General features: G+C 42.8%; 1 protein-coding gene and 3 pseudogenes across 1 annotated transcript; 1 reads left to right on the top strand and 3 right to left on the bottom strand.

The window, feature by feature from the left end:
* The first annotated feature begins 13392 nt into the window (after positions 1 to 13392).
* Positions 13393 to 109368, top strand: Chsy1 (chondroitin sulfate synthase 1). Its single transcript, XM_004658070.2, has 3 exons — positions 13393 to 13718; positions 32877 to 33372; positions 106469 to 109368. Exons 1-3 carry the CDS (start codon positions 13393 to 13395, stop codon positions 108059 to 108061), a joined length of 2415 nt encoding a protein of 804 aa, XP_004658127.2. The 3' UTR covers positions 108062 to 109368.
* LOC105943987 lies at positions 71482 to 72545 on the bottom strand (annotated as a pseudogene).
* Positions 75515 to 81431, bottom strand: LOC105943988 (annotated as a pseudogene).
* Positions 99743 to 100903, bottom strand: LOC101612361 (annotated as a pseudogene).
* Positions 109369 to 144179: the final 34811 nt, after the last annotated feature.

Below are 144179 nucleotides of genomic sequence, written 5' to 3' on the forward strand. Positions count from 1 at the left end.
TCATGCTTGCACAGTAATAGTTTTATCCATGCAGTCATCTCCTCAGCCCCTGAGATAATCAACTTTTAAAGAGGAAAGGTTTATTTTGGCTCCGTTCTGGAGGTTTTAGTCCACAGTCACTTGGCCCCCTTGCCTTGGGAAGCATAGTACCTCATGTCCAGAGCACATGATAGAGGAAACTGCTTACCTTGTGGAAGTCAGGACACAAAGCAGCAGAGACATAAAAAGCCAGGTCCCAATTTCTTTTCCAAGGGAATATACCCCCAAACTGGACTTCCTCCCACCTCCTAAGGGTTCCATCACCTTCCATTAGCACTACAGGAGCCTTGAACACATAGACTTTGGCGCAGTCAGCTTCACATTGCTGACAGAAGGCCCCTGACCAAGCAGCTTGTGGGAGGAAAGGGTTTAGTTTGGCTTACAGGCTTGAGGGGAAGCTGCTTGATGGCAGGGGAAAACGATGGCATGAGCAGAGGGTGGACATCACCTCCTGGCCAACATCAGGTGGACAATAGCAGGAGAGTGTGCCAAACACTGGCATGGGGAAGCTGGCTATAACACCAATAAACTCGCCTCCAACGCTATACTGACTGCCTCTAGGAGACTCCAATTCCCAAATTACCACCAACGTGGGACCTAGCATTCAGAAACATAAGTTTATGGGGTCACCTGAATCAATTCACCACATTCCACCCAATCCTTGTAAACTGATAACCATACTGGATGTAAAGTGCAACGTCAAAGTCCCCATAGTTTTTATTAATCCCAATGCTGTTCATACATCCCCATAGTCTTAACTGAGCCATAAAAAAAATACAACAACAAAAATCATGACACAGAATAAACATTCATGCTGCCAAAGATGGCATTGGGCATAGAAAAGAAATACTCAACCAAGACAAAATTTAAAACAAATGAGGCAAATATCCAACAACACCAACCAGTGACAAGTGTCTAAGTCTGATAAATGTAACCAATGACGAGTCTCTGGATTCCATTCGTCCAGTTATGCTAGGACCAGTCTCAGCAGACGTCATTCAGAGCCAGCAGCTCTCTTTGGCAGCTATCCCATAGTTCTGGTCTCTCCACTGAAACCCACGTTCATCCTTATGGCTCCAGTGGGCCTCCATGCAGGTATCCAGCAAGACTGCTTCCCACTGCCCATGACCATTTCCAAAACACAAGACTGTGTTGCAAAGTCAATGACCCTCTCTTTTCTGCATTTGTTATGCTCCATATTACCAGGTGGGCTACCAACTAGATCCAGGGGGAAATAAATCTAACTTTGAAGAGCAGGGCACTCCTTTAGCATTCAGGCCCCTTACTTAAAAAAGAGCCTGCATACTTCCTGTTGTCCCAGTGCAGATCAGCTGGCCCAATCTCAATGGTTTTAATCTCTCGAACAATTGCAGCTGAATGGGGAGTGGTTTTGGTCCAAAGATATCTTTTTTTTTTTCTTTTCTTTTCTTTTCTTTTGGTTTTTCAAGGTAGGGGTCTCACTCTTGTGCAGGCTGTCCTGGAATTCACTATGTAATCTCAGGGTGGCCTCAAACTCATGGTCATCCCCCTACTTATGCCTTCCAAGTGCTGGGATTAAAGGCATGAGCCATCACTCCTGGCTAGATTTAATTTCTTTCTATGCCATATCTCTCTACTCACACCAGTCCATTTTTATACAATGCAACTCAGTACAAGTTCTCAGGACATAGGCAAGCAGAATACAGCAAGCCTCTCATGCAATCTGTTTCTAGCCCAGTCCCTACAAAGCTCTTTCTCACCCTCATAAGCCAAACCTCACAGTCCATAGTTCTTACTGCATTCAGGTCTTTCAACTCTGACCTAACATCAAGCTGTACTTACAGCATTGCAAGGTGTCCCTTAAGCCAAGGTTTCAAATACTTCCATATGCTTCCCTCAAATCAGTCCCAAAAGGCCAAAGGCCACACAGTCAGGTTTCTAGTGGCAGTGACCCCACTCTTGGTACCAATTTACTATTGTAGTCAGTTTCAAGTTGTTGGCAGAATGCAGTCTACCAAAAGCAGTTTATGGGAAGAAAGGGTTAATTTTGGCTTACAGATTCAAGAAGAAGCTCCTTATGGCAGAGGAAAATGTGCCTTGAGCTGAGGGTGGACATCACCCCCTGGTCAACATCAAGTGATTAACAGCAGCAGGAGAGTGTGTCAAACACTGGTGAGGAGAAGGTGCTTATAACACCCATAAGCCTGCCCCAACACTACTTACCACCCCCATGAGGCTCCAATTCCAAAATTGCCACCAACTGGGGATCAAGTTATTCAGAAAACATAAATTTATGGGGGACACCTGAATCAAACTGCCACAGGACTTTACAGGATACTCCAGACCCAACCTATGGCATCCTTATAGGAAACAAAGATGGATTACTGCCTTTACAGTGGCACAGGGGAGGCTGATGAAAGGTGATGTGAGCAACCTCTCTGACCTCTAACTTCATCCCCTCCTCTTGCTGCACACTGACTCCATGCCCACCCAACCTTCTTCAGTCATCAGAATTTTCTAGGTTTGGGGCAGACACTCACATGAGCTTTTGAATCAATGATGCTGGTGGAGACTGGGCACCATATAGTATACAAAAAAAAAAAAACCTCTTAATTTTCTGTAGCCATGTAATGCTTATTAGGAGCCTTTAAATTCCTTTTAGACTATTTCCCATGTGTACCCTGTATTCTGTGCTTGTGGTGGTTTGATTCAGGTGTCGCCTATAAACTTAAGGTGTTCTGAATGCTAGGTTCCCAGCTGATGGAGATTTGGGAATTAACACCTCCAGGAGAGAGTGTATTGTTGGGGGTAGGCTTATGGGTATTATAGCCAGTTCCCCCATGCCAGTGTTTGGCACACTTTCCTATTGCTATTGTCTACCTTATGTTGGACAGAGAGTGATATCCACTCTCTGTTCATGCCATCATTTTCCCCTGCCATCATGGAGCTTCCCCTTGAGTCTATAAGCCAAAATAAATCCTTTTGTTCCAAAAGCTGCTCTTAGTTGGGTGATTTCTGCTAGCAATGCAAACCTGACTGCGACAGTGCTCCTAGTGAGACAAGGATTTCTCAACTAGCTCTATAGTCATATACTATTAACTTACACTGGCTGATGCACCCATTAGGGAGATGATAGGAACGTACATTCTATTAAAGAGGATAGCAGTGACTCTCATCATCTGGGGTTCAAAATTAGTTAGGGTGCTTTTTAAACCTGCAGAGGCCAACAACACTTCCCCAATATTCTCAATTTCACAATGCAAGGGGGAGATTTCAACTGACAGATTGTTTTAACTTCCTCATTTTCTTTTCTTTCTTTCTTTTTTTTCTTTTTTTTTTTTTTTTGAGATAGGGTCTGACTGTAGCCCAGGCTGACCTGGAATTCACTGTGTAGTCTCAGGGTAGCCTTGAACTCATGGTGATCCTCCTACCTCTACTGGGATTAAAGGCATACATAGACATATTTTGTATGTAAAAATCACATGTTGGTACCATCCTTTCCTTCCTTCCTGCCCCTTTTCTGAAGAGACCTTCCTAACTGGGGATGCAGGTCAACCCCAGGAGGATTGTGGGTCATGCATTATGGGGCAGCAGTCAGTTATGGGGAAGAGGCGATGTCTTTGCAAAACGTCCCAACTTGTGGCCCTAACAATCTTTCAGCCCCTTCCACAAAATTCCCTGAGCCATGCTGGGAGCATTTTAAGTATACTTCAGTGATGGGCATGTAGGAGCCTCTGGCTGTCTTGTTTGGTAGGTATTGAGTGTCCTCATTATCTTTCTCCATCACCCTTGTGCTGATATCAGTTTAACTAAGAGAGCAGTACTCTTGCTCATTTCCCCAATTCATCTGTGGTTTCAGGTTGGGCTGGGGTATTTATCTCCTCAAGTCCAGTTCCCACCTGAAAAAGAGAAGCAGATTCTCAGATGGAGAGTAAAGCCAGAGCCAGTTACATTATCAATTTAGAGAGAATTAATAGGGTTTAGACACTTTTATAGTCTAAAGTTAGTGGGAGCTTGACAATAGAAAGCAGAATCATTATCTGGATATGATTCTGATTTGTTTTCCAGTTCCAGATATGGTTTCCTTTCCACCTAGCAGATTTGTTAGCCAATCCAAGAGCAGCTGGTTACCCACCATGGCTGTGTGCCACTATTGCGCTTGTGTGAGCATCACGTCAGGTTATTTGCTTCTGAGTTGCCTAGACTTTGAGTTGCTTGGACAGATGTTGGCCAACTTCACCTCATAGTTCATGTAGCGCCTTCCAGCACTAGATGGCTAATTGTCTGGGGACTGGCTCTCCTCCGGATTCCAACCAGGTTTCTCCATGGTCCTTGCCGACAGCATTTGGTGTCTTCAGCTGTAGCGTTTTACCATTAACCTCTGGTGGGTAATCAAGTGCTCTGACAGAAGTCTGACTTGTTTGTTTTGGGAGATCTAGTAGGTCTCTCTGATCAACAGCTCATTGTGGATGTAGACCACATCCTGGTACAGGGAATTATAGGCCAGTGCCAAGTGAAAAGAAAGATCCAGAGAAGAAAGAGAAAGAGCAGAAGTTTGAGGTTAGATTTAGAGTGCGACCACAAATCTTGAACCAGAACGTAACTCTGGAAAATTTTGGATTGCGCAATAATTAGAAATAGGCTGATATGACCCATAAAGTGATTGACCATTGTTCTGAGTCCAAGATTAAAGAAATCCATAGGACTAAGTGTATAACACAAGAGGGCGCTATTGCCACAGAGTTCTAGTACTGTCCTCCCCAAACCCTCTGTCCCAATATACTACTAAATATCTAATATCTAAGAATTTTTGAAAGACTCATATATTTAAGGGTAAAAGAAAGATGATATAAATCCATAATATTGTGAAATTTTGACAAGTATAAAACAAAACAAATGGACATACTGATTCTAAATACAGATTGAGTATCCCTTATCCAAAATACTTGAAGGAGAGGAGGTGGGAAAAATGTTTCTGATTAAATTATTTTGATGTAGAGGGAAACAGAGAAAAATAAAGAGAGTGAGCGAGTGAGAGGGAGAGAATGAATGGGCACACCAGGGCCTCTAGCCACTGCAAACGAACTCCAGACACATGCACCACCTTGTGCATCTGGCTTTACATGAATACTGGGGAACCAAACTTGGGTCATTTGGCCTTACAGGCAAGCACCTTAACCCCTAAGCCATCTCTCCAGCCCTGATTGTAGAATTTAACATATTTGTGATGAAATATATTTGACATGGGACTAAAATCATTTATATACATGTATACTTATCCTGAAAGCAATCCTACACAGTGTTTTAATTAATTTTGCATGTAAGGTTGAGCCTGTCCATACTTTACTATTGATGAGTGAAGGGTACATGAGACCTCACAGACTTCCTGGAATAGCTGATGACAGCTAATGGTTGCTGTGAGAGGGGGAGGCAGGTTCATCAGTGAGTGGTGTAGCGATTGCTAAGTTTCCCATTCCACATGATAATGCAAGCAACCCTCATTTAACTCAGTGGGTACAAAAAAGGCATGCCATCTGGGCATGGAGCACAAGCCTTTAATCCCAGAACTCGGGAAGCAGAAGTAGGAGATCCACTATGAGTTCAAGGCCAGCCTGCGCTAAATGAGACCTTATCTCAAAACCACCCTCACCCCCAAAAAGGCATAAAAGTAAGATGGTGAAGAAGGGAGTTAGTGGGAGGGGGAGGAAATAAGGGTAATTTGAGGGAATAGGATCAAACATGTTCATGCATGAAAATGTCAAAATTGAAAGAGTTTAAGAGAAATAATAATCTTGTTTATGAAATAAGACTCCACGCCATGGAACGTTGCACTTGTCGTGTCATGTTAGTACTCAGAATGTTCCAGATTTTGGAACATTGGAAGTTTTCTGTCAGGGATACTAAACCTGGGTAGGTAAGTACTTTAATGATCTAAGAAGACTGGTAATATTTCCATTTGGGAGGACTATTCACAGTGGCATATTAGGGAAAATGTGAAACAAAACTTCAGTTCATTTCCTGAAATTTTTATTTTCATCCATTGTTGAGAGATGAGAGACAAAACTGGAAAGTTAACATCTTGGCAATTCCCACTTACAATCTGTGGCGCTGTAGGCTTGGGTTCTGCCTCTGTGGGTTGTGGCTAGTGAAAGCACTTATTAGCTTCATCTTTCTGGGTTTTGGTTTCCATGTAAGTAAGACAAAAACAGTTGGACTAATAAACTGTGATGTATTCATTATTTTAATGAGCTGCTCTAGATTTCTTAAAAATATTTTTATTTATTTGTTTGCTTGATTATTTATTTAAGGGCTGGAAAGATGGGTTAGCAATTAAAGTGCTTGCCTTTGAAGCCTGAAGACACAAGTTTGATTCCCCAGTACCCACATAGCCAGATACACATGGTGGCACATGTGTCTGGAGTTCATTTGCAGTGGTTGGAGGCCCTGATGTGACCATTTTCTCACTCTCATCTCAAATAAATAAATGAAAAACTCATTTATTTGTGAGAAAGAGAGGGAGGAAGGGAGAAAAAGAGAGAATAGGCATGCTAAGACCTCTGCAAATGAACTCCAGATGCATGTGCCACCTTGTGCATCTGGCTTTACAAAGGTACTGGGGAATCAAACCTGGGTCCTTTGGCTTTGCAGGCAGGTGCCTTAGCCACTAAGCAATCTCTCCAGCCCTGCTCTGAAGTTTCTGAGATGGTCTCTTATAGCTCAAGCTGACCTCAAATTCAGTAGCTGAGGATGACCTTGAACTTCTGATCCTCCTGCCTCTACCTCCTGAGTGCTGGAATTACAAGCCAGTGCCACCATGCCTAGTTTATGTGGTGCTGGAGATCAAACTCAGACACTGTACCCACTGGGCCCATCACCAGCCCTGCTCTGGATATTTTAGAGCATTCAGTTTGTGGGAATAGGTACCATTTTGCTGTAATATCATCACATAATAGAAAACTAGACCAACAGTTACAAGTACCCATGGGAAATCTCACTCATACCCTCTTTCCAACCCCCTCATTTTCTCTGCACACACCCCAGGCTGTCACTTTCATTTGTTGTGTTTGGTAATAAAATCACTAAGAAAATGCTTATTGTTTCTGTTTTATGTTTTTTACCATGTGGAAGTCTTTTTTTATCTCATTGTAGAGAGAGCCCCTTGCTGTCTTACAGCTGCAGACTACAGCTGGTCCCAACTTAAGAAGGTCTTGACTTTACCATGGGCAGAAGTGAATGCATTCAGAAAAATGTCTACTTTGAATTTAGTTCTTTTCCTTGGCAATGTGTGGTCCCATCCTCTCCCGCTGCCAGGAAATCCCTCGTGGAACAACCAACTCTAAAGTGGGGGCATTTGCTGAGCTGGGATGTTTAATAAATTCGATGCATTTCACGCCTTTCACACTTACAACTGTTTCCATTTATTTTGAGCTATCAGAACCTAACTAACCCTGTCATAAATAGGGGAATGGCTGTATTTCATTCTCTGATGGCTGCACTAGCATTTCTTCATTCCTTCCTCTATAAACAGACACATGGCTCTCCCAGGTCACTGTCACACACAATGGAACAGGGAATAATCTGTGTAAGTGTCATAGATTATGGTATGATGGAGGATAATTTTCAGAAGTAGGATTTTTGGGACACAAAAGTAGCTATTGAATACAATAGCTACTTGTGATGTTGACCAAATTGCCCTTCAGATGAGGTATATAGCTTTTCTGTCCCTCAGCAGAACATGTCATCATGCCCTCATTAGTCTGAGTTCCCAGAAAGACCTTCAGTGCTGAGCTTGGATAGTAGCCCCATCACCTATCAGAGTGATAAGAATATTATGACCCTGTCCATAGCTAATAAAAATAAATTTAAAAATGCATCTTAAAAAATATTATATTAGGCTGGAGAGATGGCTTAGTGGTTAAGCACTTGCCTGTGAAGCCTAAGGACCCCGGTTTGAGGCTCGATTCCCCAGGACCCACGTTAGCCAGATGCACAAGGGGGTGCATGCATCTGGAGTTCGTTTGCAGATGCTGGACCGTGCCCATTCTCTCTCCCTCTCTCTCTCTGACTCTTTGTCTGTCACCCTCAAATAAATAAATTAAAAAAAAATATAACCCTAGCAATGTTGTGAAAGCAGATTAATAGGATGTCTGACAGATGGGGAAGCGGGTCATAAAGCAGTAAGGTTTATGGCAGGTTTTGAAAAATATTTTTATTTATTTATTTGAGAGAAAGAGGGAGAGAGGGAGTGAGAGAATGGGCCTGCCAGGGCCTCCAGCCACTGCAAATGAACTCCAGATGTGTGTGCTCCCTTGTGCATCTGGCTAACATGGATCCTGGAGAATCGAACCTGGGTCCTTTGGCTTTGTAGGCAAACAATGCCTTAACTGCTAAGTCATCCCTCTAGCCCAGGTTTTCTTAACCTTGCATTGTACTTCAGGTGTTTGTAGATCCAAATGACTTTTTTTTTTTTTTTTTTTAATTTTTATTAACATTTTCCATGATTATAAAATATATCCCATGGTAATTCCCTCCCTCCCCACCCCCCCAAATGACTTTTGCTTCAATTACTTGTTTACAACTTCTTCTGAAGCAATTAAGAAATATTTTAGTTATTTGAGAGAGAGAGAGAGAGAGAGAGGGAGAGAGAATGGGTTCTCAAGGGCCTCTAGCTACTGCAAACAAACTCCAGACCCATGCACCACCTTATGCATCTGGCTTTACAGGGGTACTGGGGAATCACACCTAGGTCCTTTGGCTTTGCCTGCAAGTGCTTTAACTGCTAAGCCATCTCTCTAGCCTTTCTGTAGCAATTTTATATTAGGGACTATGAGCTACACATCTGTAGTGTCTAAGCAGGCAAGCTGTCCAGACCTGGCCTCAATTGTGGTTACCCCTCAGGTGGTCATGCTGTGGACCAGTTCTCTAGCTGACCAGCACAGGGGTTCTGATGCAGCCAGCAAGCATATCCTCCCATGGTGGGAGGTCTGTCTTTGTGAAAACTGTCCAGCTGTAGAAACTCTGACCCTGCTTTAAAGATTAATGGCATTTCGTGACAATGGGTGGGAGAGGCAAAATCTTTGCTATACAAGGATTAGGCCTCATGCTAGATGCAGAATGCCCTTAGCTCCTGCAGTGAAGTTATCCTGTGGGGAACATTTAGGCTCTTTCCCAAGAGGGCCTGTGCTGTTAGCAACTGTTCTCTAGGTCCTTTCATCTGGGCAGCACACAGAGCTGTGCTGCTATTTTCTGTTTCTTGCTATCTCTGAGGTACATCTGTGTACATGCACGCAGGCTTGTGGGAGAAACACAGTGACTTTATACAAAAAGTCATGTGTACAGCTGATAAGCAGATCAAGAACACATGTGGCACTGAAGAACATTCTCGTCAACCATTGTTTGTTTTGTTAGCGTCTGGAGACAGAAGTCCTAATCACTTGCCATTTCCTACCTCAAACTGGAAATGCTCCAAATAGAAGGAAATATTGAGAAAAAAGGTACTGGGGAGTGAAACCAGAGCCTTGCATATTATAATCAACTACTCTACCACTGAGCTACAGTCATCTTTTACTTTTTAGTTTTGAGACAGGGTTTCACTAAGTTTCCAGGCTGATCTTTCATTTGATAGGTACCTCAGGTTGGCCTTGAACTTATGATCCTCCTGCTTCAGCCTCTCAAGTGCTGGGATTCTAGGTGTATGCTATCATGCCTAGATAGGAAAAAAAAAAAAATCAACAGGCTAACGAGAGCTTTGCTTGTCAATTTGATAGTAATATTAAGAGTGAGGCAAAATTGTATTGGGTTAATTGAGGTTAAGTGGTAATATTCGTAAAGTTGTCATTACATATATTCTTTTGCAGCAGTGAACAGACCCTTCTGAAAGGATGGATTTTATAACTTCTAAGCATTCAGTTTCTTAAAAGAGGCATTTCTAAACTTTTTTTAAAAATATGATTACCACTTTTCCCAGGGATCCCTGTTTGGGGCTTGAGGACAGACACTGTGTCTTTAAAGAAGTCTTACGGGGAACTGTGGGTTGTTCAAGGCTTACTGCCAACAAACAATTGAGGTATTTACCAGAGGTTTCCAAGAAATTGCAGCAAATTATGCAAAATGTTATACCTGTAACAGACACTCAATGTATTACCATCAGAAAGAAATGTAACATGTATGAGAACAAAGTTGCAATTGGTGAGAAAATGCACTGTAAGTAGAAATGAATTTTAATTATGTGTCTTAAAAAATTACACTCAGGCAAACAAAAAGTAAGTAGATGATCAGCATTTTCTGGACAAATTTCTAAATACCAGGCTAGAACCACTCTTGAGGAGGAGCCAGTTCAGAGATTCATATAGAGACAAGGAGAGTTGTCAAACTCTTGAGACTCTGGTGCTTGTCCAAGTGGGGCTCTATAGAGCTCAGAGACACCAGCCCAGGCTTCTGACCACAGATCTAGAATGGACCACCTCTCAGGTGGGCTGTGAGCTATCAGATGTCTTCAAGGAACAAGGCAGATGAGGTTATTGACTTAGGTACTTCTAGGAAGCAGGGAATTGGGAACAAAATGTTCACCCTCAAAATATTTCTGTCACATATTTCTGTACTTTTTTTTTCTTTTGGTCTCACTCTCACTCTAGTCCAGGCTGACCTGGAACTCACTATGTAGTCAGGGTGGCCTCCAACTCACAGCGATCCTCCTACCTCTGCCTCCTGATTGCTGGGATTAAAGGCGTGCACCACCATGCCCAGTTGAATTTTACTTTAGAAAATACAGACATGTCTAAAGCAGTTTAGAAGACACTGAAATCATTGACTGCCACAAAATCAAACGTCTGTATTTTGCCAGATTTGTGCTTTATGTAAATCACTGTGATTATGGGATTCTTGCTGAATCTGGGGGCTTTGGGGGCTCCTCAGCCTTGTGACTTACAGTTTTACTGGAACTTTTCTAGATGGTTTCCAGCCTGTAATTCATGATTGTATGTTCTGTATTTTCCCCAAGACCACTGCTGAAATCACTATATAATGTGTATTTTATTTTTAGATGTGGATCATCTCTTAGGGACAAAGTCTACAGGGAGGTGGATAATGAACTATTTGAACTAAATCACAAATGTCAAAGTGGTGCTATCCACAGAATGAACAAGAGCAACCACCATTCAGCATCAGAGAAGCCTCTGCAGCTCCCACAGTTTGGTATTATTGTAAACCGTGTAAAAATCCAGCAGTGTGATCCTCAATAATGAAGAAAGATCAAGGATTGCCTCCAAGCATGCTTGTTTTCTTTTTCCAATCCCCTGGGTTCATTTGCTCAAATAAGAAATTCAGGCTCAGGGCACTATTTCGCTTCTCGAGAGGTTCAATTAGAACCCCTAATACATTGGTGACTAAATAAGATTGGTATTTACAAACATTTTACCTTTTGTTGCTTTGATTGTGTTTTTTAAAAAATATTTATATATTTATGAGAGAGGGAGGGGGGATAGTGGGCGCACCAGGGCCTCTAACCACCGCCAAGGAATTCCATACGCATGCACCACCTTGTGCTTCTGTTTTTTTTAACCTTTTATTAGCATTTTCCATGATTATAAAAAAAATATCCCATGGTAATTCCCCCCCCCCACTTCCCCTTTGTGCTTCTGGTTTTAATTGAACTTGGGTCCCTAGGCTTTGCAGGCAAGCCTCTTAACTGCTAAGCCATTGCTCCAGTCCGGTTTGTGTTTTTTAAAATTACTTATTTATGAAAGAGGCAGATAGATATGGGGTGGGGGGAGAGGGAGAGACACAGAGAGAATGGGCACGTCCGGTCATCAGCCGCTGCAAACAAACTCGATGCTTGTACTGACTTGCGTATGTAGCTTACGTGGGTCCTGGGGAATCAAACCTGAGTCCTTCAGTTTTTCAGGCAAGCGCCTTAACCACTAAGTCATCTCTCCAGCCCCTTTTTGGGTAAAGGAAATGTGTAACATTTCTTAAAACCGAGCACAGAGGAGCTGGTACCCAAAAACTGCCTTAAAAATCCCAAGCCCCCCCCTTTTTAGAACACCTCTATTAAAAATACTGACACTCAGGTGAGAGGTGCTAACCAGCTGTCTACCCACAGAGACTAAATACAAGCCTTCATCATCTACCATTCCTTCACTACCCATTAAATGCCAGTATTGTGTGAGGAGCTTTGAGCGTTAAGTATTAAGCTTAGCAGCTAGCGACAGAGAACAAGCTAACTGAATTCACGGTTCCCTCTCCACATCTGCACGTCCCAAACCAACTGTTGATCCTATACGTGCGGGCTCCTGCCCACAGGCGGGAACAAAGATACAGTGTGGACCGGGCCGCTGGGGAGGGAGCCCGAGGTCGGCCTCGGGAGGGAAGGGCGTGGCGGTGGGGTTTATCCCAGGACAGTCTGGGCGCGAGGAACGTGCGGCTCGTGGGGTGTCTGGGGACCCAGGAGCCCCTTCAGCAAAACTAGCTCTCGAGCTGCGCGTGGGCGACGTCCGGGTGCGAGCGGGGTCGCCCGCAGGCCAAGGCGCCCCGGGGAGCCGAGCGCCGCAGCGGGGCTCAGCGCGCCGGCGACGGGGGCGTGGCCGCGGATAACGGGCTGCCCGGGCGGGCGTGCACCTCCGCACAGCCCGCGGCGGCCCTCTAAGCCCTCTCCATCCCGCAGCCCGCACGAACCCGCCGGATACACGCCCCCTTAGTCCCACCGCCCACCGAGCGGGCCAGAGCTTTTTTTTTTTTTTCCCCCGATTAAACTTCATCCACGTGAACCACCCCCCATTCACTTTTGCGCCAATCACATTGCGCGGACGGATCCCGAGAGGGGCCACGACTCGCCGCCGCCCGGGCCGCTTCTTAACGCGCTGTGCGTGACGTGAGGGGCTCCTGTTGCAATGGCGAGCTAAGCCGGAGGATGTGCAGCTGCAGTGGCGGCGCCGGTCACGAAGAGGACGGGGGAGGGCGCAGCGTGAGGCGAGACGACCCAGCGGGGGGACGCGAGCAGGGCGGGACGGGGGCCCGAGCTGGGCTGCCACTGCAGCAGTCACCGTCGCGCTGGCCTCACGCCCCTGCGCGCGAGCGGGAGGAGCCGCTGCCGCCTCGCGCCCGAGCCGCTACCGGCGCGCGCCGGGCATGGTCCCTTCTTAAAGGCGCAGGCCGCGGCGGCGAGGGCGGGCGTGTGGAACAAAGCGCCGGCGCGGGGCCTGCGGGCGGCTCGGGGCCCGCGATGGGCGCGATGGGCCCGCGGCGGCCGTGGCGCTGCCCGGGCCGGGCCTCGCGGCGTTAGCGCGGGCTGGCCTCCGCTGGCGGGGGCGGCGGCGGGCTGAGGGCACGCGGAGCCTGCGGCGGCTACAGCGGCCCGGCGGGCGGAGTGGCGCGGGCATGGCCGCGCGCGGCCGGCGCTCCTGGCTCAGCGTGTTGCTCGGGCTCGTGCTGGGCTTCGTGCTGGCCTCACGGCTCGTCCTGCCCCGCGCCTCCGAGCTGAAGCGAGTGGGCCCGCGTCGCCGCCACAGCCTCGAGGGCTGCCGGCCCGGACAAGAGGCGGCGGCGGCGTCCCAGGCTGGCGGGGCGCGGGGCGATGCGCGCGGGGCGCAGCTCTGGCCGCCGGGCTTGGCCACCGAGGACAGTCCGCGTGACAGGAACTTTCTCTTCGTGGGAGTCATGACCGCTCAGAAATACCTGCAGACCCGCGCGGTGGCCGCTTACAGGTGAGTCCTTCTTCCCGAGGCACCACCTCCCGCAGCCAGCATCCAGGCGGGCTGCCGGGCCCCTTGGGCTTCTTCTTGGGGTCTGGATCCCCGCCGGCAATGCCTGGCACTGGCAGGTGTGCTCAGAGGAAGGATGGTGGTCACAATGCACAAGGGCAAGGGATTGGGGTCAGATGCCCTAGGTTGGCCTCTCTGGGTATGCCTCTCACCCTGACCTCCTGCAAGGCACGGTCAGCTTTCCATAACCCAAGCCTCCTCCTCTGTTAAAAGGGCCTGACTGATAACGTGGTAGGAAAACTCATAGCAGAGTACCAACCATAGTAGTAGCGTGGAGGTTATCATTCCAGTCTCCAAAATGGGCATCTTGCCCGTGTGAAGCCCATGTAAATTAATCTGGCCAGAGCCAGCCCTCCCGTAACATACCGTAGACTTCAGTTGGAGATAGTCCTTTAAGTTAAAGGGGGTGCCCACTCTGGATTTAACCACACTGGTTAATCAGAAGGAACACACCTTGAGCAAAAGCAGTTTGTGTGGTAGATTCAGTGCAAGAATGTATTCAGGTGTTCCTTAGCTCACTTAGAGTGGTACATGCATGCTGTCCAGTAACTGGGCCCCAGTTGGCTAAATGAGTCATAAAAGTGGCAGCGTTCATGTTCAGGATTAAAAGGAGATTAGCCAAAGTAGTGTTTAGAAGAGAGATGATTTTTGGAATGGAGGCCATGGTTAGAATGGTATTTGCATTGGAGAAATTTGAGGTGGAAGAGGCCAACGGTTTTGGTGGAAACTATGAAGTCCAGAAGCATCGACTGTATGGATAAAGTTTGGAATTCATCCAGCCACACAGTCAGTGTCAGAAATGGTCTTCAGAGCACGAATATTCTGGGAATGAACTTTTAGAGCAGTTGGTGTTGAGTAAGGCTGTGCTAGTGCTTGCTTGTTTTTAATGTATAGCCAAGCACTTTTATGGCTTCAGCATTTAAGTTCAGTTCTGGACTGTTTTCAGGCACTAGATGCTGTATTATAAGGGAATAAGCGCATACCAGTCTCCTTTTAAGGGAAGAAGTAAAGGATTGAGAAAGAAGGTGAAAGAGCAGTGGAGAATGGTTGCCCACACAGTGGCCTGATCCACATTCTTACTGCTTGTCAAGAGCCTGCATTCTCCCAAGAATGATCTTGAGTGGCCATAAAGCTTAGAATGCGGGTGGTTCTGCAGATAGCTAATGCAGTGATTGGGGATCTGCAGATGAAGGTTCTCTTGGAGACTGTTCTGTGATTTGTCTGGGATTTTATGCTACTACATCAAAAATTGAGGAAGACTTGGGTGTGGTGGTGCATGTCTTCAATCCCAGAGGCTGAGGTAGGAAGGTTGCTTTGAGTTCAAGATCAGCCTAGGCTAGAGTGAGATCCTGTTTCAAAAAAAAAAAAAAAAAAGTAGTTGAGTAAGTACCTGCTAACTTGTTTGCTTTATGTTTGTGAAAGTAAATTCACATGACTGCATTTTGGTGACAGGCCCTGTGAAATCATAACTGAGGTAATTACCAAGTAATTTGTTCAACTAGATTATATGACTCCTTATTCCCTACCCCCCGACATACATATTTCATGCTTACAAGATCAATATATACAAATGAGTAGGGATGCTATTACACTAGCAATATCCAGAAATTGTAGTGCACACTAGTATTGTTTTGTAATTGGCAGTGGTTTCCCAAAGCCCATCCATTGGTTCTCTGTGTGTGGTTCTTTTGGCCTCTTTCCCACACTTCCTGCCTTTTTCCTTTTCTTTCCCCTTTCCCCCTTCTCTCCTCATTTTCTTATTGTTTATTTTCTTTTAGGCAACTGGTGAAAGTAGAAACACTTTCTACTTGAGTTCTCCCTTTGTGACAGGAAGGAAACCACCTTCTGGAAGTGCTGCATCCTTCAGTCACCTCTTTAGTGTTTTAACTTACTTTTCTTTATCTCTGATCTGAAGAGCTTGGAGGGGGGGTGGGCCTACCTCCCATTGCTGGTTAGGTTCCTGCCTCTCAACCTGTCAACCTTGTATTTAGATTGGCTGAAGGAGGTGGTACAAGACAATTTGAGCCTTAGGGAACTTTTGGGGAAGGCATGAATTGGATGAAGGTTACAGGGTTGCAACTTATGATTATGGTTTTGCTGTTCTTTGCAGCCTGGGCCAGAAGTCCACACTAAGCTCTTAAATTGGAAAGTGCATGTACAGTTCTGTATGAAAATGGGCATAATTTAAGGTGGAATGGAGAGTGCTGTTTTACATTTAGCCTACAAAGCAATTTTTTTCCTTCTCTCCTTTTTCTTTTTCTTTCTCCTTTTTCTGACTAGCCTGAACTCACAATCTTCCAGCCTCAGCTCCTACCTCTCAGTGCTGGGAATTACAGGCATGAGCTGTCACATCTGGCTCATTTTTCATCATAGGGAGAAAAGAAAAAAAAAAACAAAACACCTCTAAAAGCTGAGCATGGTGGTGCTGTATATTCCTGGCATTCAGGAGGCAGAGGCAGGAGGATCAGCAATACAAGGCCACCCTCACTCAAACATCCTAATAGGCCTACTGATGAGTAATTGACAATCTTCTCTTTCCAAAGACTGTGAGGTTGGGCTGGGGAGATGGCTCATTGGTTATGGTGCTTGCCTGCAAAGCTTAAGGATCCAGGTTTGATTCTCCAGTACCCACATGAAGCTGGATACACAAAGTGACACATGGCATATGCATCTGGAGTTTGTTTGCAGTGGCTAGAGACCCTGGCACACCCATTTTCTCTCTCTCTGCTTGTGTGTGTGTATGTATGCATATATATATTTTGATTCAGAAAAAACCCTTGAAAACCCTAGGAAGATATGCCTTTCTGTACTAAAGTTACTGTACTTTAATAATAGAACAGTCCTATCTTTATGGCTTTTAGTTTCTAGATCTCCCATACCCTTGAAGTGGGATTAGGAGCCACCAAGAGATAGCAGAGAGGAGATAGCAGAAATAGTTGACAGAAGATAAACAACATTTTTTAAAGCAGACAAAATGAAACTGAAAGAGTAGCAGATTAGAGATCAGCTGGAGATAACTTCTGTAGACCCTGAGTAGGTGCATAGCTGTTAGGTTGACAGGAATAATCCTGATTTATTAAAATATTTGACGCACTTAGGATCCGACCTTTAATAAAGGAAATACCCCATGAATCCAGACCCTGAGTGTTGGGAGCACAGCAGTACAGAGGTTTGTTCTGTTGGAAGAGACAGACACTAAAAATAGGGTTTTGCCTAGTTATGGGTACATGAGGGAAATAGAACAGGGAAAGGACAGAATAGGGTCATGACCTGTCTGAATTAGGTAGTTCTAAAAGCTTTAGAGAAAGTGGCAATTGTTTTACTTGGATGGAACAGTGGTTGTGTGAATGTCATCGATAAACATGTAAGGCAAAGGGGAAAGCCAAAGCCCTGTGCCCCAAGACAGGAACAAGCTTGAAAGGAACCCAGAGAAGGGCAGTGAAAGAAAGGAGACTGGGGGGGCTGGAGAGATGGCTTAGCGGTTAAGTGCTTGCCTGTGAAGCCTAAGGACCCCAGTTCAAGGCTCAGTTCCCCAGGACCCACGTAAGCCAGATGCATAAGGGGTTGTATGCGTCTGGAATTCATTTGCAGTGGCTGGAACCCTGTCGTGCCCATCCTCTCTCTCTCTCTATCTGCCCCTCTCTCCCCCTCCCCCCCCCGTCACTCTTAAATAAATAATAAAATAAAAATGTTTAAAAAAAAAAAGAAAGGAGACTGGTCTTGATAGTGTCCAGACATAGGGATTTTTTTTTTTTTTTAAGGTCTCACTCTAGCCCAAGTTGGCCTGGAATTCACTATGTAGTTTCAGGGGCTTTGAACTCACAGTGATCCTCCTACCTCAGCCAACTGAGTACTGGGATTGAAGGCATGTACGACCAAACCTGGCAGGAATAGTATTTTAGTATTTTAAGTGAATGGAAAAACCACTAGAGGCTTTTGGCAGGAAAGAGAGGTTGGTAGCTGGGATTCTACAAATAAATATGGAAAATAATTTGTTTTAATTAATTTTCAAAGTTATTTGTATATTAGGTAATTTCACTTTAAAAATACTATGGTTTGGGCCTGGAAAGAAGGCTCAGTAGTTACAGCCACTTGCTTGTATAGCCTGTCATCCTGGGTTTAATTCCTAAGCCATCCATGTAAAGCAGAGACAAAAAATGGCACAAGCATTTGGTGTTCATTTACAAAGCAGCAGGATGCCCTTGCATGCCCCCCCCACACTAACAAATTTAAAAATAATTAATAGAAGGCTGGGTGTGGTGGCCCATATCTTTAATCCCAGCACTTGGGAGGCAGAGGTAGGAGATCATTGTGAGTTTGAGGTCACCCTGAGACTACATAGGTCAGCCTGGCCTTAGAGCAAGACCCTACCTCAAAAAAACAAAACAAAATTAAATAAATAGGGGCTGGAGAGATGGCTCAGCAGTTAATGTGCTTGCCTATAAAACCTAACAACCTTGGTTTGATTTCCCCAGTACTCACGTAAAACCAGATACACAAAGTGGCACATATACCTGGAGTTCATTTGAGGCAGCTAGAGACCCTGGTGTTCCCATTCTCTCCCTCTCTCTCTTTCCTTGCAAATAAGTAGAAAATGCTAAAAAATAATATAGTACTATGACTCCTCTGAAGTAACTTACTAATTATCAACGGGTTATCAGTTTGTGGTAACCACTGAATTCCTTTTGTGCCTTGACTAATATTTTCTTCACATTTTTGTATTTTTTCTTATGTTCTTTTGATATACAGAGACTACATGTTCACATAATTTAGTGTCTTTACAGTTTTAATTTAAATTTGCTTTTAGTTTTTGTTGTTGTTTTGAGGTAAGGTCTCACTCTAGCCCAGGCTGACCTGGAATTCACTGTGTCGTCTCAGGGTGTCCTCAAACTCACCAAGATCCTCCTACCTCTGGATTAAAGGCGTGTGCCACCACACTGGGCTTTGTTTAGTTTTTTGAGACAGTATCTCGTTTTGTAGCCCAGACTGTCTTTGAGTTCTTGGCATTCTTACTGCCTCAGCCATCTGAGTGCTAGGATCATAGACTTCACAATCCAGCCAGCCCCTGGGGAAATTTTTAAATGTAGCTTCCCCCTTCTCCTGATTCTAATAAGGGGGAAAGTTATTTTTTCCTCCAAATGGTACATTATCTCAGCACTGTGTGTTGACTGAGCACTCACCTCCCTACCAATCTGAAATGCCATTTTTATCAATGAATACTCAAAATTCTTGAGTGTTTTTGGATTTTAACTTTTGTTCTATTGAGCTTTCTTTTTGTTCTTTTGCCAGTACCACCCATAAGATTATTGGAGGTTGAATAATATTTTAATATCCGGCAGACAAGGTTCTCTTTGTCATCTGTTTCAAACATTTCTTGGCTACATTTACCTATTCTTGCTAGAAAAGTTTTGATGTGATTAATAGTTTTGTTACTAAGTCAAAGTTTTGATTTGAAGAAGAATACACATTTGGCTTTTTGTTCTTTTTATTTATTTATTTTTTTGTTTGTTTGTTTTTTGAGATAGGGTCTCATTCTAGCCCAGGCTGACCTGGAATTCACTGTGCAGTCTCAGGGTGGCCTTGAACTCAATCCCCCTACCTCTGCCTCCCGAATGCTGGGATTAAAGGCGTGCGTCACCACGCCCGGCTCTTTTTAGTCCTTTTTAAAATGAATGAACGAATGAAGGACAGGGTCTTGCTATATAGTCCAGGCTGATTTTGAACTTGAGATCTTCCTGCCTCAGCCTGGGATCATAAGCATGTGTGCCTATAAGCCCAGCTCTATTTCAGTGCTCAGGACAGTGAACTAATCCTAATTGTTTGGATGTGGCTGCTCTGGCCTAAAGATGGGGACTGGTGGCATTCTTTACTTCTTTACTTTCTCAGAAGACAGGATTGGTTTCCCCTTTCTGCCCAGAAGTGATTAACATCAGCATGGGAAGAAAGGTTGAGAAGCACCAGTTTTAGTTATAGGAATCTCATCCCAGATACTGTTTTATCAGTTAGTGACCTGTTCTAATGGTTTGCTTGCAGGCAGACTGTTCTCTTCCTAGCCTTAACAAGCTCCTTCTTCCTAATATATCTCAGTCATTTCCTTGTTTTTCTTCTCTCCTCCTCCTCTTCCTCTTCTTCTACTTCTTCTTCTTTTTTTTTTTTTTGCTGTTACTATTTTTTCATTTTATTTTTTATTTTTTTATTGACAACTTCCATAATTGTAAACAATATCCCATGTCATACCTTCCCTCCCCCCACTTTCCCCTTTGAAACTCTACTCTCCATCATATCACCTGCCCCTCTCAATCAGTCTCTCTTTTATTTTGATGTCATGATCGTTTCCTCCTATTATGATGGTCTTGTGTAGGTAGTGTCAGGCACTGTGAGGTCATGGATATCCAGGCCATTTTGTGTCTGGAGGAGTATGTTATAAGGGGTCCTACCCTTCCTTTGGCTCTTACATTCTTTCCACCACTTCTTCCAAAATGGACCCTGAGCCATGGAAGGTGTGATTGAGATTATTTCAGTGCTGAGCACTCCTCTGTCATGTCTTCTCAGCACCATGGTGCTTTCTGAATCGTCTCAAGGTCACTGCCATCTGAAAAGAGAAGCTTCTCTAACCAAAAGTTAAGAATAGCATTAATTTATGGGTATGAACATTAAGAGAATTGCTTACTGGGCAGTTTGGTGAGCATAATATATACATTCAGCCAGACACCAGCAGACATTACACCTCTAGGGCCCACTACTACCCCTGTTGTAGGTTTTCAGTATCAGGGATGTATTCCCTCCAATGGAGTGGGCCTCCAGTCCAATTAGAGAGTGTTGGTTTTCCCCATAACAGATATGCCACTATTTCACCTGGTGGTTCATTTGGCCCGGCTGGCCAAATGTAAGGCTTGCAGTGTCCACTGTTGAGTATCTTCACTGGTGATTTCCCTGTCTCCCATTTTCTCTTCTCTCTTTTTTTTTTTTTTTTTTTTTTTTTTTGAGGCAAGGGCTCACTCTAACCCAGGCTAACAGGCTGCCCTGGAACTCCCTATGTAGCCCAGGCTAGCTTTGAACTCATGAAGATCCTCCTACCTCAGACTCTCAGGTGCTAGGATTATAGGTATGAGCCAACATGTTCAGCTATTTTCTTCTTTCTGTTAAAAAATATTTTAAAATTTATAGTTATAAAATATTTTTAAATTTGTAATTATTTATTTTATTTATTTGAGAGTGAGAAAGAGGTAGAGAAAGAGAATGGGTACACCAGGGTCTTCAGCTGCTGTAAATGAACTCCAGACACATGCGTCACCAGCTTATGTGGATATTGGGGAATTGAAACTGGGTCCTTTGGCTTCACAGACAAACACCTTAACCACTAAGCCATCTCTCCAGCCCTGTTTTCTTATTTCTTGAGCTAAGTAAATTGATTTTCTTGAAAAAGCTCAGTTGCTTTCTTAGATACAGTTCATTTTGATATTTGGAAGACTTTTACATAAAAAATCCAAATAACCTTTATGTGTACTTGGAGCACAATCTGTTTCAGGTTATGGATTGCTTGTAGAAAAAGGCTGATAAGAAATGTGCTTCTGAAAATGAGTGTAGTTGTATTATCATGGTTTAAGGGCTTCATGCCCTCAGAGCAATACTCCCAAGGATAGACTTGGTGTCAGTGGAAGATTATACATGTGTTATCACACTGGCAGTTTGACTCTTTTGTTCACTAACTAATCTGCTCATTTTTGAAAGGTTACTAATCCTGGGCCTCTCATTCCTATTGAGTTTTGTCTAGGCAAGCAAGTGAAGATGGTATTTGGTAAGGAAGGGCTTACAGGTGTCTGAAGGAAGGAATACAGATGAAAGGGGCTCAGACTTTGCAAGACTGGAAAGGGGGTTGTTGTAGTAGCTTCATGTTGTTGGGATGAACATCCAGACCATACACAATTTTTAGGAGGGAGGGTTTATTTCAGCTTATAGATCCAAGGGCAAGTTCTACCAATGACAGAAGCTAGCTCCCATTCATAAATCCAAGCAGAGGGAGATACCACTAGCAGCCAGCACCACAAACAAGTACAAAAGTGGCAACAAAACAGCAGGGGACCAGGCCAAACTCTTACATCTTTGTCCTGGAAATCAATCTGTGCCCCAGTGACACCTCCTCCAGCCAGGCAGCTGGACACAAGCTTTAATAAAACATGCTAGTCTAATGGGAAACATACATTCAAACTGCCACAGGGGTCAAAGGATCTTACATTCCTATCTGAGTCATGAAAGATGAGTAGGAGATTTTTGTTTTTTTCTCAATTTTTATTAACATTTTCCATGATTATAAAAAATATCCCATGTTAGATTTTTGTGTTTTTTTGAGGTAGGGTCTCACTCTAGCCCAGGCTGACCAGAAATTCCCTATTTAGTCTCAGGGTGGTCTTGAACTCATATAGCAATCCTCCTACCTCTCCCTCCCAAGTGCTGGGTTTAAAGTTGTATGCAACCACACCTGTCTTTTTTTTCTTTTTTTTGAGTCAGGGTCCTGCTCTAGCCCAGGCTGACCTGGAATTCATTTTTTTTTTTTTTTTAAATTTATTTGAGAGCGACCGACACAGAGAGATAAACAGATAGAGGGAGAGAGAGAGAGAATGGGCGCACCAGGGCTTCCAGCCACTGCAAACGAACTCCAGATGCGTGCACCCCCTTGTGCATCTGGCTAACGTGGGACCTGGGGAACCGAGCCTTGAACCAGGGTCCATAGGCTTCACAGGCAAGTGCTTAACTGCTAAGCCATCTCTCCAGCCCTTGAATTCATTTTGGAGTCTCAGACTGGCCTCAAACTCACAGTGATCCTCCTCCTTCTGCCCAGCTCAGTAGGAGTTTATTTATTTGACAGAGCAAGAGGGGGAGAGAGAGAGAATGGGCACACCAGAGCCTCCATCCACTGCAAAGGAACTCCAGATGCGTGCGCCTCCTTGTGCATCTCGCTCACATGGTTTCTGGGGAATCAAACCTGGGTCCTTTGGCTTTGCAGGCAAATGCCTTAACTGCTAAGCCATCCCTCCAGCCTTCAGTAGGAGTTTTTGAACAGGGACAAAAGCAGGTTTCCTCAAATGTGGAAGCAGGAAGTGGTAACAAAGCAGGTGATGGGAAAGAACAGTTCCCTGGGGCTGGGAACTGCAGTGACAGAAAGATGCCGAGAGTCAAGCTGAGGGAAGGCACCTGTGTGCCAGGCTCAGGAATTTGGGCTTATGAGCATAGAGCAGCAGGTGGTACTGAGTTAGCTTGACGTGATTGGTGTTTGAGAAGATCAGCTGTGACAGCCTTGCTGTTCAGAGGCTTGTTGTGTTAAACTTTTGATGGGTTTGTTTTTCTGATGGTAGAGTTCACAAATGTGTAGGATTTGGGGTTCTAAACAGATTCACACAAAAGGTGGGCTTGAATCAAATTAGAATCAACCAGTTCAGTGCTGAAGGAGAAGGTGGTTTTGTCACATTTTCTTTGTTGCCTAGCCAGGTAGACAAAGTACGGGTAGAAGTGGTTCAAGTATGTGTAAGGCTGCTCTCCTTATCTGTGAGGACTGTGTTTTCAGCCTTATCAACCCCCTAGCCCCCATTGGAAAAGAAATGTAGGTGATAACCAGAGATAAGTGTGTGTTATATAAAGACAGGCTGGCCAGTGTAGGCATGGAATCATAGTGTTTGCATTCTGAGTTCCTTATTCATTAGCTTTATGAACTTAGGCAAGTTCCTTAGCTGGCTCAGAGCCTCATTTGCCTGTGGATAGTGATGCCTTATACACCTCAGCCCTCCAGAGTCAGATTGAGTGTCTGTAATGCAGTGTATGACAGTTCAGTAAAGGGTGGCTGGTGACAGGAGGGTTGATTACAAGGTAATAGTGCCTCAGTACTTCAAAACACTGATGTGAAAACTTATATATATCCTTCTTCTCCTAAGAAATAAATAAAATGACATTTATTTGAGGTTAACTAGGGTTGCAAAGGAAACAGATTCATGCTGATTTGAAAATGTGCCTGCTATTCAGTATATCCCATTAAGTCAGTGCATGTATATTTTTTGAAACAAGTGCCTTTAACAACTGAGCCAGCTCCCAGCCCCATGCAAACTTACATACACATAGAGTAGTTTTGCAGTACTCCATTTTGGAAACACATCAGATCAGATTTTGTTCTGTATCATTTACTCTATGAATTTTGAGTCTTAGGTTTCAAAAAGGGTGTATTTGTGTTCATTATTGACAAGTCTGTATTCATTGTTTGTTGTGAAGCTGGGCTCAGAGCAGGTCTTCTTAGCTCTTAATACCTTGTAAATGCCTTCTGGCCTCATGTCCAGGCCATTGTTGAGGTGGGAGTTATAATCCACCCTGCCAGTAGCCTAATTGGTTGCTCTTTTTCTCTGTTTAGAAGAGCTTCTTGCTATATAATAACCAAGGCTGACTCACCTGCCTCAGCCTCTTGAGAGATAGAGTTGTAGGCATGAGCCACTATACCTAGCAAAAAATAATTTTTATACTTGCTTTCCCTGTAAGTTTTTTAGGATCAACAGTTAAGAGTGTAATTTAATCTTTTAAAATTATTCTGCCATTCATGGTCTATATTATATTTTCTCACTTATTCTGGAACAGTTTGAGATTACTCATGTCTTAAGGACAGTGAGTCAGTTGAAGACTTGAAAAGAGGAAACCACATACCCGGAAACCATATACTCAAAATGGTGAAACTGTACCTAAGAACATTTGCTGCTGAGCTCCTGGTACTGAGGCAGAGACCATTCCTCTTCCTGTTCCCTAGGAAAGGCCCTGTCAGCCACTGGAAGAAACGCCTCTTGAGTTTTTACCAGGCCCAGCACTGGACTGACTGGCAGTGGAGAACAGCATCTTCCATAGACTTTGGGGAAGATGAATGAAGACTGCTCCCCCACCAGATAGTGCTTCCTATGAATGACCATTCTTTGCCCTGTTTTTTCTCACTACACCTTAGTGTGTTTTCACACTTAACCTTGAGCAATAGGACATAGCCTTGTGACCTCTGCTTGCTTACTAGAACACTTTGAGCTGAAGTTGGGGCTCCATTAGCACACATGGGTTACATGATGACACCCAGGTCTCAGCACGTGAGCTCATTCTAGTTTGAGGGGTAACTCCTGAGTATGCCCTGATTGATTCAGTCTTGCCCTGGCATAGAGCTGGAAGGAGCAACCCTCACCAAGATTTTGCCCTTCAAGCCTTGCTTGGGGTTGCTTACTCTTCTTTTTCTTTGGTTTTGTTTTCTTGCTCATTTTTCTCATCTTATATATGTTTATCTTCAATCCTTTTTGTAACTGGAAAAATACATACATTTAATTCCTAATATTCATCAGTTCTACAAAGAGAAGCCTGTGTTCTCCCTGCCTCCTTTGACTTTATCTTTTTTTTTTTTAATGAAATTACAAAGATTTTGTAAGGCGAAGGACACTGAATAAAACAAAGAGGCAACCTACACAATGGGAAAAATCTTTGCCAGCTATACATCTGATAGAGGATTAATATCTAGGATATACAAAGAGCTCAAAAAGTTAAGTAATAAGAAATCAAACAAGCCAATTAAAAAATGGGTTATGGAACTAAATCGAGAGTTCGCAAAAGAAGAAATATGGATGGCATATAAGCATCTAAAAAAATGTTCTCTAGTTATCATCCCTAGTTATCAGGGAAATGCAGGTTAAAACTACATTGAGATTCCATCTCACTCCTGTCAGATTGGCTACCATCATGAAAACAAATGACCATAAATGCTGGCAAGGATGTAGAAAAAGAGGAACCCTTCTACACTGTTGGTGGGAATGCAATCTGGCCCAGCCATTGTGGAAATTTTAATTACTTATTTGAGAGAGAGAGAAGCAGAGATAGAGAGAATGGGCATGCCATGGCCTCCAGCCACTGGAAACTCCATACACATGTTCCACTTTGTGCATCTGGCTTTATGTGGGTACTGGGAAATCCAACCCGAGGCATTATACTTCGTGACCAAATGCCTTAAACCTTTGAGCCATCTCTCTAGCTCCTGAAGTGTTTTTTTTTTTTTTTAATACACATATCTGTTGCAGAAAATGTAGAAAACAAAGAAGATTAAACATTTTCGAATTCTCCACCCAGAAACAACCTCTGCAAATACTTTGGGGTGGAGTTGTTTGTACATTAGTTTTTGGAGCTGGCAATGGAACCCAGGGCCTACAACTGGACTACATCTTTAGCCCTTCTTGTCTGCTTTTAAAAGTTACCCGTGTATGATTGAGAATGGAGTTTCAAAGGGGAAAGTGGGGTAACGGAGGGCATTACAATGGGATATTGTTTACAACTATGGAAGTTGTTAATAAAAAATAATAATAAATAAATTTTAAAAATTACCCATGTAAAACCGGGTGTGGTGGTGCATGCCTTTAATCCCAGCACTCAGGAGGCAGAGGTAGGAGGATCCCTGTGAGTTTGAGGCTGTGAGTTTGAGACTACATAGTTAATTCCAGGTCAGCCTGAGCCAGAGTGAGACCCTACCTCAAAAAAAAAAAAAAAATTACCCATGTATTATGGTTGTTTACCTAGGATAATCGTTATGCTACAGATACAGTTTTGTACAGAAATGAATTTTAGGTAGTTTTTCTTAACATGATACCAAATAGAAATAGGAACTGATATCATGTCCTAACCAAACACAGGATTCCTTGGCTAAGCTGCATTACTTACAACTGTGATTTACCTTGATAGAGGGATAGCATTTAGGGAAATGGAATATATACTTGGCACTCTCATATGAAGCTGTCTTATCTGGGCTTCAGAAAGAGTTGGGTATCAGTCCATTGAAAATTGAGCTTTCTGTCAAGGGTTTTTGCAAATGTTCTGTCATTTCCCTTAAGAGCTCCAGGTAGCCAATGTAGACATTTGGTATGAAAATTATGGAACTTGACCTGTTTCTATTGCAGAATGAGGAACAGCCTGCTTGCTCAGCAATATTTCCAACAATTTTGAAATTATGAATACACTCCTTTCCTCCTTCTCCCACAGGATGTTGAATGAGTTATGTTGCAGAGTCCATTGACTATGGAGCTATTTAAGCTAATGTTACCCTAATTGAAAATATTAAAATTTTTAAGATTGGAGGGTTTGCAAGGACCTCATATTGAGATTTCCCACAAACCACCCATCTTTTAGACTGGAAAGGAAAACATGAGGTTTCTCCTGGGTTGCCTACAAAAGAATAGATAATAGTTGGGTGGAGTTACTGTGAAGCTGCACAGAGGTTTTTAAGAATGGTTTGAGGTTAGATTGTCTGATTTAAATTAATTGCTTTCTCTTCTTGGACAAGTTATGCCATTTCAAGCCACAGTTGAAGCATTAATTGCATCTGTGATGGTTCTTTTGGCTAGTACTTTATGCATGTGCCCTGTCCTGGACAGTGAGAAAAAGTCAGACAAAAATGAATTTGGATCCCAAGTCTAATATGAAAGCCTAGTGTTTAAGCAAAATCACTTTTAAACTCTTGTTAAACTTATACCCTGAAACTGAGAATAAAACAGAATTCTAATGCAGTATATGTAGATCTAGATTGAGGGTTAGGTTTTTAGCTAGTTTTTAGTTTTTTAGTGGGGTGAGGATACTGATCCCAGTGGCTCACTTCCAGAGCCCATGTACTACAGATTGCCTCTCTTTAATAGGTTATTCATTTGAAGACCGGACCTGCCTTGGTTGATTCAACTCCCAAATACTCCCTTGTTCTTTTGTATTTCATGGCTTTGGGGTTGGCTACATCAGTACTACTTTGAATTTGGTCTATTTAATTACATTTTAGTTCAGAAGCCCAATAGCTTACTAGTATTAGTAAGCCAAGTTAGGTTGTTTCTATTCATCCTCATCATAAGATGATGCAGACTGTTTAGTTTTGTATTACATTTTAGAAGTACTGTGAATGGTAGTGTATTTTCAACATCAATGAGTTTGTGAATTTTTCCTCTGAATAATTGTTTTCCTCTTGTGCTTTGTGTAAGTCAGTTTCCGTCATGTAGGAATTGTAGGTGGGTGTGTCAGGGCTGATGGACAGTTATGTGAAGTTCATCTGGAAGTGATTTTGGCCTTTTGCAAACAACACATGGCATCTATAACTCAATGGTATAGGAGTGGGCAGTATTCATTCCACATGTTCCTTGACCTCTATTATGTGCCAAACATTGGGATTTTTACATTTTCAAGGAATTATTGTGACTGAAAAAAACTCTACTTAAGGAGAGCAGAATCAGCGACTCTTTGACTTAAATAGGAGTCAGTTTAATTTCATCATCACTGACTTCCTGTGGTTGAGTTCTGGGAAGTGATCTCCCCTGCAGATGTGACCACATCAGAACAGCGCCTATGGATTGTCATAACATGTTGTGTATGCTGCAACTTAGTCCCATTTGCTAAAGGATCTGTCATCTGTAGGAAAGGGTATTTTTGCTTCATATGTATTGCTCTCTGTCTTTAAGATATATGCCTAGGAGTGCTATAGCTGGATCATATGGTAAATCTATTTTTAGCTGTCTCAAGAGCCTCCACATTGATTTCCACATGGTTATACCAGCTTACATTCCCACCAGTAGTGTAGAAGGGTTTCCCTTTTACTGCATCCTGGCCAAAATTTATTGTCATTTCTTTTCTTAATGGTAGCCATTTTGACAGTAGTGAGATGGAATCTCAAAGTAGTTTTAATTTGCATTTTCCTGATGGCAAAGGATGTAGAAAATTTTTTTTAGATGTTTGTGTGCCGTCTGTATTTCGTCTTTTGAGAACTGTCTAGTTCCATAGCCCGTTTTTTTAATTGGGTTGATTTCTTATTTTTCTGATTTTTGAGTTCTTTGTATATTCTGGATATAAATCCTCTGTCAGATGTGTAGCTGGCAACAATTTTCTCCCATTCTGTAGGTTGTCTCTTTGCTCTCTTCACAGTGTCCTTTGCTGTACAAAAGCCTTGTAATTTCATGAGATCCCAGTGGTTGATTATTGGTTTTGTTTCCTGAGCAATTGGAGTTATATTCAGAATGTTATTACCTATGCCAATATGTTGAAGGGTTTTCCCCTACTGTTTCCTCTAACAATTTCAGAGTTTCAGGTCTGGTATTAAGTTCCCTGATCCACTTGGATTTGATTCTTGTGAATGGAGAAAGACAATAATCTATTTTTATCCTTCTATTTATAGATGTCCAGTTTTCCTAACACCACTTGTTGAAGAGGCTATCTTTTCTCCAGTGAATAATTTTGGCATTTTTTGTCAAAAATCAGATGGTTGTACCTGCCTGGATTAACATTTGGGTCCTTTAGTCTGTTCCATTGATCTACATGTCTGTCTTTGTGCCAATATGTGCTGTTTTTGTTACCATGGCTTTGTGATATAGCTTAAAATCAGATACTACCAGCCTCATTTTTGTTGTTCAAAATAGTTTTGGCTATTTGAGGGTTTTTTTGTGCTTCCAAATGAATTTTAGGATTTTTTTTTTCTATTTCTGTGAAGAATGCCATTGGAATTTTGATGGGGATTGCATTAAATGTGTAAATTACTTTTCATACCAAACTTTTTATTTTGAGGGGGTTGGATCTTGCTGTAGCCCAGGCTGACCTGAATTTCACTGTGTAGTCTCAGGTTGGCCTGGCCTCAAACTCACAGCAATCCTCCTACCTCTGCCTCCCGAGTGCTGGGATTAAAGACATGTGCCATCACGCCTGGCCATACCCCGCTTTTTATGTGGGTGCTAGGGATCAAACTCAGACCCTCATGATTGTGTTGCAAGTGCTTTTATCTACTGAGCCATCTTATCATGTCCCTGATTTTCTCAAGATTAATTTTACTACATATTTTAAAGCATTTGGATTTTTGGATTGGGGCTGCCTGATTGGTAAATCTATGCATATACTCCAAAATCTGGAGTGGGGGGGAACCTTGACATCTAAAACACTTTGGATTCCACATAGTTTGGATAAGGGATAATCAACTTTTATTCTCTATCATGTGTTTTTCCTGGAAGTAGTCTGTGTAAAGAAATTATTATAGCTAAATTACTTTAGTTCATGATGGTAACATGAAGTATGAAAGAAAAGGCATGCCAGGTGTGGTGGTGCCTGCCTTTAAACCTAGCACTTTGAAGGCAGAGGTAGGAGGACTGTGGTGAGTTCAAGGCCAGCCTCTGTTAGAGTGAGACCCTCCCTTGAACAAAGAAAAAATTTAAAGACAGAGCAACAGGATAGTCTTAGATTAGTTGTTCATAGGAGAATACTTTGTAGACTCTTAATTTGGTCACTGATTTTTCCTCTGTCCAGGGATGAACTAATTCCCTTTTGAACTTGGCCCTGCATTTCTGGCTTCCTTCAACTGTGCATGCTGATTTCAGTATACACCTCATCTTGCTCACCTGCTGCTGCTTTCTCTTCTGAGGTTTCCCAGGGCCACATCTTGTATACCCTTGGTTCTAGAGGGCTTTCTTCTCTCTCTTCCTGTCTGCCATGTTCTGCATTCGAGTCTGACTTGGCAGCTTTTACGTTCACCCTCTCAGGGACGCATTCTCTTTTCTGAGATCTCTCTTTGCCTACTGTGTTCCTTTTTTTCAGAGCATATGTAGTTCGTGGTGATAATGTATACAAGTGTGATCATCCTGACAGTACCTGTCTTGATGTCAGTTCCATGACTGGACAATGTTTTAGTTCACCATTGCATCTGCCTTGCTTAGCACTTGATGAGCTTTCAAAGATAATATGTTGAATGGGCAGTTTGATTTTTTTTTTTTGTTATTTTATAGAGTTGAGGAGTTTATTAGTAATATAAGTTGATAATATCCAAAAATTGATCTGTCTACCTAGATCTTGATACCGTGGCAATTTTAAATCTTAATGCTCCTGGATCTATTTTAATAGTTTCTTCTTTTTTAAAATTAAGAACTTTAGTAAATGAACATACTGCAAATATATCTTGTTCCCATATGTTCCCATTTTCTTTTCCTCATTCTATTGAGGACCATCTTCAGTGGGGTTATCAGTAATCACTGTGGGGTCATGAATGTACCCAGTCTCTGGGGAAGGGGTGGGCAATGCCTCAGAGTATACCTTCCTGTTCTGTGGCTCTTAGGGTGGCAGTGTTAAAGGTCTCATTTAGTGTTGTGCTGTCAGCAGTTTTGAGCCTACTCAGTGTCTACTGCCATTTCCCTGGAGGTGGTTAACAGACTAGCAGTAAGAACAGCACAAATATTTAGTCTGCCACTTCCTCTGTAATGTTTCCTGGGCCCTGGCGGATGTGATGGAGATGACTCATCTTGTGTTAGTCAGTTTTATTTTCTTTTCATACTGATGGAACTTGGGTCTTCCCACTGTTCACTGCCATCTGTAGTCAAGAGTGAGAGCAGCATGGATCAAAGGTGCTAAGCAGACATTTAGATGACTTTTGATGAGCATAACCTCCTTTTAGCCAAAGAACAGTGGGGGGCTTCCTATAGGGTCTATGCTCTTCCAAGCCATAAGCCTCTGACTTGGTTCCCAGTACTAGTTACAAATATACTCACTGAGATGGCCTCAGTTTCCAGTAAGAGCAGTTGGTTACCCCCTAAAGCTGTGTGCCAGCATTGCATTGGTGTGTATATGTTTCTTGGCAGGTTGATTTTGTTGCTTGCAAGATCTACTGCTTGTTCTATTGGTGACCTTCATTCCCCCAGAAGCTTACCTAACACTTTCTAGCACTATGAAGGCTAGTCAGCAGTGAGCTGGCTTCTATCTCAGTTCCGGTGTGACCTCTTAATGTTCTGTGACTGCAGCCTGTGGTGTCTTCAGCAATAGGGTCTTAACATTTTGCTCTGATGGCTAACCAAATACTTTGGCAATAGCTTGCATTGTTTTGGGGGCCTTATGAGCCTCCTGATCAACAGCTCGCTGTGAAAGATAACAGCTTGTGATTTTAACATAAAGCTTTCTTCACCCCTGCAGGGTGCTTATGCCCAAACTATTCCCCCCCTTTTAAGAGAGTTATTTCTTTTTTAAAAAAATCTTTTATTATTTATTTGCAAGCAGAGAGAGATAGAAATAGAGAGAAATGGGTAGAGAAAGAAAATGGGTGTTCCAGGACCTCCAGCTCATGCAAATATATGTGCTGCTTTGTGCATCTGGCTTTATGTGGTACTGAAAAATCGAACTTGAATCATTAACCTTTGTAGGCAAGTGCCTTAACCACTGAGCCATTTCTCTAGCCCAGGAGCTATATCTTTTTGTTTGTTTGTTTGTTTATTTGAGAGCAAGAGGCAGAGAGAGAGAGAATGTGTGCACCAGGGCTTCCAGCCACCACAAACGAACTCCAGATGCGTGTGCCCCCTTGTGCATCTGGCTAATGTGGGTCCTAGGGAATTGAGCCTCAAACTGGGGTCCTTAGGCTTTACAGGCAAACGCTTAACCGCTAAGCCATCTCTCTAGCCCAAGAGCTATATCTTTTAATTTAACCAAATGTTGTGTATATCTTATCCCTCCTTACCCTAGTTCTCCTAGACCCCTCCACCCTCTCCACACCCTCCCCTTGCCTGTCTAGTTTCCCTATGATCCCTTCCTGCTTCTCTCCAAGCTTCATTCTAGCTTCTTTACCAGCACTACTGATGTTTCCTACAACTTATAAACAAACCAAATCATTCCATGTTAGAATCTGCATATGAGAAAGAACGTGCAGAGTTTGTTTTTCTGAGTCTGTAACCTACTTAGTATGATTCTTTTCTAGGTCCATCTATTTTCCTGCAAACTTCATAATTTCACTTTTTTTCTTATCACTGTGTATAGGTACCACATGTTTGCTATCCATTCATCAGTTGATGGTCATCTGGGCTGATTCCAGGTCCTAGCTATTGTAAATTGAGCAGCAACAAACATGACTGAGCAAATCTCTATAGTAAAGAGTAGAGTCTTTAGGGTGGAGGTCCTTATGAAAGAGAATCTGAGGTTTGCAAGTAGAGGGCTTCCATCAAGAAGAAGGAAGCAGACCAAATAGATAAAGCATTCACACACAGTGATTCAAAATAAGCAGATAAATGTTATTTCTGAAAATAAGAGTGGGAGAAACTATTTTCTAATTGGCATTTATTTTAATTCCAGAACGTGGTCCAAGACAATTCCTGGGAAAGTTGAATTCTTCTCAAGTGAGGGTTCAGACACATCTATACCAATTCCAATAGTGCCACTCCGGGGTGTGGATGATTCCTACCCACCCCAGAAGAAGTCTTTTATGATGCTCAAGTACATGTATGACCACTACTTGGACAAGTATGAATGGTTTATGAGAGCAGATGATGATGTTTACATCAAAGGAGATCGTCTGGAGAGTTTCCTGAGGAGTTTGAATAGCAGCGAGCCCCTCTTTCTTGGGCAGACAGGACTGGGCACCACAGAAGAAATGGGGAAACTGGCGCTTGAGCCTGGTGAGAACTTCTGCATGGGGGGACCTGGTGTGATCATGAGCAGGGAGGTACTTCGAAGAATGGTTCCACACATTGGCAAGTGTCTCCGGGAAATGTACACCACTCATGAAGACGTGGAGGTGGGAAGATGTGTGCGGAGGTTTGCAGGTGTTCAGTGTGTCTGGTCTTATGAGGTAAGAGCCAAATTCTTTACTATGGGAGAAACTTCATTTTATCATTTGTTTTTAGCCAGTCATAGGAATAGTAAGGTTAAAGGAATAGTAAGGTTAAAGTTGATATAAATTCTTATATATCTTTAGCCTTAGTTTTTCTTATTTGAAGTCTCCTTATTCCCTTTTCTCTGGCTTTTAGAGCATGCTTTCCATATTTTTGTTATAATACCTTGTTAATAAATAATGATACTTAGGGCTTGGGGAGAGCATGGTCTGCTGATGGTCATGGTGATGTTTTTGTGATGATCCAGAAAATCCTCGGATTTCTGCTGATGCCACAACTAATTGCAGGAGTGTAGGACATTCCCTCTCTCTGGTCTCTCAAAGGCCTGAGCACTCTCATCTGGTCAAGATGACCCACAAAATTTTACATATTTTAAACTTATAAAATCATTGCTGATGAGAAAAATCTACTAGCATTTGGCTTCACATTTGTTTTGGACCTTGGGCGCTGGAGTTACAGGTCAGTGGTACAGTGTGTGCTTAACATCCATGAGGCCTGAGGTTCCATACCCATCACCAAAAAGGATGATCATTTTGAACTTTGACCTTTTGTCTATACATTCAGATTAGGTGATAGGCATTTTGTGGGTTATCTTAACATATACATGAAGCCTTTGAAAAGATAGTCTATAGACACTGTCTGTGCTAAAAGCATTTAAGTTAGCTTTGGGTTTTCTGTTTTATTGCTGCATGTGCCTCTTGCTTGTAGTTACAAGGTCCATAATAGTAGTATGAAATAGATTGTTTAGTTTGTTTTATTTATAAATTTTTGTTTTTGGTTTATTTTTATTTATTTGAGAGTGACAGAGAGAGAAAGAGGCAGAGAGAGAGAGAGAGAGAGAGAATGGGTGCAGCAGGGCCTCCAGCCACTACAAATGAACTCCAGACGCTTGCGCCCCCTTGTACCTTGTACTTGGTTCCTGGGGAATCAAGCCTCGAACGGGTGTCCTTAGGCTTCACAGGCAAGTGCTTAACCACTAAGCCATCTCTCCAGCCCTAGTTTGTGTTATTTAGATATATAAATTGCCTGTAGTTATGAGGAACAGCAAGAATTGGTAGACCTTTTACTACACCCTCTAAAAAGAATTTACTTTTTGATGTGAACTCGGCTCTTTTTCTGAAACACTTGAGTGAAGAAACAGTATTCTTGCCCATGCTTGCCTTCCCCCAAAGACTTGCTTTTAATCACACTGTTTTGTTTGTTTGAACTTTTAGGGGACTGGACATTTTCAAGTATACAGAGAATAGTCTTCATAAAACTTCTAATTATAAATTCACAAGGATGCATTTAAAATCCTAAGTATGAATTGAAGGAATCCCTTAATCTTCATGTGCCTTACAGTCCTCTGCCTTCCTCCAGGGTCTGGGCAGTTGTTCACTGGGCTGGGAAACCTTTGTTAAAATGGCCTTTTTTTTTTTTTGGAGAGATAGAAACAGAGAGAGAGAATGAATGCGTACTCCAGGCCCTTCAGCCCCTGTAAACGAGCCCCAACTCCAGATGTATGCACCACCTTGTGTATCTGGTTTACTTGGTTCCTGGGGAATTGAACCTGGGTCCTTTGGCTTCACAGGCAAATGCCTCAACCGCTAAGCCATCTCTACAGCCCTGTCATGGACTTTTACAGTAAGGAAAGTTATTTGAGGATTTCATGCCTTGTTAAGTACAACTGGCAGTATTTCTGCATAGTCCCTATCCTTTAAGTAGTTATAACCCTAACATACTATATTATACTATATACTATACTATAGAATATGTTTTTCTTAAATTTTTATTAGCATTTTCCATGATTATAAAAAAATATCCCATGGTAATTCCCTCCCTCTCCCCCCACACTTTCCCCTTTGAAATTCCATTCTCCATCATATTACCTCCCCATGAATACGCTTTTTTTTTTAATATATATTTTGGAACACATTCTCCTAACTCTGATCTGAGAAGCAAGCCTTCTTGCTGAAATGGTAGAGCATATACCTGGTGTTTGTCTTTTTTTTTTTTTTTTTTTAATATTTGTTTCGGGGGGGGGGGAGGTAGAGGGAATAGGCATGGCAAGACCTCCAGCCACTGTAAATGAACTCCAGACACATGTGCCACCTTGTGCATTTGGCTTATGTGGGTACTGGGGAATTAAACTTTGGTTCTTAGGCATTGCAGGCAAGTGCCTTAACTGCTAAGCCATCTTTCCAGCCCTGTCTTTTCATGTTGAGACAGTCTCATGTAGCCAAGACTGGCCTTGAAGTCCTGATCATCATGAATCCACACTGCTGGGATTATAAGCAGGAGCTACAGTCAACCTTTTTGTTTTGTTTTGAGTCAGAGTCTGTGGTGGTTTGAATGTGGAATATCCTTTTTAGCCTCATGTGTTTGTGATTAAGCCTCATATTCAGTTTCTAGTTTGTGGAACCTGAGGGAGGTAGAGCCTTGTTGGAGGATATGTCTCACTGGGTGTAGACCTTGAAGCCTAGTGGTCCAGCCCTACCTAGTGTTCTCTAGCTAGCTTACTCTTGCTGTTACTCTTCCCCCTCCCCTGCTGCTAATATACGAAGATGTGAGCTGTTTGCCTGTTCTAGCCTGTTCTACCATGCTTTCTCCATCGTGATGAAACTTATCCTCAAAACCATAAGCTTGAAATAAACCCTTTGCTCCCAGAAGCTGCTTCTGGTTGGATGTTTTATTCCAGCAACAAGAAAGTAACTGCTATAAGGGCTCACTCCATAGCACAGGCTGGCCGGGAACAAATTTATTTAATGTAGCAGGTTTCAAACTTGTGACAACTCTCCTGCCTCTGTCTCCAGAGTGCTAGAATTATAAGCATGTGCTACTACTGTCATTCCAGGCTTACTTTTGAAAGATTATTTTATTTATTTAGTTTTTTTAAAAAAACTTATTGTTGACAAATTTCATACATATAGACAATATACCATGATCATAATCTCCCAGCACCTTCCTTTTCTCCCCTCCCAAATCCCCCTCTACTGAATTCCTTTTTCCCAACTTAGTCTTGAGAGAGAATTTTTATTTATTTATTTATGAGAGAAAGAGAGAGAGGGTGGGAGAGAATGGACACGCCAGGGCCTCTAGCCACTGTAAACAAACTCCAAATGTATACGCCACCTTGTGCATATGGCTATGTGGGTCCTGGGGAATTGATCCTGGTTCCTTAGGATTCACAGGCAAGCACCTTAACCACTAAGCTATCTCTCTAGCCCAAGAGAGAATTTTTAAAAATATGTCTCAGTATAGTCATGTTATATCTAAGATACTGCTGGACAGTCACCAGTGGAATCGCTGTCTTGAGTTATATAAAAATCTTATCCAGAATCAGTGCCAAGATATAGTTGGGAAGTGGTGTCCAGGGCTCTAGGGTTTGGAAGACTATTTGGAGTAGTTTTCCTACTATGATGTAATCTGCCCTAATGGTGGCAAACATCATAGGCAGAATGCCTAGAATCACCCTGTGTGTATGCTGTTAAATCTTGTCTTGGCCCAGAGGACCTTGTTGGTGAGGAGGGTTCCCTCCCTTGTGTTTCCTATCTCTGTTTTGGAAGCTGTGTCAGGACAGGAGCAGCATGGCTCTCCCTATGAATGTGGTGGCTAGTCAGTTATTCAGGGGTGTCCCTGCTGCTTTGCAGTTTTTTACAAAGCTGTTTTCATTCATTTATTTTTGTATACACCAGCCCTTTTTGTATACTCCCAGCACTTGGGAGGCAGAGGCAGGAGGATTGCTGAGAATTCAAGGCCATGTTGAAACTACATAGTGAATTTCAGATCAGCCTGGGCTAGAGTGAGACCCTACCTCGAAAAAACAAAAACAAACAAACAAAAGAAAAAAAGAGAGAGAGAGAGAAAAAATGGCACACCAGGACCTCTAGCCACTGCAAACGAACTACAGATGCATGTATCTTGCGCATCTGGCTCAAGTACTGGGGAATTGAACAATCTGTTAAGAGTTTACAGGCAAGCACCTTAACCACCGAGTCATCTCTCCAGCCCTACAGTTCTTTAAATGTCTTATGATGACACAGCTTTTCCTAGATTCCACTGGCTTGCTGTCCCATGGGCTTATGCCAAGAGCCCCTCCCACCAGCTGTACTTAGAGCTCTCTTTTTCTGTGAGTTTCCTGTTCACAGTCTTGGCCCATGTTTCTGATGCAGTGCTTGCTTTGTTTTGTTCAAGTGCTTTGTTTTTGACAAAGTATCTTCTCATAGACTGTGGTTTCTTTTTGTCTTCATTACATTGTTTCAAAGTTTGAGTTTGTTTGTGTGTATGTATGTGTGCACATTCATGTGTGTAAGTGTGGGCATGCATATGGAGGTCAGAGAACAACTTTTGGGTTGGCTTTCATCTTCCACCTCTTTTGGAGCAAAGTCTTTTGCTTACCACTCCATTCATGAGCTTCTGAGAAATTTTCTTGTCTCTGTCTCTTCTCTTCTCTGGAGGTGCTTTGGGCTTATAGAAACTTGCCACAGCTTCCAGCTTTTCAGGTACTCAAAGTTGCCCAGCAAGCATTTTGTCCACTGAGCTGTTTCTACCCAGCCAGTATTGTGGAATTTTTATTATAGACAAACTGTGAGTCCATGTCTAGTTTAACATATTTCCTGATGATTTGTGTTTTTGAAGAAATTCTTTCCTTCCTTGAGTCACAGATTTTCTTCTGTATTTTTCTATATCTTTACAAAGTAGCCTTTTTTTTTTTTTTTTTTCCCAAGGTAGAATCTCACTTTAGCCCAGGCTGACCTGGAATTCATTATGTAGTTTCAGGGTAGCCTTGAACTCATGGCAATCCTCCTACCTCTCTGTGTCTGGAGTGCTGGAATTAAAGGTGTGCGCTACCACACCCAGTTCCACGTTTGCCTTTTAATCAAAATAGAAGAGAGACTAGTTGGAAAGAAAGGATTTAGTTGAAGGGAGAATTTGGGAGGGGGAAAAGGGAAGGTAGTGGGAGGAAATTATGATCATGTTACATTGTTTATATTTATGGAAGTTGTCAGTAAAAAGGTTTAAGACAAAGGAAGAAAAAGAACTTTTAGGGGCTAGAGAGATGTTTCAATAGTTAAGGCATTTGTCTGCAAAGCCTAACTATCTGCGTTTGATGCCCCAGTACCCATGTAAAGCCAGCTGCACAAGGTGGCACATACATCTGAAGTTCGTTTGTAGTGACTAGAGGTACTAATGTGCCCATTTCTCTTCCTATCTGTCAGGCATGGTGACACACTCCTTTAGTACAAGTACTTGGGAAACAGAGGAAAGAAGATTGCTGTGAGTTTGAGGCCAGCCTAAGACTACATAATGAATTCCAGGTCAGCCTGGGCTAAAACGAGACTCTTATCATGAAAAACCAAAAATCTTGTATTAGGATGGCTTTGAACTCCTTCTTCTCCCAGAACGCTGGTATTACAAACATGCACTACTGTACCTGTTCTTTTTTTTTTCTTTTTGAGGCAAGCCCAACAGACTGGCCTTTCTTTTATGTGTGCATGTGCATGCCAAAGAGAAAGAGAGAAAAAGAGAGAGAGAGAGAGAGTGTGTTGGCACCCCAAGGCCTCCAACCCCTATAATTGAGCTGCAGATGTGTGTACTGCTTTGTGCGCATGCACAACCTTTTGTGCTTGCATCACCTTGCGTGTCTGGGTTACGTGGGATCTGAAGAGTGGAACATGGATCCTTAGGCTTTGCAGACAAGCGCCTTAACTGCTAAGCCATCTCCTTAGCCCTTGTTTTTGATTTTTAAAATATTTTTTCTGTCATCTTACACTGTTCCTTCAGGAACTCTCATAATGTCCATACTGAGGCTTTGTATTTTTGTTCATTTTGTTTTCTTTCTTCTTCTTCAGACTGGATAATCTTAATTTTTTTAAAGCTTAATCCTGTATACTTATTCCTCTCTCTTTCTGTACTCTTCTAAGCCATGCTAATAGTGATGAGTTGTATAGTCACGTAACGATGAGGATGAGGATGGAAAGAAGCTAAATCAGGTGAGATGGTGTAAACAAAAACTGCTTAGATGATATATATATATTTTTTGTTGATACTTGGTCTCACGATCCTCTTTGCCTCCACCTTTTTGAGTGCTGGCATTACAGGTATGTTTCACTACACTGGACTTGTGGCAAGATATTAATTAGTCTGACACTTCAAAGCCAAAACTAAATGCATTTCAAAATATTTTTGCCAGAGTTGGACAGGTACTTCAGCGGATAAGAGCACTGCTGTAAAAGTATGAGAACCTGACTTCAGTCCTAGCACTCATGTAAAAAGCTAGGCACAGTTGTACATGCCTGTAACCCCAGTGCTGAAGAGCCAGAGCTAAGGGGGTCACTGGGGCTCACTGGCCAGCCAGTCTAGCCGACAGAAGCGAGTTGCAGGTTCAGTGAGAAACTTAAAGAAATAATGCAGAAGAATAATACAGGACAACCCAATGCCCTCTGGCCTCTACAGGTATGCACATGGGCACATACATCCTCACACACAGGCACACATACAAAATCATTGTTGTCTCTGCAATTAATGATTTTGAAAATATATGTTTATGTGGTCTGATTCTAAAGCCTTCTGAAGACTTGGCTTTTTAGACTTGCTGTTAATGATAACTTGAGGTTTATTTGTTTGCTGAACTAATTACATTTTTCTAGGGTAGTTACAAAGTATACTTATGTTGGGAGTTTGTAACCAGAGCAAATGTTTTGATTTTCTTCCCTTCTAGAGGTGTAGCTTTAATTGCCTGTTCTTGTCCATGAACTGAACTTAGTGGCTTAGTTCTGACAAATGGGCAGAGTGGGAACATAGCATTTGCCAGTGTGATTTCACAGTGAGAATCCTATCTAAGTGCAGCTACCCAGTATGGAGTGAGGACAGCTCATCTCTTTAGTCTTCTCCAAATCCGTAACCCCAGACTAACCAAACAAACTTAAGAGAGGGGAGTTTCTACAAGCTAGGTGACCACTCTGTCTTCCAGAGTGTTGGGCTCATGAACATCAAGGCAAGGTGGAAAAGGCAGGCACTGAGAGACTTGAGGACTTGGTGCAGGGTGGGGATCTGGATTAGAAGAAAAAGGGCATGGGTGGGAAAGCCGGTGAATTAGGAATAAAGTCTATAGCTCAGTGACTAGTGTTGTAGAGATGTTATTGTCTACATTTGGATGTGTGTGTGCCATAGTCAAGTAATAGTAGAGAAAAGCTGGGTAGGGCAGGACATCTTTGTTGTGTTTGTAACTCTTTTATAAATTTAAAACCATTTCAGAATAAAAAGCAGTCAGAGTCAAGAGTGGTAGAACTCTCCTGTAATCTTAGCACTAGGGAGGCTGAGGCAGGAAGATTGCATGAGTCTAAACAACAACAACAACAACAACAACAATAACAACAACAAAAAAGCTGGGTGTTTAGTCTGCCCTGTAATCCCAGCACTAGAGAGGGGGAGGCAGGAAGACCGCAAATTCAAGGTCAGTTTTAGCTATATAGTAAGTTTGAGGTCAGCTTGGGCTACATGAGACCCTGTCTCAAAAAAATAAATTAAAAGTTAAAAGACATGTAGAAACCAGATTCTATCTAATTGCACACAAAGGAATGCTGCTGTGTCTGCCTGTGTCCCAGAACTGCTCTGTACCCTGGGAAACTGGGCAAAGCAGTAGAAGACTGTATCCTCTGTGACTCTAAGTAGATATTGTACAGGATGTGATTTGTAGCTTATTGACTTCTAGGAACTCTGAGACAGAAAGGTCTTTGTTTGAGAGTGCTGCAGGCTTCTAACCCTCATAAAGAGCTTATCATTAGAGCAAGCTTATAATGTGCCGTGTTATAACTGTAAAAAATTTGTAATGGAACCATTACAGCACAGCCTTTCCCTGGCTAGCAAGATTCTCAGTATTCACATAGCAGTTTAATGCTAATCCTTGTGCTGACATCATCAAGGTTAACCCTATAGAGTTTGACTTCTATATTTTCTCAGTAAACCATTGTGGATATAAAGAGATGAGCACAGAGTTATTTCTTGGATGTCTGGCGTTCATTTCCAAAGCTTTGTAGTTTTTTAAACTTATTACAGAAAATGATTGGAAATATTATTTTTCCTTTCATGTTTGTGGGTCTGTATTTTCCTGTAACAGGGAATGTATATTTTAAAGAGGTAAGATTTTGTCTTGGGTTTGGATATTTAAATGAGTGGTAGAGCACTTACTTAGCAAGTATAAGGTCCTGTCCCTAGTACTTTTCCCTAAAAAATGATGAAGGCTGTTGCAGTCAGGTTCACATTGCAGGTAGAAATCACCCAACCAAGAGCAGCTTGTGGGGAAAACAAAGAGGTTTATTTTGGCTTACAGGCTCCACAATGGCAGGGAAAACAACGACATGAGCCATGGTTGGATATAATCCCCTCGCCAACATCAGGTGGACAACAGCAATAGGAGTGTGCCAAACACTGCCAAGGGGAAACTGGCTATAACATCCATAAGCCCATCTCCAACAATACTGTCTCCAGGAGGCATTAATTCCCAAATCTCCATCAGCTGGGAACCTAGAATTCAGAACACCTAAGTTTATGGGCAACACCTGACTCAAACCACCACATTCTGTACCTGGCCCCCATAAACTGTTAACCATCATGTTGTAAAATGCATTGCATTCAGCACCACTTTCAAAGTCCCCATTTTTTTTCATCAATCCCAATGAAGTTCATACATCCCCACAATCCAAGGTCTTTTATCTGAGCCATAATATCAAAAAATGACCTCAAAAAAAAAAAAATCCCCAAAATGGCACAGAATAAACATTCACACTGCAAGAGATGCATTGGGCACAGCAAAGAAATTTGTTTCACCAATACAAGATTTAAAAAAATTATTTATTTATTTGCACACAGAGAGAGAGAGACAGAGAGAGATTGGGCATGCCAGAGCCTGTAGCCACTGCATACAAACTCCAGATGCATGTTCCCCTTGTGCATCTGGCTTATGTGGGTCCTGGGGAATTGAACCTGGGCCCTTTTGCTTCATAGGCAAACATTTTAACCACTAAGCCATTTATCCAGCCTCAACCAATACAAGATTTAAAACAACCAGGGTCAACATCAAACTCTGTAGCTTCAAGTTCAACAACTCTAGCCAGTGACAAATCTCCAAGTCCAATAATTCTAACCAGCAATGAGTCTCTGGCATTCAATTCCACCCTTCTAGCTAGGCTATTTACAGTCCTGGAACACTTCAGGGGCCGGCATCTCCACTGGGTCTTCACTGCAATCCAGGGTTCATCCTCATGGTCCCATGGGGTCTCTATACAGGCATACAGCAAACCTGCTTCACACTGCCCATGGCCATTTCCAAAAACCAAGACCATGTTGCAAACTCAGTGCCCCTCTCTTTCTTGTATTTTTTTTTTTTTTTTGGTTTTTCGAGGTAGGGTCTTACTAGTCCTGGCTGACCTGGAATTCACTATGTAGTCCCAGGGTGGCCTTGAACTCCTACGTCTGCCTCCCAAGTGCTGGTATTAAAGGTGTGCACCACCATACCTGGCTATTTCTTGTATTTCTTATACTACACAATACTAGGTAGGGTGCCAATTTGCTAATGGGTTGGGAATAAAGCAGACTTTGGAGAACAGGACACTCCTTGATCATTCAGGCCTCTTCAAAAGAGTCTACATTCTGGCCCAATCTCAAAGGTTGTAATCTCTCAAACAATTTGCAGATGAATGGGCAGCCATTTAGACCCAAAGATTTCATTTTTTCTGTGCCATATCCCTCTGCTCACACCAGTCCGTGAAACCTTGCACAACTTCTCAGGAAACAGACATAACAGCAAACCTCTCAAACTGCTTCTAGCCCAGTCCAAGCAAAGCTCTTTCTCACCCTTATAAGCCACAGTCCATAGTTCTTACTGCATTCAGATCTTTCAACTCTGGCCAGAATAGTCAAGCTGTATTTACAGCACTGCAAGGTGTCTTTTAGGCCACGGTTTCAAATCCTTCCACATTCCTCTTGAAAATCAACTCCAAAAGGACAAAGCTACACAGTCAGGTGTCTTAGCAGCAACCTCACTCTCAGTACCACATTACTGTGGCAGTCAGGTTCGCTTTGCTGGTAGAATTCATCCAACCAAGAGCAGCTTGGAGGAAAAAGAGGTTTATTTTGGCTTACAGGCTCTAGGGGGAAGCTCCACGATGGCAGGGAAAATGATGACATGAGCAGAGGGTGGTCATCACCCCCTTGCCAACATCAGGTGGACAACAGCAGTAGGAGAGTGTGCCAAATACTGGCATGGGGAAACTGGCTATAACACCCATAAGCCCGCCCCCAACAATACACTTCCTCCAGGAGGTATTGTTAATTCCCAAATCTCTATCAGCTGAGAACCTAGCATTCAGAACACCTAAAATTATGGGGGACATCTGAGTCACACCACCACAAAGGCTTAATTTTATTTAATAACAATGTAATTTCTTAAAGGCAGTAAGAGGAGTATCTTTCTCTTTTTTATCCTACAAACTAGTTTTTTTTTTTCTTAATGACTGTTAAAAACAGTGTGCCTGCTATGTACATGGCCTGTTCTAGCCATTATGACTGCAGCAGTGAGCACATCAAAGCCCTATGGGTCGCCATATGTTTACTTTTCTGGAAGTGCTATAATCAAGACATAAATATATAACGTCAGGTGACATTGGGTCTTCTTCACACACACACACACACACACACACACACACACACACACACACGAGGGAGTAGAGTGATGGCAGAGTGGGGCTGCTAGTGGAGCTGAAAGAGTGAGAAGTAAACTTTTTTAAAAAAATAATATCTGGAGAGAACCATTTTGGGCAGTGGGAATGGGGTATGCAAAGGCCCAGGGGCAAGGAAATGTATGCATGAACAGGAGCAGGAATTTGAGTGGCTGTAGCACATGAGCTGGTGGAGCTGAATCCTGTGAGGCTTGTCTGTGATGAGAGCATTGAGTGTGAGGCTGAGTGAGGCCTGCAGGCCCAGGGACAGAGGAGTGCAGGAACCTAACATTGGCAAGCAACCACCTTGCACCTCTGCTGGGGTGTGTGTGTGGAGGGGTGGACTTACAGGGTCCTAGATGGGAGTAAGAAGTCTTTAACAGAGAGGGTAAGTGGTGAGAGGCTGTCATACTGTGGATGGCTTTTTCAGATAGAGGTGGATAGGATGTGGGGAGAGAGAAAAACTGCTCTGTGGGCAGTTAGAAGGATGGTGGCTTACAAAGCAGAAGACTGGGGAAGCTCAGGCCACAGTTACGTATGAGTCATTGCCATCGAGATGGTTTTTAAGGCCAGACACAGATGGCATTACCTAGGGGACAATAGAAAGAAGGTCCTAGGACTCATCTGTGGATTTCAGGGTCTAGAGGTCAAAGAAGGCTGGGCAGGGGCCAGTGAGATAGGAAACCTGGATATTGGTTTCTGTTTGGACTTAGCAATGTTGAAACACTCACTGATTGGGTGCTTGTTATGGTTGGCTAGGACAGGCCATGCACACAGCAAGCACACTGTTTTTAATATATTAGTCATTAAAAAAAACAAACAAACTAGTTTGTAGGGTAAAAAAGAGAACAATACTCCTCTTACTGCCTTTAACAAGTTCCAAGTGGGAGGCGTATTTCTCCCATTATCTTCTTTAAAAAGGGACTCTGGGTATGGGTGGATAGTATGCTGGCACAATGCTAAGCACTCGTGTGGGAGAGAGTGCCCGAGAATAAAAACCAGTGGGGCATAGCTGGTGAGGATCAGCAGTCAAAGCCAAGACTAGTTGTTGGACTAGTCATAAAGCTGTGCACCTGTGTTGTACAGGTTTTATTTATTATGACTTTATTTTATTTGAGGCAGGGTACTTTTGTTGTTGTTGTTTTGTATTTTGGTTTTTTTGAGGTAGGGTTTCACTCTGGCCCAGGCTGACCTGGAACTCACTATGCAGTCTCAGGGTGGCCTTGAACTCAAGGTGATCTTCCACCTCTGCCTCCCGAGTGCTGGGATTAAAGGTGTGTGCCATGATGCCTGCCTGAGGCAGGGTGTTAATATGTTGCCTAGGCCAGTCTCAAATTTGTGAGCTCAAGTGAGTCTCTTGTTTTAGCCTACTTAGTAGCTAGCACCACAGGTAAATGGCACTATGCCTAGCTATTTATCATGAAATTTGAGGTTTTCTAATACTGATTTTGAACTGCATGTTTTTTTTTTTTTGTTTATTTTGAAATAAGCCTTTTGCCCTGTGGGACTGCAGACATCCTCAAGAAGCTTCTTTATGCTTTCTCTTAACTGCTGAAGGAATGTACCAGAGGCTTAGCCTTTGTTGTGAAGTTTTTGGTCCATTAAACTCTCCAGTAGAATGAAGTCATTGTGTAACAGTCATAGTAGATCAATAGCATTTCTAAATGGCCCTTAACCAGCAAGGCAGAAATGATGATTACATTCAGGAGATAATTATAATTGAACATTGATTTAGTTAAGTATTAGTAGTAAAGCATTTTTTTTTTCCATAGTAGTTGTTGTTCACAGGATATCTAATGGTTTTGTTGATTAGAGAAAACACATTTTTTGTGTTCTAGTCCTGTTTCCTCTCCTTTTAAACCAGGGCTGCTAGACTTAGATTTTGTTGCTTATGAAGAGAGATATTCAATATTGGAATGCAGGCAGTACCACAGGGCTGAGTTTTAACTTTAACAATCGTATTTTCTTTCTCTGTATAATGTACTGTTCTCTAAATATTGCAAAACTTATTTATTGTAAATCTTACCAGTATTCATTTGAAAATAACCAATAAAGTTTATTTGTCAAGAATTTTGGGCTGGGGGAGAAATCTTGAAGGTTCTTCCATTTCTTTTTGTTTCTATTTCATTAATTTCTGCCCTAATCTTTATTATTTCTTCCCATCTACTGATTTTTGGTTTCCCTTGTTCTTCTTTTTCCAAGGCTTTAAGGTGAAGCATTAGGTTGTTTACTTGCAACCTTTCTAATTTCTTAATATAGGCACTTAAGGCTATAAATTTATCTCTTAGAACTGCCTTCAATGTGATCCAGAGATTTTGGTATGTTGTGTTCTCATTGTCATTTGACTCTATAAATTTTGTGATTTCCTTTTTGATTTCTTCATTGACCCATTCATCATTTACTAATGTATTGTTTAGTTTCCATGATTTTGTGTATGCTCTATAGCCTTTCTTGCTACTTATTTGTAGTTTAATTCCATTGTGGTCAGATAGAATGCAAGGAATTATTTCAATTTTCCTGAATTTGTTAAGATTTGCTTTATGTCCTAATATATGGTATATCTTAGAGAATGTTCCATGTGCTGCTGAAAAGAATGTATATTCTGCAGCCTTTGGATGAAATGTCCTGTATATATCGGTTAGGTCCATTCCTTCTATGACCTCACTTAGTCCAGATGCCTCTCTGTTTATTTTTTCCCAGGATGACCTGTCAATTGATGAGAGTGGGGTGTTAAAGTCACTCACCACCACTGTGTTTGGTGTTATCTGTGACCTTAGTTCTAATAGTGTTTGTTTGACGAATTTGGGAGCCCCCATGTTAGGTGCATATATGTTTAGGATTGTAATGTCCTCCTGTTGGATTGTGCCCTTAATAAATATAAAGTGACCTTCCTTATCTTTCTTGACTAACGTTAGACTGAAGTCTACCTTGTCAGATATTAGGATAGCAATCCCTGCTTGTTTTCTAGGCCCATTTGCTTGAACACCATTTTTCAACCTTTCACCCTAAGATAATGTCCATACTTTGTAGAAAGGTGAGTTTCTTGGAGACAACAAATTGTAGGATCCTGCTTTTTAACCCAGTCTGCAAACCTGTGTTTTTTGGTTGGGGCATTGAGGCCGGTGATATTAAGAGATATTATTGAAAGGTGTGTATTTATGTTTGCCATTTTTGTGTGTGTGTGTGTGTGTGTGTGTGTGTGTGTGTGTGTGTGTTTCCGATTCTACCTGTGCTCTCTTGGGTTAACTAGTATTTGAGTATTGCTTGTTTTTTTCTAGGTTCCTTATATGTGTGCTTTTCCTTTTCTTCAGCATGGAGGATTCTATCAAGTATTTTCTGTAGAGCTGGTTTTGTCTTCAAATACTCCTTTAACCTGCTTTTGTCATGGGATGTCCTTATTTCTCCGTCTATTTGAATGGATAGCTTTGCAGGATAAAGTAACCTTGGTTGACAGTTGTTATCTTTCAGAACTTGGAATATATCACTCCAAGCCCTTCTGGCTTTAAAAGTTTGTGTTGAATAATCTGCTGTAATCCTGATGGGCTTGCTTTTGTAGGTAACTTGATTTTTCTCTCTAACTGCTTTCAATATTTTTTCTTTGGTTTGTGTGTTTGGAAGTTTGATTATAATATGGCTAGGAGAGTTTCTTTCCAGGTTTTGTCTGGCTGGGGTTCTAAAGGCTTCCTGTATCTGCATTTGCACCTCTTTCCCAATTTGGTGGAAATTTTCTTCTATGATTTTGTTGAAGACGCCTACTATGCCTTTGGAGTGGATTTCTTCTCCTTCTACTATGCCCTGAATTCTTTCTCCATCATATTACCTCCTATGATTACAAAATATATCCCATGGTAATTCTCTCCCTCCCCACCCCCACACTTTCCCATTTGAAATTCCATTCTCCATCATTGAATTCTTATATTGGATCTTTTCATAGTGTCCCGAATATCTTGAAATTCCCACTCATACTTTTCTGTAAGTTTGTTTTTCTCTTTGTTGGACTGTATTAGATCTGCCACCTGGTCTTCTAGCTTAGATATTCTGTCCTCTCCTTCATCCATTCTACTGGTGAGATTTTCTACAGAGTTTTTTATTTCATTAACTGTGTTCCTCATTGCTAGTAATTCTGACTGGTTTTTTTTTTATTATTTCTATTTCCTTATTTATGTCTTGTATTGCCTTCTTTATTTCATGAAATTGGTGTCCTGCGTCTTCTTTGATTCCTTTGATTTCCTCTTTGACTCCTTTGATTTGTTCTCTGACTTCTTTGAACATATTTACATTCTTTTGAAATCTTTCTCAGGCATTTCCTCTAACTCGTTCTCACTGGAGGTCATTTCTGATGCATTAATACTTTTAGGTGGATTTATATCGTCTTGCTTTTTAGTGTTTTTTGTGTTATAATGTATATACTTTTGCATCTTGGGTTAAGTTAATGCTTGGATTTTCTAGCTAGCTGGCTTGGTATTCTTAGCTGTATCAATTGATTTGATGTTATATATTTTCAGAGTAGGAGCTTAAGGTGTTAGGTGTGGCTCTTAAGACTCAGAGTATCTAACTGGAAGTCTCTGGTTCTTCCATTTCTTTAAATTTTTTTATAATCTTTGATAAAATATATATGCAATGTATTTTGATGATATTTACTCCTCAATACACTCTTATCCTCTTCCCACTAACCTCCTTCTAAATCCTACTTTCATGTCTTTTTTTTTTTTGTTCTGTTTTGTTTTGGTGACTCACTTAGGGTTGCTTGCATGACCACTGGTACAGGGTTATATACTGGAGTATGAGGAACTTACCTACCAGTGGCTATACCACTGAAGAGCATGACCCCCCTGCCCCAGCCAATAGCAGTTGGGAGAAATGGGGTCTCATGAGCCCCTTCCCCAATCCATAATGGAGTGTTGATAGGCTCAGTCTTCTGCAGGAAAACTCGGCTGCTTTGAATTTGTGATAACTGACCTCCAAAAGTTATCTTCTGAACTCCATTTGCACACTGTTCTACCGCCGCCCCCCCCCCCATAAGTCATATACACTCTGTATCCCAGACTGGCCTAGAACTCATGGGTGATCCTTTTGCTTCATCTCCTGAGTGCTGGGATCACAGGTGTGAGCCACCCTGTCAGGTTAGAATTCTTTGCAAGAGATTCTGTTCTGTTCTCCCAACAATTGTTTAGTTATTCATGGATATTTATATTATGGCTTACATACTATTTTGTTAAAATTGTTCTACTTTTGGCCTATGGAAGCTTTCAGTCAAGCCTGCCTACCTTGCTTTGCTCTTCCTTTCTGACACTAGAAGATTCTCTAGGCTCATCTTGTATGCTTCCTGTCTCAGCTCTAGAATCATCACTTGCTTAAAGGAACCTGGCTTTCTAGTGTTAGAGTCCAAGATCTTGGAGGTTAGTGTGTTTGTGGTGTTAGAGAATAACTTCCTTCTAGGCCCTCTTAGATGATAGAGCAAAGGAATTTGTATGTATGCTAACTCATGTATATATACACAACTAAATATTTACTCTATGGTCATCTGTATCTATAACAAGGTAAACATGAATCAATGCTGTTGTCTCCAATTCTAATATTTACCATGTGGATTATTTTAATTTATTTCCTTTTCTTAATGGCCAGTTGCCCACTTCAGCTGTAAGAAGCCTGGCTTTTATCATCTGACACCCATTTACTTAACCCTCCACTTCGAGTATCTGTGTTTTAAGTGGTTTTAGAATTATTGCCTGTATCCCAGTGGCTAGCAACTGAGTTAGTGTATTAGTCAGGGTTCTCTAGAGGAACAGAATTGCTAGAATGAATTATTTTAAAAAGGGAATTTATTGGATTAGCTTACAGTAGTCCAATAGCAGTTGCAGGCCCGAGAATCACCAAACCTGGTAGCTGCTCAGTCCACGTGGCCAGATGCCTCAGCAGTCCCGACCTGGCACTGCAGATGGTGCCGGAAAGCCTGGAGGCTTCCTGAGGAGCCGCTGGGTTTCGATCCACGCAGGTCTTCAGTTGATGTTGGTATTTAGTCCGCACTGGTCTTCAATCCACGCTAGAAGGTAGGGAGCAGCTCTGGCAGCCAAGTGGAAGGAAGGAAGGAAAAAGGGAACTCTTCTACCCAGATCTTCCTTATATCAAGTCCCCCTCTGAGTGGGGCCACCCATTTTGGGGGAAGGGCTCACCCTGGGAGAAAGACTTCCTCCTTTAGTTGATCCTTCCTAGAAGCAGCCTGTGGATTACTAACAGATCAAGTTGACAACACCTTAACTATCACAGTTAGGTAGAGAATAGTGTTTATGCAGTTTTATTTATGTTTAATTTTGTTGTTTTTTTGTTTTATCAAGGTATGGTCTCACTCTAGCCCAGGCTGACCTGGAACTCACACTGTAGTCCCAGGTTGGCCTTGAACTGAAAACAATCCTTCCTCTGCCTCTCAAGTGCTGGGGCTAACAGTGTGTGCCACCATGACCCACTTACTTACCTTTAGTTTCATTGTCACCACTCATCTCCAGAGTTACTTCGCTTAGCATCCCTTCCTCATCCTCTTTGTTTCTTGTTTTATTTTGTTTGCTTGTTTTCCCCAGTGCTAGCAATAGAACCCATGACCCCCCAGCATACTAGGAAAGTGTTCTGCTGAGCTGTATTCCCAACAATCCCTGACACCCTTCACTGAGGTGGTATCATAGATTTGTGATATAGTCAGATTGTTTTGTCGTAGTCTCCATTCTACTTGGATGTTCTTGACCTCCTAAATGATTTTTTAAAATTATATCTTCCATTAGCAACTGCATCTGTACATGAACAGCTACATTACTCTCTTCATAGCTTTTTCTTTATAGAGTGTCATATAATTGGGAGCTTGTAGCACATAGCTTTTCAGACTTACTTCTTTCACTTAGGAATATCCATTTAGATTCATGCATACCTCTTCATAGCTTGATATCTCCTTTTCTGGATATTTGTGTATGTATGATATGTGTGTGAGAGAGGAGGGAGGGAGGAAGGAAGAACTGGTGTGCACATGGAGTTCAGAGGACAACTTTTGGGAGTTAGACCTCCCTTCTTCCTCCTTTGAGGCAGAGTCTCTGGTCTTACTGTTGTTTTTTGTCCTGCTCTCACAAGCTTCCATTCCCACCTCCAATTTCAACATCAGTGTGTTGGGATTATAGAAGTCCTCCGTGCCTTCTGGCTGTTTTTGTGGGAAATAACTGGGGTACTCAGGTTTGACAAGCAAGTGTTTTATCCACTGAGCCATCTCCCCTCATTCCTTTTAATTTTTAAAAATGTTTATTTATTGATTTGAGAGAAAGAGAGAGTATAGGAGTGCCAGGGTCTCCTGCCACTGCAAACAAACTCCAGACACATGCACTACCTTGTGCACCTGGCTTTATGTGAGCACTGGGGAATCAAACCTGTGCCTTTAGGCTTTGTAAGCAAGTGTCTAAATCACTGAGCCATCTTTCTACCCCATCATGTCTTTTTTATAACTAAAATTTCCATGGTAGGGATGCACTTTTTTTTCCTTTTGACATGGGGTCTCTAGCCTAGTTGTCGGGCCTCAAACTCTAATAGCTGAGGATGACCTTGAACTCCTAATACTTTTGCCTTCACCTCTGCAGTGCTGGAATTAACAGATGTGCACCATACCCAGTTCATGAAGAGCTGGGGATTGAAACCAAGGCCTTGTGCATGCTAAACAAACAATACAACTGAGTTACATTCCAAACATTGGGGTATCCTCTTCTTTATATACCTATTGAAGGTTATCTTGGTTGTGCCCAGTTTCTTATATTTATGAATAAAATTCCTATGACTATTCACATGAGTGTTTCCCCATGGACATGAGATTTTAAGTCAACTGACAAAATACTGTGTGGTTATGGGTAGTCTGTAAAGCTTTTAACCTTTCAGTGTGAGTGTACCATTGTACATTCCCAACAGCCATGAATGAGAGTCCTAGTCAGTTGTCCTCTTCCCCAGCAGTGATGCTGTCAGTGTTTGAGGTTGTAGGCATGCCAGTAGTGATGTAGTGGCATCACATTTTCATTTAGGAAGAGTTTTTTTTTTTTTTGTACTCTCTACGCTTATTTCAAGTTGAAGTGCTTTTATTTGGCACCATGTTTCTCACTGTTTGTCATTTAGGCAAATGGCCCTTTCCACTTTTGTATTAGCATTTTGTATAGTATTTTTATATAGTATTGAGCTATGACAAGTTTATGCCTAACTATAATGAAGGTATGGAAAATTGTTGAACTGGTCTTCAAGGTTGGGTTTGATATTTTTTCTTCCTCTTTTTTTATGGTGGTTCATGTGCCTTAGGCATCTTGAATATTAATAGAGTGTTTAATGAACATGACAGAAAAATTAAAGACAAGCCTAAACAGCTTATAGAAGATGATCACATTGCAGATTTCAAACCTAGATGATTGCTGAAAAGCTGAAGAGTTTTGAAGAGACCTGCATGATTTGTTCATTCACTTGCTCACAGCATCATGATTAAAAGCCTACTGTGTGATAGTGGTACTGTGAGGCAGGGATACAAAACTAACTCAGTATGTATGTATGTGTTCTTACTGTTGAGACAGAAAATTTACTTCTATGATTCAGTTAGTCATAAAAGTACATTGCTTTTTTAGTCTGGTTTCTTTCACTAAGTAACATGCATGTATTCTGCAAAGTCAATTTTGAACAAATACTTTTGTTGCCTACTCTGTGCCACATACTGGAGGACTTAGGGGTGAATAACATACAAAGTTTCTGTCCCTCTGGAATTTGTGTTCTTGCATGGGAGTTATTACAGTTGTGGAGCTCTCATGGAGACAAATGTAGAAGCTATGAGCATGATACCCTCACCTCCCAGGAATAACCTCAGGGAAGAATTAAGGTGTAGACTGCGGCCTGCATATTGAAGAGGACTTTTAAATAGTCTCAGGTGGTGCTGGGGAAGAACCCAGAAGTTGGTGAATATTGGCTAAATTAAGGGCAGTCAGACAGCAGAGCCTATGAGTAATACGTCTACTTGCTCCCACCCCCAAGGTAAGGCCTCTGGCCCAAGTTGATCTGGAATTCACTGTGTAGTCTCAGGCTGGCCTCAGACTCTCTGCAAGCTTCCTACCTCTGTCTCCGAGTGCTGGGATTAAAGGTGTACACCACCATGCCCAGTGTCTACACTTTGCTTTAATTTGGCCATTTTCTCCAGAAACTACTGTTTTTGTGATTCACATCTGATCCCTTAGTGTTGGTGGTTAATAAATGTATTCTTGCAAAAAAGGGCTTTTTAAAAATTTAATTTGAAATAACTTGTATACAGAGTGGTTGGCATAACCAATTGTGGACAATATGATCGAGAGTTATAAGAACAAATAAACTATACACTTATTTCATTCTCCAGCAATAATTACTGAATACTTAGTGTGCTTTTATGATAATAATTTAGTGTTCTTAGTTAGGAAATGGATCATTTCCACATTTCTTTGTCATAAAATGACAAGTACAAATATAAAGAAAAAATACCTTCTTTTAGGTAACTAAAGAGGATCAAAGATGGGCTGGGTATGGTGGCACTCTCTTTCAGTCTCAGCACTCGGGAGGGAGGCTGGAGGAGGAGGATTGTTGTGGGCTTGAGGTCATTGTGGGACTACTGAGTTCCCAGTCAGCCTGGGCTAGAGTAAGACCATACTTCAAACAAACAAACAAACAAGATACAAGAACCCCATTTCCAAGGAGCTTATCCAATAAGTGAGGTTATGTATAATAACAATTCTTCTTGGTGAGCAGTACAACTAGTAAGAGGTTGTTGTAGGAAACCAAAGACAGGGTGGATAGGACAAACCCACACTTGTGTGAGGAATCAGAGTCCAGGTCATACATGCAGTGATGCTGTATGAAATGTATACAAAGGATAAGGAAGCAGAGTCAAGACCAAACTGGGGCTGAGGATATAGCTCAGTTGGCAGAATGCTTTATGCATGAAGCCCTGAGTTCATTCCCGGTGCCACATAAACCAGGAGTGCTGGGACACCACTGTAATCTCAGCACTTGAAATTTGGAGGCAAGGGGTTTTGCAATACATGGTCAACCCTGGCTACATGGGACCTTGTCTCTAAAACAAAAACAAAACAAAACAACAATAACAAAAATAGTAATAAAAAAAAAAACATCAAATGAGAGTGACTTCAAGTCTTATAATAAGAATGCTGGAAGCTAGGCATGGTGGCGCATGCCTTTAGTCCCAGCATTCAGGTGGCAGAGGTAGGAGGATCACTGTGAGTTCGAGTGCACCCTGAGACCACATAGTGAATTCTAGTTCAGCCTGGGCTGGAGGAGATCTTTACCTCAAAAATAAATAAATAAAATTTTAAAAAGAAAGGAAAAAAATGCTAGCATAAGAATGTCCTAAGTCTTTTTAGAGTTGAAAATTATTTCGATATCACAAGCAATTTTGGAAAGAATTTAGTTTTCTCTATACTGTAAGATTATAGAAGGTTTTGTGTCATGGCAGCTCCATGAAGGGATTACATAAAAACTACTAAATTTTGTATGTTTCCTTTCCTGACATTGTAAGCTCAGGTTGATAGTAAACTCCTGAAAACTTAGCAGATTTTTACTTGGTGACTTTGTTTTTACTTGGTATTTTTAGACATTTATACATTCACATGCCAAAATAAATAAACATCTGTTAACATTATAGAAGGTGTACTCCATTGAAAATCAGTTATTTAAAAATATTTTTAAATTTTTTATTTATTTATTTGAAAGCACAAACAGAGATAGCAGAGAGACAGAGAGAGAATGGGCATGCCAGGGCCTCTGGCCACTGCAAACGAACTCCAGATGCATGTGCCCCTTGTTCATCTGGCTTATGTGGATCCTGGGGAATTGAACCTGAGTCCTTTGGCTTTGCAGGCAAACACCTTAACTGCTAAGACCTCACTCCAGCCCGAAAATCAGTTTTTTTTAAAGATATTTTTATTTATTTATTTGCAAGTAGAGAGAAGATATACAGAGGATGGGTAAATCAGGCCTCTAGCTAGTGCAAACGAACTTTGTGCGTCTGGCTTTATGTGGACACTAGGGAATTGAACCAGAGTTAGGCTTTGCAGGCAAGTACCTTAACCACTTTGCCATCTCCCCAACCCTAGTTTTTTGTTTTTTTTGTTTTTAAGTTGGCAGCTGGACACACACATCCTTGTGGGTGAGGTTGACACAGATCTGGCTTTAGTAAGTAACTCCCTGAAAAAGGACATACAGGTGTGTTACAATAGAAACTGTAGTGCACTAAATATTCTTGTATTTTTCACAGGCCCTAGTTAGCAGATGGCTGGTGTAGGGTCGGATTAGGTAAGATGTATTGTGCCTAGTGACAGGTTGATGGGCCTTCAATCAAATGTATGATGTGGCTGAGGTTGACCTAAGGGAAACAAGAGTACCTCCCCTACCATGACTGTGCCTAGAATATTTCTCAAGGCTTCCAGCACCACAAGTGATATATCTCAGCCATTTGGACTGGCATATAGGAAATGGAATGACGATACCTGAAAGTGCCATAGGCTAGTAAAAGTTTGTCCTCACTGCAAAGAGAACAAGACAGTGGCTTGACAGCCATTTTCCGCTGAATATTTTTGCTTCTTAAAGTTATAAACACCAAGTCTAAGATACTGCTACAGTATGAACTAAGGCATATTTGTTGGCATGAGAATTGCTTTTTTGTGTGTGTCACCTCTGTTTCTACCTTAGTTTATATTCTGGTCAAAAAGACATTTCGTTTTAATCTACATTTTGCTTTGAGGTGTTTGAATGATTTTATTGTTTTTGTTTCTACCATCTGAATTGATTTTTCACTTTAGATATTTTAAAAAATATTTTTATTTACTTATTTGAGAAAGAGAGAATATGAATGGCTGCACACCAGGGCTTCCTGCCACTGAAACCAACTTTAGACAGACAGGCCATTTTGTGTTTCTGGCTTTATGTGGGAACCAGGGTATCGAACCTTGACCAGTAGGTTTTGAAAGCAGTACCTTCAACTGCTGAGCCATCTCCCCAGCCCTCACTTTAGATCTTTAGGTCAACTGTTGTATGGATTATATTTGATTAATCTATTTTATCTGGAAGCACTTTTTCCTTCTTTTACAGTTTAAAATAGTTGGGTGGCCATGGAGGCATGTGCCTGTAAGAACACTCAGGAGGCTGAAGCAGGAAGATTGATTGCTGTGAGTGCAGGCCAGCCAGGGCTGTATAGTAAGACTGTTATCTCAAAAAAACAAAATGGGCTGGAGAGAAGGCTCAGCTGTTAAGGCGTTTGCCTGCAAAACCTAACAACCAGAGTTTGATTCCCTAGTACCCATGTAAAGCCAGATGCACAAAATGGCACATGTGTCTGGAGTTCATTGGCAGTTGCTAGAGGCCCTGGTGTGCCCATTCTCTCTCTATCTCTTCCCCTCCCGCCCTCCCAGGCATGGTGGCCCATTCCTTAAATCCTAGTACTCAGGAGGCAGAGGTACAAGGATTGCTGTGAATTTGAGGCCATCATGAGACTACATGGAGAATTTCAGGTTAGCATGGGCTAGAATGAGACATTACACCAAAATAAATAAGCAAATGAAAAAGAAAAGGGAAAACAAAAAGAATAATTTTAATTGGAGTATTCAGTATGTTTACTTTTTTGTATAATAACTAACATGGATTTAAATATAACACTTTGGTCACTTTTTTATTTGTCCATCTCTTCTAAGTTTATTTTTTCTCCCTTGTTTTGGATTATATATTTTTTTCTATTGGTTTCTTTCTAATGGTTAACTCAAGTGCAGATTATATCATGTAGGGGTTTTTTTTGTAATTTTATTTATTTATATGTTTGAGAGAGGGGGAGAGAAGGAGGGGGGCCAGAGAATGGGTGCGGCAGGGCCTCTAGCCACTGCAAATGAACTCCAGATGCATGAGCCACTGCGTCTGGCTTTGCATGGGTAATGGGGATTTGAACTGGGTCATTACGCTTTGCAGGTAAATGCCTTAACCACTAAGCCATCTCTTTAGCCCTGTTGGTTAAATTTTATTTTTGTTAGAGAAGTAGATTTCTCATATTTTTATTTATTTTAATTGTTATGTTTGTGACCCATGTAAGTGCTTGCATGCACATGCACACCAGGGCCTCTTAGTACTGCAAAGAATGCCAGATGCTTGCACCACTTTATGTGTCTGGCTTTACATGTGTGGCTTAGGAATGGAACCCAAGCTGGCAGCTTTTGGAAGCAAGTGCCTTTAACTGCTGAGCCAATCTTCCCAGCCTTCCTCTTTTGCATGTACATGTGTGTAGTATGTGTAGTATGTATAGTATGTGATGTCGTGTTTGGTGTATGCACATGTGTGGGTAGTTGTGGCACCTTGTGGATGCCCAGAGGAGAATTTCAGGTTTTATCCTCCTCCATTGCTCATCTGCTTGTTTTCCCCTGAAATGTTTCTTCACTGATTCTGGAGCTTGTCATTTTCATGAGCCCCAGCTGTTCTCCAGTTTCTGCTTCCCATAGGACTGGGATTATAGAGATGCATGGCCATGCCCAGCTATTTACATGGGTCTTATGGATTTGAAGTCAGCATTCTCAGCCCCCCTCAGAACATCATGCTTGTCCAGTGGGTGCTCTTAACCACTGAACCATCTCACCAGCCCACTTTAATTGGGGGGGGGGCAGGAGGTTTTTCAAGGTAAGGTCTCACTATAACACAGGCTAACCTAGCATTTACTCTGTAGTCCCAGGGTGGTCTCCAACTCACAGTGATCCTCCTACTTCTGCCTCCCAAGTGCTGGGATTAAAGATGTGTGCCATCATGCCTAGCTTTTCATAATTTTTTTTCAACATTTATTGTGAAAAATTTTAACTAAAGTTAAAATAGCTTTCATAAGAGCTTACATATTTATCACTTAGATTCTGCCAATAATATTTTGTTTGCATTTGTTACATAACTGCCTGTGTGCCTGTCCACACACCTGTCTCTGCACCCATTTATCCTCATTTCTTAATTTTTAATTTTAATTTTTATTTAGTTTACTTATTTATTTGACCTTATTTATAAATTTTATTTATTTATTTACAGAGAGAGAAAGAGGCAGATAGAGGGAGAGAATGGGCACGCCAGGGCCTCCAGCAACTGCAAAAGAACTCCAGATGCATGTGCCCCCTTGTGCATCTGACTAACGTGGGTCATGGGGAATTGAGTCTTGAACTGGGGTCCTCAGGCTTCACAGGCAAGCACTTAACCACTAAGCCATCTCTCTAGCCCTATCCTTCATGAGATGGAAATCACAACTGTATTCAGAACCAAATTTGAAGAGTTCATTTTTAAAAAGTAATTTTATTTATTTGCAAGCCGAGAGAGAGAATGAGAGAGACCATGAGAATGAGTGTGCCAGGGCCTCTTGCTGCTGCAAATGAACTCCAGATGCATGTACCACTTTGAGGATCTCGCTTTATGTGGGTACTGGGGAATCAAACCCAGACCATCAGGCTTTGTAAGCAATAACCATTAGCCAGTGAGCAATCTCTCTAGCCCCCTCTTAGTTTTTGTATATTTCAAAGAAAATTACAGATCTTGGAATACTATCCACCAAGTATTTCAAAATGCCTATTACCTTGGGCTTTTCGTATTGGCTTATAAGTTGTATTTACACATAATGAAACACATAATATATTTGTGATCACTTGTTCTGAAAAGTGCACACACCTGTGTAACCTGATACTTTGAAGGATATGTACTGTCACCATTATCCCACATGCTTTTCCCAGTGAATCTCCTTTTGAAGGAAACCACTGTTTACACATTCTTCTACCAAAAATTAATTCTTGTCTCTTCTGGAACTTCATTTTACTTGAGTCATATTTGTGTACTGTTTTGTCTTGCTGCTTGTATCACCTTAGCAAAATGGTGTTTTGGCATATAGATATGTGTGTGTTATGCATGTAGTGTGCTTTTATGCATATGGTGGGTGTGGGGATCAGGTATACATGCATATGTGGGTGGGTGTGCCTGTGGAGGCTAGAGTCAGTGTGAAGTCTCTTCCTCAATCACTATCCAGTTTACTTTTTTGAGACATGATCTTACTGAATCTGGAGCTCACTGGTCAGCCAGTGATCCCCAGGGATTCTCCTGTCTCTGCCTTTCCAGCACTGAGATTACAGGTCCACCAGTACATCCAGCTTTTATATGGATGTTGGGGATGGAGCTCAAGTCCTCATGCTTATGTGCCAAATACTTTACTGGCTAAGCTATGCAATCAACCTCAGCAAAATGTTTTTGAGGCGCATCTGTATAATTGTATTAGTAGTTAGTGTTCCATGTAGAGTGTTTCCAGTTTTGCCATGATGAATGGTTTCTTTTCTTTTACAACTTTTTATTGACACCTCCGCACTTACAGACATGATCATAATCCCCTCCCACCACCTTTTTTCCCCTCTCCCAAATCCCTCCTCCACTGAGTTCTTGCCAACTCATCTCTCTTCTAGTATTAAAAATACTTTATTTATTTATTTGCAAGGAAAGAGAAAAAGAGAGAGGGAGGGGGAGAGAGGGAGAGAATGAGCACGCTAGGCCCTCTAGCCACAGCAGATGAACTCTAGATACACGTACCACTTTGTATATCTGGCTTTATGTGGGTACTGGGGAATTGAACCCCGGTCACTAGGCTTTGCAGGTAAAGGCCTTAACTGCTGAAAGATTTCTCCAACCCTGTCTTCTATTTTGATGTTATCATTTTCCTCTCCTGTTATGCAGGTCTTGTGTGGGTAGTGTCAGCTACTGTGAGGTCATGAGTGTCAGGGCACTTTGTGCCTGGATGACAGCATTGCAAAGCACTCCTCCCCCTTGGCTCTTATGTTCTTTCCGCTCTTGTGTAGTTAGTGTCAGCCACTGTGAGGTCATGAGCATCAAGGCCACTTTAGGTCTGTGTGACAGTATTATAAGCAGTCCTCCCTTTCCTTTGGCTCTTACATTCTTTCTGCCACTTCTTTTGCAATGGTCCCTGAGCCTTGGCAGGTGTAGTAGAGATGTCTCAGTGCTGAGTACTCCTCTGTCACTTCTTCTCAGCACTCTGATGCATATTGCATTTCCCCAGTGGTCACCACCATCTGAAAAGAGAAGTTTCTCTAACCAAAAGTGAGAGTAATATTAATATGTGAGCATAAACATAAATATTTAGAGAGCATTATAGAAAGAGTTCATTATTATATGTGAATTTTTGTGAATATTTGCTTTTATTTTTGAATAAATCTAGAAATGGAATTGCTGGGTTGCCGTATGGTATATAAATTTTAAAAGAAATGGGTATATGTAGCTGTGCCTTGGAACTGTGAACAGTGCTCTGTGAAAATTCTGGCTGTTTTGTTTCATATCTTTGTCAGTGTTTGCTGTCCCTGGTCTTGCATAGTGTTAACATTCTGGTGGGTGTGTGGTATATTTACTTCCTTGTGACTGCTGATGCTGAGAACCTCTCCATGTGTGTGTCATTTGTGAAGTGTCTAGTCAGGTCTTTGGCCCATTCTTGTAGTTAGTTAGTTTTGTCTGTATTACTGAGTTGTATGTAGTCTTTTTATATCCTAGATACCAGTCATTTGTCATATTACATATTTTATAAATATCGTTTTCTAGTATTAACGTGTCTGTTCATTTTCCTAGTGGAAGAGCAGAAGTCATAAACTTCTTAAAATGCTTTTTTCTTCTTTAGTCATTACCTTCTGTAGTCTAAGAAATGTGAATTCTCCTAAGTCATGAAGATTTTGCTGTGTGTGATGTATGCACTTGAATGTGCCCATGCAGTACTCTGTGTGCTCCCCTGTGATGGGGTATGTTCACCTGCAGTGGTTGGAGCAGGGATGTCAGGTGTCCTGCTCTATGGCTTTTTTTCTCATTCATGTTTTTGTTTTTTGTTTTTCAAGGTAGGGTTTCAGTCTAGTTCAGGCTGACCTGGAATTTACTATGTAGTCTCAGGGTAACCTTGAACTCCTGGTGATCCTCCTACCTCGGCTTCCTCAGTGCTGGTATTAAAGGTACTCAGCTCATTCATGTTTTCTTTTTAAATTTTTATTTATTTATTTATTAGAGAGAGAGAGAGAGAGAGAGAGAGAATATGAGCGTGCCAGGGCAACAAACCATGTGTCACCTTGTACATTTGGTTTATGTGGGTCCTGGGGAATTGGACCTGGGTTCTTTGGCTTTGTAGACAATTACCTTAACCACTAAACCATTTCTGCAGTCCCTGCTCATCCTTATTTAAAACAAAGTGTGTTACTGGTCCCTGAGATTGCCACTCACACGTGTGTGTGTGTGTGTGTATGTAGAATTTTTTTTTTTTTTCCGAGGTAGGGTCTAACTCTAGCCCAGGATGACGTAGGATTCACTGTGGAGTCTCAGGGTGGCCTCAAACTCATGGCAATCCTCCTACCTCTGCCTCCCAGTGTTGGGATTAAAGGTGAGTGCCACCACACCTGGCGACTTTTTTTGGGGGGGGGGGGACCATCCCAACAGACTGGCCTTTTTTTTTCTATTTTTTAAAAATTTTTGGGCTGGAGAGATGGCTTAGCGGTTAAGCGCTTGCCTGTGAAGCCTAAGGACCCCGGTTCGAGGCTCAGTTCCCCGGGTCCCACGTTAGCCAGATGCACAAGGGGGCGCACGCGTCTGGAGTTTGTTTGCAGAGGCTGGAAGCCCTGGTGCGCCCATTCTCTCTCTCTCCCTCTATCTGTCTTTCTCTCTGTGTCTGTCGCTTTCAAATAAATAATAATTAAAAAAAAAATTTTTTATTAACATTTTCCATGATTATAAAAAAAATATCCCATGGTAATTCCCTCCCCCCCCATGGCCTTTTTTTTTTTTTTTAATGAGAGAGCAAGAGAACGTGAGAGAAAAATTTCTGTGCCAGGGCCTCTAGCCATTTCAATCGAGCTCCAGATGTGTGTGACACCTTGTAGGCATGTGTGACCTAGCCTGCTTGCATCACTGTGCATCTGGCCTATATGGGACCTAGAGAGTCGAACATGGGTCCTTAGGCTTAAAAGGCAAGGGCCTTAACTGGTAAGCGATCTCTCTAACCCAAGACTCTTATATAACTATTTCATTCTATAGTTTATAATCTTCCTATTGTTACATTTTCCTATTCAAATCATTACAGGTTTGCTTAGTTGCCAACCTCCAACTACCCCCCCCCCCACTTTTTTTAGTCTTTCTGACGTGCCTCCACCATTCTTTGAGCAGTTTCTTGCTTTCTGGTGTAATAGCATGTCCTATAATCTCCAAGCGCCACATGTTCTCTCTCATATGTGGATCCTAGCTACAGATGATTGGGCTTCTGCGTGAGAATGAAAATACTTAGTAGCAGAGGCCAGTAAGTTAAAAAGGAGACATAAAGGGAAGAGAAAGGAAGGGAGGAGGATACGTAATAGGCTAATATTGTATATATGTAATTACAATGATTGTAATGGGGAGGTAATATGATGGAGAATGGCATGTCCTGTAATCTGCCATTTCTGTAAGAGGCCCTTGATCTTGGCTGCAGGTCTGCTTATTGCTGTTGAGTGTTACTGTTTGTAGGCCTTTTAAGTGGACTGATCTAGGGGAAGTGAGAGTTCTTGTATGTGTGCACATGTCTGGTTTGTCCACTCCTAAGTTTACAAGTATACCTCAAATTCCATTTTAATGTCAAACCATTCTTTCTTGTTGTTACCTTCCACATCTGTAACTCTTTTGATGGTTGAGAAACTCAGCTCCTATTATCCTCAGCTACATTGACTTACTGCATCAGTTTCCCATGTGTGAGCAGTCTCCTATTGTTGCCATAGTCTCTCTGTGCTTTCCTGACCCACTCCACTCTGGGTAGCACTGATAACCATCAGTTATAGGCCACCCTATAATTACTATTCCTAGCACTTTACTTTTTTGGACTCTGACACTCTCCACTGGCCTATTGCACATGTCCCCCTCAAACTTGTAAGGTTATTTAAAAAAATTTTATTTATTTATATTTATTTGAGATGGGGGGACAAAGAATGAGTGAATGAGTACACCAGGGCCTATAGCTAGTGCAAATGAACTCCAGAAGCATGTACCACCATGTGTATCTGGCTTACTGGCTTACGTGGGACCTGGAGACTCAAACCTGGGTCCTTCGATTTCATAGGCAAGTGCCTTAACCACTAAACTATTTCTGTAGCCTCACCCCACTTTTTTAAAAAGTTTTTTATTTGAGAGTGACAGACACAGAGAGAAAGACAGATAAAGGGAGAGAGAATGGGCACGCCAGGGCTTCCAGCCTCTGCAAACGAACTCCAGATGCGTGCGCCCCCTTGTGCATCTGGCTAACGTGGGACTTGGGGAACCGAGCCTCGAACCGGAGTCCTTAGGCTTCACAGACAAGCGCTTAACTGCTAAGCCATCTCTCCAGCCCCCACTTTTTTTTTTTTTAACTTCAGGAAAAAGGTTTGAGTGAATCTTCAAAGAGATCTGAATTTACATTGAGACAAACTATCCTTTTCTGTTGGAGAATGAAGCCAGGACCTCATACATGCTAACCATGCACTCTACCACTGAGCCACATTCACTGTTCCTTGAAATGAGCTTTTAATTTTAGCTACTTGACCCCAGGTAAGACCTGACGGTGTGACACAAGTCAGCAGAACCTTCATTTTAAGAGCTTTTTGAAAACCTATTGCTAAAATTTAAAAAGTTATTTCTATCTTGATGGTTATGTTCTTTTACAATATATTTTCTTTGGATGAATGTTTATGCCAGACATTTGTCTTTTTCCTAATATATTTCATTATTATTGTTGTTGTTATTATTTGAATGTATATATTTATTTATTGACAACTTGTATACTTACAGACAACAAGCTGATATCCCCCCCCCCACTTTCTCCTGCATTACTGCTCTCTGTCGTATCCTCTCCCTCGCTCCATTAGTCTCTCTTTTAATTTGATGTCATCATCCTTTTCTCCTATTATGAGGGTCTTGTGTAGGTACTGCTAGGCACTGTGAAGTCATGGATATCGAGACCAATTTTTGTCTGGACAGTTGCATTGTAAGGAGTGGTACCCCTCCTTTGGCTCTTACATTCTTTCCATGATTTTGTATATGCTCTATAGCCTTTCTTGCCATTGTGGTCAGATAGAATGCAAGGAATTATCTCAATTTTCCTGAATTTGTTAAGATTTTTTGCCTTGTGTCCTTATATATGGTCTATTTTAGAGAATGTTCCATGTGCTGCTGAAAAGAATGTATATTCTGCAGCCTTTGGATGAAATGTCCTGTATATATCTGTTAGGTCCATTCCTTCTGTGACCTCATTTAGTCCAGATGCCTCTCTGTTTATTTTTTCCTGGGATGACCTGTCAATTGATGAGAGTGGGGTGTTATAGTCACCCACCACCACTATGTTTAGTGTTATCTGTGACCTTAGTTCTAATAGTGTTTGTTTGACGAATTTGGGAGCCCCCATGTTAGGTGCATATATGTTTAGGATTGTAATGTCCTCCTGTTGGATTGTGCCCTTAATAAATATAAAGTGACCTTCCTTATCTTTCTTAACTAACGTTGTACTAAAGTCTACCTTATCAGATATTAGGATAGCAATCCCTGCTTGTTTTCTAGGCCCATTTGCTTGAAACACTGTCTTCCAACCTTTCACCCTAAGATAATGTCTATCCTTTGTAGAAAGGTGAGTTTCTTGGAGACAACAAATTGTAGGATCCTGCTTTTAAACCCAGTCTGCAAACCTGTGTCTTTTCGTTGGGGCATTGAGGTCGTTGATATTAAGAGATATTATTGAAAAGTGTGTATTTATGTTTGCCTTTTTTTTTTTTTTTTTTGTGTGTGTGTGTGTGTGGTTCTGGTTCTACCTGTGCTCTCTTGTGTTAACTAGTATTTGAGTATTGCTTGTGTTTTCTAGGTTCCTTATATGTGTGCTTTTCCTTTTCTTCAGCATGGAGGATTCTATCAAGTATTTTCTATAGAGCTGGTTTTGTCTTCAAATACTCCTTTAACCTGCTTTTGTCATGGAATGTCTTTATTTCTCCGTCTATTTGAATGGATAGCTTTGCAGGATAAAGTAACCTTGGTTGACAGTTGTTATCTTTCAGAACTTGGAATATATCACTCCAAGCCCTTCTGGCTTTAAAAGTTTGTGTTGAATAATCTGCTGTAATCCTGATGGGCTTGCTTTTGTAGGTAACTTGATTTTTCTCTCTAACTGCTTTCAATATTTTTTCTTTGGTTTGTGTGTTTGGAAGTTTGAATATAATATGGCTAGGAGAGGTTCTTTCCAGGTTTTGTCTGGCTGGGGTTCTAAAGGCTTCCTGTATCCGCATTGGCACCTCTTTCCTAATTTGGGGGAAATTTTCTTCTATGATTTTGTTGAAGACGCCTACTATGCCTTTGGAGTGGAATTCTTCTCCTTCTACTATGCCCTGAATTCTTATATTGGATCTTTTCATAGTGTCCCGAATATCTTAAAATTCCCACTCATACTTTTCTGTAAGTTTGTCTTTCTCTTTGTTGGACTGTATTAGATCTGCTACCTGGTCTTCTAGCTTAGATATTCTGTCCTCTCCCTCATCCATCCTACTGGTGAGATTTTCTACAGAGTTTTTTATTTCATTAACTGTGTTCCTCATTGCTAGTAATTCTGACTGGCTTTTCTTTATTATTTCTATTTCCTTATTTATGTCTTGTATTGCCTTCCTTATTTCATGAAATTGGTGTCCTGCGTCTTCTTTGATTCCTTTGATTTCCTCTTTGAGTTCCTCTTTGACTCCTTTGATTTGTTCTCTGACTTCTTTGAACATATTTACAATCATTCTTTTGAAATCTTTCTCAGGCATTTCCTCTAACTCATTCTCACTGGAGGTCATTTTTATCGTCTTGCTTTTTAGTGTTTTTTGTGTTATGATGTATATATTTTTGCATCTTGGGTTAAGTTAATGCTTGGATTTTCCAGCTAGCTGGCTGGGTATTCTTAGCTGTATCAATTGATTTGATGTTATATATTTTCAGGGTAGGAGCTTAAGGTGTTAGGTGTGGCACTTAAGACTCTCAGAGTATCTACAAAGGTGTTCCTAGGGGTTGAGTTTCCCTGCTATGGGAGTATTCAAGCAGGCTGAGTGGAATAAAATACAGGTCGATTCTAAAATTTAACTAAACACTGTATACATTCAATCAAAAACAGCCCCAAGTATGTATGCAAGAGTAGTTATTATAACGACCAGATCCTCTATCAAACAAAGAGGTTAAGATTTCTGGTCTGTTGAGGGATCTAAGACAGCTTGTGACCAAGTGAGACCTTTCCCTGGTGCAATCCCAGTTACCTTGGATGACTTTGGTCTCAAATTGCTGCCTGGGTTGTCGGGCTGCTGTTCTGATTTCTGGAGCTGGGCACTGGCTTTTCCTGCGGGGCAAACCGAGCCTGGATAAGTGTGGCCCTGCAGATCAGCACCCCTGCTGCTGGAACTGCTGCTGCTAAAACTGCCACTGCTGGGTCTGTAGCCGCTGCTGCTGAAGCTGCTGCTGCTGGGCCCACCACTGCTGCTGCCTCTGCTGCTGCTGTAGCTGCTGCTGCTGGAGCCACCACTGCTGCTGAAGCTGCTGCTGCTGGGTCCACTGCCGCTGCTGCCACTGAAGCTGCTGCTGCGGGATCTGCTGCTGCTGCCGCTCCTGGGTCTGCTGCTGCTGGGTCTGCTGCTGCTGCCACTCTTGGGTCTGCTACTGCTGGGGCCACTGTTACCAGTGCCAGAGCCACTGATGTTGCTGCCGAACTCTGCTCCTGCTTGGGTCCCACTGTTGGCTCAAGTTGGTGTGGCCGGGTCCGGAGACCGCTGCTCTCTTCGCCGGAGCTGGGCTCAGGCAATGGGGGAGTGGAGGGAGCCGCAGCTGCTCTGGTTCTCTCGCTGCTCCACGTGTTCTTCTATCTCGTGGTCTGCTCCTCCGTTGCTCACTGTCGCTCTCCCATCACATTTCCTGAGTTGTGGAGAGCGTGGTGTGAGGGGAAGCTCCCGCACCTGGCTTTTCTTGCGGCTGGAGCCAAGTCTGGCCGCTTTCTGTTGCGCTGCCACCGCTGCAGTTGGCGGAGCTGCCGGAGCCACTTTTGCCGGCCTGTGTGGGCTCTGGATGCTCTGGATCTCTTCTACTTCTCCACTGCCGCTTCAATTTCCTATACACCTCACTTTTTAGTAAAAGTGTGTATTTTGCTGAGTTTTTTTGGTCTTTTTCCCCCCTAGGCAGCTTTGGCGTGGTACCTATGCCACCATCTTAACCGGAAGTCTGGCTCTTATGTTCTTTCCACCACCTCTTCTGCAATGGACCCTGAGCCTTGGAGGCTGTGAGATGTTTCAGTGCTGGACACACCTCTGTCCCTTCTTCTCAGTGCTATGTTGCCTCTTGGGTCATCCCAGTGGTCATCACCATCTGAAAAGAGAAGCTTCTCTTTTGGGGTAGTTGCCAAACTCACCAATGCTGGGTGCTCAGTTTGATCCCTCCATGTTGTGCTGTGGAGCTGGAGCTCCTTTCAGCTGTCTGGCTGCACTGCCACTGGGGGATGAATGCCAGAGGTTCACGGTTCTGTTGGTGGGGGTTGGGAGATCAGTATTCTTCTTTATAGCTAATATATGTTTGATAATTTCCATGTGCAGAGAATATGATAAAAGTACATTGAACTTAAAAAAAACTTTGGTAACATTGATACATTATGCCAAGTATAAGTATTGCTGAGAGCAGGGCAGCATTATAAGTGAGCACTCTGAATTTCCAGTGAGTGGTTTTCCAAAATGTGCTGTGGTTCATTGGCTAAGTTGAAAAGTACTTGGTGATACTAGTTCTTCCCTTCAAAAGGTTCATATAGATGTGTAACTCTTTCCTCATCCTTTAGCCAAAGCTTATTTCCATGAATGAGGACAGAATAAAAGCCTTGTAGCCCCATTTCAGGTAGTGTATGGTTTCTTTTTGTGGCTCCTTAGAGTAGACTTTTTGAGAATGTTACACAGATTTGTTTCAGATACCTTACTAGGATTATTCCCAATTTTCAGGCTTTTTTTTTCTTCTCTTTGCTTGCATTGGTTTTTTTTTTCCCCCTTAATTTTTTTTCTCATTAACTTTATTTTTTACAAAATAATACATATATTTGAATTAAGTTAATACCTGACACATCTATTTAATTATCTAAACATTTTTGGCTTTGTAGTTTTTATTTACTTGTTGATCGTTAATAAGTGAAAAAAGAATAGAAATGTAATGCTATCCTTTCACTAGCCTATATGGCTACAGTTTTTTCTGCTTTATAATTTATACCTATTGTTGTATGGAGTTTTTTTTTTAATTTTTATTAACATTTTCCATGATTATAAAATATATCCCATGGTAATTCCCTCCCTCCCCACCCCCACACTTTCCCATTTGAAATTCCATTCTCCATCATTGTTGTATGGAGTTTTAAGATCAACATTAAATTTGGAAAAAAATGATCTCTTGATCTTATTCAACAAACTGTGACTTCTTGTGTACTGAATAACCTTAAACAAACTCCACACTGGTGATAGATATTAACTTGTGTTGTAGGATATATTTATTGCTATGGGTTTTTTAATTTTAATTTTTTATTTAATTTTAAATTTTTTAATTTTTTAAAATTTTTATTAACATTTTCCATGATTATAAAAAAAATCCAATGGTAATTCCCCCCGCCCACTTTCCCCTTTGAAATTCCATTCTCCATCATATTACCTCCCCATCTCAATTAACCTTTTATTTTTAATCTTGGTTTTACAACAGAAAAGTGAATCATTAAAAAAATAACATAGATGTCAATTTAAAATGAGGTTCTTGCTTTAAAGCATTACCATTATACCCTATAATTACATCTTATGTATACAAGAACTGTGTGCAAAGTGCTTTACATGCTATAAAAGATGACTTTGGGATAAGATACAAATGGCTATCCTTAGGAATCAGTTATCTTTGACTACTTGTAATGAGTCACAGTTGTTAACATCCTTAACTTTCACTACATTTCTATAAAGAGAAAAGCCATCATTTTTGTAACACTAAGTTGACATCTTTTTAAAAAAATTTTTTTGGTTTATTTTTATTTATTTATTTGAGAACGACAGACAGAGAAAGAGGCAGAGAGAGAGAAAATGGGTGCGCCAGGGCTTCCAGCCACTGCAGACGAATTCCAGATGCGTATGCGTGCGCCCCCTTGTGTATCTGGCTAACTTGGGTCCTGAGGAATCGAGCCTTGAATTGGGGTCCTTAGGCTTCACAGACAAGTGCTTAACCGCTAAGCTATCTCTCCAGCCCTAAGTTGACATCTTGATTTTTAAAAATAACTACTGATCCACAGGTCTAAACTTTATTTCTACATGTAGTTCAGCTTGTTTTTCTTCTTAATAAGTGAAGGACATTTTTTGTAAACCAATTATTAGTAGATCCTTTTAGACATTTTAATAAGATGCAATTAAAAAAATTTAAATCAAGGTACATTAATGAAAAAGATGTTTGGGAAAAGTAAACTGTATTCTAACACTTTTTCATCAAAGAACTGCACTATGTAGTAGAGATAGACTGGGTATTTCTCTTATTTAAAGCCCTCCAAATAACAGATGCTAAACACAGCATCTTATATAGAGCAACAATGCTTAAAAGTTATTTGATATACAAAGCTGGGCTTGGTAGCACATGCCGGTAATCCCAGCAATTTGGGAGGTAAAGGCAGGAGCTTCAGTAGTTCAGAGTCATCCTTAGCTACACAGAAAGTTCAAGGCCATCTGGGGTACACTGAGACCCTGTCTGGAAAAAAGAATATTTTGCTATGAAAAAAAGAAAATTTTGCTATAAAGTTTTCAGTTAAATCTTTACAGCACAAGGGATATTTAAGTGAGCAACAGGTTGGGGAAGCATACAAGAAATATTATTTCCCAGGACCAGTATTAGTCTCTTTTCATCTAAAGGTGAGAAGTGAGATTAAGGGAGTACAGATTCCATTCATTAGGCATGCTTTTCATCATATTGATGAGCACATGGTCTGTTAGCTCATACATTCTGCCAGTACCCTTGGTTAAGCTCAACACATATATTATACCCCAAAGGAAAAAAAGGAAGCACTAATAGGTTAAGAATTAAACTGTTGTTTACCACTTGCAGAAAAGGATTTTCATGTGTTTTCCTTTTTCACTTTTATAAGTCAACTTTCCTTTTGTATTACAGAGCACCCTAAATAGTAGTCACTATATCTATATTTGTTGCATTCAGGTTCACATTGCTGGCAGAAAACACCAGACCAAGTGCAGCTTGTGTGTTTGGCCGGGGGTGGGTATTTTGGCTTACAGACTCAAGGGGAAGCTCCATGATGGCATAGGATAGCAATGGCATGAGCAGAGGGTGGATATCACCTCCTAGCCAACATCAGATGGACAACAGCAATAGGAGAATGTGTAATAAATATTGGCAAGGGGAAACTGGCTGTAACACCCATAAGCCCGCCCCCAATAATACACTGCCTCCAGGAGGCATTAATTTCCAAATCTTCATCAGCTGGGAACCTAGCATCCAGAACACCTAAGTTTTGGGGGAACATGTGAATCAAACTACCACAACAATTGAGAAATTATTACAAAGGAATAAATATAAAGGATGTGATTATCAGAATTACTTTGAAACCTACATTAGGCCCATTCTTTATCATCTCCTTCAGCATATTTTGTATGTTCCATGAATCGTCTGTGAGCACTAACCTAGAACATGGACTCTAGTTTTCTGAACACCAACTGAGTTGTGAAGATTCAACTATGTGTAGACCACTGAGAATATAAAGTTCTCTTGGCGGTTCACTACAACTTGGCATAACAATTCAGTGACTAGTATAAATTGATTTAACCTCACTTGAAGTTTACTCTTGGTTTGCATGCTTTCTTAGGCTTTAGAAAACTAGAAATACTTATAAATCTGATCTCTTCATCACAAATGTGCCTTGGAAAAGCAGCTTATATTTCTCTATGAGAGATAATCAGGTAAACATGTTATATAACAATAAACACTTTATTCAGTTATTTTCTTCTCCATTTTTGATAATATAAATGTGCCAACCATTGGGCAATAAAACGCCATATAATAGCAAAAGTTAATGTACCAGAAGACATCTCAAAGGGCTACCAAGATGATCTCTATGAGGAGGGATGTGTCTATGATGTTGATTTCACCTGCAATGAAGTCTGTGAAGGACATTTTGCATGTCCTCCTCCAAGCTGATGAACACCAGAGCAATAGGCTTGTTGAGGCTGCCTTATGACCCTTGGTCAGAGCCCCAGCGCTCTCCATCACCTCCGCTTTCGACTTGCCTGCCCTTGGTTCCTTCATTCAAATGTGGCATTCTATGACTTTTTCTTGTCCAAATTGTCCTGTAGAGTCACAGTAAACCCCACTGTCTGAGTAACTTGTCAAATGCTGAACTCCTAAAATATCTTCATTGTGATCATTATTCATACCTGGGTGAACATGGACAGAAGTTTTTCCAGTTTGGTCCTAGTTTTGATCTGTAAGTTTTACTTCTCCAGCTCTTTTGTCATTCCAGGAAGAATGGGCACAGATGTCATTCTATATAGTTTTTATTTATTTGAGAACAGAGACAGAGAAAGAGGCAGATAGATAGAGAATGGGCACGCCAGGACCTTCAGCCACTGTAAACAAACTCCAGATGCCTGTGCCTCCTTGTGCATCTGGTTTACGTGGGTCCTGGGGAATTGAGCCTCAAACCGGAGTCCTTAAGCTTCACAGGCAAGTGCTTAACCACTAAGCCATCTCTGTAGCCTCTTCCTCATTTTCTTATCACTACCACTCTGTTCTATTTCTTTTCCTTCCTCTTGGACCTCTTCTCCCTCAGACTCAGCACCATTATCCCAGCTTTCAGCTTTACCATTCACAGATTTTGCATCTGGAGAAGTCAGAACATTATCAAGATCTAAAGTTAAGTCAGAACTCCTGCTGCTCTTTGTGTCTTGTACAAATTAATAAAAGGGACTAATGACATGCAGCAGTTCTTCAACTTTTGTCAGTCATGGGCATTGGTTTAATAATTTTTTCATTTCTTCTACATATGCAATCATAGCTTCTTTGGCCATATCACCCAATGAACTCCAAACATCCAATTTGTATCTTCCAATAGGATCCCAGAATGCAGGCCTTGGAGGTTTTGCAGGGTTTTTCAGTTGCCTATTTATAGAAGTTATAAAACTTGAGCATCATTTTGTTTGTTGGCTGGAATGATCCATTTTTTGGCTAACTGTGGATCACCTTCATGGCTGCCTCAAATCTGGTTTCGTGCACCGATCAGGTGTCTGCCATCTCCAGCTGTCAGTGGGAATCAGGCAGCAGCCACAGCACTAGCTTTCTTAGGTGCCTGCATGAAATGAGAGGAAGAGCATCTCTAACAGTAGGCCCTGGGGGTCAGGCCACTGGCATTCATGGACCCTTGCTCCCACACGTAGGCTACCAGCTTCAGGCTGAGCGGCCACACCCCCATGCCTTCGGAGTCAGCTGTTGGTCTCATGTAAAATTTTAATGGGGAACTAGGTCTGTCTGTGGCATGAGCAGTCATGCCTAGGAAGATCTGAGTAGGGGCAGATGGACATGGGCATGCCTACATTCCTACAGTGTTAACATCACCTGAAGTTTGGGAGAGAGAGGGACTTTTTTATAATGAGATGATTATGGATTGTATAGAGCACCACACATTTACATACATTTTGTGTAGTTTTAGGAGTAAAAATGAAAAAAAGAATTTTAATGTTCATTGCTGAACTGCTGAAGACTATGCCCCAAGCCATGGAATATTTACTCACTCCTCTGCCATCAGAAGTGGTGCCAGGAAGACACTTTCTCATAGCTGATGAAATGGATTTTACTTCTTTTTGTAGCCAAACACTGCTACCTTTTCCTGCTTCCTAGCTTCCATAATTTACTAATTTTCTTTTTTTAAGTATTTTATGTATTTGTTTGCAACAGATAGCGGCAGAGAGAGAGAAAGAGAGGGAGGGAGAGAGAATGGGCGCATTAGAGACTAGCCGCTGCAAACAACCTTCAGCTCCAGACACATGCACCACATTGTGCATCTGGCTTATGTGGGTACTGGGGAATCAAACTTGGGTTCTTAGGCTTCACAGGCAAGTGCCTTAACTATTGAGCCATCTCTCCAGCCCAATTTACTAATTTTTTATAGAACACCTATTCTGGGCTGGAGAAATGGCTCAGCACTTAAGGCACTTGCCAGCAAAGTCTAACCACCTAGGTTCAATGTCCCATTACCCCCTTAAAGCCAAAGGCACAAAGAATACATATTCTTTCAGGGCCCAATTTGATGAGTGTTCATTTGTTTTTCTGAAACATTATTTATTTATTTTGTTTTTTTGAGGTAGGGTCTTGCTCTAGCCCAGGCTGACCTAGAATTCACTATGTAGTTTCAGGTTGGCCTCGAACTCACGGCAATCCTCCTACTTCTGCTTCCTGAGTGCTGGGATTAAAGGCGTGCATCACCATGCCCGGCAAATATTAGTTATTTGTATGGGAGCATCTCATCTATATGTTTGCATTTTTTCAAAGCATTCTCACAGGAAGCAGGCTCAGTGGTGGCCACATCACTTGACAGACACCATCTTCAGCTCCTTACTGAACCAAGGGGCAAGGAACTGCTCCCAGCCCAGGTAGTGCATGTCTCAGGTGTCCTCTACCTTCTCTCAGCAGCTTCTCTCCTCCAGTGTATCATGTGACTTAAAGAAACAGGTACTTGGGAATTATCTAACATCATGGAATGGGAGCTATTCCTGCTTGTGTGGCCCTCAGTCCTCTTTCTTTAATCATCCTTCTTGGCTCAGAGCCTGTCCCAGAATAAGAGAAAGGACAATAGATAGGGGCTTGGGTTTGAAATGAAACTAGTCATTTGGCAGTGCAGATATCATGTGATATACATCAACCATCATTGTCATTATTTTAAGGATGGAGCATATTACTAACTGTAGGTACTTGAAATAGAAAACAATACCATACTAGGAACATGGGAGGTAGAAAATTAGTAAACCATTTCAAAAAATAAAGTTCTTGGAGCTGGAAAGATTGCTTAGCAGTTAAGGTGCTTGCCTGCAAAGCCAAAGGACCCATGTTTGATTCCCTAGTATCCACTTAAAGCCAGATGCACAAGCTGGCACATACATCTGGAGTTCGTTTGCAGTAGTTAAGAGGCCCTGACACACACATTCTGTCTCTCCCACTCTCTGTCTTTGTCTGTCTTTGTCTTTCTATATGCCTCTTTCTCTCTTTCTCATAAATAAATAAAAAGTAAATAAAATATTCAACCAGGTGTGGTGGTGCATGCCTTTACTCCCAGTACTCAGGAGGCTGAGGTAGGAAGGTTGCTGTGAGTTCAAGACCAGCCTGAGACTACATAGTGAATTTCAGGTCAGCTTGGGCTAGAACAAGACCCTGTTTTGGAATAAAATAAAATAAAAACATCAGAGTTCTTTACTTTGTGCAGAATGGACATGTGCAAGTTTGTGTTTAAATATCAGAAAGCCAATACTAATAGCCATTCTCAGAAATGCTAGGCTTGTTCAGTTTTATCACAACCCTGCAGGTTTGAATATTGAATCAACAGGAGCTCTAAAAATCTGATAGAGCTGTATATTTTCTCTAGTTGTCAGGAAGCTCTGTACAATCTTTGTCAATTGAGAACTAGTTAATATCATTGAAGACCATATTATTTTCCTATACAATTGATGAACATGCTGGTTTCAGTAGTGTAGCAGACAGCTTCAGGTTCACTGAGATGAACTTTCAGACAAGGCACAGTTGTGGAAGAAGGGATTTATTGAAGTTTACAGATCCAGGCAGAAGAAGCTGGCCTGCCTTCACAGGCTCAAGCAGACCGAGAGAGAAGCACAAGCCTAAATCCAAAAGCCACAGCACACTCAGGAACTCCTGCTATGCACACTTTGCATATCTTTAGATTGAAATCTGAAACCCACCACCACAGCTAAAGAGCCACCCAGTGACATTGCCTCCAGCCAGGTGACTGCAGATGCAATCTACAAACAAATAAACAACTGAATATATTGGGGGCCATCTATTCAAGCCACCACAAGTAGTATATAGTACTTTTTTCCTCTGAAACATTGGGGTGTGTGGTGGTATTTTGGAAGCCAGGAGGCACTGTAAATTATTGGTTATATTAAATTGATGCCATATCCACAGCAGAGCAAGAAAAAAGGATGAACTGGGGACAAAAATAGTAACAAGTTTTTCTCCAGGAAACCTCAAAGCACATAATGAGGTATTACCATGTTGATTATGTTTAAAAAAAGAGGAGGAGGGGAAAAATCCAAATGACAAAAGATCATAACTTTTAGCTTAATAGAACAGACTGTAGATCAAAAATTTCTTGTTTATGCTTCTGAAAATCTCTGAGAAGCTCAATAACATTTAAGAAGACTCTCATCAACTCTTAATGATTTACTGGCTGGTGGATGAAGAATGTAATATTGCACAAAGTTAAGTACTGTGATTTTCCCCAAATGGTAATATTGTTATGTCTCCAGATGGTCATTTTTAACTGCTTCTTGTTTTGGAATGTTTTTCCTAATTTTCTGAATTTCTTTGAATTTTTAAAAATCATTTTATTGTTCATTTTTTATTTATTTATTTGAGAGCGACAGACAGAGAGAGAAAGACAGATGGAGGGGGGGGGGGAGAGAATGGGCGCGCCAGGGCTTCCAGCCTCTGCAAACGAACTCCAGACGCGTGCGCCCCCTTGTGCATCTGGCTAACGTGGGACCTGGGGAACCGAGCCTCGAACCGGGGTCCTTAGGCTTCACAGGCAAGCGCTTAACCGCTAAGCCATCTCTCCAGCCCTTAAAAATCATTTTAAACAACAGAAAATAGCACCTTTAAATCCTTCTCAGGTATCCATATTGATCCTTTTTTTAAAAAATCTTTTTGACTTTATTTATGCCTATAACATTCATTTAACACAACTATTACTATTTTGTTTTACAGCTAACTAATCTGTTTTTCATAGAAGTTAATTATCTTCCCTATGTAGCAGAAATAATGAGTCTTACATAAAAACATAAAATATAACTATCATCCTCAGCATCTTATTCCATTGGAAGAGATCTTACTTAAAGCACAGATCACCAAAGAATATGTGATCAACTGAGATTTGTTTTAAATTTAACTGTGATTTTCCAAACTAGAAAGCTATATTTTTCAAACTAGAAAAAGAAAAAGGCAGGCGTTCTTAAAGCTTTTTTTTTTTTTTTTTTTTTTTTTGAAGTAGGTTTTCACTCTAGCTCAGGCTGACCTGGAATTCACTATGTAGTCTTGGGCTGGCCTTGAACTCAGTGATCCTCCTACCTCTGCTTCCTGTTTCCCTAGTGCTGGGATTAAAGGCATGTACCACCATGCCTGGCTCTTATATTGTTTTTTAATACACTTTATAATATATTCTATTCATTATAAGATAATGTGAGAACTTCTTTGAAGAAATAATTGGATTTTTTTTTCTTTTTTAAAGGTAAGGTCTTACTCTAGCCCAGGCTGATCTGGAATTCACTTTGCAACACAGGTTGGCCTTGAACTCATTGTAATCTTCCTTCCTTAGTTTCCTGGATCCTGATATAGGTATGAGCCACAATGCCTGGTTAATACTTGGAAATTTTAGGGCCATAGTCATCGTAAACATTCAATAGTATGGTACAGATCTAAAAGAAAAGTTATTTGGATTTATTTACAGATAATTTAACTGTACAAACTCAGCAATGTGAGAAAGTTAAACACTGAGATGTACTTTAAATATTTGTTAGAATTAGTTTAGAATTCCTATCAAACTTAACACTAACTTTTCAGGTTTATTTATTTACATAGCATATGTGTGTATGTGTGTGTGTGTGTGTGTGTGTGTGTGTGTGGCATATGCATGCACAACAGGGTTCTTGCTACTGAAATGAATACCAAATTCTTGTAAGACTTTTGGCTTTTTTCTTTATGTGCATGTCTGGGGAATTGAAACCCTAGGTCTGCAGGCTTTTAACTACTGAGCCACTTCCCCAGCGCCAGCACTATATTTAATTAACATGATAGTAAGTCTAAAATATTTCCTTAACAAGAGTAAATCTTAAATTAGTATCGTAGAGGCTACCATTCCTTTATAAATATTATTTTGATTAAATTTAATAACCCGAAGTTTACCCTGCATTTTAGTACCTTCATTTTATCTGAAAGCAAATGATGCCAAAACTAAAAGTAAGCAAGTTTTGTTTTTAGAAGAATTGGTCACAATAACTTTCAAGGGCTTATAATTCATAATGATACATTTACTTTTAACTACATTCTTCAAAAGGACTTTTAATCTGATAGATAATCTGTTGGTTTGGATTTGGACTTCTTTATTGCAAGCTGCACATATGCAAAGTATCTTTAAAAACATACTCATCACTATTCCACTACTGTGAATATTATAAAAATGCAAACAAAACAAGGGAGGGCCATATTCATGCACAAATTATATATGAGTCTGCTCTTAAACATGCAAGTGTTTGCATGCTGGGGTGGTGGTATAGCAGTTTTGTCTGCTCTTAAGTGCCTGGTGTCTTCACAGGACACTCACATTTTCCTTTTTCCTCCTCTTCCTTCTGCTGGTCCATCATTGCCATGATAATGTTCCTCTCTTCCTCGGTCAGGTGGCTCAGGTCGGGCAGCTCTTACATGGGGGGAGGCCCTGTGGGTGGTTGAGGACCACGGGGCCCCACCACCGATAAGGACATCTTCTTGGCCTGCCCGGGCTTGGGGGTTGAGGGGTCTGGGGGTGGTGGACCCCCTCCCGCTAGGCTGTCTTCTCTCACCTTTCCCATGTTGACTCTTACCATATCATCTGTATCATTTTCTCTATGCTTACTCTTTTTTTCTTGAACTTTTTACAGATATAGTGCTTACTACCCTTGACATAAACATAGTTCAATAATCAAATTGGGAAATTAATGTTGATATATAATCTTCAGACTTAAATTTTATCAGTTATGCCAATAATGTCCTTCATAGCAGGAAAAAAAAATTCAATATGTAGTCTCGATCCCGTGCAGTGTTCAGTTGGCATGTCTCCTACTGTCCTAAGTCTTGACCTTTGCTGTCTGTCATCTTGACAATAAAGATGTAGGTGGGGGCTAGGAAAATGGCTTAATGCTTAAAGGCTCTTACTTAGAAAGTTTGTCTATCCAGGTTCAATTCCCCAAAATTTACATAAAGCCAGTTGCACAACATGGCTCTAGCGTTTGCAGCAGCACGAGGCTCCGACATGTCCATATTCTTCCTCCCTTCTGGAGACCCTCCTACCTCTGCCTCCTGAGTGCTGGATTAAAGGTGTATCACCACACCTGGCTAAGAAAATGAATTTTAAAATATGGAATTCTCAGAAAGCTACAGGAAGAATTTTGTGTATATTCACCAGAAAGAAATGATAAATGCCTGGAGGGGATATATTTTATCTTCTTTTTCTTTTTTTTTAGTTGGCAAACAGAGATTTAGGTATTTATTCACTGTGGAATTTTCAAAAACAATTTGTTTTAGTTGAGTTTCAGCACTACCTCTTCTCTCCAACCCCTTCCTCCCCGCTCAGTTTATATTAATCTTGCCCATTCTGTTTATATGTCACCTGTGTCCTTTCCCTCTTCCTTTACCTCTCTTTCATCTTATCACTTTGTACTCACTCTTGGTTACCATTCAACCTTTATAGGTTGTACTCGTACTTGCTCCCCCCTCATACTTGTATGTAATACAAGCAAAGATGCATGTATCAGAAAGAGTATGCAGTGGGGGTCTTTCTGATTTTGGGTAATTTAATATACTTCTTTCCAGGTCTATCCATTTTCCTTTATTTTTTGTTCCCATAGTGCTAAATAGAATTCTGTGTGTAGCACATTTTTACTATCAATTCGTGTGTCTGTGCACATCTAGGCAGAATCTGATTCTTAGCTATTATAAATAGAGCAGAGTAGGCGGGGATGTGCAAGTTTCTCTGTAGTAGAGTGTGGATTCCTTAGGGTATATGCCCAAGAGTGGCATAGCTGGGTCATATGAGAGGTCTATTTTTAATTTTTTTCACTGTTCATCAAGTTTGGAAATGCATATTTGCAAGCAGCAACACAAAAGTATTTGTGGAGAATGCATAATCTCTGAAAATTTTGAAAACATCCCTGCTACCAATACATTTCTAAATACAAAACTATTATATTTGTTACTTCTGTGTAGTAAGAGAAGTTCATTTTCAAACAGATAAAATTCAGTCTTTAGGTGTAAATGGTCTGAATGGCAGTCTTTTTTTTTTTTTTTTTTTTTAATTTCTTAGTCATTTGGGATCCTTTAGCATGCAAAAGCTTTGGACAGGAGAGCCCACAAAGAGACCAGGGTTGTATTGTGGCTTCCAATTAGGCTAGAGCTGGGAATGCCTCGGAGTCATACACATTAGGAGCTGAAACACTTCACTTATCAGTCTTACTTCCACAATTTGGACATCCATCACAGCCACCATGGCCATTTCCACTTTGTCTTCCCCTACTGCCCCATCCGGGGCACCCTAGGCCTAGATAAATTTGATCTCCAGCTGAGATGTTACATAACTGAATCTTCAGTATGAGCTACTTCACGTTTTTTTGTTTTTTTTTTTTAATGTGAGAGACTTGGTGCATCAGAGCCTCCAACCATTGCAGTCGAACTCCAAATGTATGCACCCTATGTACATATGCGACCGTGCACTCTTATGTCACTTTGTGCATCTGGCTGATGTGGGCCCTGGAGAGTTGAGCATTAGTCCTTAGGCTTCGCAGGTAAATGCCTAAACCGCTATGCCATCTCTCCAGCCTCTGTTCACTTTTTGATTTATCAGGAACAAATCCCTTCTTCCATTCCTTGAACACCTTCATTTGGTTTCTGGATATTAAACTCTACTTTATTTACTTAAGAGAATGGGGGGAGAAGAATTGGCACACCAGGGCCTCAGCCACTGCAGTTGACCTCCAAACACTTCGCCATCTAGTGGGCATATGAGACCTTGTGCTTGCCTCACCTTTGTGTGTCTGGCTTACATGGGATCTGGAGAGTCAAACATGGCTCCTTAGGCTTCACAGACAAGCATCTTAACCACTAAACCATCTCTCCAGCCCTCAGTCTTTATTTTGAATAGCTTCCACACATCCAGAGTCATCACTCTTGGACCATCTTCCTTAATATCTTCAACTTCATTCTCCTCGTTTTCAGTGTGTGCTACTGGATGTTTGTCACCTTTGGCTGTTTCCTCTGTCACGTGTGATTGACCCAAACCACTGCAATTACAAGATACCTGTTTCTGAATGTATTTGGGGAACTCTGTTAGTCCATCTTTGACAGTTCCAGTTGTGAGGTCCACTACCTCCATGCTGGTCCTCTTGCTTCAGACAACTGTAATGTGAAAAGGAAGATCTATCCTTTCTACTACACCTGTCAAATTCACTTTTGCAATGAGAATCAAGTCCATCATCATGGCCTATTCCATGTCCATGGCCTCCTAAACCCTTTTTAAGACCACCATGGCCTCAGATAGGCCAGATAATCAATAATTGGTCTATCAACTGAAAATTCGCCCTTTTCTTCAAGTGGCTTTTCAAACCTCCTTTCACAAGGTGGTCACCTTTCTGGTCTTCTATCAGTTATTTTTCCTTCACCCTGAAGTTGTTGATTCAAGTAGTCTTCCTGCTCGTCTCACTCCTTTCTTCAGTGTCACGGATGGTGGTCTCTTCATCAGTCATGCTGACATTGGGAGCAGCAGGTTCTTGTAGTCCTTCTGCCACTCTTTTTTTTTTTAAATTTTTTTATTCAATTGTTTTTTTATTTATTCATTAGAGACAGACAGAGAGAGAGAAAGAGAGAGAGAGAGCACGCGCCAGGGCCTTCAGTCACTGCAAATGAACTCCAGACACGTGCACCCCCTTGTGCATCTGGCTAACATGGGTCCTGGGGAATCGAGCCTTGAACCAGGGTCCTTAGGCTTCACAGGCAAGCACTTAACCACTAAGCCATCTCTCCAGCCCCTCCTGTCACTCTTACTGCAGCTGTTTGCCTGCAGTGTTGGAGTTGGTCTGAGCCACACTTTTGGCCCTGGGGGCCCCCAACAGCTTCTTTTTCTTGTTCTGTGCTACCTTCAGTACCTTGAAGAGGTCAGATTCGTCTTTAGATAATTGGCTGATTCAATTTGTGGCCACATAGCTGAAGTCTTCCTGTAGGTACCCAGGCATGCGGTAGGGTCTCACTCGAGTCCAGGCTGACCTGTAATTCACTCTGTAGTCCCAAGCTGACCTGGAACTCACTGTGATCCTCCTACCTTAGCCTCTTACCTGTGCTGGAATTAAAGGAGTGTGCTACCATACCCAGCTCCACCTCACTTTTTGAGACAGGGTCTCTCACTGAACAAATCCCAGGGATTCTCCTATCTCTACCTCCCCAGTGGTGGGATTACAGATATACGCCTCTGTACTTGGCTTTTATATGGTGCTGGGGATTTGAACTGGTCTTCATGTGGCAAGTACTTTGCAAACTGAGCCATTTCCCCAATCCTAAATCAAGCTTTCTAAAGTTTTTTTAAAAAAAAATGAATTGGAGCCATGTATCTGATTATCCATAGTGTATGCTATTAGTGGTTGGCCTTGCTCTGAATGTAATGTTCTCCTGCCTTCTTTGCACCTTCTGCCTCCTCCTTCCCTGGTATGTTGGGGAATGTGAGCTTCAGTGCTGGCAGCCTCTGAAGTTGCTGTAAAGCTCATAGGGAATTGTGAATTGTTGGCCAGTTATGTAAGCTCAGGTTGAAAGCTGAAGTGCATGCAGAGGTCTGAGAGTTGTCAGCATGTCAGACCCTTCCTTGGCAGGTCTGTTGTGGTTTGACATTGTCCCAGTTCCTCCTTAGTCTTCTATTGGGAGATAACCTCCCAACATGTCTTGGGCACAGTTCAGGAAAGATGACAGGTGGCAATCTTCCTTTCTTTTTACTTTTCTTATTGGTTGCCTGGTCTTCAAAAATACATTGGATAAAGTTAAAGAAAGAAAAAGGGGGGGGGCATTCCCTGTCAGCCTGTAAAAGCTCCTAAGAATGTCTGCATATCTCCCCTCCCACAGCTTCTGCTAACCTCTTGTCATCTCTTCACCCCAGGACTCACAGCTGTAGCCCTTGCTAACACAGCTCTTTTCCCTATTCTCCTTACCCCAGCAACCTACATATAAGTCAGACTGGCCCCAAAAGACAGAGGAGTTAGGCCACAGCTGCCCACCAACCTCCTACCTGTTTTGAGGATCCTTTGGGGGAGGAGAATGCAGGGTTCTTCTAAGCTTCCAGGCTAATCCTGAACTCCTTTTAAAAAATATTTATTTATTTGAGAGAGAGAAAGAGTACGGGGAGTATTAGGACTTCCTGCCCCTGCAAATGAACTCCAGACACATGTGTCACTTGGTGCATCTGACTTTAATTAGGTACTGGGGGAAATGAACCCAGGCAGTCAGGCTTTGCACGCAAGTGCCTCTAACCACTGAGCAATCTCTCCAGACCCCTTCCTTATTCTACTCCTTTGACCTCATCCTGAACCCATGGGATTTTACATAGTTTCTCCTGCCAGAGTGCCTTAATGTTGATAGTTATGGGGGTGGGAGCAGAGGTGTGACAAGAAATTCTTTCTGTAACCACCCTTGTTATTTTTTACAATACCTATTTATTTATTTGCAAGCAGAGATAGAAGAAAGAGAAAAGAGAATGGGCACACCAGGGCCTCCTGCCCCTGCAAATGATTTCCAGATGCATGCACCACTTTGTGTATCTGGCTTTTGTGTAAGCACTGTGAAATGGAACCTGGGTTGTTAGGCTTTGTAGGCAAGCACCTTAACTGCTGAGTCATCTCTTCAGCCCTTAGCCTTGTTGTTTATTTATGAAGCCTTTTTTTTTTTTTTCCTAACAACTTTAAAATTTAATTTAAAAGTTTACAACTCTGGCCAGGCGTGGTGGCGCACACCTTTAATCCCAGTACTTGGGAAGCCAAGGTAGGAAGATCACTGTGAATTGGAGGCCAGCCTGTGACTACCTAGTGAGTTCTAGGTCAACTGGGCTAGAGCAAGACCCTACCTCAAGAAACCACACCCCTCCCAAAAACTTTATAGTTCTGTCTCACATTTTATTTGTGTTGAACCTTGCTGAATTTAGGAGACTCCTTCCCATTTCAAAGGTCAGGTTGCCTTCTTAAAAGAACAGAGTTGAAAAAATTATAAGTAAAATTGTTGTTTTTCCACTTGTAAATAAATTTCTCTATATAATAAGCTTGTTGGGGAATTTAGAGCAATGAAGCCTTCGTGGGCTTTTGATGGGCTTAGAACTGCCCAAATTCTAGTCTTCAAATTGTCCTAAGATTAACAAAAAATTAGTAAGCATAGATACAAAGAAGGGTAAGTTATGGAAAATGTGTTTGAAGAGAGAGTAAACGTAAAGCAGAAAGGCTCCCAAGCTATGATGGCTCACCCCCAAGTAAGGCGGGGTCACTAGCAGGGGAAAGTCCATATAGTGACCAGGATCAATTGTTCTTATAATCTTAGTGCTATAAATTAAGCATCCAACTGGGATAAGCCTCATTGTTATTTTTTTTTTTTTTTTTTTTTTTTTGCTTTTTGAGGTAGGGTCTCACTCTGGCTCAGTCTGACCTGGAATTAACTATGTACTCTCAGGGTGGCTTCGAACTCATGACAATCCTCCTACCTCTGACTCCTGAGTGCTGGGATTAAAGGCGTGCACCACCATGTTCAGCTCATTGTCAAGTTTAAATGTATATCTGGAACCTTGATTGGTTGACGGACCAAGAAGAGTGCAGATTCATTCTGCCAATGGTGAAGTAGGGAAGCCGTGAAAAGATTACTGAGGAGGAGGAAACAGGCAGCTGTTTGTGATGTCCACAGAGTCTGATTGGAGTTCTCTTCGAGTTTCACAAGGGCAGCTTAGCATCTATGTTCATTTGGGTCTGTGTGTCTACCTACTTACCTGTAAAAGAAAATTACCTTGCTCCTAATCTCTGTCAATCTGATATCACCTCATGTATATGGTTAAGTGCAAATTTCAGTTGGGGTTAGGTTCTCTCATAGGAAGCCCTGCCTTAAAATACCTGCAGTCAAGAAGTTGTCATTCATTTTTTGCTTGTTTTTAATTTTTTTTGAGCCAGAGTGTCAAATAATGTAGTTTTAATCCCAACTTTGCTATGTTGTAAAGGATGTCCTTGAATTTCTGACCCTCAAGTTTCAGGAGTATACATTAGGATCTTGATTAATTTTGCTGTGTTCCCTCATGGAGAATCTGTAAGAAGAATTAAAGGAGATTTATCTGCTTCCCATCATCCCCCACCCTTTCAACTCTGCATTCTATGGGCTCATCTGGGGCAGTGGAATATTATACCACAGAAGGTGCCCGGATGTTGGCCAAAACCAAGAAAGACTGAGGTCTCAGACAGGATTTACCCTGTGAGGTTTGCATGGCATGTGAAGACAGGAAGCACCTGCTGGTCACAGAATTGCCCACAGCATTAGTCCTGATAGACAGAGAAGAGGTGGCTGGAATGGAAGGGGCTCAAGGCAACACAGTTTGGGTAGAATAAATTATTGTATGCAAGGGAACAACATAACATGACCAGAGTTCCATACCAAAACAGTATCCTCCCAGGTTCAGAGGAGACCAAGGTTGGGGCAGGAAAGAGATTTCTGCAGCAAGCAGTTGAGAAATGGGGAGTGTTGGTACTAAGAGCCTTGCTTGTGGGCTGCAGGAGAAGGTTTATGTGGGAAAAACTCAGCCACATTTCCAAAAGAGTGGTCCTTGGCTGATCTAGTGGCATAGGTAGGAGGAAGGGGGTAGCCATGTTCCCCTATACCCTAGAGCAGTCTTCTCATCTTGTTTATACTGGTGACCTGCCCTGAACTGGAGACACACAAGGTACTTCATGTTTAACCTGCATTGAGACCATCTTGGTTAGGAGACCTGCCCAGAGACACAGCCTGTGAGAAGCAGTTTCTTCCTGTTTACCTGCTAAGTGCAAAACGGCATACTGCACACCACGTGATTATGTTGATAGCTGACATTTTTTTGTGTAAAGGCTTCTGTTTTTTTACACTGATGCTCATAAAAATCATTCTAGAAGTAGACTGACTCATAAAATGACTTTATGTAATGACTTTTTTTTTTTCTTTTGGATTTTCGAGGGAGGGTCTCACTCTAGCTCAGGCTGACCTGGAATTCACTATGTAGTCTCAGGGTGGCCTCTAACTCACGGCGATCCTCTTACCTCTGCCTCTGGAGTGCTGGGATTGAAGGCATGCGCCACCACGCCCGGATGACTTTTTTTTTTTTTAATTAAGCTTAGATTATCATCTTAGTTCCTGAATAATAATTGGAGTTAAAATAGTTATTTCAGGGCTGGAGAGATGGCTTAATGGTTAAGGCACTTGCTGTGAAGCCTAAGAGTGCATGTTTGAATCTCCAGGTCCCATGTAGTCAGATGCACAGTGACGCAAGTGTGCAATGTCATACATGCGCACAAGGGTACACACACATCTGGAGTTCATTTACAGCATCTGAAAGGCCTTGGCACGCCTGTGTTCCCTCTTTCCCTCCCTCTCCCTTTCCCTCAAAACAAAAAAAATATTTCAAGAACTAGGGAGATGACTCAGTGGTTACAAATATTTGCTGCGTAAGCATGTGGGCCTGAGACTGCTGAGTTCAAGTCTCCAGCACCTACATAAACAGCTGGGTATGGTCACACACCCAGTCCTGCTAGGGTGGAACGGGGTGGGCTGGATAACAGTGAATGGATAATTGCTGGGTTTGCTAATGGGGTTAACAGAGGAAATAGCTGCTCAGGTTCAGTGAGATACTATCTCAAGAAAGCAGGTAGATGAGTGAAAGAAAAGAGAACACTTGACATTCTCTTCTGGCCACCCTATCGGTGTGCACAGGGGTGTGTCTGCATATAGACATGCATATACTTCACACAAATCACATCACACATAGTACACACACACATTTCATGCTATAGAATATTGCTCAAGTCTACAACTCTGTCTGACATGTGGTAGATATATTCACAAGTGCCTTGACTGCAATGGTGTTTTTGAATTTGAGCCTACAGCTACTGGCTATTGGGGAAGTTACTCAGTTTCTCAGAACTCTTTTTTTTTTTTTTGTCCTCTGTAAAACAGGAATGACACAAGTTACTACAATGATATGTAAAATGCTATCAAAAGTAGTAGTTGCTAATTCAATTTTTTGGGTAAAATGTCATTCTGAAGTAATATTTAAGTAATAGATTGTTAATGTGCTCCTTTGTTTGTAAAAATACATCTTAGAAAAGGGCTAAACCACTACAACAGTCACCTGAGAAATGCAGTGGAAATTAAAGTTCATTTTCTCAATCCAGTAATAGACTGACTCTTCTAGGGATTCCAGAACGGAAGGGACTGTTTCTCATCTCATCCATGTTCTCCAGTTTTGCTTGCCTTCCACCACCTGTGGCACTGCCTTTGCTGGGGATGGCAGGATTCCTATGCTCAGGCTGCAGCCACAGAGTGCAGACGTGCCCGGGGAGATAGAGGTACTGGGGGAGGTAGAGCAGTACCTTTCACTCTTGCTGCACTGGGGAAGATTAGGGCATATGGTCACATCTAATTGAACATGAGGCCAGGCAGCTGGAGTGAAGCCACAGTCTACCACCACAGAGGCAAGATGTCTTAACCATGAAGTCACAGTCTGTGTATAACCCTAGTAGCCTGTCATCTTCTTTGTGGCCTGTGATTTTGTTCCTCAGATTGCAAGGGCAAGTCATTTGAATATCACTTTTGGAATTCATGGCAATGCATCAAGGCCAGATGTTTAAGAAATACAGTTGCACAATGTACTTTAACTATTAGGTTAAAAAGCCCTTAATTTTGGAATGAAGTTCAACATTTCTGTCAGTAAGAAGACTTAGTTGTTAGAAATTGGTCATTATATTCTCTTTTTAGTTTTGGTTTTATGTTTGCTTTATTATGACTTAACACATAAATTTATAATTTAACATTATATAAATGCTATAATTTGGGTTATCCTTAGATATTTGATATAAATTTTTCTGGCCTATAAAATCATTCTGACTATAATAGTAGAAGGAACAATTTAGGAGTACTCTTAAATATAATGTAAGCTAGAAGATCAGTCCAGATGGGAAAGTTTCTCATAGGGGGTCTTCATTTAAATTTCTGTTATGTAGTCTTAGCTTTACCCTGCCATGCACTCACTGAGTATGGCATTCATTTGTGGTTAAGCCTGTATTGGGGAGGTATGGAAATGCCTTATTAATAGAACCTTGATCTCAAAAACAAGGAATATAGTCTATAGTCAAATTTGTCAATAATTTGAGGAAAACATATCTTAAAGTATATCATACTATCTTAGAAGAAATAAAGCAAAATTTGTAAACTATGAGCATTTGCATAGACATGTACTTGTGAGGTAAAACAAAGATTAGTTAAAACTATGCCTTGTTCCTTTTCATGCCAGGAGTGTTCCTAGAGTTCACTGTGAGTTACTAGGCTTACATATACCCAGTGTAGCAGTATGTGTGACAGATATTTGAAAAGAAACTCTGGCATTCATATTTAAATTATGGCTTTATTGCTTATGTTGGTTAACTGTTATATAGTTAATTGTCATTGTCGTAGTCATGGGTCTTAGTATGGAACACTGGTGAAATTAATGTGTTACGGCTTTTATTAGTTATTTTGCCATTAACTGAATCCTAAAGTAATAATAGTGATTATTTCTAGGTAATAGTACTGTTTATTGCTTGTAATTCTATAGGCAATATTTCTCTCTACTTCTGAGTTTTTCCATTTTCTGCCAGTGAACACGAATATTCAGTCCACCCCTACCTTAGACAATAGCCAACTTTTATTGAACATTATGCCCTGGCTAGGCACTGTTAATGTTACAGATCTCTTTTTTTGCTTTTTAAAATTTAATTTATTTAACTCAACTTGGTTACATAAAGGCATTTAAACATTTATTTAAGTGCATGTGTGTGTATGTTGAAGGGGGCATGCCAGGGCTTCTTGCCGCCCTTTTGCCACTTTTTGCATCTGGCTTATGTAGATGGTTTAGGGATTAAACCTGGATCACAGGCTTTGCAAGCAAACATATTTAACCACTAAGCCAACTTCCCAGCCCATAAGACCATTATTTATTTATTTATTTATTTACTTATATTTTTCCGAGGTAGGGTCTCACTCTGATCCAGGCTGACCTGGAATTAACTCTGTAGTCTCAGGGTGGCCTTGAACTCACGGCGATCCTCCTACCTCTGCCTCCCGAGTAAGACCATTTTTTAAAAAAATCATAGGCCATTTTCATACAGGTATGTACTGTGCCTTGAACATACTCCCCCATTCCTTACTACCCCCTCCTTTCTTACTTTCTCCCTCCCATTAGTAACCTTTGTTCTTTTACACAATTTTGTTAATTATTTTCATGTCATCTGTAAATGATTTTTTTTTTTTTTGAGGCAGAGTGTCACTCTAGCCCAGGTTGGCCTGGCATCCACTCTGTAGTACCAGGCTACCCTTGAATTTACAGTGCTTTGGTTGTCCTATTTCTTCCTACCTTCCCACCTCTACTGGGATTAAAGATATGTGCCACACCAGGCCCTGTTTGTTTGTTTGTTTGTTTGTTTGTTTGTTTGTTTTGAGATCTTCAATCCCAGTCAGATACATAGCTAACAGAGATTTTCCCCCATTCAGTAGACTCTTCTCTTGGTTGTTTCCTTTGCTATGCAGAAGCTTTTTAACTCCTGAAATCCCATTTGACAATTGTTGGTATTATTTCCTGAGCAGCTAGAGTCCTATTCAGAAAGTCCCTGCCTATGCTGATATCTTGTAATGTTTTTCCTAGTTTATCCTATGTCAGATTCAGAGTTTCTCTTACATTTAGGTGGTTGATCCATTTTCAGTTAGATACCTAGTTTCATATTTCTATATTTAGATATCCAGTTTTTCTAGCATTATTTATTGAAGAGGCTGTCTTTTATCCAGTGTACATTTTTGGTACCTGTGTTGTTTTGATTAAGGTATCCCCATAAACTTAAGTGTTTTGAATACTAGGCTCCAGTTGATAGAGATTTGGGAATTAATATTTCCTGGAGGCGGTGTGTTGTTGGGGTCAGGTTTATGAGTTTTATAGCCACCTCTCCCTTGCCAGTGTTTGGCATACTCTCCTGTTGCTATTGTCCACCTTATGTTGGTCAGGGGGTAGTGTCCACCCTCTCTGCTCATGCATCGTTTTCCCTGCCATAATTGAGCTTCCCCTTAAGTCTATAATAAACCTTTTTTTCTCACAAGCTGCTCTTAGTTGGGTGATTTCTACCAGCAATGCGAACTTGACTGCAACAGTACCTTTGTCAAAAATCAGCTGACGGGCATGGTGGTGCATGCCTTTAATCCCAGCACTCAGGAAGCAGAGGTAGAAGGATTGCCATGAACTCAAGGCCACCCCAAGACTATACAATGAATTCCAGGTCAGCCTGAGCTAGAGTGAGACCTAAAAAAAAAAAAAAAAAAAAAAAAAAAGGTGGCTAAGGGCTGGAGATTTGGATTAGTGGTTAAAGCACTTGCCTGCAAAGCCAAAGGACCCAGGTTCAACTTTCCAGGACCCACGTAAACCAGATGCACAAGGGGGTGCACACATCTGGAATTCATTTGCAGTGGCTAGAGGCTCTGGCACACCCATTCTCTCTTTCTCTCTCTCTCTCTACAGCTGCCTATTTTTGTATGTCTCTTTCTCAAATAAATAAAAATAAAATATTTTTACAAATCAGGTGGTCATTCGGGCATGGTGGCACACACCTTTAATCCTAGCACTTGGGAAGCAGAGAAAGGAGGATCACCATGAGTTCAAGGCCACCCTGAGACTACATAGTGAATTCCAGGTCAGCCTGGGCTAGAGTGAGACCCTACCTCGGGGTTGGGGGGGAAATCAGGTGGTCATAGTTACATGAGTTTAAGCCGATTTTGATTATTTTTTCTACCTACTGATTTTGTTTGGCTTTTTTTTTTTTTCCAAGGCTCTAAGCCAGCCCCTTTTGCATGAACACAGAGCCATCTGATGATACTTGACCATCAAATGGGACATGAGAAAGTGACTATGAGGAAATTGCAGTTGGGGAAGGGATTAATTTCTTCAAGTGCAGTTCTTCCTGTGCAGTTTTATGAGTGTTCTATTGTTTAAATAGTATATGCTTATTCTATATACACATGTACTGCTGGTACATCTCAGAACTGATATACTTGTTTCAGGGCTTTTGGAGGCTGGGTCAGTGACATCTTTTTGAGCTTTTCCCCTTTCCATCTTTGGCAACAACCACATGACACTATTTCCTGGCCCATAGATATCCTATGCCCTTCAGTGCTATGGTTTGGATAGATAGATCTCCTAGAAGCCCATGTGCTGGAAACTTGGTCCCCAAATTCATATGTCAATGACATCTGGAGATGGTGCCTTTGGGAGATAATCAAGATTAGACATCTCATGAGGGTCAGGCCCCCATGATGGTATAAGAGGCTTTGGAAGAAGAGAAAGAGACCAGAGTTGGGCTTGCTTGCTTGATCTTGCCATGCAATGGCCTATACCATGTCATGATGCTGGTGCCAAGCTCTTGGATTTGCCCCTCCACAGCTGTGAACCAAATAAATAAAGTTCTATTTATTTTGTTATCTTTTTGTTTTGTTTTGTTTTTCAAGGTAGGGTCTTGTTCTAGCCCAGGCTGACCTGGAATTCACTGTATATTCTCAGGGTAGCCTTGAACTCATGGCAGTTCTTCAGCCTCTGCCTCCCAAGTTCTGGGATTAAAGTCATATGCTACCATGTCTGACTCATAAAGTTTTATTTTTTATAAACTAAAAAAAAAAAAATTCTGCATGAGGTCTTTTGGAGGATGTTCCAGATCTAAATCATAGTAACATATATTGCTTTACAATCATTAAAAAAAAATTTAAAGTAGTAATCATAAGTCTAGAAAGATGGCTTAGCAGTTAAAACCACTTGCTTGCAAAGCCTGCTGGCATTCATTTGCAGTGGCAAGGAGTCCTGGTGTGTGTGCATACACATATGCAAATAAATAACTGTAATTTTAAAAATAGCAATAATAAGCCATATAACTATTTCTACCAGATACATTTAAAAAATTGTGCTTTCTAGCCATAGGCTTATGAAATGTTGCTCTTAAGACTACATTCATGGAGCTCTTTTTTATTATAAGATGCATCTTGAGGAATCTCTTTAGAATGCTGGGTGAAGAAGTACATGAGATTCTTTTCCTTTGACCCCCCCCCCTTTCAGGAGCATATTGAAATAAAAATTGTACTTTTAGAGATACCACTGTTTATCCTCCCAGCCTTATAGCTCTGTGTTGTCCTTTCTACCCCTTTCCCTCATGCACAGATGAAGTTAATACCTGTGATTGCATTTAATTTAGAAATAGAAGGAAGGAAGGTTAAAAAGTGAGATTTTGCAGGCATTTGGAGATAACCATGGATGTCAGTGGTTTCATCCCAACTAGGAGTAGGTGGTACTTGCTATTCTCCAATTTGCTTTCTTTTAGCATTTGATTGTTATATAACTTCATGGTACAGAATACCAAATAGGAAATAAGAAATATGAGGGAAAAACTGATGACCAGATAGTTGTTATGACCATGTGATTTAGAGTTGCAGTTGATGTAGAAGTTAAAATTCAAATTGCATAGTGAAATGTGAATGACATTAATTTTTAAAATTTTTATTGGCAAAGGGAAAGAGAAAGAGAGAAATGGGCACATTAGGGCCTTTAGCCACTGCAAACTCCAGATGGATGCATCACTTTGTGCATCTGGCTTTACATGGGTACTAGGGAATCGAGTCTGGGTTGTTAGGAGCCAGCTCTCCAGTCCAGATGACATTAATTTAAAAGGGTTACTTAGCCGGGCGTGGTGGCACATGCCTTTAATCCCAGCACTCGGGAGGCAGAGGTAGGAGGATCACCTTGAGTTCAAGGCCACCCTGATACTCCATAGTGAATTCCAGGTCAGCCTGGGCTACAGTGAGACCCTACCTCGAAAAACCAAAAAACAAACAAACAAAATAAAAGGGATACTTAGCCTACTTCAGTGTTTCTCAGCTGAAGTACCCATTTAAAATGTTTGATTACATGTGTTCTCTCTTTGTCTCTGTCCTCCCTCTCTGCTTGCAAACAAATAAAATATTTTTTTAAAAGAAAGAAGCAGAGTAGACAACATTTAATTAGTTGTGATTGGCTTACCTTGAATAAACTTTGTAATTGTTTCTTTTCTGTTTATAGTGCATGACTTGGAAATCTATGTGTTTATGTTTATAAAACTTGGTACCATCTGTTGTCTTTCCAATTCAGAGGTTACTTAAGACTCTACTCCTAGCAATGACTTCCCTATAGAAGTCTCAGTAGCCTTACAGAGGGCAAGAAGTGGTCACTTGGTGCTTTTGAGTCACTCTCACTTGAACAAGATACAAGGAAGCCTTTAGATCACATTGTGTTCTGGGGGTGGACTAAAGTGGGCAGTTGACTGCAGAAGCGTGAGGTGGAAGACAGCAGGCAGTGGGGAAGTGTGGGAATGTGCCGCGATGCTCCTTTTGTCCTCAGACCTCCACTGCTGAGACTCCATCCCTGGCCTGCTCATGAAACAGCAGAAATTTCAGCATGGGCTCAGCTGAGACAGTAGGTACTCTTAGGAAAGGAAGGTTCCTGAGGAAATATATTGTCCATTGTGGAAGACTGGCTTTGTTTTGAGTCAAGAATTTGTGTGTTGTACATACATTATAAAGGGTGCTTTCTAACCCTTCTGGTTTTTTTTTAATTTTTTAAAAATTTTTATTTATTTATTTGAGAGTGACAGAGAAAGAGGCAGAGAGAGAGAGAGAGAATGGGCACGCCAGGGCTTCCAGCCACTGCAAACGAACTCCAGACACGTGCGCCCCCTTGTGCATCTTGCTAACGTGGGTCCTGGAGAATCGAGCCTCGAACCAGGGTCCTTAGGCATCACGGGCAAGCGCTTAACCACTAAGCCATCTCTCTAGCCCCAACCCTTGTTTTCTCTCATGACTTAGCCAAGATTCGGTTCCATGGAGTTCATATACTTGTCCAGAAAGTTGCTTTAAAAAAATACTTTCTTTATTTGAGAGAGAGAGAGAGAAAACAAGTTAGATAGAGAGATAGGGAGAGAGAATGGGCATGCCAGGGCCTCTAGCCCCTGCCAGACTAATTGCAGACACATGTACTGCCTTGTGCATCTGGCTTTATGTGTGTACTAGGGAAATGAACCCCACTCCTTAGGCTTTGCAGAGTAGTGCCTTAACCACTGAACTATCCCTCCAGCCCCAGAAAGTTTTGAGTAGAATTCCTAGCACTGAAATCTTTCTTAGTAATTGTTATTAAAATATGCATGAGTGTGCTTGTACTGGAGCCTTGCCATGGTGCCTGGAGGTTGGAAACAGTATTCAAATGCAGGAGAGGAGAAGGAAGAGCCGCAGCCACTTCCTCCTGGCTAGATGGTCAGGTTGGGTCAGGTTGGGGGCAGACAGTAGCTGCGCTCTGCTTCTGGAGTGCTGCTTGTCCTATCTGCTGAGAAGACGAGGCAATGAGTGCATACTCTAATTCATACATGAGTGTAGGAATGCATACTCTCCGCCCCTCACTCACTGCCTGTGGGTCTGCTCAAATATTACGTGGCTGGAGAGGCCTTTTGTCACCCAAGTATGTGAAACTGTACCCTGTTCTTGCTACTGTTTTTCTTTGTGTTTCTCCAAAGCTCTGTTCACCTTCTGACATGTTATCTCTTTTTTTGTGTGAGCTCTTGAAGAGTGGGCTATCTCTGTCTTGTGTACTCTGGGTGGGCTCCAGCTTGTAGCCATTGGCCAAGGGCTAGACCAAGGCAGAACTAAGAGCCTAGGCAGACCTGGCCCGGCTGGGCAGTGACTGTATGTGTGTGTGTAGACAAGTTGATGAACACAGTGCAAATACAGTGTGTCCCCTTGTGCAAGATGTAGACAGTCATGAATATACCTCATTCATTACTGCTTAGGGTAGCTTCTAAGAGATGGGACTTGTTATGGTTATAGAATAATGTGGATTGTTTAACTTTAGTTAGGGACAAATGGGGTGTGGTAATAAGGTTTTTTATTTTATATATTAGAGAGAGATAATGATAATGGGCACACCAGGTCCTCTAGCCACTGAAATTGAACTCCAGAGGCATGTGCCCCTTGTACATCTGGCTTACGTGGGTCCTGGAGAGTCAAACCTGGATCCTTTGGCTTTGGAGGCAAACACCTTAACTGCTAAGCCATCTCTCCAGCCTGTTTTTCTTTTTTACAAAATAAGAGTTTTTTTTTTTAAGATCCTTTGAAGAGTTAAAGGGCCAACTGTCAACTCAGTTGGATTGTGTAATGTGAAGCCAAGGGAAGGAAAGGTTGGCTCATTTGGCTTGGCTGGCCAAATTTAAGGCTTGCAGTATCCACTATAGAGTATCTCCACTGGTACTTTCTTTCTCCCATGGAGCTTCATGCAGCATAGCTTTTTCCAGCTTTCTGTCAGCTGGTCTACATGGAGGAGGTTTTCAGCTCAGCTCCAGCAGGATTTCTCAGTGACCTTGCAGCCCAAGTATGTGAAGTCTTTAGCAGTAGGGTCTTACCATCTATTTCTGGTGGGAAATCAAGGGCCTTGGCAATGGCCTGTACATCAGTGACCTCCCTGGCCATCAGCTCACTGGAAGTTATCCCATCCCTGGCACTGAAAATTGTCTAGTAACAATCTATGGCTTCTGAGTGTTCCATTGTCCATAAACGTAGGTTTCTATATGATTTATCTATATCCTCTTGGACTTTGATTAGCCCTCCCTCTATCTTTCCTTTACTCAGTCTCTTCCCCTGACCTCACTTAGGCCTTTTCACCCCCATTAATCTGTTCTTCTACTTCCTTATATACAATACTATCTTATTACTTCCCCTCCTCCTTTCTATTCCCTTTATATCCCCTTTCTAGCTTTCTGGCCTCTGCTACTGAATTTTTTCCCTCCCTCCCTCCCTCCCTTCCTTCCTCTCTATCCCTCCCTCCTTCCTTTCCTCCCCTTTTCCATTCTCTTTTGTTCTTTTTTTTTTAATTTTAAGAATATTTATTTGAGAGAGAGAAATTGGTAGGAGGAGAGAGAGAGAGAATGGGCACACTGGGGCTTATAGGCACTGCAAACAAACTCCAGATGCCTGCACCCCCTTGTGCATCTGTTTTACATGTGTCCTAGGGAATCAAATATGAGTCCTTTGGCTTTGCAAGCAAGCACCTTAACTGCTAAGCCATCTCTCCATCCTTCTTTTGTTCTTTTTTCCTTTCTCTTTTCTTCCTTTCATCATCTGTCAAAACATTGAAGAGCTCAATACTATGCATATTTTATGGTGGTAGCAACTTCCCCTGTGAGATCATAAATACATCAGTCACTTCATGTCCAGAGGATAGTATTCTATAGTACTCCTCCCCACCGTCTGGCTCTTACATTTGTTTGTTTGTTTGTTTAATATTTTTTATTCTTTGGTTTTTTTTCAAGTAGGGTTTCGCTCTGGCCCAGGCTAACCTGGAATTCACTGTGTAGTCATAGGGTAGCCTTGAACTTAGGACAATCCTCCTACCTCTGCCTCCCAAGTGCTGGGATTAAAGGTGTGCACCACCATGCTCATCTTCTTACATTCTTTCTGCCCGCTCTTCCACAGTGTTCCCTGAGCCTCGGACAGCATGAAGACGTTGTCTCATTTAGTGCTGATTTCTCTATGGCCTCTTATTTTCAGCACTTTGATAAATTTTGAGTCTTACTATGTGCTGCCATCTCCAAAGAGAAGCTGCTCTGGCTGGTGGTAAGAACCACACTAATATACCTCCTTCACAATGTTCCCTGAGCTGTGGTATGTGTGATAGGTCTGCATTCAATTATTAGTACTTTCTCATCGCTTTGACAAGTCTTGGGTCTCCCCAGTTGTCACTAACATCTGCAAAAATAATATTCTGAATCCAAAAGTGAGGACATGACTAATCTATGCATATAAGCATAAATGTTTACAAGGCAATTTGATGGACAGTGTATCCATTTAGTCAAGGAGCAGTGGAAGCTTCCCTGCTTAGGGCCTTCTTCCTCCTTCCTGGTTCCTTTCTAGCTTCCTGGACTGTACTACTGACAAACTCTGTCTTACATACAGAACTAGAACTTCCAAAAAAAAAAAAAAAAAAAAAAAAAGCTAGGGTCCATCCACATAGGACAGAACATAAAACAAAGACAAACAAACAAAAATACTCAGAAGCTGGGAGTGGTGGTTCATGCCTAATCCCAGCACTTAGAGGCAGAGGTAGGAGTATTGCTGCAAGTTCAAGGCCTCCCTGAGACTACATAGTGAATTCCAGGTCAGCCTGAGCTAGAGCGAGACCCTCCCTTGAAAAACAAACAAAAAATAAACAAACAACAACTACTAAAAAAATGGTGCTAGAAGTTTGATTGAATCTGTATTGCTTTTGGTAGGGTGGTCATTTTCATGCTCTTAATTTTTTTAGTCCACAAGCATGGATCAAGGTCTTTCCATCATTTGGTCTCTTCCTCAATTTTTTTCTTGAGTATTTTATTTAAAGTTTTCATTATAAAGGTCTTTCACTGGGTTAGGGATAGTCCAAGTAACTTACTTTTTGGTGACTATTGTTACTGTTTCTTTGCTTTCTTTTTCAGTATGGTTGTCGTTGACATATAAAAAGTCTACTAACTTTTTAAAATAATAATTTATTTGAGAGAGAGAGAGAAAGAAGGAGGGAGGGAGGGAGAGGGAATATGAATGAGTATAGGCATACCAGGGCCTCCAGCCACTGTAAACTAACTCTAGATGCATCTGCCATTTTGTGCATCTGGCTTTATGTGGATTTTGGGGAATCAAACCCTGGCTCTCAGGCTTTGCAAATAAGCACCCTTAGCAGCTAAGGCATCTCTCCAGACCCACCCCCCTTTAAAAAAGTATTATACTGCTGGGTGTGGTGGTGCATGCTTTTATTTACTTATTTGACAGAAAGGGTGGGGGAGAGGAAAAGAGGAGGACAGAATGGGCACACCAGGGCCTCCAGCCACTGCAAACAAACTCTAGATACAGATATATGTGCCCCTTGTGCATCTGACTAATGTAGGTCCTGGAGAATCGAACCTGGGTCCTTTGGCTTTGTAGGCAAACACCTTAACCACTAAGCCATCCCTCCAGCCCGTTTGTTTCATTGTTACTGTGTTTTGTTTGGAATATGATACTACTTGATATATTTTACAGCAAATCAGGTATAGATGAAATCAAAAATTCTGGAAAGGAATAATAAACTGGCAGGCCATCTTTGACCTTAGGATGTATTTTGACTTGTATTTATTTTTCTTCCCTCGTCTACTCTCCTCTCCCTCACTTTCTCATGTGAACTGATTACTAGTACTTAAGTTCAGAGGTTTCCTTTCCTTTTGCTTATGTGTGTAGCGTGTGCACATGCATGTGCCTATTTAGCAGGGTGTGCTTGCCAGTAGTGAGTGAAATGACACATCAGGTGTCATGCTCATCATCTTTTTACCTATTTTTGTTTTCAATGAAAGAGACTGTATTGGCGTGCTGGGGCCTCCAGCCACTACAGTCACACTCCAGACATGTACACCTCCTTGTGTACATGCACGACCTTGCACACGTGTCACCTTGTGTATCTGTCATACACGGGATCTGGGGAGTCAAAACACGGGTCAGTAGGCTTCTCAGGCAAGCACCTTAACCGCTAAGCCATCTTTCCAGACCTTCACCTATTATTTTTTCTTCTTTGCCTATTTTTATTTGAGCCAGAGTCCATTATGAATCTCAGAGCTTGCTAGGATTCCTCCCCCCCCCCCCCCCACACACACAGAGCAGTAATGATTCTTGGGTCTCTGCTCCCCTACAGGCCTGGGGTTATACATATATGTGGCAACACCCAGCTGCTTATGTAGATGTTGGTGATCAGACTCTCTCAGGCCTCCTTTGACCCTCAGGCTTTCATAGGAAGTGTTGTTAACCGCCTGTCCAAGTTAGGAGACTTTCCACAAAACAGCCATAGTTTTAGCTCCCTGGTCTGACTTCACCCCAGGCTTGTGTGTGTCCTTGTGCTCACCCTACTACCCCCATCTTTTCTGGCCTACACCCAGCTAGTTTCTGTAAGTTTGTTTTTAGTTTTACTTTGGTTGTGATTTGTTGAGCAATCTCTTCTTAGAGTAGAGTTGGAATCATGTAATCACATGGAGGTGTTTTGTGTCAAGTGCTACATTTGGCTGAGAATGAGTAGGGTTAGGACAGAGTACCTGAAGAGGCCAGTGAAGAAGAAAGGTGGGCACTTGTGATAAGTTGGGTCAAGGCCCTTTCTAGCTGTCCTTGTGAGCAGGCCAAGGTCGGGGTGTATAAGATGCTTCCCTGTCTGCTTTATCATGGTTCACCTTATTCTTTTCTCTGAACTGGCCTTGATGATTCTCACCATGTGAATACAGTGCCTTCCATAGGAGCTTGCAGTAAAAATTCAGTACCACATCTGTATAGGACTTTGTTCATTAGAAGATAGATCTGCATATATTCACTTCACATAATGCTGCCACGTCTTTTTAAAAAAATTTTTTTAACATTTTTTTTTGTTCATTTTTATTTATTTATTTGAGAGTGACAGAGAGAGAGAGAGAGAGTAAGAGGCAGAGAAAGAGAGAGAATGGGCGCGCCAGGGCTTCCAGCCACTGCAAACGAACTCCAGATGCATATGCCCCCTTATGCATCTGGCTAATGTGGGTCCTGGGGAATCCAGCCTTGAACCGGGGTCCTTAGGCTTCACAGGCAAGCGCTTAACCGCTAAGCCACCTCTCCAGCCCTAAAAATTTTTTTTAATTTATTTTTATTTGAGATGGGCAGGGGAGAGAGACACACAGAATGGGCATGCCAGGGCCTCTAACCACTACAGACAAACTCCAGACACATGTGCTGCCTTGTGCATCTGGCTTACATGAGATCTGGAGAATCATACTGGGTCCTTAGGCTTCATAGGCAAGTGCCTTAACCACCAAGACGTCTTTCCAGCCCGACACTTCTTTCTTTATTTATTTTTGAACTGGTACACACTGTTCACACCTGTATTTCAAGTTTGGAAATGCATATTTGCAAGCAGCAATACAAAAGTATTCATGGAGAATGCATAATCTCTGAAAATTATGAAAACATCCCTGCTACCAATACATTTCTAAATACAGAACTGACTGACATATTTGTTACTTCTGTGTAGCGAGAGAAGTTCATTTTCAAAACAGATAAAATTCAGCCTTTAGGTGTGAATGGTATGAATGACAGTCTTTTTTTTTTTTTTTAATTTCTTAGTCATTTGGGATCCTTAAGCATGCAAAAGCTTTAGACAGGAGAGTCCACAGAGGGACCATGGTTGTATTATGGCTTCCAGTTAGGCTAGAGCTGGGAATGCCTCTGGGTTATCCATATCAGGAGCTGAAGCACTTGACTTATCAGTCCTGCTGCCACGATTTGGACGTCCACTACGGCCACGTCCACCTCATCCTCCTCTGCCATCCCGTCCAGGGCACCCTAGGTCTCCAAAGTTGATCTCCAGCTGAGACGTTATATCATTTGCTGGCTTCCAGAAATGATGGTCCATAACTGAATCTTCAGCATGAGCCTCTGCACTTTTTGATATATGAAGAACAAATCCCTTCTTCCATTGCCCATCAGCACCTTCATTTGCTTTCCGGATATTAAACTCTACTTTTGCTCGGTCTTTATTTTGAATAGCCTTCTACTCATCCAAAGTCATCTCTTTTGGACCCTCTTCCTTAACCTCTTCAACTTCGTTCTCCATGTTTTCAGTGTTGGCTACTGGATGTTCTTCACCTTCACGTGTTTCCTCAGTCACATTTGATTGATCCAAATCAGTGAATTCAAATTTGACAGTTCCCAAGTTGTGAGATCCACTACCTCCATGCTTGTCCTCATGCTTCAGGCCAGATCTATCACTTCCACTATACCTATCAAATTCACGTTTGCCATGAGAACCAAATCCATATCCATCTCCACGGCCCATTCCATGTCCACGGCCTCCTCGACCCCTTCCAAGACCACCATAGTCTCAGATAGGCCGGTCAATTATCGTTCTATCAAAATTCACCTCCTTCACCCTTTTTTTCAAGTGGCTTTTCAAATCTCCTTTCATGAGGTAGTTACCTCTCTGGTTTTCTATCAGTTATTTTTCCTTCACCCTGAATTTGTTGATCAGGTCTTCTTCCAACTTGTCTTATTCCTTCTTTCTTCAGCACCACGGGCACCTGTGTCTCCTCCTCCTTGTCAGCCACGCTGACATTGGGAGCCAGTGGGTTCTTGCGATCCTTCTGCAACTCTTTCCGCAGCTGCTTGCTGGTGGCATTGGAGTGGGTCTGGGATGGGCTTGAGCCGCGCTCTTGGCCCCTGAGCCCCCAACACCACCCCTGCTGGTTTCTTTTTTCTTGTTCTCTGCTGCCTTCAGTACCTCGAAGGGGTCCAATTCGTCATCAAATAACTGGTCGAATCGATTTGTGACCACACAGCTGAAGCCTTCCTGTAGGTGCCCAGGCATGGTTGGCAGCTCGGCGGTGCGTTCCTCCCCACTTCTTTATTTTTATCACGTGGAATCTACATTTTAAAAATACTTTCCCTTTTTAGAGTGTGTGGGTACACAAGGGCCTCCTGCCACTGCAAATGAACTTCAGACACATGAACCCCTTCATGCATCTTGCTTTATGAGGATACTGGGGAATTGAACCCACCTGTCAGGCTTTGCAAGCAAATGTCGGTAACTGCTTAGCCATCTCTCCAGCTCCTAAGATCTAGATTTTTAAGAAAGCGTACATATGCCATGAAAGTAAAAGTGGTACTCTCTGAGGAAGGAAAGGAAGCAGCAGGATAGAGGGAGACAGGGTAATGAGGGGGACTATGAGCTGAGTACAGTGAAAATGTCATACTGAAACACATCATTTGGTGTACTAACGAAAATGTAACTAATATAAAAGAAGTGACAGGGGGCTGGAGAGATGGCTCAGTGGTAAAAGTGCATGCCGTAGAAACATGAGGACCTGTTAGGAGCCCAGAACCCATGTAAGCTACTGTGTGTATGCAATCCCAATGCTTCTAAGGGGGGCAAAGTCAGGAAAAGCCCCACAAGCTCACGGGCCAGCTAGCCCTGCATATGCAGTGGTGAACAGCAAGAGACCCTCTCTTAAACAAAGTAGAAGGCAAGAACTGACATCCAAGATTGTCCCCTGACCTCCATAATGTTCAGTATGGTATGTGGACTGTGGCATATGCATGTATGCACACCATACACACACATTAAGATAGAAATTATTCAAACTAGGGAATGTCCATTTGCAAAATTCTTTGAGTTCCATTACTTGACTTAACCATTCTAAAGAAGCCGTAAATTACTAGCAACAGCTTTGATTAACTTTACCAACCTCAATTCTTAATAGCTTTGAAATGAGCTACGTTTCTCTGACAGGTGTTTAGATTTCTGAATTGGAAGCTAACCTAGCAAGGCTCATTCATGTAGTTCTCATTTTTTATCATTACAGGTCCAGTTTAATGCCCACAAAAATTTGATTTTATGAAGTCTTTTAAAATACAAATTACCTGCCTTTTGGACTTAACTGGCTAAAAATTGGCAAAGCCAAGACAAAGCTAATTAGGAGAGACCTGATAGGAGTATGTAGAATAACCATATGTCCTCAGAACTCGGGACAACCCAGTGGATGCTAGTGGTCTTGGTCTAATTATTAACAGATGTTTGCTTTGAACAGTAAATTAGCTGAAAATGTTACCTGTAGGCATATAAAAATGTTAATTTAAATCTTAAAAAGTATGACTGGCTGTTGAAACTACCAGCAGTTATGATACCTTAACATTTCCTTTAAACCATTTTTTAGAACAGCAAAAAAAAAAAAAAAAAAAAAAAAAAGATTCTCTGTAATTAAGCACTCCTTAATCAAAATGAGAAATTGTCCATCTGGAGAAGCTACTGGTGTGGCTGAACTGTGTATATTTAGTAAGGGTCAGCAACTTAACCAGCTAACAGGAGGAACAACGACCTAATCCTAATGTTGGCATTTGCTAATGAAGACCCAGGAGGGTATTTGTTAAAGAACATTAGATGTGGTCAGTTGATGGCTATTCCCAGCTAGACTAGAAGTTCTTGGGAATATCATAGACTTGAAATTAGCCCCTCTCAGGTTTACTATAGATCAACACAGGGTTTGAGATATCTTAAAGAAATGGTTTTGCTAGAGCATATGTTATGTAGATGTGCTTTTTTAAACAAAAAACAGGACCATTTGGGCACTGGAATTTGAATTATCATTGTTGCTATATATATCTTAGAAAGATTTCTTTAATTAGTTTTTTAAAAATTGTGTGTGTGTGTGTGTGTGTGTGTGTGTGTGTGTGTGTGTATGTATGTGGGGTGGGGTCGTGTGCTACTGCACATGTGGAGGTCGGACAACTTTGGGTGTTTGTCATCATCTACTTTATGTGAAACAAGGCTTCCCTTGTTTTTGCCACTGTGTGTTTCAGTCTAGCTCCCTGTGAGCTTCCAGATTCTCCTAACTCTGCCTCCCATTGCCATAAGCTTATTAGAATTACACGTACATGTGCATGTGGTATTTTGTGTCTGGCTTTGTGTGGGTGCTGGGTGGGGGGAGCCTTTAACTACTGAGCCATCTTCCTAGCCCCTAGTTGATTTTTTGTTAAATATTTTTATTTATTTGGAAGGGAGGGAGAGAGAGAGAGAGAAAGAGAGAGAGAGCGTGCGCGCACACGCAAGCAAAAGAGCAAATAGACATGCCAAGGCTTCTGGTCACTAGAAACGAATTCGAGAAGCATGCACCACTCTGTTCATCTGGCTTTACATGGGTCTTGGGGAAATGAACTCTGTACTGTCAGGCTTTACAACAGGCCTCTGAGCTATCTATCCAGTCCTCTTTTTTTGAGATAGGGTTTCACTGGGGTCCAGGCCCCAGTTAGTTTTTTTAAGGCAAGTATAACCTTATAATTATTAAATAACTGATTTGCATTGACTCATGTTTTCCTTTTCTTTAAAAGGTTATATGCAATACTGTTAAACTTTGCTTTATAGTATTCTAAAATGTCAAATTATAACTTATTGAAATATCATGTGATAATAGCATTCACTAAATTTAATACTAGTCAAAAAAAAGTCTTTTTGAGACAAGCTCTTACTATATAGCCCAGATTAGCTTCAAATTTGAAATTATCCTGCTTTAGGCTCCCAAGTGCTGGGATTACAGATATGCACCACAATGCCTGGCTCAAAATATTCTTGATAACAAGAAAGCCATCATGTATTTGTTAGTCCTGGAGTTATAAATGAACTACATGAATCTCATATTCTTAATTTTTATTTGATAGAAGAATTTGAAGGTTATTTTTTATTTTTATTTTTCCAAGGTAGTGTCTCACTCTGGTCCAGGCTGACCTGGAATTAACTCTGTAGTCTCAGGGTGGCCTTGAACTCACGGCAATCCTCCTACCTCTGCCTCCCGAGTACTGGGATTAAAGGCATGTGCCACCACGCCCAGCTAGAATTTGAGTTTTTTATATGCTAGAAACCGTTGTAGGAATGTGGTGTTAGCCTTTGGTGTTCCAAATATCGCTGTAGCTGACACTGCAGCTTCGGCCACCAGGAGTGGCAGAGTAGAAGAGCATCAAGGCAGAACTTCAGAGTGTGAGCAGCCAGTTTGAAGGTACTTTCATGGTCTTAGAATTCTTCTCTTTGAAGAACACTTTAGAATAGTACAGTCATTTTATTGAGAAAGCCTTCAAAACATCATAAATTCAAACTTATTTAGCCTCTTACAACTTACTAGTTGCATAAAAGTAATAAATGAGGTTAGAAAGATGGACCAGTGGGTAAGAGTGCTTCCTATATGAGCATGAGGGCTGAAGGGGACCTGAGACCACCCGAATTCAATTCCCCAGCACCCATATAAGACAGGTGCGTACTTAGAATTCTGCAGGAGCAAGGACCAGAGAATCACTGAGAGTTGTGAAACATCAACTTCTAGAATTAGTGAGAGGCACCATCTCAAGGAAATCAATGGAGGAACAATGGAGGACAGTCCATTCCTTTGGACTTTGTGGATTTATTCCTATTTTTGTTTGTTTGTTTGAGGGTAGGGTCTCATTCTAGCCCAGGCTGACCTGGAATTCACTCTGTAGTCCCAGGCTGGCCTATAATTGACAGCGATCTTCCTACCTCTGCTTCTCAAGTGCTGGTATTAAAGACATGTGCCACCATGCCTGGTGAGTTTTTTCCATTCAATTTTTTAATTTAAATATTTATTTATTAGAGAGAGAGAATGGATATGCCAGGGCCACCTAGCCACTGCAAATGAACTCCAGGCGCATGCACCACCTTGTACATCTGGCTTTACATGTTGTAGTGGGGAATTGAACTTGGGTATTTTGGCTTTGCTGGCAAGCACCTTCATTTCTCCAGTCCTTATTCCTTTTTATATTTCTTTATTACTAGAAATGTTTATGAAGAGAAGGAAAAATTAAGTGAATTGTCACCCCTCTTTTAGCCATATATCTCCAGTTTGTATTCTCAGAGTGTTGCTTTGTTGAGAGCCCAGGCTGGCTTGTTGCCCAGCAGGGTCAGAAGATCTGAGGTTCCCAGGCCAATAGATTGGCAGCACAAGCTGCCTAGCGGGCAGGGGGAAGAACAGTACCTGCTTCCTACTGGTCTCCCCTAATTTTAGAAAGCCAAGTTAATGATTGGGATGCTTATCTTAGAATGGGTGGGGTCTTTCATAAATGTTAGGTTTCTTCATATTCATTGTCAAAAGTTTATAAATTATAAGTAGATGAAATGGAAGTAGTACCTAATTCAAACAAATAAGGTTTCCAGCTTCTTGTCACATGACATAGAGCAAGTAGTCCCCTTTTCTGAAGCCTTTAAGGCTATGGTGATGCTGTACAGTAGAGCTTCCTTACCCAGTGGGGTCTTTGGGTGGAGGCAGTGTGGTGTTAGTGGCTCCTGGGAAGCAGGAGTGATAGCTTCTCAGAGTTTAGAGCAAGTTTGGAGGCTCTACCCCTGCAATTTGCACACAACCATTAGCCCAGTTGGAAAGTGAGTGGTAAAGAAGCTGTGAACAGAAGTCCATGTGGTGTTCTTATAGCATGCATAAAAGGAACACAGTCAAAAGGACAGCTTTGATGATCATCTCATACCTGCAGCACGGGACATTTATCTTAATTTGCTTGTATCAGTTGTCCATGTGGCACTATGGTGGGGGTGAGGGAGTCCAGCTTCAGCTCTTCGTCTTTTCTTAGCAAGCTCCAGTGGCTTCTTTGCTTGGCCAGTGAGAAGGCTTGAATTTTAACCCTCCCCCATCACTTGCAATGGGGAGCAGAAGAGGTAGACAAAATCCCTGTTAGAAGTACCCACTGTGTGCTTTGAGCTATGCTTCATGAGCAATACTAAAAGTTTGCTATCCCCACAGCATGCCCAATTTTTCTTAGCACATGTCAGAGTCACAGTTGGTGTTTGTCCTCCTGGGTTAGGTAAGCTCTGCTTCCCTTTGTCTATTTTGTTTTTAAATTTTTCATTCAAAAACAATGCAAAACAAGAATTTTGTTCTAAACCTAAACTCCATGTAGTTGAAGTTTATTCCTGTAGACTGCTCACTGAAGGCCCTTAGTAGGACCGCCAATTGGCTAACTCTTCATGTTGAAGAAATTTGTTTGGTTTTTGTTTTGTTTTGTTTTGTTTTGTTTTTGAGGTAGGGTCACTCTAGCCCAGGCCAACCTGGAATTCACTATGTAATCTCAGGGTAGCCTCGAACTCATGGCGACCCTCGTACCTGTGTCTCACGAGTGCTGGGATTAAAGGCATGCACCACCACACCTGGAAGAAGTTTATTTCTTTGAGCAGGTATAAACTTTGGATCTTACTAGACTGCTGCTGACTGGACTGTATCTGAGGTCTTTGTGTGCTCATCTAGAAAAGTTTCTAATTGATAGAAGTGTTGTCTTCAGAGTTAGGAAGTATTTGTGGAGCTGCAGGGAGGGAGGGACAATTGCCTGTGATGTACTAAATTAAGATTTGGTTTTTTTATTTCCTTAACAGATGCAGCAGCTTTTTTATGAGAATTATGAGCAGAACAAGAAGGGGTACATTAGAGATCTCCATAACAGTAAAATCCACCGAGCTATCACGTTGCACCCCAACAAAAACCCCCCATATCAGTACAGGCTGCACAGTTACATGCTCAGCCGCAAGATTGCCGAGCTGCGCCATCGCACAATCCAGCTCCATCGGGAAATTGTCCTGATGAGCAAGTACAGCAGTGCAGAGATCCACAAGGAAGACCTCCAGCTGGGAATTCCCCCTTCCTTTATGCGCTTTCAGGCCCGCCAGCGAGAGGAGATCCTGGAATGGGAATTTCTGACTGGGAAATACTTGTATTCAGCCACTGATGGTCAGCCCCCCCGGAGAGGTATGGACTCGGCGCAGAGGGAAGCCTTGGATGATATTGTCATGCAGGTGATGGAGATGATCAATGCCAACGCTAAGACACGGGGACGCATCATTGACTTCAAGGAGATCCAGTATGGCTACCGCCGAGTGAACCCCATGTATGGGGCAGAATACATCCTGGACCTGTTGCTCCTGTACAAGAAGCACAAAGGGAAGAAAATGACAGTTCCTGTGAGGAGACATGCATACTTGCAACAGACCTTCAGCAAGATCCAGTTTGTGGAGCATGAGGAGCTAGATGCCCAGGAGCTGGCCAACAGAATCAACCAGGGTTCTGGCTCCCTGTCCTTCCTCTCTGATTCCCTGAAAAAGCTTGTTCCTTTCCGGCTTCCTGGGTCCAAAAATGAACACAAAGAGCCCAAAGATAAAAAGATAAACATTCTGATCCCTTTGTCTGGACGTTTTGACATGTTTGTGAGGTTTATGGGGAACTTCGAGAAGACATGTCTCATTCCAAATCAGAATGTCAAGCTGGTCATTCTGCTTTTCAATTCTGACTCCAACCCTGACAAGGCCAAGCAAGTTGAACTGATGCGAGATTATCGTGTTAAATATCCTAAAGCTGACATGCAGATTTTGCCAGTGTCTGGAGAGTTTTCAAGAGCTCTGGCACTTGAAGTAGGATCTTCCCAGTTTAATAATGAGTCTTTGCTCTTCTTCTGTGATGTCGACCTCGTGTTTACTACAGAATTTCTGCAACGGTGTCGAGCAAACACAGTTCTAGGTCAACAAATCTATTTCCCAATCATCTTTAGCCAGTATGATCCAAAGATTGTTTATAGTGGGAAAGTTCCCAGTGACAACCATTTTGCCTTTACTCAAAAAACTGGCTTCTGGAGAAACTATGGGTTTGGCATTACTTGTATTTATAAAGGAGATCTTGTCCGAGTGGGTGGCTTTGATGTCTCCATCCAAGGCTGGGGGCTAGAGGATGTGGACCTCTTCAACAAGGTTGTTCAGGCAGGGTTGAAGACATTTAGGAGCCAGGAAGTAGGAGTTGTCCACGTTCACCACCCTGTCTTCTGTGACCCCAATCTGGATCCCAAACAATACAAAATGTGCTTGGGGTCTAAAGCATCAACGTATGGGTCCACACAGCAGTTGGCTGAAATGTGGCTAGAAAAAAATGATCCAAGTTACAGTAAAAGCAGCAATAATAGTGGTTCCACAAGGACAGCCTGATGTCCAGCACTGCTGGAAATGACATTTTTAATTATCTAATTTATTTTTCAAAAGTTTTTTGTAAGATCAGTTTTTGAAATCCATATAAGGATATATTTTCCAAGTGGTTTTCTTACACAAGACTCCTTTAAGATTGAGATTTTTGAACAAAAATGTGATCAATGTTTGCCTTTGAACACATCTTGCTGAACATTATGTAGCAAACCTGCTTAGTTCTGACTTGAAACATACCTGATGAACAAAATGTTTTTGTTTTGTAGTTTTACATTTCTTTCCCAGACCCCTTTTCTGAACAGTCCTGTGGCAGAAATCATGAACATTCCTACAAAGTATTATAGTGACAAAAAACACTGTCAACTCTGTTAAACGTTCTCTTGTCACTGTTGACTTTGCACAGATTCTACCTTTTTGTGTTTTTTTTAAATAGTAGTTTTTAAATCCATCTTGAGTTCCAGTCATAGAAAAAAGAAACATAACAGTGGCTGGGTCATCACTGACTTGTGGACAGCTTTCCAAAGTGCTCTGCCCCATGGTCAAGCCGGGAGTGAGGAGAGCAGAGCCAGGGCAGTGGTTGGTCCTGCGGGACTTCTGGCTTGAGTGGGCCTAGAGCTCCAGTCCAAGGAGGCATTGGCATTCTCTCTGTCTTTATCCTTCTCTCCAGATAATTCAATATTAATATATAGAATGACAAAGAAGAATGGTTGTAATAAGTTCAGTGAATGCAAGCTAAGCAAATAGAAACCCTAATGAAAACATTGGGAAACATTTTGGGTTTTGTTCACTTCATCCTGTCTTTGTTATGTTGGTGGAGATGGTTACTTCATTTTTTAATTACTGTTTTGTTTTATCTTTTTTTTATCTGAAATACCTTTAATTTATTTAATACCCATTGTTTAGCTCTCTGCCATTTCTTGAGTACCTGTTAGTTACTAGTATTTATGTGTACCAGGAGTATAGTTAGGATGTTTTATTTGCAGTAAACTGATCTCCAAAGATTTCCTTTTGAAAATACTTTTTCCCTTCCTTCCTTAAGTTTTACATTCCTGTCTTACTAAATATTAAGTGTTCTTGGACAATTTTTGGTGCTCACATGCTTTGGGGACAAAAGTGAAATGAATCTGTCATTACACCAGAATGTTTGTTTTCAACTCACAGATCAAATGTGCCTTAATAATTTTTTTTCATTTAGAATTCAAACAGTTGATAGACCTACCATTTTAATACACATCATTGGAGATCTGCTTATTTGTAAATAGTCTATTGCTCATTTGAAAAAATAAACAAGTGGACAATATTTTTCTATTGTACTTTTCAGACCCATTTTGTCTCCTTATTTCTGTTTTAGCTGGAGAATTGTATTGCATTTGGAGAGTTAAAAACGTAAACACGGAGTCAAACCTTTTGCAGTTATTGGAGTTACACATTTCCATGCATGGCTGTTGGAGTGGAATGAAAGACTACAGTGCCTCCCCGTTTCTTCCTAGAATAAATTGGCTTTCTTTGGTCCACTAAGCAGCTTGCTGACTGCTCAAAAGCCAGGGTGGGCTTCAAAGACCAGGCCCAGGCTCTTAGCCAGCTCCTTGTTACAAATCCACCTTGCTGGGCCTAGACAGTCACATTTTAAGTAGTGTTTCACATGATGCTATGAGCTCAAATGTTCTTGGATTTTAGGATCAATCTAGGGAGAGGATAAATTGTACATAGTTACTATATAATCCAAGAATTAAAAATTGATCACTGCTGCTAAAATAGCAAGCTTTGTGCATGAGAATTACACTCCTATGATAGGTATTTACAGTATGACAGCAGTAAGGTCCCAGCATAATGACATTGTGCTCACTGAAAGAACTGCTATAATTCTGCCTAATTACCATCCACATTGTGGGAGTGTTTATGCTATTTTTTCCCTCTCCTTTCTTTATTTGGGGGGCGGGGAGAAAAGCAGAGACATTTTTAATTTTTCAGTGAGGAAGAGTGTCAGAATGTCATCCACATCCTGATCCTGGTCCTGCCAGTGCTCTCATTCTGCAGGCTGTGGAATTTGAAGCAGAGATGCATTGAGCTGATGCCCCTGGCTAACCTTGCCATTTCCTTTCCCGTTCCTTCTCCCCTCTGCTCCTTTGCATGATGGCCATGGGGATGATGATGTCAACTGACATGGGTGGTGGACTGCAACCCCAGGATTGCTGTCATCCCATTTCCCCAGCTTGTGACACTGCCTGAACGATGCTGCCCTCAGGTTCCTTTGCCTCTCATCACTTCTTGGAGATTCCAGTGTCCTGCCAGAGGTGATCTCAATAGTTTTTGTGGTCTAAGGCCCTCAGACTGGCTACTGCTCCTGTGGTCATCATGCCCTACTCTTCAGGGCAGCTTCAGCTCCATGTTGTAGGGGTGTTAGTCTCTGCTGCTGTGGTATGTGCTTTTTTTTCCAAAGCTGAGACACCCTGTTGTTTGCATGATACCTGGACTCTTCCGGTGTAGATGTGAACAGTTGGACTTAATCCCTTACTCATGCAATCATGTCTCCCTTGCTATATGGCCCCTGGAGGTCAGGCCTGGGTCTTTTGTTCCCAGTGGTCTTGCAATGGGAGTTTTGGGATTCCTTGAAAATATACCAATGCTCCAATAAATGTAGGATATCTCGGATCCTTGTCTTAAGAATTTAAAGAATTAAAATCCATGGACCAGAGGGTAAGACTTAGACTTTATTATAGAAAGAGAAGAAAAGAGAAAGAAAATACAGAGAGCTCTTCCCATGTAGAAGGTAGGAGGGGATAGACAGCACATGTGGGGTCTTTACCAGAACAGATGTCTGGAGGTTCAGGAGACATGAACAGCACAAGAGAGGCTATTTATAACTTATTGTGATGGGCTCTATCCTCAAGCTTAGGCGAGTCTGAGAGAGAGCTAACTGGTGTGGACTCAGGGGCTGGTTCAGTAAGAGGCCAGCCATGATGCCAAATTTTGGGGCTGAGCATAACCAACCACAATGCCAAGATCAGATTTAAACCTTAATTCTAGGAAACTCCTTCCCAGAGAAGGGTAAGGTCGTTTGTGGAAAAACAGATCTAGGTTACTCCTTTAGTCAAGAGATAGGAGAGGAGAGATCCTTCTCTAATCTCTGGCAAAGTGGAGAGTGAAAGAGTAGGCTGAAAGACATTCCTGTTTTTTTTTTTAAAATATTTTTTGTTCATTTTTTATTTATTTATTTGAGAGCGACAGACACAGGGAGAAAGACAGATAGAGGGAGAGAGAGAGAATGGGCGCACCAGGGCTTCCAGCCTCTGCAGACGAACTCCAGACGCGTGCGCCCCCTTGTGCATCTGGCTAACGTGGGACCTGGGGAACCGAGCCTCGAACCGGGGTCCTTAGACTTCACAGGCAAGCGCTTAACCGCTAAGCCATCTCTCCAGCCCGACATTCCTGTTTTTTACTTTTGGGGCCCAGCCACCCTAAACTGCCTCAGTCCCCTGGCATGTTGGGATCTAAGTTGCCTACACTTTCCCTGCATGCCCTTTCTACCTGTTCCACTCCAAGTGGAATACCCACTAAGTCCTGTGGGCATTGAATGGGCAGAGACCTGCTGCCCCCACCCTGGGTGCAGAAATAATTCCTTCCCCTTTTGTCCTCTGAAAGCACTCTCTTTATACCTGTTTCACTTATTACTTTCTTTGTCTTCACATGCATACATTATTTTAAATAAAAAATATTACGAAAGTAGAATGCCCCAAACATACCAGACAGACCCTGTTGACAATATTTTAAAAATAAAGAACACTTGAGTAGGGTTGAGATTACTATACAAAGGTGTGCTTTCATAGCTTCCCTGTCTAACCATTGTCTCAGACCCTTCTCACAGTACCACCAGGTTTATGTGCAGCATTCTGGCAGGGAAGGGGAGAGAGAAAGTGTGTGTACAAATGAGAAAAGTGCATGCTGCATTCTCACAGGGACCGATAGCTCTCCATAGCCTTCAATTGCCCTTTCAGGTATGTGGGGATGGCACGCTCTGAGCACTGATTGGACATGGAGGAGTCCTGACTGGTAGACCAAGACTGGCAGACATTGGTACCCTGCATCTCAGTTTCACAACAAAAGGATCATTTTGCCACCACTGGTGTTGGCAGGGTCAGGATGAGGCTGAAGCCTGGTGGTAGGTCATAGCATTCATCCTCATGTTTGGAAAGGAGTGCTAGGGTTCACGTAGTTTGGGGTCATGAGATGCTTCCTCTAGATTGCAGACACAGACCCCAGGAGTAATGGTGGAATATCCCTTGGGGATGAAAGCAGGATGTCTTTGTGGCATCAAGTTCTCCAATCTGGGCAAGGCTGGCTGCTCAGCCCTTGCCCACATCCCAGTTTTCCAAGTCCTCTGTGGTGGTTTGATTCAGGTGTCCCCCATAAACTTAGCTGTTCTGAATGCTAGGTTCCCAGCTGAAGGAGATTCAGGAATTAACACCTCCTGGAGGGAGTGTATTGTTGGGGCCAGGTTTATGGGTGTTATAGCTAGTTTCCCCATGCCAGTATTTGGCACACTCTCCTGTTCTGTTGTCCACCTTATGTGGGCCAGGGGATGATGTCCACCCTCTGCTCATGCCATTGTTTTCCCCTGCCATCATGAAGCTTCCCCTCAATCCTGTAAGCCAAAATAAACCTCTCTTTCCCACAAGATGCTCTTGGTTGGGCGATTTCTACGCAATGTAAACCTGACTGCAACATCCTCCAAGCTTAGTTCTTACCTTAGCCTAGTAATAGACGTGAGGCTTCTTTTTTCCACACTGCAGGCTTCCATTGAAGGGGGCTGGGGTGGGGGGGGTCATGGCTGATAGACCCTAAGCTTGCCATTTGCCATGTGACCAGTTAGCCTTTGCCTCCTTCCTGCCCATTGGAAGGTCAGAGTATCCTCTGTAGCCAGCTCCATTTATACCCAGTGTGTTCAGAATCCAATTGCATGCAAGGGAGTCACAGATGCCACTTCTTACTTGTTAAGGACAGTGTTCAAGTTAAAGGGACCTGCAGGCTTTGAGACAGGTCACCTGTACTACTGGCATCATCTTGCTTCGAAGACCTTTTCTCCAGGAAAATGACATACTTGCAAGGCTCCTGTCCACTGACCAGGTGCTGGTGGCTGAGAGATTCCACCTAAGCCTCGGATGCCTGAAGACTCCTTCCTGGTCATGGAGGGAGCCCAGGTGTCAGCCCTTTCCATCCTGCACAGCCTTGGCCCTGAGGATTAGGCTGCATTACTATGGTACAAAGAGCTGTAATCCCAGCTGCAAAGGAGCTTATGGGCCACGCGAGCAGGAGCCAGCTGGGCTTCTGTAAGCTGAGGTGGCTGCACAGGGCTGCGCTTGCCTAGGCGAGCTCCATGGTACTTGGTAAGGCCTCAGCACATGGCTGTAATCCACTTGAAAGTGCTCACCACACATCTGCTTAGTTTATCTTGTTATAAATGCAATGAAAAGAGATCAAATTGGAGCAACCTGCAACTCATTTTGTAGGATTTCCAGTACAAAGAATTACATATGTTAGAGTTTTTGTATTTTAATCTTTTGCAGGGAGGATATAAGGGCACGGGGGATGGGTATAATTTTCAACTGGAAAATATAGGGCCAACCTAGGCTAGAGATTGGCTTGTCATTGGTATAGTTAAGGCATTTAAATGTCATCACATTTCATTATTAATTATCCTGTATCATGTGGGCCGTCATGTTTTAGTAATTCAGACAAAAATCACAGTTTTGTGCTTTAAAGAACATTCTAGCTACATTTCCTTTAAAAATAATCAGCTATGCCCGGCTGCTTTCAATGAGAAAACACAAGAAAAGTAGATCAAATTATTTAATTGTACAAATTAAGCAAGTTCTAGGGTCTTCTTAAATGAAGATTCTGTATTAGCATTAACTGTAATGAGCTCTGCAGGGTACCCCTGGCTGCCACCTCTCTCCCCTGCTGCTTCCTCTCCTCACTTTTGAAGCCTGAGTGCACCTGCTTGCTGCTCTAAGTACCTTCTCTTTGGAGGAAAGAAAACCCTGCTAGCCAGACTCCAAAGTGACCTTGAAAGTCATTAATTCTGAATTAACTATGGCTCTTTCTTTAGGCAAAACATCCTTATTCCATAACTTAAAAGGGATTTCTTGTTCAATTGCTCCAAAACATTCTCCATATCCTGGTCTGAAACCAGAGGGGGGAAAAGTGTTTCTAAGAGTACAATTTGAAATGATCCCTTTAGTGTTGTGAAGGAAGCATTTCAGATTTTTGCATGAATTCTGTTTCCTCCGTTGTAAATGACAATGTAATCACACTTTAAAAGGTCCTATCTACAGTAGGTCCCTCTGTGTCTACACTTGTATATCATGCATTCAAAACCAGCCTTGGATTGAAAATAATGAGGAAATTTGTCTACTGAACATGAATGGGTGCTTTTCCTTGTCATCCTCTAAATAATACGGAATGATAACTATTTTCAGTGTTGATTTTGTATTACGTATTGCAAGTTCGCTAGCATTCTATGTACTGTGGTGTGGTAACGATTTGCAGCGCTGACTTTAGGTGCTGCAAGTTTGCTAGAGGTGATTTACAAGCATGATGCTGGAGATGTGCACAAGTTCTGTGCAGATTTTATATTAAAAGGAAGGGAGCGTCCAGATTTCAGCATTGGCGGGGATCTTGGAGCCAATTCCTAGTGGACTCTGAGGAGCAGTGATGAGTGGGGAAGCAGGAAGGGGAAGGAAGAAGAAACCCAGTCACTCACATCACCCTGCTCTCACTCTGGCAAATTCCTTTGGGGATTTTGTCTGCATTTACAGTTTGTTTTGTTGCAGAATTTGGCATTTGGAGGTTTTTCCCCCCCTCTTCAGTGATTTTTTAAAAATAAATTTTTAAAGATAGGGTCTCACTCTAGCTCAGTCTGACCTGGAATTCACTATATAGTCTCAGGGTGGCCTCGAACTCACAACAATCCTCCTACCTCCGCCTCCCAAGCGCTGGGATTAAAGGGGTGTGCCACCACACCCAGCTCTTTTTTTCTGTTAATTAAATATTAATGACAAACACACAACTCTGCTGGCCAGACCTGTCAAGAACTACAAAAATAAGTATGAGTACATATTTGAAGACCAAAATGTTCATTTCTCACCAACTCCGAGTTTCACCCCACAAATGAAATTAGTGTTAAGTATTCAGGGAGAAGCTCTACTTAAGAAAGCTGCTTGTGGGTAATTAAAACCCCAGTGTCCAGCCTTCCAAGAGAAACCTCGATGCAGTACATTAGACGGTCACAGCATCAGATTATGATAAAATAGTCTTGCTTACATTATGCATTGACATTTGTTTTCATGGAGCCCATAAGAACAAAGGTAGACAGAGGCAGAGGAAACAATATAAAATCCTATTTAAAGCCCCTTGAATAATGACATAGAGACTGATCAACTTTTTCTTTTTTTCCCCGAGGTATGGTTTTGCTATAGCCCAGGCTAACCTGGAATTCTCAGAGTGTCCTCAAACTCACAGATGCTCCTTCTACCTCTGCCTCCCAAGTGCTGGGATTAAAGGCATGCATCACCAAGACATGCCCTGCCAGCTTTTTCATCAAGGAGCTTTGTTTGTTTGAAAGAAATTTTAAAAAAATATTACTTATTTCAGAGAGAAAGAAGGAGAGAGAAAGGAAGGGAAGAGAATGGGTGCACCAGGGCCTCCAGCCATTGCAAACAAACTCCAGATGCATGCACCACTTTGTGCATCTGACTTATGTGGCTCCTGGGGAATCGAACCTGGGTGCTTTGGCTTTGCAGGCAAGTGGCCCAACCACCAAGCCAGGCTTTTGATACTTGAATTTTTAATTAATTCCCTTTTTTTTTTTTTTTTTTGAGACAAACTCTCAGTATCCCAGGCTAGTTTGAAACTATGTGTTTCAGATTACCTTAAATTAAATTTGTAGCAATTTTCCTGCCTTGGCTTATGCCACCACTCCTGGCCACAGTGATACTTTAAAATCATCTCTAAAGGCTGCCTTTTTTTTTTTTTTTTTTTTGAGGCAAGCCTAACAGACTGGCCTTTTTCTTAGCAAGACTATGGAGGGCCGGGAGAACTGGAGGACCAGGACCTCCAGCCACTGTAATTGAACTTCAGATGTGTGTGCCACCTTGTGCACATGTGTGACCTTGTATGCTTGCATCACCTTGTGCATCTGGCTAATATGGGACCTGGGGAGTTGAACATGGGTCTTTAAGCTTTGTAGGCAAGCACCGTAACTGCTAAGCCATCTCTCAAGCCCTTCCTTATTCTTAATAACAACCATCTTGTGTTCTGTTGTCTTGTCCTGAATAACACCACGGGAAGTACCTGCTGTACACCTAGAAGTCTGATGGCATGATTTCCAGATGCAGGTCATCCTCTTCCAGAGTGAGTGACTTTGGGATTTGGCCTTTTCTCATAATGCTGAGTCATCTACTGTTTTATTTGGCCAATAGGGACTGTGGTGGTTTGATTCAGGTGTCCCCCATAAACTTAGGTGTTCTGAATGCCAGATTCCCAGCTGATGGCGATTTGGGAATTAACACCTCTTGGAGGGAGTGCATTGTTGGGCCAGGTTTATGGGTGTTATAGCCAGTTTCCCCATGCCAGTGTTTGACATGCTGTCCTGTTGCTATGGTCCACCTTATGTTGGCCGGGAGGTGATGTCCACACTCTGCTCATGCCATCGTTTTCCCCTGCTATCGTGGAGCTTCCCCTTAGAGCCTGTAAGCCAAAATAAACCTTTTTTCCCCACAAGCTACTCTTGGTTTGGTGATTTCTACCAGCAGTGCAGACCTGACTGCATCAGTAAAGTGGTACTGAGGAGTGGGGTTGCTGCTAGACACCTGACAGTGTGGCTTTCGCCTTTTGGAGCTGATTTTCAAGAGGAATGTGGAAGGATTTGAAAACTTGGCCAAAGAGATGCCTTGCAGTGCTATACAGCTTGATGGACTATTACAGTCAGAGTTGAAAGGCCTGAATGCAGTAAGAACTATGGACTGTGAGGTTTGGCTTTTTAGGGTGAGAAAGAGCTTTACTGGACCGGGCTAGCAGTTTGTGTGGGAAGCTTGCTGTTATACCTGGGTTCTGAGAAGTTGTACAAGGTTGCTTTTTGTAGATATATACTGGTGTGAGCAGAGGGATATGGCGCAGAAAGAAAAATCTTTGGGTGAACTGCTGCCCATTCAGCTGCAGATTGTTTGAAAGATTACAACCTTTGAGACTGGGTCAGCTGACCTGCACTGGGGCAAAAGGAAGAACGTAGACTCTTTTGAAGGGGCCTGAGTGTTCAAAGAGTGTCCTGTTCTTCAAAGTCTGCTTTATTCCCCCCTGGACTAACAAATTGGCACCTAACCTGGTATGGTGGAGTATAAGAAATGCACAAAAGAGAGGGTCATTGAGTTTGCAACATGGTCTTGTGTTTTGGAAACGGTCATGGGCAGTGTGAAGCAGGTTGGCTGGATGCCTGCATGGAGACCCCATGGGGCCATGAGGATGAACCGTGGATTGCAGTGGAGACCCAGTGGAGATGCCGGGATCACCAGTGGAGATGGCTGTTAAGGAAGGCTGCTGGCCCTGATGAAGTTTTCCAGGACTATGTGTAGGAGGGGCAGAATTGGAACTCCAGAGACTTGTTGCTGGTTAGAATTATCTGACTTGGAGATTTATCACTGACTAGAGTTCTTGGACTTGAAGCTATAGAGTTTCGTGTTTGTCCTGATTGTTTTAAATCTGGTATTGGCTCAATATTTCTTTGCTATGCCCAATGCCATCTTTTGCAGTGTGAATGTTTGTTCTATGCCATTATGGTTGGGGGGGGGGTTGGTATTATGGCTCAGTTAAAAGATCTTGGATTATGGGGATGTTTGAACATAATTGGGATTGATAAAAACTATGGGGATTTTTAAAGTTGGACTGAATGCATTGCATTTTACATCATGGATTATTATCAGTTTATGGGGGCCAGGGGCAGAATGTGGTGGTTTGATTCAGGTGTCCCCCATAAACTTAGGTGTTCTGAATGCTAGATTCCCAGCTGATGGAGATTTGGGAATCAATGCCTTCCAGAGGCAGTGTATTGTTAGGGTGTTATAGCTAGTTTCCCTATGCCAGTGTTTGGCACACTCTTCTGTTGTTATGGTCCACCTTATGTTGGCCAGGGGGTAATATCCACTCTCTACTCATATCGTTGTTTTCCCTGCCATTGTGGAGCTTCCCCCTCGAGCCTGTAAACCAAAATAAACTTTTTCTTTTTTTCCCACAAGCTGCTCTTGGTTGGGTGATTTCTACCAGCAATGTGGACCTGACTGCAACAGGGACATTATGTACCTACCAGCATTTCTAAAAAATACACTTAAGAAATAAGCCTAATGAGTGGCTCAGTGTGGCTCAGTGGTAGAGCATTCACCTAGTATGTACAAGGCTAGAGAAAATCCCCAGCACCATACACAAAAGACATCCAAAGTGAATCTGAACATTTATTTGTTGGGTGTTTAATTTTTGCAGTTCTTTGTAAATTCTCCCATTCTGTACGCTGTTTACTTTGCTGATGGTTCCATGTGTCTCCATTTCTTAATTCTATGAACTATTTCATGTACAACTAGAGACAGTTCACAAAAGAACACAAATAGCCAATAAGTACTTTTAAAAATGCTCAACATTCCTAGCCATTAGGGAAATACAAATTAAAACCACTTTAAGATACCATCTTACTCCAGTCAGAATGAACATCATCAAGAAAATTGACAACAGCCAGGTGTGGTGGCACAGAGGTACAAGGATCGCCTGAGTTCCAGGCCACCCTGAGACTACATAGTGAATTCCAGGTCAGCCTGGACTAGAGCGAGACCCTACCTGCGGGGGGGGGGGGGGGGGGGGGGGGGAAGAAAACTGACAGCAAATGCTGGTGAGGATGTGGAGAAAAAGGAACTCTTCAGTTCTCTGCTGGAGGGAGTGCAAACTACTAAGGCCACTATGGAAATCAGCATGGAGGTATCTTAAAACATTAAGACTAGACCTTTCTGAAGACCTAGTTATTCCACTCCTGGAACCCAAGCCCAGAAAGATTAAAACTGCAGGTTCTCTCTGATATGTGGGTCTTCGCTTGTAGTGTGTATAGACAGGGGCAAATGTGGTACAACAGTAACCAAGAGCAAGTATAAAGGAATTAGCTGAAACAGGGGTGAGGGAAGGGGAAAGGACACAGATGACATGTAAACAGAAGTAGGGGACAAATATTGAGGGAAGAGGAGAGTGAACTAAAATAGTATCTGAAAATGCCAGAATGAATGGTATCTAAATCTCTGTATGCCAATTAAAAAAAAAAACAAAACCTGAATGACAAAATGACCTTCAAGATGTATTGAGATTGCTCACGATATGTTGGCTATACCATTCTGGGAAAAGGACAACTCTAAAACCTAACCCCATGGACACAAAACTTGAGTCATGCCAAGGTAAAGGGAACAGGGTAGGCAGACTGGCAACGTGATTTGTGACCACTTTGTGAATGAGGGCCACTCCATGCTCAGGCTTGTCCCTGGGGACAGATGTGAGGAAGGGGAGCAGGGAACGGAAGCTGTGGGCTCAAGATAAGGGTGGCTCTTTCCAGGCTTGGCAAGGTGGCAGGAGTTCAGGACAAAGCAGTGACATAACCAGGGGCATCAAGTGTCAGGGGAGTTAGGGGTGATTTTTCTGGTGGGAAAGCATGATTGCAAATCGATGGGAATAAATTATTTTGCTTGTGTGTGTGGAATATCTTCATGTGTGTGCCCTTGCATCGCTCCATATGATTGCCTGCAGCAGGCGTCAGAGTAGATCATCCGGTGTCCTGCTCTATCTCTTCAGCCTGCAAAGTCTTGTTTTTGAGCCAGAATCTCCTTTTCCTGATTCCGGAGCTTGCAGGGCTCCAAAGATTCTTAGGTCTCTGTTCCTGTGCCACTGGAATTATAGATGTGTGACCACCCCAGCTGTTTTATATTGACCTGGAGATTTGGGTTGGACCCTCATGCTTGTGCAGGAAGTGCACTTAATCATTGAGCCATCTCCAGCCTGGGAATGGATTTTCATAGTTAAAGATGAAACTGCTTACCTAGGTTCTAAGCACATTTTGAAGGCTAATGTGCTTTCCTAGAATTCACAATAGTGGGTGTTTTAGGTTATAGGTTTTTGGTTTGGGCTTTGGTGTTAACCTGGAAGCATAGATGGCATATTGCTGAAGGTTGTGTTCGATTATGGGGTTAGAGTTCCAGAGATGGAGGCTTCATGAATGAGTTTTTTGGTTTGGTTCTAAATCAGAGGAGCAGGTGATGAAGGGAACATATGGTTTATCCCTTGACAGGAGAGGACAGTGGGGGAGGAAGTTGTCTCACTTCAGCATAAGTACACTGGAAATTTCTGAGAAAGAGCCTTCAGCTCTAGGGAAGCAAGTGTAGACGTGGGCCTTAGTGACTTTCCAAGGACCAAAGGAGCCCAGAGGTCTGAGGTGGCTCACCACGCAGTCCCTGGGTAATGAGCGGTTTGCATTGTGAATCATGGGCCTTCTTTAAAATTAGATTTGGGGATGGGCCTTTCTCCTGAGAGGCTGTGTCTGTAGGGCAGGCTCGCTTGTCCCAGTTTCTCTGAGGCAGGTTGTCAGCGCAGTCACTGTCTGGGCCACGTCCTCAAGCGGATGTGACTGGTATGTTCCACCAGAGTGGCAGGATTGGAGGGCCCTCTCCAGCCCCAGCTGGTTTCCTGTGGGTCTGCCAGGAGTTGCTGGGCAGCCTTGGCTGCTCTGCCTGCCCAGAAGTTGGGTCTCCGCTGCCAGGTCTGGCCTGAAGCAAGGAGCTTGGTTTCCACTTCCCATCCAACCTGGGATCCTCCAGTTCGTTTTTCATGGCGCTGGGTTCATTCTGTACCATTTCCGCCCTCTCCTGCAGGCGAGGGCTGGCGCTGTGACTGCTTCAAGTCACTCCTGCCACAGAGGACTGTCCTGTCAATGCTCAGGTTGCTCTATTCTGCCCCCTCCCCCACCCCCACCAGTGCCCTGTCTGCACTTCCCTGGCTGCATATGTCTGCCTTTCTTCTGCCTCCACAGCAGTTTGAAATGAGAAGGAAACTATCCACAATCCCCAAGATTTGGGAGAACATGTGACACATATGGCCTTTCATGGGTTTGCTTTGAAAATGCTACAGATTGTCTTAAAATGAATTGTCTGCAAGAACATGGAGTTGCCAACTTTCAAGCGGGAAGTAAAGCGGATCTGCTCAGACATTATGATGTCAGAAGCCCAGTGCTTACTTGGGACAGGCAATGGCTGTTCTCTGGGTCTGGTGGTGAGCAGGTATCCACGACTGTGAATCTAGGGATTGTGCCAGTCTGTAGATCCCAAGTGAGCCTGAAAACACGATTCAAGCAAGCTTCCATGCTCCCTGTCACCCTCTCCTCTCCTCTCCTCCCCTCTTCCTCCCTCCCTCCCCTTCCACTCCTCCTCCCCTCCTCCCCTCTGGGGTTGGGGACAGGATGAGGGACATTCTTTAGGGCTGTGAGGTGGGTCTCTGTAGCCCACTTTAGAGGCTGACCTGTGGTTATGTAAACCTAGGAGAATGTTGGGTGAAGGGTGGAGGATAAGAAGACAAAGAACCAGGCTGACCCGAAGCTGTTTGGTTTGGCATTGGGAGGGAGCCAGAGCCTCAGAATTAAGCAGACCAGGGTTTGAGTCAATGGCAAGCTGGGGCCAACACAGGCTAGCTCAGGAACCTAATTCCCCACACCTCCTTGTGACATCGGGAGCCAGAATTGGCCAAAAGTGGAGGATTTACACTACAGGAAATGGCAAATGCTTCAAAGCAGACAGTTTTCTTTTTTGAGGTTGCGCTTGCCAGTGCAGCACTGGTTTAGTCCACTCCACAGACACTGGGCCCTGCCTGCAGCTGTGTGATCATGGGCAGATTTCCTGCACCAGACCTTGGCTTCCTGCTCTATAAAGTGGGCACGCTATCCATCATCTCCCCAGACTGTGGAGGAAGCTGACTTGGCTGTCCTGTCACTTCATGTCAATTGCAGTCCTAGTCCCCACCCCAACCCCTATGTCAGCAGCTCAGACTGCTTCAGACCCACAAATGGTAAGTCATCCAATCCTGGAAATCTCTCCTGGATAATGTCACCAGGGTGGCCCCTCCTTTCACCTGCTCTTGGTCCAGGGAAGACAGACAGATTGCCTGACAAATCTGCATTTCAGGGTCATGCCCTGCCTATTCATTCCTCCTCCTCACTCCCAACGCTTTGCTTAAAGAAACAACAGAATTTTCCCAGACACTCCTGCTTAGACAGCAGGCCCGTTCAAGCCCAGGCTTTGTGGTCTGGCTGTCATCTTCGGAGCCTGATGAGCCTCTGCTGCCTTTCTAACATCACCTATGTCTGCTAAACCCCTGCTCCATCGCTGCTGCCCACTCATCCCTTTCCTCTACCACACAGAAACCAGGAATACTTCTCGGAGCCTAAATTCTGGTCATGTGGCATCTTGTGCCCGGAAAGCCCCTTCTCCATGCTGGGCACTCTTACAGGCTCAGGCACTGCCACCCTAAGTCCAGCCCTTGGGGAAGTGAGCAAAGTTTGGGTCATGCCTTCTACCCCAGTCCCTGCCTTCTTTTCTCTTAGTGTGACAGGTCTTTCCTGGACAGCTCACACCTCTGTCTTCCAGTCACTTGGCAGCCACAGGCAGAACCAGGGCTCACTCATCTTTGAGACCCACAAGGGACCTGGTAGGTCACTCTGCACAGCCAGTGTTAGTTAACCTTTACATTGGCTGGGGTATTTGCCAAAGGGAAATTAGAGTTAAAAAATAAATATTTCTATAGAGACAGCCTGAGGCTTCAGTATTTAGGTGAAAAGCAGCAGCAAGTGCAAGAATAAGAACCTTACTTCAGCAACACGGAATGCCTTCCAGCTAGAATTGTAAAGTGAGTATTTATATTTAAGGAACAGTGGCTTGGGGCCAGGCACTTTGGAGATGTTACTCCATATGTGGCTCCCTCAATCCTGAGGAAGTGAATTTTCCTGACCTCAGCTTCAGATGAGAAATTGGAAGCCAGAGGGTATGGGTAACATGTCCAAGGCCGCAGAGCTAAGAAATGGCCACTCTGGTGCCACTCAGATCAGCCTTGCTCTGAGATCAGCCTGGGGAAGGGAGCATGCATATGCCTCCCTGAGACACGTAAGCTTTTCTGCTTAGAGCACTCCACCCTACCAAGGCATGAGAGCCGCTTGAATGGAGTGATTTCTAAACTGTAGAGCTTTAAGCTAAAATATATCGTTTAAGCTGGGTGGGGTGGCATACACTTTATGTCCTAGTCCTTGGGAGGCAGAGGTAGGAGGATCTCTGTGAGTTCGAGGCCACCCTGAGATTAAGTAGTGAATTCCAGGTCAGCCTGGGCTAGAGTGAAACCCTACCTCAAAAAAAAAAAAAAAAAAAAAATCCTTTCAACTTTTCCCCTTTTAAAAGGTTGAATTTTTGAGCTGGGCATAATGGCTTAAATCTGTAATCCTAGCACCCAGGAGGCTGAGGCAGGAGAACTGTGAGTTTGAGGCCACATAATGAATTCCAGCCCACCAGCCCACACTACAGAGTGAAATCTTGACTAAAAAAAAAATGTATTTTATAAAGAGTCCATGTCTTAGTTTTCTGTTGCTATTAAAAAACAAAACACCAAGAGCAGATACTTTGTAAAGAATAGAAGCTGATTTGGCTTACAGTGCTGGAGACTAGGAAGTCCATGAGCATGTTGTCCCCACCTGGTGACCGGCTGCTTGCTGCATATTGGCATGGCTAAGTGCATCATGTGACAAGACTGAGCAAGTGTGAGTCTCTTGCTCTTCTTAGAAAGCCACTCAAACCATCAGGGGACATCCAACTGCACGACCTCATCTAATTTGAATCACCTTTCAAAGTCTTTACCTTCAAAGACCACCTGTATATGAATTTAGAGATTAAGCTTCCAACACTAACAACTTTGGGAGACACATTCAAACCATAGCATTCCATAAACACTATTCAGTATAGATAAAACAAAATTTAACCAGGTATGGTGGCACACACCTTTAATCCCAGCATTCAGGAGGCAGAGGTAAGAGGATCGCCATGAGTTCAAGGCCACTCTGAGACTACACAGTGAATTTCAGGTCAGCCTGGGCTAGAGTGAGACCCTACCTAACCCCCCCCCCAAAAAAAAATCTTTTTTCAAAACACTATTCTGAAGGTTCTGGTTCCAGGAGTGGTGGAATCGTTTGTATCAAATGAATCCTCTCATAGATAACAATTACATACTGTAGAAAACCTCAGAACAATAAGAACAAAACTACTCAAAGGGATGGAGGCTATTCAAGATTCAGCAGAAATGGTAGAATCTGATTCAAGAAAGAAAGGAACTGAGTTGTGAGATGCATCCCTGGGGGGCCCTTTCCAGACGCATAGAATTAAGAGATTAGGACTCAGCAGGTTCTCTCCTAGTGGCTTGAGACTCCATAGGAAGGTATCTAGAGCTACCAGATCAGTTGGAAGTGGAGGAGGTCCCAGGGAGAAGAACCCAGGGGCCCCCAAATCTGTATCTGTACTCCCTTTCCAGCCCCACTTGATGTTAACTATATTTGCTTGTGGAGACTCCCGGGAGCTAGCAGAAAGCAATAGCTGGAGGTCTGGGAAAAGGGACTCAGACTAGCTCCTATTTCAGTGGAGACAAAACAAAAACAAAAACAAAGAACCTAATCACATATCATATACATACCATAGCACACTTTTCCTAGTAATATTCAAAACCAAGCCTTTGTAAAATCAAAGATGATCTGTCAGGCATTTAATGAAAGCCTTTATTCTTGTAGAGGAAGATAACAAGAGTCTAGAACTCAAGCATCAGAATTTCCCTCTGAGTCAAGCTTTTGCTGCCTTGATGTGTTGGTCAGTTTTCCAGTACTGTGACAAAATACCTGAAAAAATAAAGGAGGAAAGCCGACTTTGTCTCATTGTTTCAGAAATATCACGGTCACTTGAGTCTATCACTGTGGGCCTGGGGTGGGTCAGACCATCAGGTCAATGAGTGTGTGATGGAACAAAGCTGCCCACCACCTGGTGGATGGAAGCAGAAAGGGAGAGGGGAAGGGGCAAAGGACAAAACATATCCTTCAGGGTATGCCCAGCTACCCACTTCCTGTAAGGAGGTGTCATAGTCAGCTTTGCATTGCTGATAGAAATCACCTGACTAAGAGCAGCTTGTGGGGAAAAGAAGTTTATTTGGGCTTAGAGGCTCGAGGGGGGAGCTCCATGATGGCAGGGAAAATGATGACATGAGCAGAGGGTGGACATCACCCCCTGGCCAACATAAGGTGGACCATAGCAACAGGAGACTGTGCCAAACACTGGCATGGGAAACTGGCTATAACACCCATAAGCCCGCCCCCAACAATACACTCCCTCCAGGAGGCATTAATTCCCAAATCTCCATCAGCTGGGAACCTAGCATTCAGAGCACCTAAGTTTATGGGATACACCTGAGTCAAACCACCACAGAAGCCCTATCTCATAGTTTCCACCACTCCCCTGTAGCACCCCCGAAGGGGACCAAGCCTTGAACACATGAGCTTTTGGAAAACACATTGAGGCTGAAGCTCCCCATCCTCACTGGGACCCGCTCCGCCCCAGCACTGAATGTCCTAGCGCTCATCCCGCAGCCGCTTCCTTTGATGTGCTGATTGGCTGGCTGCCACACAAGACTGTGCTTTTGGTAAGTAGACATGTGAAGAAACAGGGGAGTGTGAACTACAGACAGAAAAATTAGGTAACAGAAATAGACCTTGAGATGAACTAAGTGTTCCAGTTAGTGATTAGAACTTCAAAGCTAGGCTGGAGAGATGGTTCAGGGGTAAAGATCTTGCCTGCAAAGCCTAATGACCTGGGTTCAATTCCTCAGTACACATGCAGAGCCAGATGCACAAAGTGGCACATGCATTGGAGTTTGTTTGCTGTGGCTAGAGGCCCTGGTGCTTGCTTGTACTCTCTCTCTCTCTCCTTGCAAATAAGTAAATAAAAATACTATAAAAAAGAACTTCAAGCCAGGCATGGTGGTGCATGCCTTTGGGGAAGGCAGAGGTAGGAGGATTGCCATGAGTTTGAGGCCACCCTGAGACTACATAGTGAATTCCAGGCCAGCCTGGACTAGAGCAAGACCCTACCTTAAAAAACCAAAGAGACGGGCTGGAGGAGAGATGGCTTAGCGGTTAAGCACTTGCCTGTGAAGCCTAAGGACCCTGGTTTGAGGCTCGGTTCCCCAGGTCCCATGTTAGCCAGATGCACAAGGGGGTGCACGCATCTGGAGTTCGTTTGCAGAGGCTGGAAGCTCTGGCGCGCCCATTCTCTCTCTCTCCCTCTATCTGTTTTTCTCTCTGTGTCTGTCGCTCTCAAATAAATAAATAAAAATTAAAAAAAAAAACAAGAGAGAGAGAGAAAGAGAGAGAGAGAGAGAGAGATAAATGGAACTTCATGGGTAGTCTCTAAAAATAATGGCATCTAAAATGAAGAATTTACTAGATGGGCTGGAAAGATGGCTTAGTGGTTAAAACACTTGCCTGTGAAGCTTAAGCACCCAGGTTTGATTCCTCAGAACCCACTTAAGCCAGTGCACATTGGGGCACACATGCAGTGGCTAGAGGCCCTGGCACACCCATTCATTCCTTCCCTCATAAATAAAAATACATATATCTTACAAAAAAAAGGAACAGATAGATAGAAACATGCTTTAAAAAGCAAAATACTGGGTTTTTTCTTTTCTTTTTTCAAGGCATGGTCTCCACTAGCCCAAGCTGACCTACATAGTCCCAGGTTGGCCTCGAACTCACAGTGCTCCTCCTACCTCTGCCTCCCAAGTGCTGGGATTAAAGGTGTGTGCCACCACACCCAGCCAGAAAATATTGCTTTATAAAATAAAGAAAGCATCAACTCTTTAGAAGACTGATGAAAAGTCAAGAGGTCAGAGACGGAACACCTGCTTTGCATGTGTGAGGCCCGAGGTCTGACTGTTGTGGAATGATGTCCTCTCATGTGATATGGCACTGAACTCCCAGCAGCTCCCAGGAGACCTGCACATGATTGGCTCCATTAACCATGGGGCTGGCACAGTTTAAAGTCTGGTCATCTCTAGGAGACATGAGTGAGGATGGAGGACCGGATTGCACCACCTGCTGCTGACAGGAAGTGTGTGTTGGTAGAGACCTGCTGGAAATGAGTTGGCACTGCATGATCAGGTGAGAACATGCTCACACACTCTCTCAGATCTAGCAACTCCACTCTGAGTATTTTCCCAGGGCACTTGGCCTGTGTGTTGGGATCATCTGCAAGAATGTTCTTAGCAGGGCTGAGGCTGTAGCAATGTCTGTGTGCGCTTAGCCTGGGTGAGGCCTGGATGTGATCCCCAGCACTGAGAAAAGACAAAGCGTGCCCATAGCTGCCAAACACTGGAAACAACCTGAAGTCCACACGCAGTAAAATCAGATGACGACATTATCATGGGTATCTACACAGTGCAATACCACTTAGCAGTGAAAGGTAACAACATATAGCTATACGCAGCAATAGATGAATCTCACAGACCTACGAGCAAAAGAGGTCAGCAGAAAGACATCACTGCAGATTCAGTTCATGAATAATGTATTTGTTTTTGTTTTTTAAAATTTATTGGCAACCTCCATCCATATACACAATGTGCCCTGATCTCAATCCTCCTACCTCTTCCTCCCGAGTGCTGGGATTAAAGGTATGCACCACCATGCCCAGCCCCTTTTCTGTTTTGATATCAATTTTATTTTTGCCCTCCTCCATCATCCATGGCAATATGTTGTTGAGTCTAGTATTATGCAGGTCTTGTGCAGGTCAAGACAGCCACTGTGAGGTCATGAATGCAACTGCTATATTTTATCTGGAAGACAGCATTCCTCCCCATCCTTTGACTCTTTAAATTCTCTCTACCACCTCTTCTGCAATGGTCCCTGAGTCTCGGAGGGAGTGATAGAGATGTCTCACTTAGTGCTGAACATTAAATTAAGAATTTATTTATTCATTTTTGCATGTGTCAGTATAGTATATATGGGATGTATGTGTGTGTGTAGTGTATGCACATGTGTGTACACAGGCACATGCCCTGTGTGGAGGCCAGAGGAAGATGTCAGGTGATCTTCTCTCATTCTTCTCCTTGTATCTTTGAGATGGGGTCTCTCACTGAACCTGGAACTGTCATTTTTCTGTCAGACTGGCTGAGCCACAAGCTCCAGTGACTCTCTGATCGCTGGTCTCTGCTCTCCAAGGCAGAGCGGTTAGAGGTGTGAATAGCATGCCCAGCTTTCTCTGTGGGTGCTGGGTGTTGAACCAGCTTGTCTTGGGCCTTCATGAGTGTGTGGCAAGTGCTCTTACCCACTGAGTTATTTTCCTAGCTGTTGCTCATGTAGAATTTAAAAACAAAACAGCTAAACGTAAGAGGGTATGAATAAGTCATATGGAAACCTACCTTTTTGGACAACAGAACACCCAGAAGCCATAGATTGTTACTCGAAAATTTTCAGTGCCAGGGATGGGATACCTTCCAGTGAGTTGTTGGCCAAGAAGTTCCCTGATATCCCCAAAATATCACAGGCCATTGCCAAGGCTCTTGGTTTCCCACCAGGAATAGATGGTAAGACCCTATTGCTTAAGACTCCACATGTTTGGGCTGCAAGGTCACTGAGAAATCCTATTGGAGCTGAGCTGAAAACCTCCTCTGTGTAGACCAGCTGACTGAAAGCTCAAAAAAGCTATGCTGCGGGCTGGAGAGATGGCGTAGCGGTTAAGCGCTTGCCTGTGAAGCCTAAGGACCCCGGTTTGAGGCTCGGTTCCCCAGGTCCCACGTTAGCCAGATGCACAAGGGGGCACACGCGTCTGGAGTTCGTTTGCAGAGGCTGGAAGCCCTGGCGCGCCCATTCTCTCTCTCTCCCTCTATCTGTCTTTCTCTCTGTGTCTGTCGCTCTCAAATAAATAAATAATTTTTTTTTTAAAAAAAAAAAGCTATGCTGCATGCAGTTCAATGGGAGAAAGAGAGAAGTCATCAATGGAGATAAACAACAGTGGATCTTGCAAGCCTTAAGTTGGGTCAGCCATACCAAATGAGCCAACAGGTGCAATAGTGGCATGTCTGTTATGGGGGAAACCAACTACTCTCTAATTGGACCTGCTCCACAGGAGGAAATACATGCCTGATACTGAAAACTTATGACAGGGGAGTCATGAGCCCTAGGGGTGTAACACTTGCTGATGTCTGGTTAAATGTATATATTATGTTCACCAAACTGCCCAGTAAGCACTTTTCTTTCTCTCTCTCTCTCTCTTTCTTTCTTTCTTTCTTCCTTTTTTTCTTCCTTCCTTCCTTCCTTCCTTCCTTCCTTCCTTCCTTCCTTCCTTTCTTTCTTTCTTTCTTTCTTTCTTTCTTTCTTTCTTTCTTTCTTTCTTTCTTTCTTTCTTTCTTTTTTGGTTTTTAGAGGTAAGGTCTCACTCTAGTCCAGGCTGACATGGAATAATTCACTATGTAGTCTCAGGGTGGCCTCAATCTCACAGTGATCCTCCTACTTCTGCCTCCTGAGTGCTGGGATTAAAGGCATGTACCATCACACCCAGCTTAGCACTTTTCTTAATGTTCATACCCATATATTAATGTTACTCTCACTTTTGGTTAGAGAAATTTCTCTTTTCAGATGGAGGTGACCTCTGGGATGACTCAAAATGCACCATGATGCTGAGAAGAAATGACAGAGGCATAGTCAGCACTGAAACATCTCTATCACTCCTTCCAAGACTCAGGGTCCATTGCAGAAGAGTCAGTGGAAAGAATTTAAGAGCCAAAGGAAGGGTCGGGCTCCTTATGATACAGTCTTCCAGACAATAAATGGCCTGGATATCTATGATTTGGCAGTGCCTGGCACTATCTACATAAGACCAGTAAAATAGGAGGAAAAGATGATGACATCAAAATAAAAGAGAGATTGAGAGGGGAAGGTGATATGATGGAGAGTGGAGTTGTGAAGGGGAAAGTGAGAGGGAGGAAAATATCACAGTTTATTGTATGTGATTATGGAAGTAGTCAATAATGAAAAATAAAAGTGAAAAAAATTCCCCCTCAAACAAAAACTGAACTAGGAGCTTTAAATATGGCTTAGCAACCAAGGTGCTTGCTTACAAAGCCTAAGGACCAGGTTTTATTCCCCAGAACCCACATAAGCCAGATGGTACATGCATCTGGAGTTTGTTTGCAGTGACTAGAGGCCCTGATGTACCCGTTCCCTCTCTCTTTCTCTCTGCCTATTTCTCCCAAATAAACAAATAAAGCATTAAAGAACTACATGATGCTGTCTAGCAATAAACACCAAGTAAAACTTACCAGAAAACTTACTAAGAAAGGGAAGAATTATCAAGAAGTCAGGATAGTGACTGAGTCTTGCAGGTAAAGGTGTGGCTAGGTGCAGTAAATATTGCTGCTTTACATGGTGTTCATGTTATAATTGTTATTTAAATGGTACATATGTTCATAGCTTCTTTTGTATTGATGAGTGATCTCAAGAAACAATAATATGATATTGTAAGAACTTCAACATACTATTTGGTATCCATTTAAACTCATCTTCCTAAACATAACTATTTATTTATTAATTAGAGAGAGAGACAGAGAGGTAGAGGCAGACAGAGAATGGGCATGCCAGGGCATCCTGCCACCGCAAACAAACTCCAGAAGGATGTGCCACTTTGTACAACTGGCTTTATGTGGGTACTGGGGAATGGTACCTGGGCCTACCAGCCTTTACAAGACAGCACCTTTAATTGCTGAGCCCTCTCTTCATCCCCTAAACATAGCTCTTCACATGGGAAACCATTCACATGGTGCTAAGAATAAAAGGTAAATTATAAAACAGTGCAAAGTATGAGCCCAGTATAGAAGGCAGTGTGCATATCCACCTAGGAAAGACTAAAAGGTCCATTGGAGGCAGTTTAGCCCTGGGTACAAGCCTCAATCTACCCGGGCTTCCAGACTTCTGATACCAACTCACCTGCCTTTGTCCATTGTGCTCTGATTCCTTCATCTACAACTGCATCAGAACTTTGGCAGGATGCTGCTTTCTGACCTCCTTAGAATTTTGGTGGGCATCTCGCCTTACCTCTTCACCCATCAGAGAGCCCTGGATGTTTTATGTAGACTTGTCACCGTCTGTATGTGTCCAATGCCTAATTTCCCTGTGAGTCATCATCACTCAGGCTCGCTTTAAAGTATAAAAGCCACTGTGGACCCACGTGCTGCTGGTGACTCTTTTTGAGTTTCTTCATCCCCCATATGGGGAGCTTTGTTTTCGCTCTTCAGTAAATCTTGCCTGCATATCCCCCTTTGCGTGTCCTCCTGTCCTCATTCACCATTCTACATGACTGGGAAACAATGACAAATATCCACTGGCTTTGGGGAGTTTTAATGCCAGCACTCTGACACTCAGGTGATACACGCTCAGAGCTGAGAATGAACCTGTTCTCAAAACATTGCCAGTTTACCATAATGTTGCTCATGGAGTTATAAATAGAAAATGGATAAATGCTATTAAACTCTCTGCAGAAAAGTCTGAAATAAGACTTAACAACCTACTCCTATCAATCAGGATCCATTGAAGGACATGGAAACCACTGGAGGCATTTCTGCATGAAGATGGTTGATGGAGGACATTGGGAGATGCTGACAAAAGCCACCATGAACGGGATGTCCTGAACAACAGGACAGCCTCACCAGCCTGGCAAATAAAAGTTCAAGGTCAAGGTATCGGCAGGGTTGACTCCTGCTCAGGGCCGGGAGCAGGGACTGTCCAGCCTTTTCTCTTTGGCTTGCTGGCGACTTATTTCCATGGGTCACGTCATCTTCCCTTTTTGTGTGTTTTGGTGTCAGTACCCTCCCTTATTATTAGAACTATTTCCATAGTGGATCAGACCCATCTAACTGTACTACGACCTTAGGTTCACTAATTACATCAGCCAAGACCCTCTATTTTTGTCTGGAAAAGGATCCACTTTAGTCATAGTTTGGGTTTTGACTTGACTAGTGATAACACAGGTAAAAGCCAAAGAAGAAATGGCAGGTAGCAGATCAAAGAACAGAACAACAACCTGGCACTGAGCTACATCCAGCAGAAATGACTGCAGTCCCCGCTGGAAAGTGGGCAAAGACATGCCCAGCAGTAAATAAATAACAGAACCTCAGATCACACAACTTGAAGCAGAAATGAGTGGAGACATCCTGTGGGGCTGGCGTTCCTTCCTGGTGATCCCAAGCCTGGGGCAGAGTGCCCTCCGTTTGGGTGAGGGTTCCAACGAGCAGTTCCCACCACAGGTATTTTTATGCCATCAAAGAAATAACAGCAATCTCTACTCAATCCTTAAGATTTGTAGGTGAGGGAGTAGACAGAAATGGTTTACTTTCTAGCTGTTCATAACCTTTGGGCTGTAGAGGGTCTGGGGTGCAGGGAGCACAGCTTATCCACTTCCCAGAGCTAATTCTCAACAACCTATAATAGTGCATGACAAGTTACTGATATGACTTATATTATACCTCCTTTCCAAATAAGGCCATATTCTGAAATACTGGGTATTAGGACTCCAGCACAGGATTCTGGGAGCCAAATGGAGACAATGGACTCTGAAGCAATGCTGTTCAAGGTTTCTGCAGAAAGCGTGCAAAGCAGGTGTGGAGCCTGACGTTCTCTGTAGATGAATCATGGAGCCCTCCTAGCTACTTGTTGGGAGGGTCATTATGGGTACAAGACCCTGTTGAAAACACCTCAGGCCACATGGCATTGATTTGCTTCAAGCATTTAAAAAAATATTTTTTTTTTGCTTATTTTTATTTATTTATTTGAGAGTAACAGACAGAGAGAGAAAGAGGGAGGGAGAGAGAGGGGGAGAAAGTGGGCACGCCAGGGCTTCCGGCCACTGCAAATGAACTCTAGACACATGCGCCCCCTTGTGCATCTGGCTAATGTGGGTCCTGGAGAATCGAGCCTTGAACCGGGGTCCTTAGGCTTCACAGGCAAGCGCTTAACTGCTAAGCCATCTCTCCAGACCTGCTTCGAGCATTTTTTTAAGTGATCACTTAAAACAGGACAGCAGGAACCAAGAGGTGACATGAAGCCCACCTACTCGCTCCACTGTCACTGTGGTGCGGAGTAGGACCCTGATATGCCCTTCTTGTTACTGTCTGTGAGTGAGTCCACCTGCTACCTGGCTGGAGCAGACCCTGGGCCCTGAGGCTCCCTGACCTCCTATTGTCCTGGACGGCATTGCTTTGGAGCCTTGGCAAACACTCAGAGTGCAGCACTAGACCTGGAAGAATCCGATCCCTTTATCTCCTCCTGTAGAGATCCAGCCTTGGAGCCAGGACACATGCCTGTCTTCCTTCCACCGAGGTGCAGTGTCCCAGGACAAGACCTGGGTTTGCCACACCAGAAATGGCTCTCGACAAGAGGGACCTGGCTCCACTTGCCTCTGCTGTGAGTGTCCCTTTGAATGATAAGCGGTCATCTGTGGCCAGCGGTCTGGGAGCAGAGCCATGTACATCCCATGAGAGTGTCTCATTTCCCTCCTGGCAGGTGCTGGCTGGGACAGCACAGATGTCTTTGTTCCTGCTACTCACTCCAGTCTTGGATTTCATCCCTGGCCAGGCCCAAGAGGCACCGAAGGCTTTCTCCCAGCGGAAGAAGCTGTTCTTTTTGCCTCTGCAGAAGGTCCTGCTGCTGGGCACCTGAGTCAGGGTCACTTGGGGAGAACAAGCTAGAAGGAGAGCGGAACCTTTCTGTAGAGAGGGGCTTGTTGGTAGGACTAGGAATGACCTCAAGGTCAGTGGTGCTCTGGTTTATGCCCCTGTTCTGAAGAGTGTCCACCCTTTAACTTGTCCTTCCTCTACCTCCCTTAATCCTATGGACAAGACGGCCCTAGAATCTTTCTTTTTTCTTTTCTGTTCAAATATTTTTATGTATGTATGTATGTATGTATGTATGTATTTTTTGAGAGAGAGAAGGAGAGAGAGAGAGAAGGGACATATCAGGGCTTCTAGCCACTGCAAATGAACTCCACACACATGTGCCACCTCATGCATCTGGTTTATGTGGGTACTGGGGAATCGAACTTGGGTCCTTAAGCTTCATAGGCAAGGATGTTAACCGCTAAGCCATCTCTCTAGCCTCTTAGAGTGTCTTTCTGTCCACAAGCCGCATAGCCTTCTATTTGCATCCTGCCACAGTCTTACTCAAAGCCTACTGTGACTCTTTATTGCTTAAAGCGGAGCTTCTCATACTGTTTTGTGTTCTGAGCCTCCCTGAACTAGTAAAAGATCACACCCACGTCTCCTTCCATCATCAAGCAAGATCCTGGAGGGAAACTATAATGGTTAATCTCTGGTTGTCAATTTGATAGGATTTAGAATTGCCATGGAAACAAATCCCTAGTCATGCCTGTGAGGGATCTTCTAGATTAGATTAGTTGAAGTGGGAGGACCCACCCTAACTGTGGGTGACACCATCCTGTGGACAGGGTTTCTGGGCTGTGTATAAAGGAGAAAGCTAGATTAACACTTGTCACTCATCACTCTCTGCTTCCTCATCGTGGCTGAATGCAACTAGCTTTGCTTCAAGCTCCTGCTGCTGTGGCCCCTGGCCCTTACTCTCCACATGGGCTCCTTTACCCCCTCTAGCTCCCCATATGGCAGGAGCTCCTTGAATTTTCTCGTTTCTTTCCATGGTTTTTCCCCCTCCATGTGGGATCTCTAGCCACATGGGTGCCTTTCCTTGGCTCTGTACTACCCTCAATAAATATAATAATTTAATAATTATCCTTCTCAGTCTTCTTTTTTATTCAATTCTTTGATTAAAATTAGAAACAAACCTAGGGTTTGAGGTTCAAGGACTTTCCTGGACCTCTAGCACCCCATTACAATAGGACAAAGCCCTGTGGGATAGTTTGAATGTATGTCCCCCACCCCCACAAAGACTCAGATGTTTAAGACTTGGATTTCCAGCTGCCTGGCTGAAAGAGGTGTCACTGGGGGTGGAGCCAGGGTCCCAGCCCAAAGGTGTGTTTGGGGATGGATCTGATTTCGAGCCTAAGAGTATGAAGAGTGCTTGAGCTCTGCCTGGGCTCCGTGCTGTTTGGCTGCTGGTTTTGTGCGCTTGTCTGTGGTGCTGGCTGGGTGGTTGTATCTCTCTGCTTGGATCTGTGAAAGGGGGCCAGCCTCTTTTACCACTATGGAACGTCCCCTGGATTAAGCTTCAAATAAATCCTTTCCTCCCCTAAACTCTGTCTGGTTTGAAAGTTCATCTAAGCAACATGGAGCTGGCTATGGTATCCTGTGTGTGAATTCTTTTCTGGGAAGATGCTGTAAAGCACTTGTTCCCCACAGGCAGGGCACTGGCACCAGACTTAAGCATGAATACCATCAAAGTTCACCCTAGTGAACCAGTGAGTTTATTGGGCTTCTTTATAGAGCCTGGGAAAGACAAGAGGCTATATATAGGAGTGTGGATGACCCCACAGCAGCCAGAACATCAAAGAGTGTCATCCTACCTGGATGTTAATGTCTCCATAGTTACATAGATGGGGCTTCCGAACATTTGCTCTTCCACCCTGTATATATTCTATTTCTCCTCGGGGCCACAAGACCACATGCAGCATTGCATACAGGTGGCACTGGAATGGCTCAGGTGATCGTCTAATGACCTTCCCCAACCCCTCTTTCTTTAGCGGAACATCAGCAGGTCCAGGCTTCAGGGTTGCTCTCAAGTGGTCATTGCTGCTTCTCATAAAGATGTTGACAGTTGGGCTGGAGAGATGGCTTAGTGTATAAGGCGTTTGCCTGCAAAGCCAAAGGATTCCCCAGGTTTGATTCCCCAGTACCCACATAAGCTAGATGCACAAAGGGCGCATGCATCTGGAGTACGTGGCTACAGGCCCTGGCACACCCATTCTCTCTGTGTCTGTCTGTTTCTGTCTTTCTCTCTGCTTGCAAATAAATAAAATAATCTTAAAAAAAAAAAAGATGGAGACAGTTGTTTTTCTTGGAGGACACAGTCATATAGCAAACCCTAACTCCTGGTGTGATAGTATTTGGACGTGGGATCATTGGAAGGTAATTAAGTTCAGTTAAAGTCACTGGGGTAACTGCCATGATGGATTAGTGCCCCATAAGAAGAGGAAGCTAGACCCTGAGGCAGGAGGATTACTGCAGATTCCAGGCCAGCCTGGCTTATACAGTGAATACCAGGCTAGCCACAGCTATAGCAAGGCTATATCTCAAAAATAAAAAAAAGAGGTAGAATGCAAGGGGTTTAGTGGCTCATGCTTATTATGCCAAGCCTTGGAAGGCTGAGGCAGGAGGATTGCAGTAAGCTCCATGACTACCTTGGGTTGTATAGTAAGTTCTAGGCTAGCCTGGGCTAGAGTAAATCCTTATTAACAAATTCCCAAACAAAAAACAAAACTGGGGGAAATAGCTCATTGTGCGAAAGTGCTTGCCACAAAGTATGAGGACTGAGCTCAGGTCCCTAGTACCCATATAAAAGCCAGATAGGGGGAGCTCTAGTCATCCCAGCGCTGGGGAGGCAGTGACAGAAGGAACCCTTGGGTTTACTTGCTGTCTAGCTAGTCCTTCTGTACTGGTAAGCTTTGGGTTGAGTGATAGACACTGTCTTGAAAAAAAAAAAAATAAGGAGAGGGCTGGAGGAATGGCTTAGCAGTTAAGGCATTTGCCTGCAAAGCAAAAGGACCCAGGTTCAATTCCCCAGGACCCATGTTAGCCAGATGCACAGGTGGTGTATGCGTGTGGAGTTCATTTGCAGTGGTTAGAGGCCCTGGCACATCATTCTCTTTCTCCCTCCCTCTTTCTCTGTCAAATAAATAAATAAAAATTTAAAAAATGAGGTGGAAGAGCAGCATATATGAACATGCACACGCATGCAGGCATGTGCAGAGGAAGAGAGAACGCTCCTTCCAAGCACACTCCTAAAAGGAAGGCCATGTGAGCACACAGCAAAGCAGATCAGCACCCCCCGCCCCAGGCCCCAGCTAGATGACCAGTCCCGAGGACTGCTGCCTAGTCTACAGTATTTGGCTATGGCAGCCCACGCTGCTGGGGACAACCACGGTCACACGAGCCTGCTGGCATTATCACCACCCACCCTTGGAACTTTCTCATTTTGCAAAGCTGAAACTGCACCCGTCAAATAATAACTCCTCACACTTCTCCAACCACTGACATCTACCACTCTATCTTGGCCCATCTGTCTACTTTGGATGCATGACATTAGTAGATTCTTTGTGGCTAACTTAGGACACTTGGCATAATGTCCTTAAGACTCATATATATGGTAGCATGTGTCAGACACTCTTCCTTTTAAAGCTGAATACTATTTTCTCATAGGTCTCTCTTGCCACTGGCTATTGGGAATAGTGCTGCCTAAAAAGAGGCATGTAAATATCTCTGCGAGTCCCAACTTTTCATTCCTTCAGTAATATGCCCAGAAGTTGAATTGCAAGATTATATGGTATTTTCTAGATTTAATTTTTTGAGGAAATCCATACAGAGTCACACAGTCACCACACCTCTTTACATTCCCACCATCAGTGCACAGGGACTGTGCCTTCTCCACCTTCTCACCAACACTTATCATATCTGAGTTCTCCTCCTTCCCTTCCCCTTGTCTCCAATCCCCCTGGCTACTCTCTCTCTGTGTCTGTTTCATTCTTGCTTTTCTTTCTTTCTTTCTTCCTTCCTTCCGTCTTTCCTTCCTTCCTTCCTTCCTTCCGTCCTTCCTTTCTTTCTTTCACTCTCTTTTCTTCTTTCTTTTTGAGGCAGGGTCTCACTATAGCCCAGGCTGACCTGGAATTCACTCTGTAGTCACAGGGTGGCTCAAACTCACGGTGATCCTCCTACCTCTGTCTCTCAAGTGCTGAGATTAAAGGCCTATGCCACCACGCCCAGATTCTCTTTGTTTTTAAACTATCCCCCTATTGAATTGGAGCTCACCTTGGTTAAAAGTCTGGGTGGCTTTAGATTGTTTTTTTCTTTTGACAAGGTCTCATTGTGTAGCCTAGGAACTTGCAATCCTCCTGCCTCTGCTTCCCGAGTGCTGGGATTACAGGTGTGTACCACTACACTCATCTGTGTTTGAGTGTTTGCATAGTATGTGTGTATGTATGTGGTGTGCGCATGTGCATGTACATGCTTGTGCAGATGCACACGCCCTATGTGCATGCGTGTGAAGACCAAAGGCAGATGTTGCGTGTTGTCCTCCATGGCTCTTCTGCCTTATTTCCTTGAGGCGGGCTGGGTCTCTCCCTGAAGCTGGAGCTCACTGTTATTCCGTTAGACTGGCTGATCAGCAAGCTCCAGTGATCCTGCTGTCTCTGCCCTCGGCTCAGAGATTACAGGGGTGCATGGCTATGCCCAGCTTTAAAACATATGTTTTACTTATTAGAGAGAGAGCGAATGAGCCCATGCCCCCATGCCCAGTTTTTTACATGGGTACTAAACTCAGGCCCTCCTGCTTATGCTACAAGTGCTCTTGTCCACTGGGCACTCTCCTCTTCTGATTTTTTTTTCCAGGTAGGGTTTCACTCTAGTCTAGGCTGACCTGGAATTCACTATGGAGTCTCAGGGTGGCCTCGAACTCACAGAGATCCTCCTACCTCTGCCTCCCAAGGGCTGGGATTAAAGGCATGCGCTACCACGTCCAGCTTTATTTATTTAGTTTTTTAATAATAGCCACCTTGGTAAGTCCTGGGGATGCTCTAAACTCATCAAAGTGATGAGATGTGACAAGTGAATGCTCATCACTAATGAGACATTTCTAGCAAACTGACCAATACTCAGGGGGCATTGAGGAAGAGGTGGCAGAAAGGATGGGAAGGATTGCTTTGGAACACCATCTTCTGCACACCAAGCGGCTGTGGCTTTCGTGATCACACAGCATCTGTCATTACCTGCACATGACCTAAACAATACTGAGCCCATCAGCATGTTGTAATGGATGACAGAGGAGGGACTTGTTAGAAAGAAGGGGTTCAATGGAAGAGATATGGGGAGAGGGATGCAAAAGAAAGTAATGGAATGAGGGATTACGATTAAAATACATTATCTATATGTATAAATATTGTCAATAAAAAGTTAAAATTTTTAAAACTGGGCTGGAGAGATGGCTTAGCAGCTAAGCGCTTGCCTGTGAAGCCTAAGGACCCTGGTTCAAGGCCTGACTCCCCAGGACCCACGTTAGTCAGATGCACAAGGGGGCACGCGCATCTGGAGCTCCTTTGCAGTGGCTGGAGGCCCTGGCACGCCCATTCTCTCTCCCCCTCTCTATCTGCCTCTTTCTCTCTCTGTCCGCTGCTCTCAAATAAATAAAAATAACAAAAAAATTTTAATTATAATAGCCATCCTGTGGGTATGAGGTGGTGTGTTGGGTGATTTTTCACTTGTTTTCTTTTTTTTTCTTATTTATTTATTTATTTATTTGACAGTGACAGACAGAGAGAGGAAGAGGAAGAGGCAGAGAGAAAAGAATGGGTGCGCCAGGGCCTCCAGCCACTGCAAACGAACTCCAGATGCGTGCGCCCCCTTGTGCATCTGGCTAACGTGGGTCCTGGAGAACTGAGCCTCCAACCAGTGTCCTTAAGCTTCACAGGCAAGCGCTTAACTTCTAAGCCATCTCTCCAGCCCTTCACTTGTTTTCTTACTTTAAAAAATTTAACTTTTATTTATTTGAGAGAGAGAATGGGTATAATAGGGCAATAACCTCCAGATGCATGCACCACCTTGTGTATCTTGCTTAATTGGGCCCTGGGGAATTGAACCTGGGTCCTTTGGCTTTGCAGGCAAGTGCTTTAACCACTAAGTCATCTCTCCAGCTCCAGTTGTGTTTTCTTCATGATGAGTTATGTTTATTGGCTATTTGCATATCTTTGCAGAGAGGTCTCTTCAAGCTCTTTGCCATTTCTTGAACTGGATTTTTTTTTTTTTTTTTTTGGTTTTTTGAGGTAGGGTCTCACTCTGGTCCAGGCTGACCTGGAATTAACTCTGTCATCTCAGGGTGGCCTTGAACTCATGGCAATCCTCCTACTTCTGCCTCCCAAGTGCTGGGATTAAAGGCGTGCACCACCACGCCCCGGCTGAACTGGAATTTTTTGTTGTTGTTGTTGTTGTTGAGTTGAATCTATGTGAATTTTTGTTATGATTTTTTTTTTAGATAGACTCTTGTTATATAGCTTAGGTTGCCCTCAAACTTCTGGCAATCCCCTTGCCTCTGGTGATTTTGATGGACGGTATTGTGAGCAAATATTGGGTCAAGAGAATGAGCTCTTTGTGTGGACCAGAGCCTCCCAAGGGTCCCCTGTGGTGCACTTCCGACCAGCTTAGTGTTCTTCCAGCATGGGAGCTGTGCGCTATGGACATCCAGTTCCTGGTCTTTTGTTGGTCCAGCCCAACTGCTGCAGTAGACAGATCCTATTTGCACACACGACACCCTCCCGTCTTCCAGAAACAGTTCTGCTAGGCCTGTGCCTCCTCTGGTGCCTCTGGGGCGCATGACCCAGGCTTAGTTGGTGCTTGTGCTTCTGTCACCCTGGAGTCAGAGGTTGGCCTAAGGGGTGAGCATGTGACCCAAGCCCGTGAAGCCTTTATGGCATGGTTAGAGAAATGCCTCTGCTTAGCTGGAAAGGCTGGGGTGGTATAAGCTTGGGCTACTGGTAACTTCGGCCTTGACACCTGCCCACTTGCAGGAAGGAATGGCAGGTCCACACAGAGGAGACAAGTCAAGAGAAGCAAAGTGAAAATGGAATGACATCACTGTTATGTGCCTGCATCTGCGCAGTCCAGAAACTAGATACCCCTGGATATTGTCTCTCTCTCTCTCCTTTCCTTACACAGGTTGGGGTTCTGTCATTCTGCCACTGGTAACAGAAAAATATACTAATACAAAGCATCCTTCCCTGTTGCTCATCTCCATGAACTATCTGTCTGCCCTTCCGTTTTCACCCACAGTGGCTCTAATTTCCCTCCTCGCTCAACGCATGACTCACAAACTGCTGTCTCCAGAGATCCTCTGTGGTTGGCTGGGAAGAGGGCTGTTCTCATTCCCAGTTCCCTTCTCCCCCTGCCCGTTACTGTGGTCTGTGCCTTGGGTGGCAGGGTGGGCCCCAAACAGCAACTGTCCTTTGGTAGCTGAGGTGGGCTGACCAGGGGGACAGCCAGCACCCCCTTCCCTATGCAGGCTCCACCCAGGCTTTCAGGGCAGCTAGCAACATCCTCCACCCACGCGTCCCATCAGGCAGCCAGGGCAGGGCCCGGCCGGGTGGAGGAACACACACGATCTCTGAGTGCTTCTAAAAAGAGGGTGGCAGAAGGTGAATGAAGCTGAACAGATGACCTGGTGTCTTGGTGTGGCTTTTTTCTTTTGCAGCTGTGTTCTCCCCAGTGGATTTCCACCCCCAGTTCAGGAAGGGGAGTCCATCACTGAGTGTCACAAAAGGGCTGAGCAGTCCCGAGGGAGCCACTGTCATTGGCGAGTCCTTGAGGAGCTGGGGGCTGAATCTTGGAAGAGAACTGGTGTCTTGGGGATAATTTAGGGCATGCCCTTACCCTGACCTGGAGTCACCCTGTGGGAGGGGCTGGGGACAAGCATTGGAGTGCTGCTCAGGGAACACAAGGTCCGTTTTTCTTGTCAAGAGGTCAGGGTGAGAGTGCAGTGTCCCAGTGTGTCAGTGAGGCAGGGTCTCCACCCTCCAAGACAGGGTCTCACTCTGCGGCCCAGGCTAGCCATGGAGTCATGGTCCAGTTGGTCCAACTCCCCAGAGCTGGCATTGCAGGCCTATGCCACCATACCTGACAGAATGCCTACCTATGATCTTGTACGCTGTCTGCATGAAACCGCTATCTGAGATTGGGGGTAATGGGGAAAGAACTGAGGAGTGGGCAGGGAGATTTGCTTCCCAAGGCACGGCTTTTTATATGGTTTGCTTTTGGAAGGGGTGTATGTGGTGTGTGTGTGTGCACACGTGCATGTGGTATATGGGCATGTGTGTGCAGATACTCACGGCCCGTGTGCCTGCATGCAGAGGTCAAAGGAAGATGCTGGGTCTTCTATTGCTCTACTGCTCTTCCGCCTTAGAGCCCCGTGACAGTGTCTCTCACTGAACCTAGAGTTCCCCTTTGTCAGTTAAACTGGTCTATGAGGGAGCCCTAGTGATCCTTCTGACTCTGCCTACTCCCCCCCAACACAGGGTCACAAAAAACCTTTTTATTGATGATTTTCATATATGAACATAATGCATTTTGACCATAATCCCCTCCCATTACCTTCTTTTGCCCCAATTCCTGTTGTCCTTCCACCGAATCCCTTCTTACTTCCAACTAGTTCCTCTTCTATTTTGATCTGTTTTGGTCCTCTTCGATTATCCATGGTGACATGTTGATGGGCCCAGTATTGTGCAGGTCTTGTAACAACAGCTGCTGCCAGGACATGAATGCAATGCCCACTTGATTTCCCAAGCGCTGCCCTCCAACCCTGGTTCTGCGCTCCCCAGGCCTTGGCGCACATGACAGAGCTGACTCATTCAGAGCTGAGCACTCAGTCGTCACTTCTGATGAATTTTGAACTTCCTCAGAAGTCAAGACCATCTACAAAAGAAGCTTTGCTGATCAAAGATGAGAGAAGCACCCCAAGTTCAGGAATTTATAGGCATAAACAAATATTTAGAGAACACCTGGCTTTTTTTTTTTTAATTTTTATTTATTTATTTGAGAGCGACAGACACAGAGAGAAAGACAGATAGAGGGAAAGAGAGAGAATGGGCGCGCCAGGGCTTCCAGCCTCTGCAAATGAACTCCAGACGCGTGTGCCCCCTTGTGCATCTGGCTAACATGGGACCTGGGGAACTGAGCCTCGAACCGGGGTCCTTAGGCTTCACAGGCAAGCGCTTAACCGCTAAGCCATCTCTCCAGCCCAACACCTGGCTTTTTATGTGGGTGCTGGGGATTGAACTCAGGTCCTCATGCTTGTGTGGTGAGCACTCTTACCCATTTACTCCCCACCTGCTTTTTTTCTAAAAAAAAACAACTTTTTTGGGCTGGAGAGATGGCTTAGCAGTTAAGTGCTTGCCTGTGAAGCCTAAGGACCCCGGTTCGAGGCTCGGTTCCCCAGGTACCACGTTAGCCAGATGCACAAGGGGGCGCACGCGTCTGGAGTTCATTTGCAGAGGCGGGAAGCCCTGGCGCGCCCACTCTCTCTCTCTCCCTCTATCTGTCTTTCTCTCTGTGTCTGTCGCTCTCAAATAAATAAATTTAAAAAAAAAACGTTTTAAAAAAACTTTTTTTGTCAACAACTTCCATAAACATAAGCAATATACCAGGATCTGGGCTCCTGTGGAACTGGTAGATCAGGGTAAGGAAGACCTTCCACCTTCCCTGGCTCCCCCACCCCAACCTTTGGGCTCTTGGCTCACTGAAGTGAGAAGAGAGAGACAGAGAGCATGTTTGCTCACCTAATCCACTACACTGGGCCAGCTCCCTGACCCAGCTGAAGCAGTCGGCCGCCAGCCATCGTAGAAGGATGCTTCCCTGTAGGGACTGGAAAAGTCGATGGGGAAGCTGCCCTTGGGACCTCCCGGGCTCCTCTGTAGCAGTGAGACAGGGTGCGTGAGAATGCATGTGTCTATGTGAGTGTGGCCGTTTCGTGTGGGAGGCTAGTTCGCTGTCAAATCCACACTGTTGCAGTCAGGTTCTCATTGCTGGCAGAAATCATCTGACCAAGAGCAGCCTGTGGGGGGAAAAAAGTTTATTGTGGCTTACAGACTCGAGGGGAAGCTCCATGATGGCAGGAGAAAACGATGGCATGAGCAGAGGGTGGAATCACCCCCTGGCCAACACAAGGTGGTCAATGGCAACAGGAGAGTGTGCCAAACACTGGCAAAGGGACACTGGCTATAATACCCATAAGCCCGCCCTTAACAACACACTGCCCCCTCCAGGAGGCGTTCATTCCCAAATC

This window comes from Jaculus jaculus, chromosome 3 (genome assembly GCF_020740685.1).
Source record: "Jaculus jaculus isolate mJacJac1 chromosome 3, mJacJac1.mat.Y.cur, whole genome shotgun sequence".
Classification (NCBI taxonomy): domain Eukaryota; kingdom Metazoa; phylum Chordata; class Mammalia; order Rodentia; family Dipodidae; genus Jaculus; species Jaculus jaculus.

What these genes read in the sequence shown, in the direction of transcription:
- Chsy1 (XM_004658070.2), top strand. Translation starts at nt 13,393, where the DNA reads ATGGCCGCGCGCGGCCGGCGCTCCTGGCTCAGCGTGTTGCTCGGGCTC. An exon ending in CGCGCGGTGGCCGCTTACAG is followed by an intron (nt 13,719 to 32,876) that starts GTGAGTCCTTCT and finishes TTTTAATTCCAG; the next exon opens with AACGTGGTCCAAGACAATTC. An exon ending in AGTGTGTCTGGTCTTATGAG is followed by an intron (nt 33,373 to 106,468) that starts GTAAGAGCCAAA and finishes TTTCCTTAACAG; the next exon opens with ATGCAGCAGCTTTTTTATGA.